General features: G+C 39.4%; 3 protein-coding genes across 11 annotated transcripts; 2 read left to right on the top strand and 1 right to left on the bottom strand.

Moving 5' to 3' along the window:
- The first annotated feature begins 963 nt into the window (after nucleotides 1-963).
- seta (SET nuclear proto-oncogene a) lies at nucleotides 964-5970 on the top strand. 2 transcript variants are annotated; one of them, XM_053624846.1, is made up of 8 exons: nucleotides 964-1233; nucleotides 2240-2297; nucleotides 2390-2532; nucleotides 2670-2773; nucleotides 2870-2983; nucleotides 3092-3262; nucleotides 3353-3460; nucleotides 3884-5970. In XM_053624846.1, exons 1-8 carry the CDS (start codon nucleotides 1161-1163, stop codon nucleotides 3905-3907), a joined length of 795 nt encoding a protein of 264 aa, XP_053480821.1. In that variant the 5' UTR covers nucleotides 964-1160; the 3' UTR covers nucleotides 3908-5970. The 2 variants fall into 2 exon arrangements, with proteins under 2 accessions (XP_053480821.1, XP_053480820.1); XM_053624845.1 differs by lacking the exon at nucleotides 964-1233 and adding an exon at nucleotides 1463-1643.
- Nucleotides 4858-43438, bottom strand: gle1 (GLE1 RNA export mediator). Of its 8 annotated transcripts, none has more exons than XM_053624838.1 (17): nucleotides 39141-39285; nucleotides 38572-38811; nucleotides 38297-38443; nucleotides 35126-35274; nucleotides 34899-34953; nucleotides 32168-32422; nucleotides 29649-29874; nucleotides 11532-11644; nucleotides 11373-11442; nucleotides 11108-11250; nucleotides 10807-10997; nucleotides 10563-10692; nucleotides 10364-10468; nucleotides 10189-10271; nucleotides 9789-9852; nucleotides 6881-6951; nucleotides 4858-4993 (listed from the first exon to the last, which is right to left on the bottom strand). In XM_053624838.1, exons 1-16 carry the CDS (start codon nucleotides 39246-39248, stop codon nucleotides 6883-6885), a joined length of 2148 nt encoding a protein of 715 aa, XP_053480813.1. In that variant the 5' UTR covers nucleotides 39249-39285; the 3' UTR covers nucleotides 4858-4993; nucleotides 6881-6882. The 8 variants fall into 8 exon arrangements, with proteins under 8 accessions (XP_053480813.1, XP_053480812.1, XP_053480817.1 ...); XM_053624837.1 differs by lacking the exon at nucleotides 4858-4993 and adding an exon at nucleotides 5529-5646; XM_053624842.1 differs by lacking the exons at nucleotides 4858-4993; nucleotides 39141-39285 and adding exons at nucleotides 40924-41098; nucleotides 43274-43438 and having other exon boundaries at nucleotides 6146-6951.
- A 35127-nt stretch (nucleotides 43439-78565) lies between these two features.
- Nucleotides 78566-138747, top strand: crb2b (crumbs cell polarity complex component 2b). The gene is made up of 13 exons (XM_053624850.1): nucleotides 78566-78710; nucleotides 95960-96652; nucleotides 98611-98806; nucleotides 100028-100167; nucleotides 103147-103329; nucleotides 103437-103550; nucleotides 128390-129313; nucleotides 129501-130060; nucleotides 130335-130500; nucleotides 134176-135046; nucleotides 135637-135753; nucleotides 135853-135979; nucleotides 136239-138747. Exons 1-13 carry the CDS (start codon nucleotides 78641-78643, stop codon nucleotides 136458-136460), a joined length of 4383 nt encoding a protein of 1460 aa, XP_053480825.1. The 5' UTR covers nucleotides 78566-78640; the 3' UTR covers nucleotides 136461-138747.
- Nucleotides 138748-144179: the final 5432 nt, after the last annotated feature.

Here is a 144179-nt window from a genome sequence, read left to right as displayed (position 1 = left end):
GCTTGCTTACTAGCAAATGTGGCTAATTTTTTTTTTATTTTGTACACAGCGGTTAGCAAACATTAACTCGCTTACTAGCAAATACAGCTAATTTAATTTACAAAACTCTCATTTTTTATTGTTTTTTTTTAGGTGTGAATTACACTCTGGCTTGGAAACTTTACAGATTGCATTGGCCATTATGCAACATAATTTCATTAAATAAAATAATTCATTTGTGAAAATACTTTGCTTTTGTTGTTATTTCCCCAGTATGTATCCTGCAGGACACAAACACTTGCCATGTCCTGCAGAATTTCAGATCTATCCTGCACAATAGTCCTGCAAGAAGTGTGTGTTTTAAGTAAACCTGCAGGACATAATTCTTGGAGAATATAATTATTGCATGTAATTTTTCCTTCACAGAATTCCTGAAGGTATTTCTACAGGAAAATGAGCTGAGAATCCTGTAGGATATCTGCATATTAGTCCTGCAGGATGCCTGAAGGGTTTTTTTAAAGGGAAGGATTATGCACATTTATCAATTAGTTAAATTACATCCGGGTTACGTAAACATGCCACAAAACGAAATAATAACTAAAATAAAATAAAAAATAAGACGGCAAGAAAATATAAAGGCATATTTTGATCGATAATAGATTTTAAACATAGTTAATTAGTAACTTAACTTTCAATATTAAAACAAAAAAATTAATGAACGCGTTGTAATTTGTATTTTGTTTTTCAATTTTGAAACCAAAAGCGAATGAACCCTACGTACCTGGACCACCACGGAACCACGAAATTCAGTTTCAGAGAGGATGATTAAAATGCGTTCAAATTCTGATTTTTGCATTTAAATTGGCAATACACTTCACGACGCAGCCAATAAGACCGCAGTAAGAAAAGCGCAAGGGCTGACTTCTCAATGGGGCGGATTTGTCTGTTTTTCAGCGTATGCGCGCGAGGGCGCGTTCTCTCCGAAAGAGAAACGCGTGAGTGTAGTCGATGTGCTAGTAGTACAACTGGGAGCGCGCGTGCGCGTATATTTGCGTTTCCTCGCAGCAAGTTGAGGAGCGCGACACATTTCAGTGCAAAGGAACGTTGCTTACCTTTACGAAGTTTATAAAAATACTAGGTAATTTTCCGTGAAAGTATTTTTTTTGCTAAGCGGTGAAAACATGTCAGCCCCAGCAGCTAAAGTGAGTAAAAAGGAGCAGAACTCGAACCACGACGGAGCGGACGAGACCTCTGGTAAGAAGTGAGGGCCTCCTGAGCATCGCCATTTTCACTTTCTCTTTTCACGGTTTTGAGGCTCTTTGACCAGCTGTTTACCAAAAGGGCGGCAGCAAAGTATATCTAATTTTACGTGTCTTGCTGCGAGTTTCATGAGGTTATGATTGGCTGTGGTCGCCGCCGGGGTTGGATGTTTTGAGCGCTCAGAAGCAATGGAAAGCGCCGGCAGTGGAGGCCATGTTAGATAGCCGCTAAAGGCTAACGCCATTGCTACGACGACGAAATGTCATATGTTCAGATAAAAAAAAACAAAACAACAACTTTATTTATTTGTGTATGCGCTCTGTATTCTTTAAAGGAACATGTGTTGCCTTCACGGAACAGTTTTTTTCATAATTATGAATCTCTGTTGGATATATATCGTCGAGGTATATACGCTACTTTATTGTTGTAGGGTAGCGACCTCCGCCATGATGTACATACCATTTAGCTAGCCTGGCATGTTGGTTGTACGCTTCGGGTAATTGTACTAAATAATTACACCTCCCAAATTTTTCCAGTTCTGAAACTTACGACTCCGAGGTTTATGGAAATTGTGTGAAGAAGCTAGTTTTGTGTGTTTGTTAACCACCCGATGTTGCACGAGAGGGGAAGCTGGCAGGTATTTCTGTTTAAGCGAATTTAAACCACGCGGCCCGAGCAGCAGGAAGCGGCGTCTGTTCTCTCATAGACGAGAAAACTAGCTGCTACAATCTACTTTTAACTGAGGAGCTGCATAGTGAATCACGGCCATCAGATGCAACGCTACCTCGCATTTCTCACAGCAATAAAAAGTACATTTTCTGCGTGAATTTCAAGACAGCTCAACTTATTTTGCCATTTGACTGTTTCTTTTAGCCGTGTTGATATCGTGAAACTCATTATTCCCCCATAAACTTTAAACTGTATTTGCTTAGAGGTATTTCTCTGATTCCAGAAAAATGTTATACTTTTGTCCTGATCATTGCCCTTTTTGTATCTTCAGAAAAAGAGCAACAGGAAGCTATTGAGCATATTGATGAAGTACAGAATGAAATTGACAGGTCAGTTCATTTGTGTCCAATCACAATAACAAAATGCTTATTCATGTGGAAGCCCTGGACAGAAATAAACTGCTTGTATTTGTCCACCACAGACTGAATGAACAGGCCAGTGAGGAAATCCTCAAAGTCGAGCAAAAATACAACAAGCTTCGTCAGCCATATTTTCAGAAGAGGTCAGAACTCATTGCCAAAATTCCCAACTTTTGGGTCACTACATTCGTGAATCATCCACAAGGTAAGCAAGGTGAAAACACCATCAACCTGAGTTATACAAGTATAATGTGTCCTTAAATAGCTAGATCATTTGTTTGTGCGAATGGAACAAAAAAAAGAAGGATTCTTCAATATTATGCCCTCTCTGTATCCACCTAGTCTCTGCTCTCCTTGGTGAGGAGGATGAAGAAGCACTTCACTATCTGACAAGGGTGGAAGTAACAGAATTTGAAGACATCAAATCAGGCTACAGAATAGATTTTGTTAGTTTTGAGAACATGTGAATATTTTTGGAAATAGATTAATCTTTCTGTTGTTTCATTATTCTCATGTTTAAGATTTTTGCCTGTGTTTTGTAGTACTTTGATGAAAACATGTATTTTGAAAACAAAGTACTATCCAAGGAAATTCACCTGAATGAAAGTGGAGACCCAACACCAAAGTCAACAGAGATCAAATGGAAACCAGGAAAGGTGTGAATGGTGTTTGATTGTAATACTCATTAAAACTCTTTGCCGTGACCTTTTCTTCAAATGCTGTATATGGGTTATTGAAGAAACATAATCTGTGACCCTTTCAAGGACCTCACAAATCGTTCCAGTCAACCTCAAAGTAAAGCGGGCAAGAAGAGGCAACATGAAGAGCCTGAGAGCTTTTTCACCTGGTTCACTGATCACTCTGATTCAGGAGCAGATGAGTTGGGGGAGGTCATAAAGGATGACATCTGGCCCAATCCTCTGCAGTATTACTTGGTGAGTCTCAATTAGTTTCCACCTTCAGAATGAGTAGAAATATTCTCATCACTGGCTAGCTGAACAAAAGTTGTTCTCATCTGCCTGTAGGTCCCAGATATGGAAGATGAGGAAGGAGAGGGTGAGGATGAAGATGAGGAAGGTCTAGAAGACATAGATGAAGAGGGAGAAGAAGATGGAGAAGAGGATGATGGGGAGGTAATTTACATCTAAATTGGTTTCCTTTATTCATCTGAAATAATTGATGGATAAATAATATAATTAGAAATGATTTTTATGGTGGTGGTAATCGTTGTGTGCTGGTGCTTGTACAAATGAACATGTGCCTTCTGACAGAATCCATTATCCTTGAAACATGTTTTATTGGACTGTACCGGTCTTAAACCAGTGAGAAACCTTTTTTTTTTTTTTTCCCAGTTAACACTCTGGAAGAAATTTTTAACAAAGTCAGACTGAATGCAATTTTAGAGTGTCTAGGAAAAATAGATTTTTAAAAACCTTTATATAAAATTCTTTACATTTCTTGTCATGGAAATGGCCATAGAAGCTGGCATGGTGTTAAAAAAGCAAAAAAAAAAAAACCCAAAAAGCTTGTCAAAATAATCCTTCCTCCTATTTCAGGATGATGATGGTGAGGATGACTGAAGAGGAATAAAGTTGAGCATAATTCATCACTTTAGTCCTGTCTGCCACAACCCATCTGCTACTTTGGTGATTCTTGGGAGCAAAAATGCATCCTTTTTGCCCCCTTTCCTTCTTGTCTTGGTTTTTTTTTGTGCTCCCTCTCCTGTCCTGACAGTGCCATGTTGAAATCCACCCAGGAAGAGACTGCCACTATGGCAATTAATCTCAATTCCCAAGTACATTTTGAGGAATAAAACAAAAGGCAAAACACACTGTAATATAAGCAGCACACTGTCTGGAGTAGACTTGCAAATAGGTAAACTTTTTATATAAATGTGTATATGCATATTTCATCCTGTTAGTGTGGTTAAATGAACAAAGGCCATGGTGTGTGATCTGTATTTCCAGCATCCTTCTTAATGGCTTTGTTGCTCATGGCATTACAACTGATTAGTGATTGAGTCTTCCCCTCTAGCTTGTGGTTTCAAGAACATAAATCACAACCATACTTCTCTCCCCTCTGTGAGTTTGTAATTTTATGAGGGCTGACCCTCAGCAAGGGAGGAAACAAGGGTATTTGGAAACAATTTCCTTTTTATTTTTTTTTTATTTTTTATTTTTATTTAAATCTTGTTTCACAGACATTCATTGGATATGAAATGACATTTTGATAAAATAAAATCCTTAAAAATAAATAGTCTGCCTGCAAGTTTTGGCTCTGCTGCATAGGTTGTGTACATTTTACTTATCTTGTACACAAACGTAACTTTAGTTCAGTTTGCTTTGTTTAAAATAAAACACAATGTGAACATGAGACTTCTCAAAAACTAAGATTTGTATGCAAAGAACAAAGTGTAGGAAAATATTTATTTCCATCTTTTTTTTTTCAACTAAACTTTTCTAGTGATAAGCCCTTTAGATGAAGAAAAGGTGCGCTGCTTTTTTTTTCCCCACGGGTCCGCTTTTGAAAGATTTTGGTATCGAATGTTGAGGCAAAATGTTCCTGTAGCTGTCTGTCTATAGGCAAGGCCACCAAAGACTGATCCAAGGCCTCAAATTCTTCTCTCGTCATTATCTTCGGCTGTGCACTTGGTTGGAATGCCAAGCCTAGAATGAAAACAGCTCAAATGATACTGTAACAAATAGGAGCATGACTGTACAATGAGAACAGAAGTAATAGTTACTATGTCAGGGCCAGGCTATGTTCACATACATGGGTGGTTCTCAAAGTTGGGTAGGGGGCTGGCTAGGGGGCTATGATTTTCTGTGGCAGCAGTGGAAATAACACACCATTATCAAAGATATAATAGTTATTACTGAATTCTTATTGTTTTAGCCCATTTAACCAGTCAACTCCCGTGAATGGGTTTAGTCCAACTATCCAAAACAAGTTAACCAACAAATGGTCACCTTGATCTAATGTGTACTGGAGGTGGACGTTCCAGGAAAAAATATCTGGTTCCAATAAATATAGACAAAATGTGTGTTTTACACCTTGGGCATGTAGCTACAGTCCCCAAGAAACGTGGAAAGCAAGTGAAATTCTCTTCAGCGCATTAGCTTTCTTTAATACAGTCACTTCAAACTGAATTCACTGCTGGTTCTCAAAAAGTTGAACAGCAATCCTCCAATCATTGTTATACCTGATGGTTAGTTGATTTGGGATGATGAACATCTTTTCCCCAAAGTCTCTTTGTACCCACAGAATCTGCACAGAAGGTCTAACCAACTGGAGCGAGGGAATGCTCCCTGCCATAAAACTGCAAACACGGGGATGATCTGAATGTATACATTTATTAACCTTGGTGGTTGCAACTGACTCCTGACTAAAACCCAGTCTTAAAGTTTTATTGCCATGCTTCCCAAACGTTAGTTTTTTTTAAATGTGTTTTATCAGAAAGGAATGAAATATTGTTTAGATGTGGGAAGACAGTCACTGTCATTTCATGTTTGTTTAAAAGATTAATCGTCATTAATAGCCCAGCATGTCTACACAATTCAGCAATGACACAGTAATATGTTTTCTACTGTCTGTAGTCTGTAGATTTGTAGTCATTATAAAATTATAAACATGATGTATTCTTCATTAGTGACATGTGCCAGTCAATTTACATCATTAATAAACATCTACATTTTTGTCCAAGAACTAAACCTGGGAACATACACCGCAGGCTATATAAAATACATCATGAAACACACACTGGGCACTTTAATAGAAACACCTGTAACGCTGCACATGAAACCATCTAATCAGCCACTCATGTTACAAGTCAAGGGTTTCAATGAATGTTCACAAAAACATCAAAATGGGGAAAAATGTGGTTGCTGGTGTCATATGTTCTGGTTTGCATATTTTGGAAATTGCTGATCCCCTGGTATTTTCATGCATAAGACAGTAGAGTTCACACAATTATGAGGGGGAAAAAAAAACATCCAGTGAGCAGCAGGTCTGCCAGGAGGTGACAAGAGGTCTATGAGAACTGCTCTTCACAACCATGGTGAACAGAAAAACTGGAACGCTAAAGACAAGAGAAACTGGACAGCTAAAGACTGGAAAAAGACCAGATTTTTTTCCCCCTCCACGATTTTTAAATGGTCCAGTTTCAGTGAACCTGTGTTGTAGTCATAACCATGCCAAAGTCACCAAGATCACATTCCTATGTTTGATGTGAATGTTAAGTGAGGTTCTTGACCTCTATATGCATGATTTTATGCATTGCTCTGTTCTGCTGCCACGTGATAATTGCATCAATGAGCAGGGGTACAGGTGTTCCTATTAAAGTGACCACAGAGTGTATATTTATCATATGTATACCAGAATAATTTGATTCTGTAACATGCATGAAAAGAAACTGCAACAGCCATGGATTTGTGGGATTGTAATACAATCCCACAATAACAGTAACTATTTTCTTTTTAGTTTAAATTGGATGTCAGGATTCATGATGTGTTCTCTATAAGCATTGAGGTAGTTGACAGATGAACAATCAAAACCTTCAGGCTCTCCAGAAGGCTGAGTTTAGTTGTCCTTTGGGTGGCTCAATCTGCTGGTTTCTTAATGAGTTCTAGATAAGAACAAAGGCAAAGCATTAGCAGTGTACATAATGTTTAATAAAACAGTACAGACATAGTCTTAGAACAACAGTAAGATAACTGTTATAGTAATATAATTCACATGTCAGTAGTAAATAAATACACAGAAATAAGTAGTGTTACACTGCACAAAATTTACTTAGTTAAAAATATAATAGGGAGGGATTGGATTTTCAAATAACATCATTACAAGAGAATGATATTTGAATATAAGAGCCAGCAAACCAAACTTTTATACAAAACAATTATAACAGGAGAACGGGGAATGTAGGAGAAAGGGATGCAACAGTGATGGAGTTTTAGCTGAACAGATAGAACTCTCTTTTCCAATTTGCTAGCTATTGAAATGGCCCCAAATCCCAAACTGTTGTGAAGTCTGTTTGTATTTTGACCCTTTAAGCTCAGTTAATGGTATAGTTTTGGGTTTCTACCATGCTTCATGCAGCTCTGCATTGAGCACACCTAACTAACTGTAGCAGTAGCAACCATCAGGATTCAAAGTCATGATCTCCCAATGATAGCGTGAATGCTTTTCTGTTGTGCCACTCTAGAATACAGCATATACATGTACCTTTGATTTGTTAATAAGTATTAAAGTGCACCTATTATGCTTTTTCAGATATCACCTTTCATGTAGTGTTATATAGCTGTTTGTGAATGTAAAAAGTCTGCAAAGTTGCAAAAATCAACATGGATGACAAATGGAGTTATTGACTCCAAAAAGAAAGAACCGATTCTGAACACCTGAAATGAGTTGTCAGTAATTCCAGACTTACTTCCTGTACAAACCTACATAGGTTTGTAGCAAAAACCCCCACCTCTGGTCTTCACTGGCTGCTCACGAACATGTACTTTGACCCCCCTCAAACACCACACAGGGTAGCTGCAGGTATTATCACTTCAAATTTAATACTTTTCAAATTTAAGACATTTCCAAAAAAACTTGAGACCTGCACGTCACTTCAATCATGCTACATGATACATCAGCTATAATGGATTGTGTTCATTGATGTACATCCATTTCTGGGTTTAAGTAAACTATAACAGGTTAAACCTCTATAGAAGTATATGGGAGACCAGAGCAAATATCCATCTGCATTACCATTTGCTAAAACATTGAAAGAAACAAAAATCCAGTATTTCCTTCCTATGACTTTCCAAGAGAGGAAAAAAATATAGAGCAATGCATTACAGCAGTCAGCAAAGAAATATATCACATTTACCATCACTCCCTCAGCAGCCTTATTAGAAATCCCCTCGCAGAAGTGTTTACGATTTTTTTTGTAATTTACTGCCAGGGTAATGTAACTATTGTTATAAATTTACAGAAATGTTTGTAAAGAAGAAAGTATATATTAAAAAACCTTTGCTATTTTGTAATATTACTATTGCACTGAATGATAATAATAATACATTTTTATTTGGGGTACAAATAGTAATAACAATAGCAATATATTTCTGACTTAATTCACTTTTTATGTGTTAGACCGTGTGGCTTTTATTTCGGCGGAAAACCGCAGTAAGACCTCCTTTTAGTTTTTTTTATTCACTTCTCATTACCGATCAGGTGAAACGCTGTAAACCTCTGCCCACAAAAATGTTTGAGATTATGCTAACGTAAAACCAAAGTGACTCTGGCACATGTGTCTAAATGCAGGCTATAAGTGACTCAAACTCACAGCGCAGAGATGACGTTGGTGTGGAGCGGCAGTTACAGTGAACCGAGCCGCTCTAAAACACGGATGAGCCGCACACACACTGAGTGCAACACAGTCATACAGGTTTACCATTTCAAACAGCAACGAGCCAAAACAAAATTTAAATCTGCGTTATGGCGTCAGTTCAGTTGCATTTTTAAGACCTTTGAAACGTGAATTTAAGACATTTTAATGCTAATTAAGGCCTTATTTTTACATTAAGAAAGTTAAGACATTTTAAGACTTTAAGGAGCCACTCTCTGCTTGAGGTTGCGTCCTGAAAGAGTTAGGTTCATGTCTAGAAGACACTTTCTGCACTGCAAAAGCAAAACCACTTTGCATGGACTCCCAAAGGATGAGGATGTAAAGTGTCAGTGGTTAAAATTCATTTTAAAACAATACAACCGTTCAACTCCGACCTTCGTGTGTGTTGAAGTAATTTCACTGATGACTGAATCTAGCTGAAATCAAGATTTGCAAAACGATTATTCAATAAAGATGGGGCCATACCCACTTTATTTGGACTTTCTTGTGCCTCTGGATCACAACCTGTAAGTATGATGAATTATTTATGTATATATTTTCTACCGAGTGTTCCAAATGCGTAGTTTTGTGTTGTACATGTGTACAGCCAGTGCACCGCTGTTAGCCTCTGCTAACCGGCTAACGTTATTGCCAAACTACATATAAACTTACCACTGAGAAATGTCCCGTTCTCGGGGTTGGGTTGATATTCCCATGCATCACTATCAGACTCGGGCTCAAATTGATAAGGTTAAACTGACATTACGGAGCCGAAATTCAGATATGGTAGTGGGCGTTTCTTTCCAACACACGCTGTAAGCGGTAGACCAATCACAACAGACTACACAACATTTGACCAATCGGGTTTAGAGTGAACGGATCCCTGAACGAGTCGTTTGTGACCCTGAGAAAAAGAGGTGATGCTGCAATTTAAATTATGAAAAAATTAAAGTGTTTTTTGACCTTGGATGCATGTAAACCTATTGTATGAGACTTCTAAAACAAAATTATGCACGTTTAAAAAGCATAATAGGTGCAATTTAATATTTGAATATTGTAACGGTTTGTGGCAGGGTCTTTCACCTCACCTCCAGAAACTGCTTAAGTCTTGTTACAGAGCCCATCTGTCCACTGCTGGTGACTGCTTCAATCCTGAAACCAAAACACACTGATGTTATCTGATGAGGCGGTCATTAAATACAAGATGGTCAATGATGAGAGGAAAAGGCTAATATTATAGGTCTAAGCAACTCTTAAATAACTCAAATAATTGAAAAACAATATTTTTGCAATACTGATACACCTTCAGAATCACTTAAATGAGTTGGAGTTCTGAGCATAAAGAACAGATTTATTTAGCTGTAATGTGCTATCTAACTGTTCCACAATATTGCCCAATAACCACCAGAAGATACTTTATTCTCAACATTTCTGTTTATATCACAAGTTAATACTGCACTCACTAAACACGCATGGCTATAAATGTACCTGGGAAAGTATTCCTCTTTGATGAGGACTAGAAGTTTCCAAAACTGCCCTTGGTATTGTTTCATAAGTGCATTTCCACAAACCTGTACATGTTAAGAGAAGGATATGTGGGGTTTATTTATAAATGCCAGTAATTTTGCTTAGGTTTGTAAACAGAATGGTGATAATTTTTTACCTCTAGAAAGTCAAACAGAAGAGTTGCTGTAACATCAGCAAGAGGTTCCATGTTCAGCATTTGGGCCAACCAACGCCAGCCATGATTCAGTCCATGAGGACCAGCCTGCAGCGAGAAACATGACAAATGCCTCTGATTATATAAAAAGAAAATCAATTTACAACATAGCATAATACACATATGCTAAGGTACAGTATACCCCTTGTTTGTTAGTGTAAGGCCATCGTAGGTGTATTATGGCTGCATATAATCGGATCATTCCAGACATCCTTTTTAAGAAACTGTCCTGACCTTCCACCCCTGACTCATCCACACGATATCCCAGAATCCTACAGTGCAAGAAAAAGTTCAGCTGAGTACCATTTGTTTTGTTATGAGAGACAAAGATGAAAAAATAAACTTTGATTTATTCGAGTTAACACTGATTTGCGATAGATCTTTACTGCTGATATTCTTCAATGGAGGTGCCATCCTTCATTGGAGGGTAGTGAGGAACAGCATATGGACACTTCTTGTGGAGATGGGCTAAGACGAGGTCTCCTACTTTAGGATGCAACTCCCACACACCTGAGGCCACAACTGCAATGGGTAATGCAGCTTCATGGTGAGATGCCACCTCCTCTTCTCCTTGTTTCTATGAGTAAGGATTTAAAAATGTATGTACAGTAAGATTTATTTCCTTAAAGCTAGATAAATAATCCTAGTAATTAACTACAGCACTATTTGCAAATACTTTTAACTTACCACAAACTTTTCTGCCAATTTATAGCTCACAAATTCTAGTCCATGAGGATGTTGGGATGTGGAAACTGACTTTCCACCAGACACAACTGGTTGTCCTAATAACAGTTTGTCAATCTTGTCAAAAATCTCCTTCAGCTGGGAACCTAGAGGTAAAAAAGTAAACCACAAATCAATTCAAGATAGATGCTTTAAAGGGTTACACAGAGCAATTTTCACAAACCTATGCAACAAGGCTGATATCAGCAGAAAATGATAATAAACTGACCTGAAATACTGGAGATCTGGCTCACAGGAATTGTTGCAGCCTTCTGGAGCTCCATCCTCATCTTTTTTGTCTTCAAAGTCACATTAAACATACATATTTACATACATACAAATACGTGAAGTGCTTTTCATCATTTATTATTCCAGTAGACTTTTTGACCTGCATATCCTTTGTGTTGTTCAAATCTTCAAAGGACTGGGCGCAGTGGCTGGCCAGACTTTGCAGTTCTTTGTACCATTTCAAGGTGCTGTCATCAGCTGTAGTCTGCAGGCCTGGAGCAATTGCAAGCATTACATTTCTCCATCCAACAATGAAATCAAGTTCATGCATTTGATGTATTTAATGACCATGGGATTTAAAAGGATCTTGTATTTGATGCATTTAAAGACAATAAGCTTTAAAGGTATCTTGTCAATTATTTTCTGTGAGGAGCTTATTTGGATTTACACTTGAGATATCAGAAATTGATTCAATGACTTTTAGAAGCTTCTGATTGGCCAACTGTCGTTATTGATACTTAATTGGAAATGAAACCATAGCTATTGCCTTTTGCCTTTGATAATCCAGGCAACTTTCGTTAGACTGCTGAAAACCAGTAGAACTCAATGCAAACGGTGCTGACAGGGATACTTCCACCCCCAACAAGTCTAGTAATTCTTGTTACTAATTTGTATGCCTAAAATACACTTAAAATATACTTCAAACAGCAAAGTAGCTATTAAAGAAAAACTATTTCAGATATTTGACATTGTTGTGACCGTAACCCTTTTCAGATCAATTCCAAAATTTAATCAGACGCATGAATGGACAGACAACCTGAAAAATTGTGGACCCCATAACATTTGTGGCCCTCCAAAACTCCTTAGGAGCAATTTCCAAACAACAGAAGGTACCAGTAACACCTGTACAAAAATTGTATGAAAATATTAAAAACCTTGGGACCACACAGGCAAATTAACTCCCAGGAATGAACAAACTTTGGTCCAAAAGGTTCAATTGAACCCCAAAGACAACAACAAAAGAACTGGTCAAGAAGTTGGAGAAGTCAGCTGCTATTAAGATGGTTCTATATCACAATGGTCTGAAAGGCTGTTGTGCAAGGAAGAAGTCCCTACTCCAAGACTGGCATAAGAAAGCCAAACTGACTTTGCAGTTGAACACCAGGATGAAGACCTAGCATATTGGAAGAGCATTATCTGGTCAGTAGGGATGGGCGATATCTTATCGTTTGCGATATACCGGTAGAAATTCTCCCCACAATAAGAATTAATCTTCCTGCGATAATAATGATAGTCTTTTTGTGTGTGATGACGTACACCACAGGTATGCGGCCAGTGCCCAGCAGTAGTAGGCTAAGCTCCAACAAGGCAAGTTTTAGCTACAAAATGAGTACACCGAACCGCAATACAAATGCGACTGAACGAGCTTACACAAGTGAGGAGAAAGCAGATGAAATAGTTGATAAGAGAGGAAAGACTAATTCAGTGGTATGGAATTGGTTTGGCTATCTAAGCTCTGATAAACTTCAGGTTTCAGTGTGCTGCAAAATGTGCCTGAGAGTGGTGCAGACTAGCAACGGTAACACATCAAATCTGTTCCATCATCTGAAGCAGTTCCACCCGATAGAATATTCTGAGAATCAGAAGATGAGGCATCATAAAAGTTTAAGCTAACCTGTCCCTGAAATATCACCGCCACCCCCATCCCCAGCTGTGTTAAAAGCGAAACCAACGCAGCAAACACAGATGGCTGCATTCATGCCTTATGACAAACAGTCTAAATGTTATAAAGACATTACTAAGGCTGTCACAAACGTTTTGGCTAAGGACATGATGCTGTTTAGTACGGTAGAACACATGGGCTTCAGGAAAATGATGTCAGTCATCTACCCCAGATACGAGTTCCCTGGCCGGAAATATTTTTCATGCACAGCTATACCTACACTTTACGGTGAAGTTAGGGAGCAACTGTAGTCAGTATCATATTTTGTGACCACAGCTAACCTGTGGTCAAGCCGAACCTCAGAACCATACTTGAGCCTGACAGTACACTTTATTGACCAAGACTGGAAGCTTGTCAGCTTATGCCTCCAAACGGTTTACTTCCCTGAGGATCACACGGGCGAAGCACTTGCAGCCGGACTTACGGATGCGCTCGCCTCTTGGGGACTCAGCAAGGGCCGCCAGGTCTGCATCACCACAGATAGCGGGACCAATATCATCAAAGCCACTGAGTTGAACAGATGGACAAGGCTACACTGCTTCGGCCACCGATTGAACTCTGCTATTGGTAAGTTATACACAGTTAATATACATTTGAGTATTATGTTATGTTGCTTAGGGTATGATGATACATTACTAAAATCACTATAAACGATGGTACTAAAAGTTTGCCCCCCCAATCCGATTAAGCAAAAAAATAATTGGCCAACTAATCGATTATGAAAATAATCGTTAGTTGCAGCCCTAGATATTTCCAAAAGCTGTATAACCACACCATTCCCAATCACCCTGACCAATTTGGAACTGGGTGTGTGTTGATATCTCAAAAACTGCAAGACAATCAATAGGCAATAATTAGGCAGAGATATAATAATTAAAATTGCCATTTTCTGAAGCAAAATTTGACACTGACATGCAGCTGCACATGCCAATCAGTAAAGGGAACTACATGTGACTGTATTTTCTCGAGTTTTTAATATAGTAGGCTTTAAGGCAGTCCATTCACATTCACATGATGTCACTAGAATACCCATAATGCAATTCTTCTCAGTCAGTCCAGCGTTTTGATATGTCACATGTCTATTTTGTGATTCCACTTATTTTGGGGGTTAACATGCACATAACGTGCAAGTGATGCATATGTGACGTCACTTAAATACCCATAACGCAAATATCCTCAGTCAGCCAAGTGTTTTGATATGTCTCTGGTGTGGTAGTTTGGTGATTCCCCATATTTGGAGGGGGTTAAAATGGATGTGACATCACTAGAATACCCATAATGCAGTTCTCCTCATTGAGCTGAGCATTTTAATGTGTCACATATGTATGTGGTGGTAGCTTTATGATTTACCTATTTTGGGAGTTAACGTGCAAGTGATGTGCACAATGCATTTTTGGCCACATGCGTGAAAATTGCAGGTGGGAACACTGAAAAAAAGTAACAGCACACGTGTCTCAGTGGCTCCACACGTTTTGAGGTATGTTTTGCCAAGGAATCAGAGTAGGGCTACAACAAACAATTATTTTCATATTCGACTAGTTGGCCGGTTATTTTTTCGATTAACCAGAATTCAGTGCCTTTTTTTTATTATTTAAAATAATATCCACAAACTGAGTGTTACAAATAAAATCTTCAGAATAAAACTTTGGTTTGTCCAAAACTACCCAATACACACCCACACCAGAATATATTATTAATGTAGGCCTGTAGTTTAATTCGGTGCTTCTTGTGCATCCATAAAAAATAATGCATAAATACTTATATATAATTTTTTATTTTGATATATATACACACACACACACACACACACACACACAGTATCTCACAAAAGTGAGTACACCCTCATATTTTTTGTAAATATTTGATTATATCTTTTCATGTGACAACACTGAAGAAATGACACTTTGCTACAATGTAAAATAGTGAGTGTACAGCTTGTATAACAGTGTAAATTTGCTGTCCCCTCAAAATAACTCAACACACAGCCATTAATGTCTAAACCGCTGGCAACAAATGTGTGTACACCCCTAAGTGAAAATGTCCAAATTGGGGCCAATTAGCCATTTTCCTTCCCCGGTGTCATGTGACTTGTTGGTATTACAAGGTCTCAGGTGTGAATGAGGAGCAGGTGTGTTAAATTTGGTGTCATCGCTCTCACACTCCCTCATACTGGTCACTGGAAGTTCAACATGGCACCTCATGGCAAAGAACTCTCTGAGGATCTGAAAAAAGAATTGATGCTCTACATAAAGATGGCCTAGGCTAAAAGAAGATTGCCAAGACCCTGACACTGAGCTGCAGCACGGTGACCAAGACCATACAGCGGTTTAACAGGACAGGTTCCACTCAGAACAGGCCTCACCCTGGTCGACCAAAGAAGTTGAGTGCACATGCTCAGCGTCATATCCAGAGGTTGTCTTGGGGAAATAGATGTATGAGTGCTGCCAGCATTGCTTCAGAGGTTGAAGGGGGGGGGGGGGAGGGGGGTCAGCCTGTCAGTGCTCAGACCATATGCCACACACTGCATCAAATTGGTCTGTATGGCTGTCATCCCAGAAGGAAGCCTCTTCTAAAGATGATGCGCAAGAAAGCCTGTAAACAGTTTGCTGAAGATAAGCAGACTAAGGACATGGATTACTGGAACCATGTCCTGTGGTCTGATGAGACCAAGATAAACTTATTTGGTTCAGATGGTGTCAAGCGTGTGTGGCGGCAACCAGGTGAGGAGTACAAAGACAAGTGTGTCTTGCCTACAGTCAAGTATGGTGGTGGGAGTGTCATGGTCTGGGGCTGCATGAGTGCTGCCGGCACTGGGGAGCTACAGTTCATTGAGGGAACCATGAATGCCAACATGTACTGTGACATACTGAAGCAGACCATGTCCCCCTCCCTTCGGAGACTGGGCCGCAGGGCAGTATTTCAGCATGATAACGACCCCAAAGAAGCTGAGGGTGAAGGTGATGGACTGGCCAAGCATGTCTCCAGACCTAAACCCTATTGAGCATCTGTGGGGCATCCTCAAACGGAAAGTAGAGGAGCACAAGGTCTCTAACATCCACCAGCTCCGTGATGTCATCATGGAGGAGTAGAAGAGGACTCCAGTGGAAACCGGTGAAGCTTTGGTTAACTCTATGCCCAAGAGGGTTAAGGCAGGGCTGGAAAATAATGGTGGCCACACAAAATATTGACACTTTGGGCCCAATTTGGACATTTTCACTTAGGGGTGTACTCACTTTCGTTGCCAGCGGTTGAGACATTAATGGCTGTGTGTTGAGTTGTTCTGAGGGGAGAGCAAATTTACACTGTGATACAAGCTGTACACTTACTACTTTACATTGTAGCAAAGTGTCTTTTCTTCAGTGTTGTCACATGAAAAGATATAATCAAATATTTACAAAAATGAGGGGTGTACTCACTTTTGTGAGATTTTATATATATATATATATATATATATATATATATATATATATATATATATATATATATATAGAGAGAGAGAGAGAGAGAGAGAGAGAGAGAGAGAGAGTATTTATGCATTATTTTTTATGGATGCACAAAAAGCACTGAACTACAGTCCTAAATTAATAATAGAAACATCACTTTCACTGCATCTTGTGGTTTCTGTTACTCGCCACCTTTAGGAATATTGTTTTACTTCTGTTTACTTTTGATCAAAATGTTTTAATTAGACATTACAGATCTTTCTCGCGCTCCCACTCTATCACCACGTCTACACCGCGCGTAAGGAGCAACGCGACCTCGTGACTAACACATCACTTTCGTTATAATAAACTACAGAATTTACACTGCAATCGCGCAAATACAAACTATAATGACAAACTTAAATTAAATTAAACCTTTTAAGCAATTTGCACCAGTTTCCCCTGCCCCTTGCACACAGTGGAGCATTTTGGATATAAACATAAGTTTGTGCTCGTGCCTCACTGACTACGTTTACATGGACAGCAGTAATCTTACTCTGAATAAGACAATATTGTGATTAACGTATTTACATGAGTTGCTTTTAGAATACTCCTTTCATGTTCCCGTTTTACGTTATAGAACATAGTTCGATTAACAGCACACGTCATTACTTCACCGCGCCACGTCGTCCGACGTTCCCTCCAGAATTTCACGCATCAACATACAGTTGGTCTTCGTTATGGTACCGTGTACAGTTTTGGGTGTTTTTATTTAAAAATTTTACGAAGGTTTCAAGTGCGGTTAATTATTTATTTGTCATGCTATACGTGCTAATAGACGACTGCTTGAAACCATGGGCTGCTTCCCAAATCGCGTACTTACCTTCTATATATTAGCCGAGATACATGTATTTCGCCTACTATAGGCCTATAGCAGGTAAATACGCGGTTTGGCATGCAGCCGTGCTCTATTGTTTTACCGTAAAACGGTTGAGCACTGCCGTGTGAGTTGCAAAATGTGGTGAAAACTCACACGACGTTAATAATGTGATTAAGGTGTGTACATATCTGTAATACACATCGATAATGCGACTAAAACAGGAGTACTCCACATGTCTTAATTCGATTTGTGTTTACTTCGAGTATGACCTTAATCGGATTAAGGTAATTAAAAAATGCTGTTTACATGGTAGATTCTTAATCAGAGTATTGTCTTAATCGGGTTAATATTGGATTATTGTTGTCCATGTAAACGCACTGACTGTTTGATCTCTGCGGTGTTTAATATAAAACGTTCCCCTGCCTTAGAGGACTTGGAGGTTGCACACTTTCTTCCTCGGTCACTTGACAATTTCGCCTCCATCTGATGGTGACTGAGGTCATGTTCAGAATAAAAGATATCGTTGACAAACAGTAAACTGAAGAAAGTCATTGTCGGTGACTCTGGGTATTAGGCTAAAGCTAGCAGCGTCACATTACGTGCGTATGACGTCATGTGCCGTTGGCTAGGAAGCGGCTTATACTTCCAGTTAGTAAAAAAAACGCTAGTGATATATTTGAGATGATATTACCTTTCTAAAATTCACACACTAGACGGTAGAGTACCTGCAATGTGCACTGTGTAAGTGTATAATACATCATTTGGGACGCAACTTTAGTATTTACTCTCCGAAGCGTATTTTCAGAACAGGAGTAACGTAGTGAGTAAATGCACCCCATGCCGCACGCAGACCAACTAATCGATAACGAGATTCGTTGACAACGATTTTCATAATCGATTAGTTGTTGCAGCTCAAAATCAGAGGAAAAAATTTAGTTTCTAGCACTTATGGTTCAAAAGTTATTAGCATAAACATGAGTGCAACTTTGAGCTGTTGCTCGCACTAGTGGGTTTGAGACTGCGACTCCAAATTTGGTCTTGTAACATTTCAGACTGTCCCATATCTGTGTGCAAAACTTCATAACTATCCTATGTACGGTTCAAAAGACCTGCCATAGACATTTACATTTATTCATTTAGCAGACACTTTTATCCAAAGCGACTTACAAATGATAAAATGCAAGCAAAGCGATACATCAAGCAGAGAACAATACAAGTAGTGCTACCATACAAGATCTGTTAATTGAGTTCCAGAGGAAGCAAAGTGTGCAGAGTAGAGGTGTAAGTGCCAGAGTAATTTTATTTATTTATTTATTTATTTTTATGGGTTGGTTAGGTGTTCACGGAAGAGGTGGGTCTTTAGCTGTTTTTTTGAAGATGGTGAGAGATTCTGCGGTCCGGATTGAGGTTGGAAGTTCATTCCCAGAAGAAGACAGAAGAAGAAGAACGCTAATGATTACAATAGGTGCCGATGCACCTTCTGTGCTTGGCCCCTAAATATAGCTGCAAGTAGCAATTATGGAGCCAAGCACAACAGAGCCTAAGTAAGGAGATAAGCAAGCATCAGAGCATGGTCAAGTTTCAGTGCAATATGAAGTGGTGTTGCAAAGATATTGCATTAAACACAATTATGTCAATGCGTTATATGGAAATGGTTTGTGATTTTAAAAAGTATTTTTTTCACCAGCATGCTCTGATAATCTATATGAAATTTGGTGGAGATTGGATTTTTTGGTCTAGGCTGACTCCAAAAAAGTAGGTTTTTGATATGACTCAAAATGCTGGACAGACAAAATAGCATACTGTGGAAAAATGTATATCACTGACGTTGGCCCACTCAGGATACAACTCGCTGTATAGTCGTGGATTAAAGGCCCTTTCACACTGAACACGAAACGATTGAATGCCTTCGGCTAATTCACGCTTGCACGATAGATGGCGCTGAGCAAGAAGGCATTCTATGCCTGCACACTAGGTGGCGCAACCCACTTTTCAGCTTATCAGCCTATCTTCTTCTCAGTGGTCATAGACAAATCCCTTAAATGTTGGCACAAGGCACACAAACTTAAGCACAGAAATATAAAGAAAATGGATTTCGTTGTGATTTTCATCACAAAGTTCTCTGTTCTCAGACACAAATTAATAAGAACTCAACATCCATTCTCTTCTCTCTCGCCACCAATCTCGCCGTTTTGTGCAACAGCAGCAGCTGTGGGCATGTGATTTAAAGCTCAAATCTAATTAGATGGCCCATTTCATCGCAGATCGATGGGGAAAGAAATCGACACACTGGTCGGGGAAAAAAATCTTGCTTTGTCGCGCTGTAATTGATCACGACTGGATCTATTGTTTCGATTCAAGAGCATCACCATGTCGTACATTCGCGTCGCTTCATGGCGCTCAGCGTGAAAGGCCTTAAGACGTCGCAAGCTGTCAGAAAAGTTAAACCTCTGTGGAAAGGAAGTTTATCTAACGCACGTCTGCTTTGTGTTAATATTTAGGGATATCAGGGATAAACTTACAACCCCACCTCTGAAAGAATTGGGACAGTATGGAAATGCTAATAAAAACAAAAGAGGAGTGATTTGTAAAATGCACTTTGACTTGTATTTAAACAAAAAATTCATAAAAGACAAGGTATTTGAGGTTTTACCTAAATCAACTGCATAGTTTTTTGAAGATAAACATTTACTTTGAAATTAATGCATGCAACACGTTCCGAAAGAGTTGGGACAGGGGCAATTTAGAACTAATAGATATATGAAACTTTGAAATAAGACGGTGATGTTGGTGAGGCAATCGTCTAAGGCAATCGTCTACTCATAGTACAGGTGCATCTAAAAAATAAAAATAAATATTGTGGGAAAAAAAATTTTCTCGTAATTTAATTAAAAAAGTGGAACTTTCATATATTCCAGATTCATTACACATGGAGTGAAATATTTCAAGCCTTTTTTGTTTTAATCTTGATTATGGCATACAACTCACGGAAATCAAAAATTCAGTATCTCCAAATATTACAATAAAGAATTTATAATACAGAAATGTCGACTTTCTGAAAAGCATGTTAATTTATGCAATTAATATTTGGTCAGGGCTCCTTTAGCACGATTAACTGCATCAATGCGGCGTGGCATGGAAGGAATCAGCCAGTGGCACTGCTGAGGTGTTATGGAAGCCCAGTTTGCATTGATAGCGGCCTTTAGCTCATCTGTATTGTTGGGTCTGGTGTCCCTCATAGATTCTCTATGGGGTTCAGGTCAGGCGAGTTGGCTGGCCAATCAAGCACAGTAATACCATGGTCAGCAAACCAGTTACTAGTAGTTTTGGCACTGTGGGCAGGTGCCAAGTCCTGCTGGAAAAGGAAATCAGCATTTCCATAAAGCTTGTCAGCAGATGGAAGCAGGAAGTGCTCTAAAATCTCCTGGCAGACGCTGCATTGACTCTTGACTTGAGAAAACAGTGGACAAACACTAGCAGATGACATGGCATCCCAAATTATCACTGACTGTGGAAACTTCCTACTGGACTTCAAGCAACTTGGATTCTGTGCCTCTCCACTCTTCCTCCAGAAGCTCTGGGACCTTGATTTCCAAATTAAATGCAAAATTTACTTTCTTTTTACTTTTTATCTTCCCCATGCGTGTGGTTGAGTGTACTGAATTAACTTGAGTTAATTGGCAGATTAGAGCTCTTCTCAGGTTGACATTTCTGTATTATAAATTCTTTATTCTAATAATATTTTGATATACAGGATTTTTGATTTCCATGAACTGTAAGTGTAATCAAGAGTAAAACAAAAAATGGCTTTAAATATTTCACTTTATGTGTAATGAATCTAGTATATAAGAAAGTTCTACTTTTTAAACTAAATTACGGAAAAAAATGGACTTTTCCATGATATTTAAATTTTTTGAGATGCACCTGTATATCAGGAGCCTCCAAAAAAGGCCTAGTCCATCAAGAGCAAGGATGGGTCGAGGCTTGCCAATCTACCAACAGAAGCGTCATCGAATAATCCAACACTTTGAGAACAACATTCCCCAAAGACAAATTGTTAGGATTTTTGGCATTTCACCTTTTACAGTGCACAATATAATTAAAAGATTCAGGGAATCCGTTCAAATCTTTGTGCGTAAAGGGCAAGGAAGAAAACCACTTCTGAATGCGTGTGATCTCCGAGCCCTCAGATGTCACTGTCTTAAAAACCTTTAATGAGTCTTTAATGGATATACCGACATGGGCTCGGGTATACTTTTGTAAACCTTCGCCAATCAACACCATTTGCCGCTGCATCCACAGATGCAAGTTAAAGTTTTACTATGCAAAGCAGAAGCCATATATCAACACTGTCCAGAAGCACTACAGACTTCTCTGGACTTGGACTTATCTGAGATGGACAGTAGCACAGTGGAATCATGTTTTCTGGTCAGACGAGTCAACATTTCAAATAGTTTTTAGACAAAACAGCCGTTCTGTTCTCCAGGCCAAAGAGGAAAAGGACAATCCAAGCTTTTATCAGCGTCAGGTCCAAAAGCCAGCATCTGTCATGGTATGGGGGTGTGTCAGTGCCCATGGCATGGGTAACTTGCACATCTGTGATGGCACCATTAATGCAGAAAGATATGTACACATTTTGGAGCAATATATGCTGCCATCCAGAAGTTGTCTTTACCAGGGACAATGCCAAACCACATTCTGCCCGGATTACAACTGCATGGTTGCGTAAGCAGAGTGCGCAGGTGCTGTCATGTCTCCGATTGAGAATGTGTGGCGCATTAAGAAGCGCAAAATAAGGCAACAAAGGCCCTGTACAGTTCCGCAGCTTAATAAATGCATAATGGATGAATGGGGGGGAAATTCCCTTGCTAAACTTAACCAACTAGTGTCTTCTGTACCCAAACACTTAAGTGTTATTAAAAGAAAAGGTGATGTTACACAGTGGTAAACAGTCGACTGTCCCAACTTTTTTGGAGTGTGTTGCAGTCATCAGATTTGAAATGAGTGTATATTTTAAAAAATAATTTAAATTCTCAAAGCAACAAATAATGAGTTAATAATGTGTTTTCAATATATTATAGGATGAACTGAATTTTCAAATGATTTCCTTTTTTTTTTTTTTTTTGCATTTTCAGGAACTTTTTCGGAATTGGGGTTGTATAAATTTCAAATTGATGTACTGAATTTATACATTTCTGTAAAGTTGCTATGTGACTATCCACTGTTAAAAGTGCTATACTAATAAAATATAATTGAATGTAATAGTTTTATCATTGTGTCCGACAACTTTTTATTTTATCTTAGGTTTTTATATATGGCTTTTGGGGAATTTAACAGTGAATGTTATTTATTTTTGGGCATTGGAGTAATTAGAAGCAATCAGGGTGGTATTTATATTTACATGTGGGAAATTAGAGGTCATGGGGTATTTATTTTTTGGGTTTGGGGAATCATGCATTAATGGGTATATTTATTTTGGTATTTGGGGAATGGGAGGATTTATTTCTGGTCTTTTGAGCAATTAGCAGGCATAGTGGTATTTATGCATGTAAGTGAATAGACAGAGAATTAACTTGGATACAAAATGCCTGTCTGTGTCAAAGTGCTGCGTGCATGCGAGTGTGAGAGAGAGACTGGCAGTCTTAAGCAGAGAGTATTAGGGATGCACCGAAATGAAAATTCTTGGCCGAAGCCGAATATAATGAAAAACTTGGCCGAAGGCAGAATACCGAACATGTTTTTTGCGTTTTTTCCATTTATTTTGCCATTTTTTAACCATTGCATAAATTAAATAGTCAAAATGTGCTTTTTACTATTTTGTCTTGCTTGTCAAAGGAAAAAAAAAAAATCAACAACAAAAACTACAATTTCAAAATATTTAACACTGAACATTTTTTTTCATTCCAGCAGGCATAGTCTACCAACAAGGAACAATATAACTTTAAATAAATAAATTAGTAAAATAAAAATATTTTTGTGGTCATCTTCGAGCCCCCTTGAATAGCCTATGTTAGGCCTATAACTGACTGCTGAAAGAATGTAACACTCTGTAGCCTACAACAAAAAAGTGCATTAAAAAGTGCATTAACAAGAGTGCAAAAAATGGTTATATTCGGTTATATACGGCTGATTATATTGGGGATATATACCGCTCGCGTCCCTGTACACCTCGCGGAGTATTATAGTAGATATAGTATAGTTAGATGTGTTGTTAATGTTATGTTCCTTGATAGATTTAGTTAGTTTAAACTATAGATTAGTTCATTTAGTCCCCACTGGTTTTTCCACTCCCAGTCCATAGTACTAAGTTCATGTTTCTTGTATTGTGTTTTGACCCTGTTTTCTGTGACCGTGACTTTGATTCCTGCTTTGCCCCGTTTATGCCTGTTTGCCGATCACCCTTTGCCTGTCTTGACTACGTTTTTTGGATTACGATTTGGATTTGTCTGCCTGCCCTTAAATAAATACGTCTTTACCTGCACCTGCATCTGTACTCTACTCCCTTACGTCTCGCGACGTGACCGAATACTCTGGAACAGAAACAAAACAAACGCACGTGTCCACAGTAAACAATGTCACAGTTGTCAACATCCGAAGAGCATGCACTCGCTGAGCACTCGTGCACGTAGATCACGCATGCGCACGCCCCCTCATCTCTCCGAGCGCACTGCCGGAAGTGGAGGTCGTGACATTTGCACGTCTCACTCTGGTTGCTAGGCGATTTGGTCGTGTCATTAAACACGTCATTGTTCGGTCAAATTTATTCGGCCTTTTCACGTATTTTCGGCCGAACATTTGGTGCATCCTTAGAGAGTATACTTAATTTTTTACACATATGCTAGGAACATGATACAGTACGAGAGATGCAAATTTCGTCATCAGCAGAGTACAGCATACAGTATGTGCACCGCCCGATTTTTCTAACCACGTGTACTTTGTATGAGCAGGTTGCACATGCACATTTAATTCTTTTGCACTTTAATTTAATTGTTCCACAAGGTTGTTGATTCTCAGGGTAGTTTAAGAAAATACAGAATAGACGGAAACGAGTGCAAATTAGAAAGTACCCGCATTTGTATAATTCTAGCCTTAAAGAGAATAATGATTTATATATGAGTGCTAATCATTGCAAGAGATTGCCCAAGCATTGTTCTTCGTGGTGTTGTGATTATTTTTCGTTGTCATCCTTCACACCAAAAGACCTGCTTTACTGCTCCGTACTGACTCTTGTAGACCAGCAGCAGTAGTACAAGTTGTCGTAATGCACATGCGTCGACTGTCTGCGTAGGCATACATGTCAAATAGAGAATACTTTGAAAGGCTATGCGTAGAACTGTGCGCATATGCTAGCGTACACATAAAAAAGGAAGTATACCAGAGGCTTTAACTGACAGCCAGATTGTCCCCTGAAACAAATGCTGAAGACTCCAAATCACTTTGGAGTCTTGAGCACTAATGGCATGTTTCATATAAAGAGACTTTGCTTGTAGGGTTGCACGGTATACCAGTACTGCGGTAGTATCGCAATACCGGTGCCACTGTACTTTTTGTAAACAGTATCATCAACAATATGGTACTGATACGGTACAGTTGTAACGTAAGTAATGTTATATGTGCAGCAGTTAATACCATTTTCATAAAATGACATCTCACTGGTTTGCAGAATACACAGTGGTTAGTGACAATTTAACCTAAATTTTAACCTTAGTAATAATAATAATAATAATAGAAATCTAATAGCTGTAGGACCTCAGCACACAAGATTATAAGCACAACATAAGCATAAGATCACCCCTTATCATGAGCCACTGTGTGCAGACTTTGGGGCACCAAGCCAATTACAGCTCATGGCTGATCTCACAGTCCTGTGAACAATGGATGATGCCTGACAGATTAGCAAACCTCTTGTAAAACTCATTAATCTAGGCCACTGGCCAAGATGTGGTGGCTGGCCTACAAGATGAAAGTTCTGTCCCCCATCTGATAACTTTGGGAAAAGGGGGGTGACTCACCCAAATAGGCCCCAAGGACAATCAACACAGGCAAAGCCCTTCGCTCTCTTACTCAGTTGACTTTCTTTAATCATGGTCCTTATCACACCTTTGTCACACCAACTGAATCAGAATACCTCCCATATTTTAAAAGATCAAGGACTGCAAGGATAATAAAATAACTGAAATAGCCTATTTTCTTCCATGTGTTACCCTGTAATTATCATGCTTGTAATCACAAAGTTGCAATTAGACATTTGATTGTTTAACATGCATGAGTATGCTTTATTATGGATATAGGTGTGTGATTAATTATTAGCAATGTGTTAACAGCAGCCAACATGTGTCTTATTTCATGTGTGTGTTCCTTGTGGGATTTCCTGAAAGATGAGAGTAAAGAAAATCAGGTAGATCATTGTTCGGTATAGGTACCAACAGTTGGGACTAAGAGTTTGATCCACACTCTAAAAAGAAGAGAAGGCATCTAATTATGTGACCACTAAGACCATGGACTGAGTAAAATCATGGGCGGAGAAGGCAGTTACACCCCGCCCTAACTTCACGCTCACTGGACTAAAACCTTTAAGGTTCTGCCCAGCAAGGAAGAGTTAAAACCCTTGGACACCATGGAACCAATGAATTCTCTTCTACCAACACTTTTCAAAAGATACTCCCCAATCAACATCTTCCGGGAGTCCTCATCAACTAACAACAGCTGCAAGAGTCTTCTTCAAACCCACATCTTAAGGAGTTCTCTTCAACCAGCATCTTCCAGGAGTTCTCCACTCAAATCTCCTGAGGAGTTCTCTCTCTCTGACTAACATCTGCAAGAGGGCTCTGCAATCAACGTCTGCGTGAACTGGTTCCGGCAAAGCTTCCTAACTCCAGTTGTGAAAGAACCAGAACGCCGTTCAAAAGCAACCGGACCTTTGACAAATCCCCACAAACTGGAATCCCTTCTACACAACGACGTACCGAGGGAATTCCCCATCTAGAGCAACTTCAACGCAAGTAAGCACCTCTAGGTCTCAGTCGAAGCTGGTGTATTTAATAGAGCCCTTCTAAAATGGAGCAAAAATTAAATTACTTATTGATGGTTCGTACAGGTCGAGGTCTAAGAACAGCATGCAGTGTAGTCATTCATTCTCTGTCAAAACTACTTTCACCACCTTTGTTTTCATATTATACATACATACATACATACATACATACACACACACACACACACACACACATATATATATATACACACACATATATATATATATATATATATATATATATATATATATATATATATATATACACACACACACACACACATATATACATATATATATATATATACACATATACATACATACATATACATATATACACATATATACATACATACATATACATATATATGTGTGTGTGTATTAGAATAGATTAATAAAGTCTCGTCTGATTTTAATAGCAAGTATCTCGTCTATATTTATGATTTATTGTCTTAAGTTTTGTTACTGTAATTCGTGTTTAACATCAGGATATTATTACCAGTAGCCATGGGATTAATACCCTAGCCAGACTTAATAAGATACATTAAGTTCAACTCATCGGTGGACGAATAGTTGATCAGCTGTTGAAATAGTAAGTTGGCACATTTCCCTGTTTTGAGCTCAATCTAACAAAAGAAAAAGCAAATTTTCCCTACATAGCAATAGTTATGTGCACTGCTCATGCAATGCACAATCACTAGTAATAAGAAAACATACAAACATTTAAGAAGAATCATCTCCTGAATATTGATAGTGATTCGTTTCCTTGTTAAACTAAAAAACCCATTGCACAATGTCATATTACTATTAAAACCAAGAAGAATTCGACACCAATGGTGATGCCTCCACCCTCAACATGTCTAGCCCTTCTTGTTACTAATTTATATGGCTGAAATAAATACTTCAAACAGAAAAGGAGCTATCTGAAACATTTGACCTTGATGCAACCTTGACCCTGTTTGGATCAATTCCATAATCTCATAAATCCATCTACTGGTTTCAATGATAATTCCATGTAATTATCCTGGGTTGGGAATATCTGCTGAAAAAAATTTATTCCAAAATAAAATACTAACCCTATAATTAACATCCATGTTTAGGCTTACATTTTGCCGATCATATACAGTGCATCCGGAAAGTATTCACAGCGCTTCACTTTTTCCACATTTTGTTGTGTCATAGCCTTATTCCAAAATGAATTAAATTCATTATTTTCCTCAAAATTCCACAAACAATACCCAATAATGACAACGTGAAAGAAGTTTGTTTGAAATCTTTGCAAATTTATTACAAATAAAAAACAAAAAAAGCACATGTACATAAGTATTCACAGCCTTTGCCATGGCACTTAAAACTGAGCTCAGGTGCATCCTGTTTCCACTGATCATCCTTGAGATGTTTCTACAACTTGAATGGAGTCCACCTGTGGTAAATTCAGTTGATTGGACATAATTTGGAAAAGCACACACCTGTCTATATAAGGTCCCACAGTTAACAATGCATGTCAGAGCACAAACCAAGCCATTAAGTCCAAGGAATTGTCTGTAGACCTCCGAGACAGGATTGGGGAAGGGTACAGAAACATTTCTGCAGCACTGAAGGTCCCAATGAGCACAGTGGCCTCCATCATCCGTAAATGGAAGAAGTTTGGAACCACCAGGACTCTTCCTAGAGCTGGCCGTCCGGCCAAACTGAGTGATCGGGGGAAAAGGGCCTTAATCAGGGAGGTGACCAAAAACCCGATGGTCACTCTGACAGAGCTCCAGCGTGTCTCTGTGGAGAGAGAAGAACCTTCCAGAAGAACATCCATCTATGCAGCACTCCACTCCTGCAGCAATGTACAGAGACATCATTGATGAAAACCTGCTCCAGAGCGCTCTGGACCTCAGACTGGGGCGAAGGTTCATCTTCCAACAGGACAACGACCCTAAGCACACAGTCAAGATAACAAAGGAGTGGCTACAGGACAACTCTGAATGTTCTTGAGTGGCCCAGCCAGAGCCCAGACTTGAACCTGATTGAACATCTCTGGAGAGATCTGAAAATGGCTGTGCATCGACGCTCCCCATCCAACCTGATAGAGCTTGAGAGGTCCAGTAAAGAAGAATGGGAGAAACTGCCCAAAAATAGGTGTGCCAAGCTTGTAGCATCATACTCAAAAAGACTTGAGGCTATAATTGGTGCCAAAGGTGCTTCAACAAAGTATTGAGCAAAGGCTGTGAATACTTATGTACATGTGCTTTTTTTGTTTTTTATTTTTAATAAATTTGCAAAGATTTCAAACAAACTTCTTTCAAGTTGTCATTATGGGGTATTGTTTGTAAAATTGAGGAAAATAATGAATTTAATCCATTTTGGAATAAGGCTGTAACATAACAAAATGTGGAAAAAGTGAAGAGCTGTGAATACTTTCCAGATGCACTGTATAGTCCCATACAAAAGTATTGGAGGCGCAAAGCCAATTCTTTTGTTTTTATATACTGAGGACATTTAGGTTTGAGATCAGAGATGGTAGATCAGAATTTCAGCTTTCATTTCCTCATATTTACATCTAGATATGTTAAACAACTCAGAATATGAGTTCTCAACTCAGAATATGGCACCTTGGGTGGCAGAACACCAAAACTGTAAGTGAACAAAAGTATTGGAACAGATATTTGGTTGCATTTCCCTTGCTTGCAATAACTACATCAAGCCAGCAACAAACTGACATCACCAAACTGTTTCATTCTTCTTTTGTGATGTTTTTCCAGGCTTGTACCATAGCTTATTAGTAGGTGAAATGCATTTTCAAATGGGTTAAGGTCTGGTGACTTGGCAGGTGTAAAGCCTTCTACTTTTTCCCACTCATGAAGTCCTTTGTTGTGTTGGCAGTGTGTTCAGTGTGGTCATTGTCCAAGATACTTTCAGATATACTAAGGGGACTGTACTGTATGTGACATGAGCGCTTAGATTTTTGGTTTAATTTTTTAAATCAGCAAAACTTCATGCACTAGACTTCCATTAGTTCCATCCGCCAATCATTGCTGATATTCATTCATGAAACATTGTCATCCTTAGCAATGGGGTTGACCCTGGCATTCATATTAGTTTAGGAATCCCCCAGTAATAGTTCAGTAGGTTCAAGAATAGACTTTAATGCCTCAAGACCCTCTCTATGTTTTAAGGAGGAACACTTAATTAGGAATTTAGACAAGATGCAGTGAGAGTCCTGATTTTACCTTGTTTTTTGACTCTCTCTTTAACAGGTAATGCTGCACTTTTCTTCTTTTCTTCTTGCTGGGGTTTCATCCCTGCCTGTTTCTTCCTGCACTCTTCTTCCTCCTGCTCTATCTTCTTTTGCTCTTGTGCCTGAGCAAACTCCTCCTGGATGGCTCTAACCAGTGTTCTCATTTCCTGTAGTGCCCGTTCTGCCACAGTCATGTCCTCAACAGTCGGAAATTGTCCCTGCACAGCACACAGAGGTAAAGTCATGCATATTCTACAGATACACAGATTCTTACATTCATATTTACAATTTCATTGCTCTTTCAAGCAGCTAATTTTGAACTAAGCTTTTTCCCCATCTGTGATGCATGTAATTTAACAGAAATACCTCTTCCTTAAAGCTCTGTAATTTTACCCAACTGCAAGTTTTCTGGCTGGAAATTTTTGGTCTCTCAACCTTACTGAATATGAGTTTAAAACCAGAGCCCCTCTTAATTATTTACAGAATGTCAGAGCAATATTTGTATTTAAGCTATACCTGGCAACTGCAGTTATTCCTTCCTCAAAGCTAAGAACATTTACTTTCCTTATGTAAAAAGAAAGAGTTTCTCTCAGTTAAACTATGGTTTGGTGAGCTAGTACATTGAATATTCAATCCCCTCTGAAATTATTGGAATGGGAAGGCCAATTCATTTGTTTGTGCTATACACCAAAGACATTTGGGTTTGAGTTCAAAAGATGGATATGAGAGCAGAGTTTAGGATTTCAGCTTCCTGGTATTTATATCCAGATGTGTTAAACAAGATAAAACACAGAACCTTTTGTATCAGACCACCCAATTTTTAGGTGAGAAAAAGTATAGGACCACATAGGTCTTGATGTAAAGTAAATATCACTTGATATTTGGTTGCATATCCCTTGCTTGCAATAACTGCATCAAGCCTGCAACTCACTGACATCACAAAATTGTTGGTTTCTTCTTTTGTGATCCTTTTCCAGGCTTTTACTGCAGCCTCTTTCAGTTGTTTGTTTCATGGGGTTTCTCCTTTTAGTCTCCTCTTCAGGAGGTGAAATGCATGCTCAATTGGGTTAAAGTCTGTTGTTTCCTTGGCTGACCCATTTGGTGTTTGTTGTTCAGTACACCTTTGGTTCCAAATTGTTGTATTGGTCAATGTGTGTGCAATGCCTCTGAAAGTGGCTTACTTATCTCCCATAGACAGCTCTCTGATCTTCATGTTGGCTTATCCTTTTAAACCACAAATGCAGTCTTCACACATGAAACTAAAGGCTAAAACTAATAATAGATGTTTAAAGCTACTGTTCACAATCAATCTAACAGGACACCCCTGGGTAACAAGAAACACTTGTCAGTCACATGTTCCAATCATTTTGCTCACCTACAAATTGGGTGGTCTGATACAATATGTACTATGTTCTACGTCGTTTAACACATTTACATATAAATACAAGAAAATAAAAGCTGAAACTCTAAACTATCTTCTCATATTCATATTTTGATCTCAAACCCAAATGTCTTCAGTATACAGCAAATAAATCAGAGGGGACAGTAGTTAGAAACCTGGGAGATTCTGGCAGCCTCCAGTTGATTATTTGGTTGCATCTTAATACCACCAACAGCAGTAGTGGAAAGTTGGGTTGGTGGGGTGTGTATTCTGTTTTGGCTTTTTCACATATTTTGGCATATGTGAAACTCTTTTGTAAATTCTGACAATAAAACATACTTTAAAAAGATGGGGAATATTTTAAAACTACAATGTCTTGATATGGAATGTGACAATATACAAACAAGAAATCTCACATTCTAAAAATACCTTACAGACTAATTTGAAAACACTGTTAAGTAACATTTTTCTAAAGAGCCTTTACACATTTATAGACTCTGCATATACTGGTCATAATGCAATGCTAGATAATTTATAAAAGGTTTAGATTGGAACTCTACAGTGACATTACGATTTCATGTAACTTTGTCTGTACATCAGTGGATTCATAACAGTGCTATTAATGCAAATCTGACTGCCACTTTAGTTTAAGGCATTGATATTCATTAGGTTGGGATATAAACTTTATAAAAAAGTAACTATATCCTAAGTAACTAATCCTTCAAATGGACCACCACCATTACAGTTTAAGGGCATTTAAGTTCCATACTTCTACAAGGAGATACACACAAAGTGAACAGTTTATACAAGATTGCTCAATACTTCATGAATATGCATTTAGTAGAGACAAAATAACAACTTCCAAGATAAGGTTAAAGAAATTACAAATAGAGCAAGCTCAAGTCTTAAGCAGAGTCATAATAATTAAAGAGAAACCCTCAATTTTCTTTCAAGCATAGACAAAGCAACATACATCATAAAAACTTTAACACAAGCCTTGCATGCATCCTCCAATATGCCTTATCAAAGATTTATGGAACGCTTATGAACGTGTCATGAAGGCCCAATGTTCAAATCATTCTCCATAAACAACCACTAAAGACTAAAACTCCTGAAAAATAACAACTCACTTCAGTCATAGTGCGTACCACCTCTGAAACCTGTGAACAAAGCTGGTTGCCACGGGTGACGTAAGAAGTATAGTCCAAGGTGGGGCTTGTTTGTGTGTAAGGTGCAGGTTCCAGGAGCTGATTGAGCCCAAGCACCTCCTCTTGAATGGCATTGAGTGCTCTCAGCCTGTCCCTGCCATCCAGCTGCCTCTGCCGCTCAAGCTCTGCCTCCCTCAGCCTCTGCTGTTCTGCCTCCCGCAGCCGCAAGTTTAGGATCTGACAAAGAAAAGCTTTTCATATTAATGATTAAAGGAGATTCCAAATGTTCCAACTAGTATTATTACTTAAACAGAAAAGTGTTTTATCCTACTTCTAACTGCATTATACTATTCAACACCTTGTTACTTTTGGGAACTTCAAAAAAGTTTAAAATACACTTATGAACACACACACCATCTCATTCATGCAGTTATTCAATCAGCCAAGCACATGGCAATAGATAAAACAAATAAAACCATGCAGATACAGATCAAGAGCTTCTGTTCTATTCCCATTAAACATCAGAATGGGGGAAAAAATGCGATCTCAATTACCCTAATCCCCTAAGAACTCTCATCTAGGGATGTCACGAGAACTGCAACTTCGGTACCAAGTCGGTACCAACATTCTTAAAACGTGACGGTACTTGTTTTTCGGCAGTAGCGTAGGTTGCAACCGAGGTTGCAATTCTTCCTGACCTCATGGGGCAGCAAAGACGTGCAAGTGTTTTAGTCGGTCCACAAATGGTAAAGAAGAACGGTTACAAGCACACAGGAAAAACTACAGAAATGGTGACAAGTTTAGCTCCGACCCAACTCGATAGGAAAGGTGGTCAAATATGGAAATACTTCGCTTTTGAGGCAGATGACGACAAACATAATTGATGCTCTGAAGCCGGTGTGCAACCGATGCCATCATTCATTTCAAACAAAGCGAGGAAACACCTCGAATTTGGCGAAGCACCTGAAAGACGGGCCCTCTATTATGTTTGTTTGAGGCAGCTGGCATTGTGGCCGTAAAACCAGATAATGTTATGCTCCATGTAATGTTTGCGATAGCCAGTTATTTGTTAACAATGCTAATGCATTGCAGTGTTACAGACTACCTCCTAATGGGCCACCACGCATCGCCATTCAGCCCGTGTCCTGTCAGCAAAATGTAGCCTAATGTCACAAAAAAATTTTCAAATGTTAATGGGTTTAATAAATCTTTTTGGCCTGCCACCATATCAGTGAATTTAAAGTGAATTATTGCATTCAGAGTATAAAGTGTGCGTGTGTGCACCTTAGCACTTCTAGCCTCCACTGTTTTATTAGTCATTGTCAGACAGTGTTAGATAACTAAAATATCTCTCTCTCTTTTTACCAGTATCAGCCAGAGGAGGATGTCCTCCAGGAGAGTTTTAAATTGAATTTTTTAAATTTTATTTTTATACCACACCATGGTATCGACCTTGGTATTGAGTATCATTTACTTTTGGTGGTATCGGTACTGACTACTAGATTTCTGGTATCGTGACAGCCCTACTCTCATCAACCAAGTGTTGCTGTCGGCAGTATCCTATACACTTTCTATAGCACAGCATGCAGATACCAGGAGATCAGCAGTTTATGAAATACTCAAACGGTCAGACTGGTTTGAACTGACAGGAAGGCTATGGTAAATTAAACAATCACTCTTTACAACCAGGGAGAGCAGAAAAGCATCTGAGCATGCACAGCAGGCCAAACCTTGAAGTAGATTGGCTCTGAGAAACATCTACCATATACACACCTTCAGGCACATCCATCCATAACATTAAATTCATTGACTGGTGAAGTGAATAACATTGATTATCTCATTGCAATGGCACCTGTCACGGGATGGGATAAATTATGCAGCAAGTGAACAGTTAGTTCTCAAAGTTGATGTGTTGGAAGCACAAAAAATGAGCAAGCGTAAGGATCTGAGCAACTTTGACAAGGGCCAAATTGTGATGGCTAGAGAATTTCCCAAATGGCAGGTCTTGTGGGGTTTTCCTGGTATACAGTGGTTAGTACGTGCTAAAAGTGGTCCAAGGACAGGGTCATGGGCACCCAAGGCTCACTGATGCCGGTGGAGAGCGAAGGCTAGCCCATCTGGTTTGATCTCACAGAAGAGCTACTGTAGCAAAAATTGTTGAAATAGTTAATGCTGGCTATGATAGAACGGTGTCAGAACACACAGTTCATGGCAGTTTGCTGCACAACTGAAGACCGGGTCAGAGTGCCCATGCTGTCCACCACCGAAAGCACCTACACAATGAGCCATGTGAGCATCAGAACTAAACCATCGAGCAATGGAAGAATGTTGCCTGGTCTGATGAATCACATTTTCTTTCAGATCATGTGGACGGCAGAGTGTGTGTGAGCGTCAATTCCCTGGGAAACAGATGGCAACAGGATGCACTTTGGGAAGAAGTCAAGCTAGTGGAGGAAGTGTGATTCTCTGGCTTAGTCTGAATGACTGGGTGGAGGGTCTGACTTGCCTGTAGTGAGAGATGCTTTGCCGAAGCAACGGTGCAAAACAGAGATCCTTTATGTTATTATGAGAAGTGTAAAACTATTTTCGGTTCACAATGAAACTGTGGCGGGACAAATTAGACTGTGGTAGGTCGCCACACTCTAGATAATTAATGGGAAACAATGCATGCATGCGCACACTGAGTGGTGAAAGGTATATTTTTCACACTTGCCTTCATTCTGTGTTCTTCCTTTAACTTCTCCTGGCGTCCAAGGCTTTCCTGTGTTCTTTCAGAAGTTGGAAAACAATGACCAACAAAGCTTATTAGCATTATCTTAGTGTTGCCATTTGTATACAAATAGTAACTGGCATATCCACTAATATATCCTAAGAAGTACCATAGGTTATTACGTTATATTATTCCCATTTTAAATGGCAGATTATCTAAAAGGTACATACTCCTTTTCCATCATGTCCCTCATGCTCTGGTACTCCTGTCTCTGCTTAAGCTCCATGAACTCCTCAAAGCGTTTAAGCTGCTCTGACTCCCGACTGGCAACACCAGCCACCAGACACTTTTGCAGCTCCTGCCTCAGGTTCAGCTCTGCCTGTAAATGGAGAAAGAGGCAACATTATTTAATAATGATGTGTCATTTTTAGTACAATATCTCAGCAGCAGTTGCTGAATATGAATAAATAGATAAAGTCTATTAATCAGTTATTATTAAACCTTCATAACTTTATACCTTTTATAAATCATTTCTTCATCAGCGTTGTAAGTGTGCACTACATTGGAACATCATAATATCCAAGAGTTTACATACACCAATTCATGTGTGAAACCTTTATTTACAATGCCAATTTCAAAAAAGTTTGGACGCTGTGTAAAATGTAAATAAATGTAAATAAAAACAGAATGCAATGATTTGCAAATCTCATAAACACAGGTGTTGTTCACAATAGAACATAGAAAACATATCAAATGTTTAAACTGAGTAAATGTACCATTTAAAAAAAAAACAAAAAAAACAAGGAAATATTTAATTTGATGGCCACAACACATCTCAAAAAAGTTGGGACAGGGCAACAAAAGGCTGGAAAAGTAAGTGTTACTAGAAAGAAACAGCTGGAGGTTAATTGGCAACAGGTCAGTAATATTATTGGGTATAAAAAGAGTCTCTTAGAGAGGCAGTCTTTCAGAAGTAAAGATGGGCAGAGGTTCACCAATCTGCAAAATTGCATCTACAATTTGTGGAACAATTTCAGAATAATATCACTCAATGTAAAATTGCGTAGACTATGAATATCTCCTCATCATCTACAGTAATATCATCAAAAAATTCAGAGAATCTGGAGAAATCTCTGTGTGCAAGGGACAAGGGTGAAAATCAATATTGCCTGTGATCGTTGGTCCCTCAGGGGGCACTGCATTAAAAACAGGCACAATTCTGTAATGGAAATCACTGCATGGGCTCAGAAACACCTCCAGAACTCACTGTCTGTGAACACAGCTTGCCATGCCATCCTCAAATACTGGTTAAAGCTCTATCATGCAAAGAAGAAGCCATATGTGAACATGATCCAGAAACGCTACAGTCTTCCCTGGGCCACAGCTCATTTAAAATGGACTGAGACAAACTGTTCTGTGGTCAGACGAATCGAAATTTAAAATTCTTTTTGGAAACCATGGACGCTGCATCCTCTAAACTAAAGAATAGGGATGCACCGAAATGAAAATTCTTGGCCGAAGCCGAATATAATGATATATAAATATATTCTTGGCCGAAGGCCGGACACAGTTTTTTTGGAACTGAAACAAAACAAACGCATGTGTCCGCAGTAAACAACGTCACGGTTGTCAACATCTGAAGAGCATGCGCTCGCTGAGCACTCGTGCACGTAGATCACGCATGCGCGCGCCCCCTCATCTCTCCGAGCGCGCTGCCGGAAGTGGAGGTCATGACATTCGCGCGTCTCACTCTGGTTGCTAGGCTATTTGGTCGCGTCATCAAACACATCATTGATCGGTCAAATTTATTCGGCCTTTTCACTTATTCGGCCGAACACCGAAAGTGTTTTTTTTTTGTGCTATTTTTGGCCGAATAATTTCGGTTGCCGAACATTCGGTGCATCCCTACTAAAGAGGACTAAATTGGAGAGGGACCAACTGGCTTTTTATCAGTGCTCAATTCAAAAGCCTGCATCTCTAGGGGTATGGGGGTGCATTAGTGCCTATGGAATGGGCATTTTGCACATCTGGAAAGGCACCATCAATGCTGAAAGGTATATACAGGTTTTAGAGCAACATTTGCTTCCATCCAGATTCCATCCCATCTTTACTTCTGAGAGACTCTGCCTCTCTCAGATACTCTTTTTATACCCAATCATGTTACTGACCTGTTGCCAATTAACCTAATTAATTGCAAAATGTTCCTCCAGCTGTTTCTTTTTAGTAACACTTACTTTTTCAGCCTTTTGTTGTCCCCATCCCAACTTTTACCTTTTTTTCCTTAAAATGGTTCAATTACTCAGTTTAACCATTTCATATGATTTCTATGTTCTATTGTGAATAACATATGGGTTTATGATATTTGCAAATCATTGCATTCTGTTTTTATTTACATTTTACACAGCACCCAACTTTTTTGGAATTGGGGTTGTAGTTCAGAGCAGTGTATTCATTTTGCTTGAATGGTCTGGAAGAATCTGAGTTACCATCACTACTTTCTAGTAGGGATGTCACGAGAACTGATACTTCGGTACCAACATTCTTAAAACGTGACGGTACTTGTTTTTCAGCAGTAGCGTAGTACTGTTGGTAATGAAGGTTCCGAGGTTGCAATTCTTCCTGACCTGATGGGGGAAGCAAACACGCTCAAGTGTTTTAGTCGGTCCACAAGTGGTGAAGAAGAACAACAACAAACTACAAGCACACGGGGAAAAACTAAAGAAGTTCAGCTCCACCCCGACTCGTTGAGAGGAAATGTGGTATGGAATATGGAAATACTTCGCATTCGAGGCAAATGACAACAAACAAATCCTGCCATCATATCAGTGAATTTAAACTAATGCTTGCATTCAGAGTATAAGGGGTGTGTGTGCGCGCACACATTTAGGACCGCACCTCCACTGTAGCCTCCACTCATTGTCAGACAATGTTTGATAACTAAAATACCCCCCCTCCCCCCTTTTAGCCAGCCAGCCAGCCAGCCAGAGGAGGATGTCCTCCAGGAGAGTTTTTAATTTAAATTTTTTTATACCACACTGTGGTATCAAGTATCATGTACTTTTGGTGGTATCGGTACCGACTACTAGATTTTTGGTATCGTGACATCCCTACTTTCTAGTAATGTTCAGCCTCTAATGCAGCAGAGACTTAGTTTCTATGTGTTTTTAAAATTATGATTAGGTGTCTTAGGCAAAGTTAGGCAAGTACATGCCTCATAGTTGCTTGCTATATTGCATAGCAGAATGTTAGGCATTGTTGTAAATCTCTGTTATAAATCTCCATCCTGCAAGTCTGTAAGCACTTTGTTAACTACTCTGGAATAAACTGTCTTCTACACACTTCTATCATACCACTGTAACTTCATAGTAACAATTTACTGCACTCATTTGATCACATAGCACCTTGGCTTTAGCCCAATGTTTCTTCTCACAGATGCGGATGCATCCTGCCATCTGAGTGGCCTTGGGTGAGAGGAGGGAGATGGGTGGTGGTAAACTGCTGCACATGTCCACAGTGGAGCTCAAACTCTCCGAATTATCATCTGTCACCTTGCATATAATAGCAGAAAAAAGAACACATGAAACAGATCCATATTCATCACTGATTGGACTTGACTTCCATGATAATATTAACACCTTGCTCTAAAATGGGACCAGAATAAAACGTTAGCGCTTACCTTCACCTCATTTTCGACAGTGAGCAGCAGTGGTGAGGTGGATGATGTAGTAGTGAAAGTATGAAACATTTTAACAGCTGCTGAACCAGAGTTAAGGCCATCTTCAGATGTACTTGCATCAGGGATCATGGACCCCAAGCAGGAACCACTTTTCAGAACAGTCTGAGGGCTCAGTCTCTTTAGAACTTGTTCAGAGAGAGGGGACAGGCTCGTTACCTCTTTACAGCCTGCTAAAATGTCCTGTAGATAAAATAATTTTTTTTAAAATAAAATTTAAGCAATCTACAAAAACACATTAAGGCAGTGGGGAATAGTAATAGCCTGTTAATGTAGAACCAAAGACGAAATCATGTTCAGAAAACAGTGAAGCTTTCATTGCGGAGTTCATCTACACAAGTACTATAAGTTACAGTCGTCCTTAACCAGGTACATAAAATATATCGTCATAGCTGAAAGGCCTTTAAAGAGTTTCCATTTCAGTTAACCAACATTAATTAAATAAATAAGCGGCATAACCGTCTAGCAACCAAGCACATTTAAAAAAGGCTTTGAAGCAAGTTTTCGTTTACCTCCCCCTTTTCCAGCCAATCTGGACTATATTTGACTTTTGCTTTCGCTGAGTTTTTCAAAGCTTCCAGCGTCTCCCATCTAATACTTTCAGACTTTAAGACTGGCATTTTGATGTAAACCTCTCTCTCACACACATATATACATATATATATATATATACATACATATATATATATATATATATATATATATATATATATAAATAATAGTGGTAACACACCGACGAGCTATAAAATAGAAAGTAGACTATCCAGTGTGCACGTCAGAAGCGCGCTGCTGCTGCCGCTTCTTCTTCTTCTGCTTCTTCCGCGTCTTCTTTGTCTTCATCGACGTTTTCGGCTGGTGGCAACCGGCTTAAACCGCATTACCGCCACCTACAGAACTGGAGTGTGACGTGAAGACTTCAGGGATTCAAAAGTTCTTTAAACAGTTCTTTGAACTCCCTCCCAGATAGCAGGGAATGTTTTCATAACGTTGGCTAACATTACCTACAAGTTCTATTAATGTTTTAAACAAAACGTTTTAATATAATGTTCAAATAATGTTTTAAGGATGTTTTCTCATTTCCAGTAATGTTCCTATAAAGATGTTAACTATAACATTTTAACTGCATCATTGTTTTGAGGATATTGTCAAGGCCACAGATTATGTTACATGACAACAAAGGAATAGCATTATCAAAGCAACATTCGTAAAAAGTTTTGAGGATATCATTGAGGCCTGAGAAGACGGAATGTATTTTATAAAATGTTCTCTTAATTTGATGAGTTAGCAAAGGTAGAACAAATTTGCCCACCACATTTTTATCATATTTTGGGGACGTTGTTTAGGTAACAGATTGTACAATGTTTAGTTTTTTTAAACAATGGTACAATGTTTCATAAAAACCAAGGAAGAGCATTTCTCACTGCAACATTCGGAAGATGTTTTAAGGATGTTATTTATGCCTAAGATACAGATCCTGTAATGTGATGTGTTAACAAAGGTATAACATTTTGCCTACAACATTCTGAAGATATTTTGGGTTGATGTTGTTTAGGCAACAGACGGTAGAAGGTTCTTTTATAAAACATTGGCACAATGTTTCATAATAACAAAGGAGGAACATTATCAAAGCAACATTTTTTTAAATGTTTTGAGGATATTATTGGGGCCTGACATGACGGGATGATTTTTATAAAACGTTCCTCTAATATGATGTTTGGAACATTTTGCCCTCAACATTCTGAGGATGTTTAGGGACATTGTTTTGGTAACACATAATACAATGTTCTTTTATAAACCATTGGCACAATGTTTCATAATAACAAAGGAAGAGCATTCTCACAGCAACATTCTGAAAATATTTTAAGGATGTTATTCATGCCTGAGATCACAGAACATTTTTTAAATGTTCCTATAATATGATGTTTAGAACATTTTGCCTGCAACATTCTGAGGACATTATTGAGGTAACAGAATGTTCTTTTATAAAACACTGGCACAATGTTTCATAATAACAAAAGAAGAACATTATTAAAGCAAGATTCATAAAATGTTTTTAGGATTTCATTGATGTTATGAATGTTAATTTTATAATGGTGGCACACTCTGGCCTACACTATCTGTTGCAAATTAGCTGTTTCAAGAGACAGTTTACAAAATAACCTACTGGTCCATAGACTTGCAAGGTGAGAGAATAGTTGTCCAAGTTTCATGTGTGAATGAGCAGAACCACCACCTTAAGAAACGACATTACAGATCACAGCCTCCCCATGGGCGTCACTCTGTCTCCCTACTTACCTTGGTCTACATCACTATTGCTCCATATTGGACGTTGCTCCTCCTTCCTACTCCACTGAGGATGTTACTCTGCCTCCCTACTCCGCTGAGGACGTCGCTCTGCCTTCCTGCTCAACTGAGGACATCGCTTCACCTTCCTACTCCTCTGAGGACGTCGCTCTGCCTCCCTGCTCGGCTTAAGACAAATAGCATAATCTTACACGTCTGTGTTTATAACTCGGGTAGTTATCCTTTGCTGGATGGGCCGCTTTAAAAAAAAAAAACATTTGGGGCATAAATTAAGAGTATACCCACTTCTCCATGCACTACATACTGAGTACATGTAGGTTCGATTGGAGGCGAGGAGCGGAGGGGCACAAATAATGTGTCTGTGACAAATTATTACAAATAATGCCCTTTATTCAATATTAATTAATCAATATTATTATTACTGCTCCATAAAATGAGAGTTGTGTGTGTATGCTTGTGTATGTGTATGCTTTTTCAGGTATGTGTCCTTTACAAATTCACCATACATACTGCGTGGAGATCTGCCCTTTGCACAGAATATTTTTGAGGAGTGGGGCCACAGAGTCAAGGGGGAGCAAGGGAGGCTAGGGGTGAAAGCAATGGAGAGAACAGGAATACAGGGGCAAATATCTCAAGGGTCCAACTGCATTGTTACTACGTAGGTGCTATGCAGAGCTCCACATACTCATGTGTTGTAGCTGTCCGCTGCCAGTGTCAAAAATATGTGAAGCAACCAGAAATGTTGGCTACTCTTGTTCTTGTTTGTGCTATTATTAGTCCTTCTGCTTTGCCCCTGCTGCGGGAAATCTATGTAGTGGAGTGAAAATGAGTGTAAAAATAATGTCGGAGGAGCGCATTACTAGCAGTCATGTTGCATTAGCAGTCACAAGCACTGCTTATAAACCATAGACTGTATGTTATAAACGAATGCATCTTCGTGGTTAACTCTGCTGTGGTCATTCCATTTCTGGTCCAAGCCAACCTTTCAATCAATCAGCATTCGACCTATGGATAGTGTCACTGCCAAGGAACTATGTGCTGTTGGATTGTTGAAGGACTGCATGCAAGTGCGTCTCAGTAGTATCTGCATTGGCTGAATTCCCATAATCCTTCAATCTGCGTTGGCAAAGAGCTATGCAAACGGACATCAACATGGAACCATAAATCGGCCTTCAGGGGTCAGGATCAAGGAAAAAGGTTGCTACACCCAAAGAGCGCTTTGTTCTAGTGTGTGTAAGTGAGTTTACAGCTGAAATAAAGCTCTGTTCTGTGAATCACATACATGCCAAATTTTCTAAAGGATGTTTGGAAGAGCTGTTAGAAGAATCAGAACCAGAATGAGCTGGTTCCCTATTATGGGGGCCCAAAAGGGCAAAACTGCAGTTGGCCCCGAGTGGGATTACCTATATGGGCCCCCTGTGGGTTAGCCCACTCAGGGCAGACTGCAGTTTTGCCCTTTTGGGCCCCCATGAGGGTTTTCTGTGAGCAACCCACTGTGGTCTTGCCCACAGAAAGCCCACATGGACCACCTTGTGGGTTAGCCCGTGTCGGGCCTGCTGCAGTTTTGCCCCTTGGGGTCCCAGTGAGTGTTTTCTGTGAGCAACCTACAGTAAATTGCTCATAGATAACCCACACAGGTCCCCCTGTGGGTTAGCCCATGTGGGGCCCACAGCAGTTTTGCCCTTTGGGGCCACCATGGGGGTTTTCTGTGGGCAACCCCCTATGTTAACATGACAGTTAAAACATTGTTTTAAGATTAGAGTATCTAGCACCAGAGGTACTCTATACTTTTTTATTTTATATATGCCAATGTTGCATAGTCAGAGGTCTGCAACAATGTAAACAATAAGTTGCCGATGGCATAACAAAAATGTCATACATTCAACAGCCCATCACACTTTAATTCACATAGCAACCATAAAGCAAAGAGGGCAGGAGAGCCATTTATTAATTGTTCAGTCAGTAAGGCTATCAATAAGTCACACACATACACACACACACACACACACACACACACACACACACACACACACACACACAAGTTATTGATGTAATAAACGACCAGTTCATACTGCAGTTTTATGTAGGCTAATATATTTAAATGATTATTGATAGTAGAAGTATATTGTAATTAGACAGAATTTATATGTTGTATGGGTAAATGATTATACCATGAGCTGTATGGAGTCAAGTTTATTTATAAGGCACATTTAAAGACAACAGCAGTTGATCCCAATAGCTGTACAAAACATCAAAATTCATCACATTAAAAAACATTAAACACATAGAATAAAAATAAGTTTTAAGAGAGGATTTAAAAATAGCTAAAGATGGAGCAGACCTCACGTGAAAATGGAGACCAAAGGTTCCAAAAACGTTCCAAAGTTTTGGACCAACCAGAGGAAAGGCTCGATCACCCAACGGGGGACAAATAAAATAAGTTGATTACATGATCTCAATGCTCTAGAAGGAGAATAAAGGTGAAGAAGGTCAATGATGTACTGTGTAGCAGAACCACAAAGAGCTTTGTATACATAAATTAGAAGTTTAAAATTCTAAATTCTAAACTTGACAGGAAGCCAGTGAAGAGATGCCAGAATAGGGTTAATATGATCCCTGTTAAAAATCTATCTGCTGCATTTTGCACAAGCTGCAGACAGGATAAGGCAGACTGAGTGAAAAGTAGATGATTTATGTTTGTGATAATAAAAAGATACACTGTATATTGTTCCAACAGTATTTCTGATGTACATTGTATGTACAATTCTTAAGAATCTGCTTTGGGCAGACCTTAAGATATCTTCAAATTATACCTGATTAAGCTGTCATTTATCTCTGGCTCAGAAATAATTAATTACTTTTATTAATTCCAAAGTTACAGACTGTTTAGTATGAAATTCCCTCTTTTTGTTTCACTGGTGGATCCAGAGGTAGGGCCAGAGGGGCACTGGTAACAGCTGAAATCTGATTGGCCCCTGAAGTGCCCCTGGAGTGTCAATCATTGTTGATCTGCATCAGAGCACTCCATCAGCTGAGTTGTTTTATTTGAAATTCAACCGGCATAACCGTTTTTTCTACCATATCGAACAGTGTGTTTTCATCATCCTCATCCACTTAAGCTTCAATGGTAAGTACCTATTCAGCACTTTAAACGATGTCTCAAAGGACATTAGTGTAGCTGTCACTTCTCTTTGTCTAATGTTAGGAAGCTAATTAGCTACAACACCACACTAGCTACTTTATTATCTACTTACCTAGGCTAGGCACTGTTGGATGGTAGTTAGGCCTATGTTGTAAATAAATCTAAACCTACGTAAACCTAATGTTGCATCCCAGGATTTATATATATATATATATATATATATATATATATATATATATATATATATATATATATATATGTGTGTGTGTGTATATATATATATATATATATATATATATATATATATATATATATATTATATTATATTATATTATATTTATCACAGGTGCACCGTAGTATTGGCCTATAATATAATTATTGGCTGATGAAGGCCATTTTTCATGCTATCTGTTATGGAATGAGACTATAAGCAGAAGCAATCGAAGATCAAAGTCTTAATTTGCAAACTGAAGTCAATAAACCGGAAGCACGATCTAGACTGGAATAGATAATCGAGGTTTAAACATGAAACTGGATGCGAGGCATGGAACAGAAACAGGACACGAAACCACGACCGCTTAGCGTACTTAAACGTCTTCACCTTCACATTTACTTATTCAGTTAATACTGCACAAAGTGCACAGCAACATGAGGGCTTTAAATAACAAACATAATTACGCTTGAACATAGACAGCTGGGACTAATAATGACACACCCTCGAACATCAACCAATGCCTGAACAGGAAGAGAACAGAACCAGAAAGGCATGTGTCCATAGCAAATAGTTCTCATTCCGTGATCTCGCACGCGCGCACTCTGCAGCCGTCCGTGCATGTCGACGCCGCAGCGCCATCTGCTGATGGCGAGATTGTGACACTATCGGCCATTAGTTTATAGTAGTTTAAAAACATCCGATGATCAGGGCCGATTATATCCTGCCAGTCAAAAGAGAGTGTGTAAATATGATGTCTCTGTGTGTAAAGATGATGTCTCATGTGGAATGACAACAAAACTGCAGTTTGTAAGCTGTGCACTAAAATTTTATACTGGACAGCTTGCTGCTCGAGCTGAATTAAAGCGCCAGTACACTGTTTAACGATTTAAATGAAGATGAGTTGACAAAAAAGTATATATTGCACAGAAAAATATATTTGTAGAGTAGTATATTTCATATCCAGTTAATGTTAATATATAAAAAAGTTTATATTATATATTACCAGTTTGATGTTCAATGATGAAGTAAAAATGCTTTTGTTTGTGGTGAGTGAATGTGAGCCTAACAGGAGGTTGTTTTTTTTTTTTTTTTTTTAGAATTCAGTCAATTAATTCTGTTAATATGAATTAATAACATTCGATAAGTTAAGAAATCTTACTTTAATCTTCCAAATTTAGTTAATGTGTTAATGTTAATTTGAGTAATGTGTTTTCTGTTTATGAGACCAATTACTGTGAAACAACATGTTTTTACAACTACACTACTGTTTTTAAAACTCTAAAACATTGTTACACTACTGTTTTTGATTCACTAAGAGATTTTATTTTTTTTTACATTACTTTCCAGAGATTGACATCGCATTTGAATTTGTCTCAAGTTTCAGACAATTTTACATGAGTTCCAAAACAAATATAGTAGCATAAGATGAATTGGAACGTGAATAAAGTTTTTAAAATGTTTCTTAAACACCAAGACACCGGTTAACTTCTTTCTAGACAGTGAAAATGCATTTGACTGTGTGTAACATTTCAGACAATTTATCAAAAATCATTTACCCTAATGGGACAAAGTCAGTTATAAATTACAGCACCCTAAAAAAAGGTCAAAGGTAAAATGTAGGAAACAAGTTTTGGAAAATGATTTTAGCCTTAAATACACAAAAATAATAAGTTAATAAAATTTTTTTTAGCTGTGATTTCATTATTAGTTCCATAGAGGGTTAAGAAAGCCAACATACTGTCCTGCTTTATAAGCTTCTTCTTCTTCATCATCATCGTCTTCTTCTTCGTCATCTTCTTCTTTTTCTTCTGCTTCTTATTATTACATTAGCTTGACAAAGCCAATGTAAGGTTAGTGACAAGATGTCTGAACCTAGAGAGAACTACTCTCTGTGAACAAAGAACTGCTACGAGAACAAACGCTCAACCTCTCTCTCACAGAATTAGCATCTCCATCAAAATTAGCACATGTGATGTGATGTCTTTAGAAGCGCCACATACACGGGATATGAGGTTCAAACTCCTTCTCTGTCTACAATTGCTGTGATAAGTCCAATCTTTTTGCCTTTTAGAAGTGTTGAGGGAAAGTTGTTCACACCTCTCATCTAGACACATTTTGTAGAATGGGTCGACATACCCATTGCTAGACCGGAGACCGTAGAAATCCCGTGGGGCTGAAGAATTAGCTGGGAAAGCATGGCTTTCCAGAGAAATTGTAGCAGCAGAGTAGATGAGGAGATAATGGCGACCGTGGCTATACAACTAAAAGACCTACTTGTTTGGTTGTGCGACAAGGGGCTAAATTTTAATTGAAACAATAATGAAATCATATCCTGGTATTCTGCTGAGGGCTGAAAGCTGCGATCCAAGTTAAAATATGAATGCTAATTGTAACTGCTGTGATTGTGATTCAGGCTACTCCCATCGACATAAAACAGTATCTCTGATGGAGAGCTTGCACTGCAATTAAAGCAGGAAAAATTAGTCAGTGTCACAGAGGGCATGATTTTAAGGGATGGAAAATACGTTGTTCCAGAGGCCCTCCAGAAACCAGTGATAAAATTATACAATGATTATGCACACATATCAGCTCCCAACACAATAGCTGATACAACAGAATGTCTGGTGGTCTGGTTGAACAAAACTCTGCAGACCAGATCCACAAAAAGCACCTTGAGAATTATTACAACTAGATTTTCTTGGTCCACTACCCAGTGCCAAGGGGGGATAATCGCTATTGCCTAGTGATAATTGATAAATTCTCTAAATGGGTTGAAGCAATTCCCACTTGCAATAACAGCGAAAACACAGTGGCACGAGTGGTAGCGAACCAAACCCTCCCATTCTGCGGAGCGTCAACCCAGATTGAATCCAATCAATGACCTTCCATGCTTTATGCATTTCTGTCCTGACAAAGATTTCTGAGATGTCCAAATAGCAATCTATCACAACTGTATCTGTTCAGGCATCAAAGGTAGCGGCTCTGGAACAGCGTGAAGGCAAATATGAGGTCACTGCCAATTGCACATCCCCGAAATATCCAGTCCCACCATGTATAGACATACAGTATCTCACAAAAGTGAGTACACCCCTCACATTTTTGTAAATATTTGATTATATCTTTTCATGTGACAACACTGAAAAAATGACACTTTGCTACAATGTAAAGTAGTGAGTATACAGCTTGTGTAACAGTGTAAATTTGCTGTCCCCTCAAAATAACTCAACACACAGCCATTAATGTCTAAACCGAACCGCTGGCAACAAAAGTGAGTACACCCTAAGTGAAAATGTCCAAATTGGGCCCAAAGTGTCAATATTTTGTGTGGCCACAATTATTTTCCAGCACTGCCTTAACCCTCTTGGACATGGAGTTCACCAGAGCTTCACAGGTTGCCACTGGAGTCCTCTTCCACTCCTCCATGACGACATCACGGAGCTGGTGAATGTTAGAGACCTTGTGCCAAGCTCAGGATCAAAACAGGGTTAAAACACAAAACAGGAAACATAAAGCTATGACAGGGAACTGGGAGCACAAATAAAAGCGTGGTCTAAATTAACTAATCTATTGTGGTAAACTAACTAAATCTAACAAGGTACGTAACATGAACTATCTACTATTATACTATACTAAATCTAATACTCCATGAGGTGTAATGGGAACGAGCGGTATATATCCCAACCATAATCAACGTAAAGTGCTGGCAGCTGAAAACAATGAAGTCACACTATCGAACCAATGACAAAACAGGGAGGAGACAGAACAGAAACAAAACAAACAACAAAACAAAGAGGCTAAGGCTAAACGATGAAACAAAACATAGTACAGGGACAAAGGTCAAGATAGACAATACGTAAGACAAGGAAGCAGTACAAACAGTGGCTATATATAGGAGTGCTTGTTAAACAGAAACAGGATACAGGTGCAGGCTGTCATGTGACAACGATGTAGTATGGTGCAGTGGCTGCTGGGAAATTAAGTCCAGAGTTCCCTCCTTGATACATGACAGAACTGTGGGGAGAAGCATTATAAGTTAAAATTAAACAGTCAGCTCTACTCCTTTGTAGGGCATTTTTGGTGTTATTTATGGTAAAAAAATAACCACACAATGTCATTAGAGGAGATCAGGAACAAAGTTCAACATAGCTAACATATGAGTCTTGAGTATTCTAATGACTATTTCAAGACCAGATTGTAGTTTTAACGTCAAACATAAGATCACTGGCTGTGGTTAACATTTACAACCTTAATCGACCGCTACAGCACTGGCTCTCAGCCCACTACAACTACCCACCTTGCAAAGACTGAAATGATGATCATCAACAGGTATTAAACTCCACGTACACCGAATATAACGCAAGGTCTCTTGTGAATAGCCCACAGGGCCAAGGGGGGGAAACTGTAAGTCTGGTGACAAGATGTCTGAACCTAGAGAGAACTACTCTCTGAGAACAAAGAACTGCCACGAGAACAAACGCTCAACCTCTCTCTCGCAGAATTAGCATCTCCATCTGAATTAGCACATCAGGCTCAGCGGTGACTAGGAAATGTCTGAACCGGGAGAGAACCACTCTCTGAGGACAAAGAGCTACTACGGGAAAGAACACTCAATCTCTCTCTCACAGATTTAGCATCTCTATTTGAATTAACACATCATGCTGAGTAGAGACTAGGAAATTGTCACTACACTGTTTCCTCCTTCCTCTCTCTCCACACCCTTCTCTCTCCCTGTGTCAAGATCACCCTAAACACAGCCAAAGTCTATATACATTACATAACGTTTTAATGTGAATAAGATGTCAACTATACATGTTTATTATACAAAAGGTCTCAGTGCGACTGGAAAATATGGTCTCATTAACTCAACAGCAGTTTAAATAAAATATTACATGCCGTTAAAGGCATACCCTCCCAAGGTCCCTCACTCAAATTACCTCCTGTATGTAAATAAGGTACATCCTTCCACAAACATAAAATTATAATCACAAACAACACCATTTGGTGGACCACAGAGCATCTGGGTATTTAGGGGAGAGCTGGCCAAAGATTCAGGGAATCTGTAGAAAGATCTCATGATCACTGTGTGTAGTTTTTCTCTACCAGGTATGTAAGTGTTTTCTTTCGTATGTTGTAATATTATGTTTTGAATTAGATTGTAATGTAATGTTGAATGTAATTCTTTCTTATTATTATCAATAGTAGTATTGGATTTGGATGTTTTCATACCTGGTTAAATAAATTATTAGGCTTGATTATATTCTGACTTATTCTGAAATTACTGTCTCTAGTAGATTACGTTAAGTCCTTGTTAGAGCAAATCTGCGACCAGGTTAGTACAGGCTAACAATTTGGCATTAAGTTAAGTGTACTTAGAGTGTACAGACTCGATAGGAAATTTCAGTTTAGGACAACATAAAGTTAATCGACCAAGTCTAAATAGGATGAAGTCTAAACCTCTGATTACTGTAATATTCTTCTAGCTAATGTGTACATAGGAAACTATGGCATGATTATATAAAGCTAATTTTACTCAGATATTATTGGTCAATATTTGTAGGTTTTAGTGGTCAGGACCTCTGGCTAGAAATAACGTTACTGTAATTAAGTGTTACTAACTAAGGGAACTAAGAGACCAGGCTAATGACTTGGCTCTAGTTAAGTGTACTTAGTGTGTACAGGCTCGATATGAAATACCTGTTTAGGACAACATAAAGTTGATAGACCAAGTCTAAATAGGGGGAAGTCTAAACCTCTGGTTATTGTAATCTTTCTCTAGTTAATGTGTACATAGGAAACTATGGCATGATTATATAAAGCTAATTTTACTTAGATATTATTGGTCTATCTCTGTAGATTTTAGTCATGACCTCTGACTAGAGATAACGTTACTATAACTAAGTGTTACTATCTAAGGGGACTAAATAAAGTATTATTTAGGAAAGGGTACACATGGGGCGGTCGTCTAAATGGTATTAGTTAATTACCTCTGGCTAATGACCAAGACTGGTGAGTTTGTGACTGTGAGATCCACATACACGACCGGCGCAAGGCTCGAGATGGAATCCAAATGAACGAGCACAATTTAAAGTATAGAATAAATTAGAATTAATCAAGTATAGAAGATCAAAAGTATCAAAATACAAATACCTAAGAATTGGAGTCACATTTAATTTAAGAGTCAAGCAGAATTGGAATGACAAATTTAATAATCTAAATGTATTCACATCACTTCAAAAAGACAGAAGCACGTGGGAATCCTTCTACCATGTCACTGGATACCGTCGTTGGACCAGTGAGTGAACCCCTACACCAATATGCTGTTCTGCTTTATTATTATTATTATTATTATTATTATTATTATAGACCCAAAAAAGACCTTTTTTAAGACCTTCAGCCTGTTCTGACTTGAGTAGCTATGACTAAGTGATTGGAATTCCGGAATTCCAATTACGGAAGCTCAAAATGGGCAAAATTTCTATTGACTTGCATAAAAAATTTCGGACTGTTATAACTTCTTGAGCTTTCAAGCTACTTCCACCAAACTCAGCACAATCTGATCTGATCAGACTCCCAGTATTCCGGTAGTAGAAGATGAAATATCCCCAATACTTTTCCTGGCTCCAACTGTCAAAACTCACACCTATCTATCTATCTATCTATCTATCTACCCAACTCCACAATTATTGGCTCTCTGTCTGTCTGTCTGTCTATCCATCTATCTATTTATCTATCTATCCAGGTTCACTAGTAAGTGAGCTAGCATACAGTGGTGCAGGGATGATGTCATTTTGTATGCCAAAACCTGGAAACGAGTTAGCATTTTAGCCCATGGGTTTTTTAAATTGGATTTTGGTTAAAAGCCTGAAATAAGGTCTGTGGTTATCACAAGCTCAAAATATTTGCAGGTTTTATTCTATGACATAAAATACACCAGTAATAACCCACTCATGATTATTTAAAGTTTTTACAAGTATTGAAAAAGGTGTTTGCTAACAAGTTGCTAAATGGGACTACATTTGTCAGGTACATTAAGCGTCATCACGCCAAACAGGAAAAAACTGCAGATAAACTGGTTCTGGTATACTGTGCGCAATTCCCAAAAAATGTGGATGAAGATTCATATACAGAGTAAATCCGTATTATGGAAAATGTTTTTAAATCAGGTTTGGAAAAGTTGTCGGAACCTTGGTGATGGTGACACTGAAGTCGAGCAATCATAGTGTAGTTCGTTATAGCATATGGTTGGCTTTTTATTTCTGGCGATTGTATTTAGGCTTCAAACTTCATAAATGTTGTGCTCATTTGTGAAAATTATCTTGATGGACAAAACGTGTTAATATTGTAAATTTTTGTTGATCACAGAGCTTATTTTTTGCGATAATCCAAAAGCCTATGGGAAAATCCTATTGGGGTTTTGTCGAAGGACCCAGTGCTATGCTAACGTCTGGGTTCCGGTACAAAAAGACGTCATCCCTGCACCACTCTATTACACTAACAGCTGCGTGTAAAAAATGTAATTAGCCGCATTCACTAGTAAGCGAGCTAATGCTACGCTAACAGCTGCGTGTAAAGAAGGAAATTAACCATGTTTGCTTGGAAGCAAGCTAACGTTAAGCTAACCACTGTGTGTAAAGAGTAAAATTAGCTGTGTAGACTAGTAGGTCAGCTAACACTATGCTAACTGCTGTGTGTAAAGACTAAAATTAGCCATGTTTTCTAGTAGGTCAGCTAACATTACGCCAACCACTTTGAGTAAAGAATAAAATTAGCCATGTTTGCTAGTAAGCAAGCTAATGCTATGCTAACTCCTGCGTGTAAATAATAAAATTAACCGTGTTTGCTAGTTAGTGAGCAAACATTAAGCTAACCACTGTGTGTAAAGACTTAAAATTAGCTGTGTTTGTATGTATGGCTCGCTGAGCATTTTTATATGACCTTTCTAAGTGATTGGAATTACGGAATTCCTGTTACGGAAGCTCAAAGTGGCCAAAATTCCCATTGACTTGCATTAAAAATTTCTGACTGTTATAACTCCTTGAGCTTTCAAGCTACTTTTAGGTAAACTCAGGTCAGACATTCAGACTGTTCTGACTTGTGTCTTTTCCAACTGATCAGACTTACAGTTTCGTAAAAATGACAATGAAAAATCCCAAAAACTCCCATTCACTTACATTGACGGAATGATCAGAGCCTGGCTCGGAATGTTCAAGATTTCAAACTGTCAACACTCACACAAATCTGCATGCTGCAAGCTGTCTGTCAGGCTCATCAAAGGTGTTTTTACCATCAGAAAACTGCACTAGAAATGCCAGACTTAAAAATGCTTTCAGGCTTATTTCTCTCTCCTATTTGGGAATATATTTTGGGAATATATTCCCAAAATATTCCATCATCATAAGACAACAACTGCTGACCAAGACATGTATCCAAGGCAAAACCCGAGTGCTGTTGTGCAGTAGTTTCAGTCTCATCGCTTGAATCATTATGCTCAGTGTTCTCACTTTGACTGCTGCTGTCAGCGTCTGTTGGCTTATCAGGTGCACCGCTGTCATTTGTAGATGTGCATGCTCATTAAACATTTCATCTGCTGGAGAGTGCAGCATTAATTACAATATTTTCATATTCTGAATAGATTTTGTGTAGTTTTCTTAAAGCAGACAAGACCTTGCACATATTTACAGCTTGCAATTGGTAATGACTTTCATAACACAGACGTCTTTTCAATTTCACCGTAAGCAGTGATTCACTTCGTGGTCTGGGTAAAGAATTTACTGCTGTTTCTACTTCAGATGCAACAGAAATTACAGCTCCTTTTGTAGCTCTCCGCTGACCTTTAATTTTTAATTTATTTATTCATTTTCATATGATACATTTACATGTGATTCATTTACATGTGATTCATTTTCATGTGATTCATATTCATGTGATTCATTTACATGTGATTCATTTTCATGTGATTCATATTTGTGTGATTCATATTCATGTGATTCATATTCATGTGATTCATTTACATGTGATTCATTTACATGTGATTCATTTTCATGTGATTCATTTACTGATTTGCTTCTCTTTAAATCCAGTTTTAGACTGTGATATTACAAAGGTCTTTCCAGATTATTACTTGCCACACTGTATGAGATAACCCCAGTAAAATTGCCTGAATTCTATAATATAATTTGTTCACCATGTTAGGTTTAAATCCTCTAAAAACAGATTCGCAATTGACTAACATTACTCCGTTCCAGTTCACATCCTTCAAAGCATTGGCATGTTTTGTTTACTCTCACAATCCCCCAAACACACACACACCCAAAGTCTCCATAAAAAATATGAGAGAGCAGTGTTTCCCACAATAACCAAAAGTTGTCCACAATGTGAAAACAACTCGGAGAGTAAGCTGAACTAACCAAAAAAATTACCATGACAAAAAGTTCCAGTAAGAGAAAAAGCCCCCACTGACTTCAAGTCTGATAAACAGTCTGTGCACAATAACAAATATAATGTCCTTAACTTTTAAAGACTTGTAACAAATAATATAACAGTGTAGCACGTAAAGCCGAGGAAAAAACACTAATACAATTAAATAAACAGAAACTCTAACCCAGTCAGAGCCTCAAAACAGAGAACCACATTAATACACAAGTAGATTTAAGAGGAGTGAGTCCACAAAATCTAGGCGAAGTAATGCAATGATGATATCTTCAATAAAAATCCAAATACTGTAGAGCTGGAAGGCCGAGTGCAAAAAATAAAAATAAAAGAAGAGCGAAAAAGATGCCGCTGTGTAGGTGATGCAGTTCACCCCGATATCAAGAGTTTAACATACTCTGCTGACCTTTAAAACACCTTTTAAACATAACTCTGCTGACCTTTAAGAAGTGTTAAAATTTTAGCAAATGGAATGTACTTCAAATGTATGTAGTGATGATGTGTACGGATAAGTATAGTATACGGATTAAGTATAGAAAATATTATAATTTTTCCGCAGTCTGAAGTTGTCTCAGACCATTATCTTATCTCGTTCATAATACATATTGATCATAATATTTCCACCTCGCCTCGCTACTGCGTAAAACGTACTTTCATATCAGCTACTGCACCGAGCTTCATAAATGACCTCTCAGAAACATCAATTAGATTTGGATCACCGTCGGATCCGACCGAACTCAATCATACGACTGAAAGCTTAGAGTCAACACTCCGCTACACGCTAGATAGAGTGGCTCCACTCAAAAGAAAAATAATTAGAGAGAAAAAGTTAGCACCCTGGTATAACAATCAAACGCGTACCTTAAAACAAACAACTCGTCAATTAGAACGTAAATGGCATCAAACCAAACTGGTGATATTCCAAACAGCGTGGAAGGAGAGCCTCCTGAAATATAGAAACTCTCTTAGCGATGCTAGAAAAATCTATCTCTCCACCTTAATAGGACATAACAAAAACAATTCTAGATTTCTATTCAACACAGTAGCAAAATTAACTAGGAATAAAACAATTACAGAGAGGAACACTCAATCATTACATAGCAGTGAAGATTTCATGAAATTTTTCATTGGTAAGGTTGAAAATATTAGATGTGAAATTCAGGCTATTAAATTAAAACCAGACAGTATTGTATCAAACCCATTAGATGATAATGTAGCAATATCAGATCAATGTTTAGAGTGTTTTGCTCCGTTTAGAGAGACTGAACTAGCATCATTGATCTCTACAGCTAATTCGTCAACTTGCTTACTAGATCCTGTGCCTACATGTTTCTTTAAACAGATTTGTCCAAGAGTAATTGAACCACTTTTAAATATAATCAATTCTTCCCTTAGCACTGGCTATGTACCCAAATCGCTTAAATTAGCAGTTATTAAACCCCTGATAAAAAAACCTGACCTTGACCCCTCTCAACTGTCCAGCTATAGACCTATATCAAATCCCCCCTTCATCTCCAAGATCTTAGAAAAGGTTGTAGCAAAGCAGTTATGCTCGTACTTACATAGCAATAACATTTATAAAAAGTATCAGTCAGGATTTAGACCTCATCATAGCACAGAGACAGCGTTAGTTAAAGTAGTAAATGACCTACTACTGGCCTCTGATCAGGGTTGTGTCTCACTGCTTGTGTTACTCGACCTTAGTGCAGCTTTTGATACTATAGATCATACTATTCTCCTTGATAGATTAGAAAATGTTGTTGGCATTAAGGGAATAGTCCTCTCTTGGCTCAGGTCTTATCTGACCGATCGTTATCAGTTCGTAGATGTAAATGGAGGCTTCTCCGCGCATACTGAGGTTACCTTTGGAGTTCCGCAGGGTTCTGTTTTAGGCCCACTGCTTTTTACTTTGTATATGCTACCTCTGGGTCAAATTATTCGTAAACATGGAATTAGCTTCCACTGTTATGCTGATGATACACAGTTGTATGTTTCAGCGAAGCCAGAGGACAGACAGCAGCTTAGTAAAGTTGAGGATTGTGTAAAGGACATTAGACGTTGGATGTTAACTAACTACCTTTTACTTAATTCTGATAAAACAGAAATACTTGTATTAGGACCACGTGTAGCTAGAAATAAGCTTTCTGATCACATGGTTACTCTGGATGAACTTTCTGTTTCACCATGTACAGTAGTAAAAGACCTTGGAGTGATTATTGACTCCAGCCTATCATTTGATGCTCATGTAGATAATATTACGAGAATAGCCTTCTTTCATCTCAGAAATATTTCTAAGATAAGAAATATATTGTCACTACATGATGCAGAGATACTAGTTCATGCATTCGTCACCTCTAGATTGGATTACTGAAATGCCTTACTGTCTGGATGTTCCAGTGGGAACATAAACAAACTCCAGTTAGTCCAAAATGCAGCTGCTAGAGTCCTAACTAGAACCAGAAGATACGACCACATCACCCCAATCTTATCCACACTGCATTGGCTCCCAGTTAAATCTCGCATTGATTATAAAATACTTTTATTAACTTATAAAGCACTAAACGGTCTCACACCACAGTATATAATCGAGCTTTTGGTTTCTATGATCCGCCACGCCTACTTACATCAAAAGATGCAGGCTATTTGACGGTACCTAGAATAGTGAAGGCTACAGCAGGGGGAAGAGCTTTCGCTTATAGAGCCCCACTGTTATGGAACAGTCTTCCAATTAGTGTTCGGGACTCAGACACAGTCTCAGTGTTTAAGTCTAGGCTCAAAACGTATTTGTTTACTCACGCCTACCCTGACTAGTCTCTCTATTATGCTAATTCCCAGTCCTAATAATCTTTTCTCTCCTCTCTCCTTCTGCCGAGCCACACTTGATTTTATGGAGATACTAGAGATCCTGATCCTTTCTGATCTCCGGACCTGCCTGATCCATTTCAGATGTCCTGCCTCTAGATGGAGCTCTAATCTACTCCAATTCCAGACTGCTGGGACTACGGCTGCTTCTATGGCCATACAGAATTCATATAAGTCAATAATGAACTTTTTCACATTATCTGTTGTTACCCAGATGAGGATGGATTCCCTTCTGAGTCTGGTTCCTCTCAAGGTTTCTTCCTCTTAAAACATCTTAGGGAGTTTTCCTTGCCACCATCGCCACTCAGTGGCTTGCTCAGTTGGGATAAATTTGCACCTTTAATATCTGTATACCGTGTTGATATTTCTGTAAAGCTGCTTTGAGACAATGTCAATTGTAAAAAGCGCTATACAAATAAAATTGAATTGAATTGAATTGAATGTGTGTTTCTAGAATAATAATAAATAGATCAGAGTAATAATAAATAATAAATAATAATAATAAGTAATAATAAATAATAATAATAATAAATCAGAGTTCTGAAAGAATGGAAGTAAATTGAAGCTTATTGACAACAGCAATGCTGGGTAATTGACCATTCAAAAGCATTGTGTGGCAGCTGTGACAGATCCACTCTATTTCCTGTTCTCAAAGACACACTGATCAGGACAATCAGAACAGATGTGAACAAAGTACCCGTCAATCAAAGTGAAACAACTGTTGTTTTCTTTTTATAGTTTTCACGATCACAACTATGTACTTGATGTGAGAAAAGCACTCTTGCACAACATGTGCAGACATAAGCTGGCCCCTGTTTTATCACATCTCTAAAAATATTCAGTGCCTTTAATGCCTCTGGACTCTGTATTTCAACACACAGACCATTTCGATGCATTTCTCTCTGTTTCCGCATATCATCTTTTTTTTTGCATTTCTGTTGTATATGTTGTGCAATCTGTATCTTATGAAGTAACTTGAGTGCAGTTATTCTGTTTTGAGATTTGAATAAATAGTATTCCTTATGATAGGCACTGAAATGTGGATCACAGTGATAAAGTTGTTTAAACATTTCCTTTCTTTGTTCATAGAAGTTCAAATAATTTTTGTACATACTTGTAAAACTGTCCTTTTGCTTTTGCTTGAAAACTGGATCTCGCACATATCTATCAATGATATACTGCATATGCTTGTCACGTATCGTGACGGAGCGGAGATAGGACGGATGCAAGTGCAGTATGAACAGTGTTTATTTTCAAAGAGAGACAGGCAGACAAATCCAAAACATGATCCAAAAACGTAATCCAAAACAGGCGAAGGTCAGGCGATCGGCAAACAGGCACATGGAACGTGACTATGACTACTAAACGAACTAATCTAACTCTACGATAATCTTCCGCGTTGTGTGCTGGGAGGCGCGCGGTATATATGTGGACATGATCAGCGTCTAAACTGCTAGCAGCTGAGGGCAATACAGACACACGTGAAATCCCAGCCAATGACAGAACAGGGAGGAGACACGACAGAAACACAAACAAAACACGTGTCCAGATATCACTACTGTCAACAATGGAAAAGCAGGTGCTCGCGCATTCGCGCTTAGAGCACGCTGCTTCAAGGGGAAATCATGACAGAACCCCCCCCCAAAGGCACCTCTCCCGGAGTGCCATGAGTCCTCCCATTTCATTGGCGGCCCCGGCCCCCTGGGCTGAATGTCCCAAGCAGAGCCAGGAAACCGCACGGTGTTCTTGGCGGCGCACGGAAGTGGAGCGACGTCCCTGGCTGAACAGGGAGGCAGAGTAACGACCACAGCCGGGCAGACAGGCTGAGTGACGTCCTCGGCGGAGCATGAAAGCAGAGCGACGTCCTCAGCGGAGCAGGACGGCGGAGCGATGTCCTCGGCGGAGCAGGGAAGCAGGGCGACGTCCTCGTCGGAGCATGAAAGCGGAGCGACGTCCCCGGCTGAACAGGTAGGCAGAGCGATGACCACAGCCAAGCAGGCAGGCTGAGTGAAATCCTCGGCGGAGCATGAAGGCAGAGCGACGACCACAGCCAGGCAGGCAGGCTGAGTGAAGTCCTCGGCGGAGCATGAAAGCGGACCGATGACCACAGCCGGGCAGGCAGGCTGGGCGAAGTTCTCGGCGGAGCATGAAGGCAGAGCGACAACCACAGCAGGGCAGGTAGGCTGAGCGAAGTCCTCAGCGGAGCATGAAAGTGGAGCGACATTCACAGCAGGGCAGGCAGGCTGAGCGAAGTCCTCGGCGGAGCATGAAGGCAAAGCGACGTCCTCGGATGAGCAGGAAAGCAGTGCGACGTCCTCGGCTGAACAGGGAAACAGAGCGCTGTACTCAGCACAGCAGGGAAGCAGGGCGACGTCCTCGTCGGAGCATGAAAGCGGAGCGACGTCCCCGGCTGAACTGGAAGGCAGAGCGACGTCCTCGGCTGAATAGGAAGGCAGAGCGACGTCCTCGGCTGAGCAGGAAGGCAGAGCGACGTACTCAGCGGAGCCTGCAAGCTGAACTTGGCTGGTCATGTCAGCTGACCGGGATGTGAGCAGAGCTTGGTTGTCCGTGTCAACAGACACTTGGTTGTGCATGTCAGCAGACGTGGACGTGAGCAGAGCTTGGTTGTCCCCGTCAGCTGACTTGGGCGTGAACATAACTTGGTTGGTTGGGTCATCAGACGGGAACATGAGCAGAGCTTGGTTGTTTGTTTCAACAGACACTTGGTTGTGCATGTCAGCAGACATGGACGTGAGCAGAGCTTGGTTGTCCGTGTCAGCAGACTCGGGCGTGAGCAGAACTTGACTGTGCGTGTCAGCAGACTCGGGCGTGAGCAGAACTTGGCTGTGCATGTCAGCAGATTCGGGCGTGAGCAGAACTTGGCTGTGCGTGTCAGCAGACTCGGGCATGAACATAACTTGGTTGGTTGGGTCATCAGACGGGAACATGAGCAGAGCTTGGTTGTTTGTTTCAACAGACACTTGGTTGTGCATGTCAGCAGACATGGACGTGAGCAGAGATTGGTTGTCCGTGTCAGCAGACTCGGGCGTGAGCAGAACTTGGCTGTGCGTGTCAGCAGACTCGGGCTTTGGCAGAACTTGGGTGGTCGTGTCGGTAGTCTTGGGCGTGGGCTGAACTTGGGCAACCGGGTCAGTAGACTTGGGCGTGGACTGAACCTGGGCGACCGGGTCGGTAGACTTGGGTGTGGGCTGAACTTGGGCGACCGGGTCGGTAGACTTGGGTGTGGGCTGAACTTGGGCGACCGGGTCGGTAGACTTGGGCGTGGACTGAACCTGGGCGACCGGGTTGGTAGACTTGGGTGTGGGCTGAACTTGGGCGACCGGGTCGGTAGACTTGGGTGTGGGCTGAACTTGGGCAACCGGGTCGGTAGACTTGGGCGTGGGCTGAACTTGGGCGACTGGGTCGGTAGACTCGGGCTTGAGCAGAACGTGGTCGGCCGTGTCGTTAGACTTGGGCGTGAGCAGAACTTGGTCGGCCATATCAGTAGACTCAGGCGTGAGCAGAACTTGGTCGGCCATATCAGTAGACTCAGGCATGAGCAGAACTTGGTCGGCCATATCAGTAGACTTGGGCTTGAACAGAACTTGGTTGGCCGTATCAGTAAACTTGGGTGTGAGCAGAACGTGGTCGGCCATGTCAGTAGACTTGGGCGTGAGCAGAACTTGGTTGTTAGGCTTAGATATTAGCGGAACTTGGTCAACTGGATCAGCAGGCTTGGACGTGACATCAGGAACTTGAGACTTGACTTGGACTTCAGAGACTGGAGACTTGACTTGGACCTCAGCGACTTGAGACTTGACTTGGATTTCAGAGACTTGAGACTTGACTTGGACTTCAGAGACTGGAGACTTGACTTGGACTTGGACCTCAGGGACTTGAGACTTGACTTGGATTTCAGAGACTTGAGACTTGACTTGGACTTCAGTGACTGGAGACTTGACTTGGACTTGGACCTCAGGGACTTGAGACTTGACTTGGATTTCAGAGACTTGAGACTTGACTTGGACTTGGACCTCAGGGTTGAGCTCTGGTGCTGGGGCCTCCCTGTTGACCTCTAGCTGGAGCTCAGCAGGTGAGCCCACCTCGTGGGTCTCAGGTTCGAGCTCTGAGGTCGCCAGGTTAACCTCCGGCTGGGGCTCTGATGCTGGGGCCGCCCTGTTGACCTCTAGCTGGAGCTCGACAGGTGAGCCCACCTCGTGGGTCTCAGGTTCGAGCTCTGAGGTTGCCAGGTTCACCTCCGGCTGGGGCTCAGGTGCTGAGACCTCCGACGGGTGCTCCGAGGTCACCCTGTTGACCCCGGGCTGGATCTCTGCACGGGCTCTCCGGTGGAGTTTCTTATGCTCCCGCCAGCTGCTCTTGAAGCATTCATGAGAGCAGTAGAATGCTTCCTGGAGACCCAGTTTTTTGTAGGTAGGGCATTGTAGCTTGGTCTCCCTCCTGCAGCCCTCAGACATGCATGTCGGTGCCAACTCCTTCGCGTTGGCTGGAAACTGAAGTGGATCGGAGGAGGCTGACCTGTCAATCCCCTCATAACAGAGGTTAAAGGGCAGGTCAGGCTGGGGCTGTCCATTGACTCTCCACCCCAGTAAATCCAGACCATGAAGCTGCCCTGGTTGCGTGAACTCCTCCATAAAAAGTTCTGCAAATTGAGTGACATCCTGGAGGGCAGAGGACCCAGTGCTCGCCGGACCGCAAAACCTGGACACAAGAACCCGATCCACTGTCTCTTAGTAGGCTTGGGATACGCCAGGCTGCAGAAATATTCCTGGCAGCTGAAGAGGAACTCCAGTGGGTAGCTCCCCAATCCCGCTGTCTCTGGCGGCAGTTCAACGGCGTACCGCTGCGGGAACTGCACGGACAAGAAATGCGGGCAGTAATCGGAATGTTTCCCGATAAGGTATTGTCCTGCTACTCCCATTGTAGCCTGATGTCTCCCCTGTCCTCCTGCTGCATCCATGTTAAGGCGGAAGATTCTGTCATGTATCGTGACGGAGCGGAGATAGGACGGATGCAAGTGCAGTATGAACAGTGTTTATTTTCAAAGAGAGACAGGGAGACAAATCCAAAACGTGATCCAAAAACGTAATCCAAAACAGGTGAAGGTCAGGCGATCGGCAAACAGGCACACACAGGGCCAAACACGAACCAAGGTTGTGGTCACGGAAAACAGGGTCGACAAACAAAACGAGAAACATGAACTATGATGAGGAACTGGGAGCGGATAATCCAGCGTGAACTAACTCTAAACATCGGCGATCGGCAAACAGGCACATGGAACGTGACTATGACTACTAAACAAACTAATCTAACTCTACGATAATCTTCCGCGTTGTGTGCTGGGAGGCGCGCGGTATATATGTGGACATGATCAGCGTCTAAACTGCTAGCAGCTGAGGGCAATACAGACACACGTGAAATCCCAGCCAATGACAGAACAGGGAGGAGACACGACAGAAACACAAACAAAACACAAGTGTCCAGATGTCACTACTGTCAACAATGGAAAAGCAGGTGCTTGCGCACTCGCGCTTAGAGCACGCTGCTTCAAGGGGAAATCATGACAATGCTGCTCCTTATATTTAGCATTATTCCTGTAATTTCTAATAATATAGTTACTTTGCCTCTCCTTGAATTGTGCATCATTCCTGTAATTGCTGAGTACATGACTATTTTTTTCCTCCCTGTATTCTTCAATATTTTTTTACAGCTGTCTTTCATGGCTTGTTTGTGTTTTTCTCTGTAATCCACATTAAACCAATAGTTTTTCTTCATGGCTTTCTTATGTCTTTCCCTGTTTTCAATACTTTTTTTTGTAATCATAGTTTTTCATTTGTTGTACATTATTTGCATGTACAGTACTGTGCAATAGTCTTATGCACATTCAAAGAAATGCTGTTGTCATCTATATCCCGGAGACTACTCTGAACTTCAGCTCCCAGCAGCCACTGCACTACATCACGCTCACATGACCACACGCACCTGAATCGCATTCTAGTTAACGAGCACTATGTACACATATATAGCCACAGTTTGCACCGCATTTTTGTCTTGCTTTAATTGTCTCGCTTTAATTGTCTCACTTTTGCGTTGTTTCTGTTCTGGTCCTTGTGTTATGTTTCTGTCATGTGTTTGTTTTCATTGTTGTTAAACTCTTTATCTGCACTTGCATCCATCTGCACCACCTGACATGACAGAAAGCAAGACCCTAACATGGATACAGCAGATTTTTTTTTTTAGCGTTCAAGCGGCCCTGTATGAGAGGGAAAAGCCGAGGTGGGAGAAGGAGGGAAAATTCTCCCTCATTCAAGCCAACCGGGAGTGGCTCGACATGATGTGGTCCGTCATAGCGTATGTCAAGGAGAAGCCTTCCGACCAGGCTGGAACCATCTGGAAACCCTCCCTCCCTCACTGTGGATCTCGTCCAGCCTGCTGTGTCAACGGAGGACGCCGCTCAGCATCCCTGCTCATCTGAGGACACGGCCGAGGCTCCCTGCTCGCCTGAGGACGCAGCTCAGCCTCCCAGTGCGGCCAAGAGCTCTTCTCGCTTTTCTTCCCCGCTTCCCTTCCCTGCTCTACAGTGCGACTATTTCACTCGCATTTGCGACTGAAAAGTACTTTGTGCGACTGTGAAAAAATATTTAGTCGCATGGGTGCGAGTGACCTGTTCGGAGTTGTATAATACAATTGGAATAAAAACTACAACTCCAAAATGCAGCTACACTGTGCAACAGTTACTTTCACATTGCTCAGTAAACCGAACGAGTGTAAGAGTAACTCTGTATATCATCTGCTTCTCTCAACTTCCCGATGTCACAACCGCCATCTTTTATTGATCACGCAAAATAACCTGAAACTGTGACTGTGACCTGCTCGTGTAGACACAGCGGCGTCGGACGGCGCCAGTAAATCAATACTAATGCAAACGCTACAAGATTGGGTGTAATTCAAACTTCTTTATTAAATAATTCCTCACCAATCATAATCAAGAGCAGCAACTGTTCAGTCTGTAAACATACAGTATGCTGCAGCTCTCCTTCAGTCTCTTCACCAACTCTAATAGACAGCGCATTCACTACATTTAAACTCAGGGTTGCCAGATATCACTAGACAAGGCTTCTCCAGTTTTCATGTTTTGATTTAATCTTACAAAAAAACACAATATTATCAGCAGACATGGCAACACTGTACTCGAGGAACCGATCTAAAACTGATAAACAAACAAACAAAAAACTAATAAAATGTAAAGACAGAAAATATGCTTAGTTATGAATAAATCAATTAATATAAAAAAATAGATATTATAATAAATGTATAAAATATAAATGAAATGAGAAATGAAGTAATGTTTAATTACTATGGGTTGCATTTAATATCATTTTGACATTAAGCTTAATAGGCTATTTCCTTAGAAGGCTATTAGCTTTCTTTTTCCTAAAGTATAGATCATTTTTGTGTTCGTCTACTTTTAATTGAGACTCTTTATTGTTTAAGATATATAAAAATAAATATTTTATGCTTGTTTATTCAACAATTAACCAACAGTATGACAGTGGAAAATGTCATATATCCTAAAGTATAGATCATTTTTGTGTTCGTCTACTTTTAATTGAGACTCTTTATTGTTTAAGATATATAAAAATAAATATTTTATGCTTGTTTATTCAACAATTAACCAACAGTATGACAGTGGAAAATGTCATAATAAATAAATAGCTTTAAATATATTTAAGAGGAGAAGACTTCAAAGACTGAACATTGAGGTTTATTGTATTTGTTTTCAAGGTGGAACAGGTTAATGGGTGTTGTTTTTTTGCAAACAGCCTGTACAAGTAACTGAAAATATTCAATTTACTTTATCAGACTTTTACCCTTTTTTTTAAATTAAATTTTCTCATGCGTACTTGTGCGTTATATTGTGGCACATTAACGTTACCATTTATAAAAAAACAAACAAAAAAACTTCAACCGTACTCCTAAATTTTTGACCGTGCTCTTATATTTTTGTAATTAGGAGCACAAGTGCTCCTTAAAGAAATTGTTACTGTAGAGCCCTGAATCGTTGACTGACAAAGTACAAGGAGGAACAATCTCCCCCATATTCTTCAAATGCATGCATACTCACAACACAAGCCTTATTTTTTCAGTAACATGCAAACCATAACATTTGTCTTAATGTGCTAGCATACGAGCATCTTCACATGCAATGTTGACCTACACTACAAAAACTCTGTAACCTACCGTGTGAATGCTTTAATGTTTAGCATATTATATTATGCATCAGCACCACTATTTTCTTAAATCAATAAACAGACTGTTTACTGTAATGAATGGTATTGCATAATATGAAATACATCTTACTTATTGTGCAAATCATTATGAAATTATGATTATGAAACTCCAGGACCGGAATGAAAATGTCTTCAATTCACACCGCGCGGTACCAGAAATTCCCTCTGGCAACAAGGAATAATAATACTAATATTAATGTTATAATAATACGCATGTGCAGAGAGGACCTCAAATAGAACCTTTTTTTTTTTTCGAACATAGCCTACTTTAATTAATTCACATAGCATCAGAACATCACCAAAAGAACTTCATCCCCACAGAGAAGTATAGAGGGAGCAGCATCATGCCTTGTGGCTGTTTTTCTTCAGCTGGAACTGGGGCTTTAATCAGGGTGGAGGGAATAATGAATAGCACCAAATACCAGTAAAGTTTGGCACAAAACCAGTCTTCTGCTAAAACACTTAAGAAAAAGAGGAATGTCAGTATGACAATGACCTGAAGCAAACCTCCAAATCAACAAAGGAATGGCTTCACCCAAACACGTTCAAGGTTTTGGAATGGCCCAGCCAGAGTCCAGACCTAAATCCAATCAAAAATCTGTGTGGTGACCTGAAGAGGGCTGTGCACAGGAGATGCCCTACCAATTTGACAGAGTTAGAATGCTTTTGCAAGGAAGACTGGCAAAGTATTGCTACAGTAAGTCAAGATGTGCCAAGATGATTCACTCTTACCCCAAAAGATTGAATGCTGTGATAAAATCTAAAGGTACTTCAACTAAGTATTAGTGTAGGGGTATGCACACTTATGCAACCAGGTTATTGTACATTTTTTATCTTTCATTTTCCCCAAAAACGATTCTTATTGTTTCTCACAATAAAGGTAGAAAATGTTTTGACATGATGTATCTTGTTTAATTTTTCTTACATCACAAAAACATGCCATTTTAACAGGGGTGTCTAGACTTTTTATATCCACTGTACTTACACAAAAAAGAGGAAATATTATTTTAAAGATTTTTAAAGATGTTTCAAACTTTTCTGGAATGGCTGATATCATCATGCATTTGAAGAATGCACATAAAAATAAAATAAAAATGAGCATTCTGCTCAACACGTCATATTTTTAGGGTGATTAAAATGCATGTATATTGGAAAGCAACAGTGTATCAACAGTGTATTTTTTGTTGTTTATAAACATGCAGCAATATACTGACATAGTACGTGATGTATGTCATCACAAAACCAGAGACTCTCCTCCCAAAATCTGACCACAAATGATCACATTAGATGTATTTGAGACATCTGTCAACACCAGGCATCCACTTGTGATCAGATCACCTCTGAGATGGATGTAGGTGTAAAACTGGGTCTCAGTCAAATAGAATACTTACACAACAGAAAGCAGCAATGACCTGTGTACAGTCATTAAATCAATAAAGAGAAAAAGAGTCAAATATTAGGCCTAGGTCTTTGCGAAGGAACTTAATGTATTCAGTTTAATCATTTTTCATAAAGTGAAATAATTGACTAATCAATACATTATGAACATAAATCTGAGACTGAAATGCAGGATAATAGCTAGACTGGTGGACACTTACCACAGAAGAAACTAGATGGCAATTGAAAAGACAGAGGAGGAAAAGTGGCACATTTTTTCATTTTACGGTAAATCATTCTAATTTAACACAATTTAGGATTGGGTTTGTGTCAAGTGCATAAATGCTGAGCATTTTCTGTATATGGCTGTTATCTGTATTCCTATGTAGCATTTATAGCTATACAAGGGGCACCAGCATAGACTATAAATAGTAAAAGACACAGGTATGTTGTGGTTATAATTGTAGTAAGCGCTAGGCCAAATATTCAATGCCAGTATTTTACCATTTGATCAGGGAAGCCATTTGGTGTACAAAAGTGCTACTAATTGAATCATGTTTTTTTGGTACACAGATCTAAATGTTTACTTGTATACTGGTGCTTTTATTTCTATAGACAAGGGTATAAATGGGTGGATAATATTTATTTAGATATATGCATCTATTATGTTTAGATTTACTTTTTTAAAATTATTTACTCATCATTGTTTGTCCTAAATGACAGGTGACTAAGAGCCCTCATTACATAAATCATAGTGCAAGCGACCAGCGTGACGCGACCAACCTCACACGATAGTCAAGAAACTGGCCACACTGCCAGCACGACTACTAGTCTATCATTATTAGGAGCCACCGTGTGTCACCATAAGTACAAAAGTCTTATGTACAGTTTGTACTTGGGCTGGATAAAGCTCATTTTAAAGCCTCATTTATATGATATTTATTGAAAAGAACTGGATCAAAAGAATCGGTTCGTTCATGAAGCAAACTCAAGCTTTTAATCTGTCTGCTAGCCCGAGAGCCGTCGACCTGCCTTTGTGTTTATGTAGCTATAGTTTAAATTGCAACACTTATATTCAGGCACCTTTTTTACTAAAAACATCACTGCTCAGTGGTTCAAAGTCCTCTTTTCAGATGAATTTTGCATTTCATTTGGAAATCAAGATCCTACAGTCTGGAGGAAGAGTGGAGAGGCACAGAATCCAAGTTGCTTGAAGTCCAGTGTGAAGTTTCCACAGTCAGTGATGATATGGGGTACGATGCCAGCTGCTGGTCTTGGTCCACTGTGTTTTCTCAAGTTGAGAGTCAATGCAGCCGTCTACCAGGAGATTTTAGAGTACTTCATGCTTCCATCTGCTGACAAGCTTTTTGGAGGTGCTGATTTCCTTTCCAGCAGAACTTGGCACCTGCCCACAGTGCGAAAACTACTGGAAATTAGTTTACTGACCATGGTATTACTGTGCTTGATTGGCCAGCCAACTCGCCTGACCTAAGCCCCATAGAGAATTTACTGAGGGACACCAGACCCAAAAATACAGATGAGCTGAAGGCCCCTACCAAAGCACCCTGGGCTTCCATAACACCTCAGCAGTGCCACAGGCTGATCCCCTCCATGCCACGCCGCATTGATGAAGTAATTCATGCAAAAGGAACTCTGACCAAGTATTGAGTGCATAAATTAACATAACATCTGTATTATAAATTCTTTATTCTATTATTTTGAGATACTGGATTTTTGATTTCCATGAGCTGTAAGCCGTAATCATAAAGGTTAAAACAAAAAAGGCTTGAAATATTGTACTTTATGTACTGTTATTTACTTTGTGTAATGAATCTAGAATATATGAAAGTTTTTTAATTAAATTATGAAAAAAATGAACTTTTCCACGATGTTCAATTTTTTTGAGATGCACGTGTATAGAGTTGTTCTTAAGGAGTTTACAGACGTGGAATGGAAACAGAATTTTTGAATGACGCGACGTTCTGTTTTTTTCTGCTTTATGTAATGTTATGAAAAAACACATGAGCCCTGCATAATGTACAGTGCGTGCCCCCATTCCCTTAATGCGTGTTGCCATTGCTTTATATAAATTAGGTTCTTGCGCCTAGTATTGGGTGATTGCCACCATTACACTGCGCATGTGCCCAAGGTATTTTTGAATCTGACTGAGAAAATAATAGGATTCAGTGGTTTAAATGGTCATGTTTTTCCTCTCAATCGGATTAGAAAAGGAATAAACCACCCCTTCCAACCTGATCAAAATTTCATTCGGATCGAGCTCAATTGGATAGATAAAGGTGTTTACATGAAGGCTTTTCAGTCTGATTGAGAAGTCAATCATATTACTATCGGATTATTTGGTTGCATTTAAACGTAGCCATTTTCTTTGCTTTCCCACTGTCTACTTTACGTATAGAAATTACAAGATACGTAAGATGTGTATGTGAGTGTTGTAGCTATTAGAAAGTGAAATCTAAAAATAACATTAATACACACAAATTATGGCTAGGTACAAAATGTTGATTTTGACAACATTAACAATTTGTGAAGCAAAGTTTAGTACTAATAATTTGCAGTGTGTGACTTGATCTGATCTGACTGAGCAATTGTTAAACGTCAGTAATGTTATTTATTTTAAAACATTTAAGTTTTTATTTGGTCAGAACAAGAGCGTTACTTATTCAGCTGACATATTTTCGGATATATGCCTTGTACGACATACTTCTTAGTGTCATGTCGATGTACAATGACAGATCCGCTCTGATGTGGTGATCACAGACAACCCATATGTATACCTAAAACCATCAGATTTATCTGCATAGAGGAGTAGTGCCAAAGCACAATCCACTTAAAAAAAACCCTCCACAAGTAACTTGCAAATTTATGTTTCAAACAGAGATGGAGACAAAGAGACAAAACGTCCGTACTGCAGCTTTAGAGAGACACTGGAAAACTGCTAGTGCTGAAGATAGCCCATATGGCATGATGCAATATTCAAAGTGACCAGAGGTCATTTTCCACTCGTCCCCTTTGCAGATCAAGCATCAAGTTGTTTGCACTGAACAACTCCTGCAGTTGATCTAAGGCCAAAGAGACCAGTGGTAGAGAATAAAAATACTTGACTGTGACTTAGTTTAGACTTAAATCTATCTAGATATTAAAATCTATCTAGACTGTAATCTTTACAAGGCCATAAGCTGTCCTTTTTTTCTCCACAAAAAGAAGCCTATGGATGCTGGTGATGTCAGTGGTTAAATGTAGCCCTGTTTCAGCCCTAGTCTGTGTGTGTTGGGTATTGTACTTGGTGGCAGCCATTTTTATAGGACGCGTAGCATTCTGGGAGTTCTAGTTAGATGCAGATTTTAGCATTGACACGACATAACTACTCAGTTATGTCATGTCAATGCCAATAATTCTCAAAAACATGTTGACATTTGTAAACAATATGGCCACCATACATCAATTAATTCTAAGGAGGTGGAGCTGGATTACTGAAATAGCTGTAATTCATGATTCGTGACATGGAATTAAACCAAACTTGAAAGGGATCTTCAGTACAAGGATATGAGGATGTCTGCGGAGGTTGAGGCATGGTCATTGAAAGGGGGTGAAGTTAGATTCATTTAGCTATTTCTCAGGAATCAAAAATCCTTTTGAGCTGAAATTTAGTGTGCTGTATCATTCTGCATATCTGTAGCAGAATTTTTATTACTTCTTAATTACTTCAAAAACATGGCTGCCTTCAACTGATCAGCAGACATTTCACGCAGCATTGAGCTATCATCACAAAATTTGATAAGTATGTTTATCTTTGGTTTGTTTATTGTTCTATGTGTCTTGGCAAGAATTTGCCACTGGAGGTGCTATTTGTGAGAAGTGATTGGACCCTACAGATTGCTGCTTGTTACCCTGTTGGAATTGTTAGGATTTTTCTTCTTAATATTGTTCTGGTTCTTTGCTAAAATGCAATGGGCAGCCCAAAACACAAGTCATAAGGTCATTGAGCAGTTTTATAAGGAAATTAGCTGGTAAGTTTTATTGAGCATCTTGCAGAACCAGCCACAGTTCTTCTGGAAACTTTGACTGTCACACTTGCTTCTAATTTTTGCAACAAAACCCAACAACCTTCATTGTGTTTTTTGTTTTTTTTTTTTGTCTGAAAAGTGGTCTCTTACATAATATGCTGCTTTCTTAAATGACATACAAAATTTTTGTGTAACATTTAATTTTGTGCTAGAAAACTAATGTTTTCTGCTAGAAAATCTAAAATGTTTTTTTGCACTGACTTGATAATGCAGAAGTCATAAAATAAAAAATCTATAACAAAGTTTGTACTAAAAATATAGGGTACTGCGAGACGTAAGGGAGAATAGGACGGATGCAAGTGCAGTTAACAGTTTTATTAAAGGAGACAAAGGCAGATAAATCCAAATTGTAATCCAAAACGTAGTCAAGACAGGCAAAGGGTCAGGCGATCGGCAAACAGGCATAAACAGGGCAAAGCAGGAATCAAGGTCGCGGTCACAGAAAACAGAAAACATGAACTATGACTGTGAACTGGGAGTGAAAAACCAGCGTGGACTAAATGAACTAATCTAACGTGAAACTAACTATATAACTATATCTAACAAGGAACATAACTTAACTAATCTAATGTATCTATGTCTATCTATATCTATAATCTAATGTATGTATCTAATACTCCACGCCGTGTACTGGGAGGCACGCTGTATATAAGCAAACATAATCAACGTTAAGTGCTGAAGGCTGACACCAATCTAGTCACACGCTCGAACAACAGCCAATGACAGAACAGGGAGGAGACAGAACAGAAACATAACAAATGCATGTGTCCACAGTAAACAATGTCATGGCTGTCAAAATCCGAAGAGCATGCGCTTGCTGAGCACTCGTGCACGTAGCTCATGCATGCGTGCGCCCTCTCATCTCTCCGAACGCGCTGCCAGACGGGGAGATCATGACATAACTCTCCCCAAGGGCTCTCCTCCCGAAGTGCCACAAAACACTCCTCTCCACTGGCGGTTCTGGCCCCCTGGGCAAAATGTCCCCAGCTGAACCAGGAGACTGTGCAGCGTCCTCAGTGGAACAGAAAAGCAAAGCGGCGTCCTCAGCGGAACAGAAAAGCAGAGTGACGTCCTCAGCAGAACAGAAAAGCAGAGTGACATCCTCAGCAGAACAGAAAATCAGAGCGACGTTCTCAGTGGACTCTGCAGGCTGAACTTGGTTGGCTGTGTCAGCGGATTCAGGCGTGAGCATAACTTGGTTGATCATGTCAGCTGACTTGGACGTGAGCAGAGCTTGGTTGTCCGTGTCAGCAAACTCGGGCATGAGCAGAACTTGGTTGGTCGGATCTACAGACTCTGGCGTGAGCATAACTTGGATGGTTATGTCAGCAGACTTGTACGTGAGCAGAGCTTGGTTGTCCGTGTCAACAGACTCAGTTGTGAGCAGAACTTGGTTACCCGTGTCATCTAACTCGGGCGTGAGGGGAACTGGGTCGTCCATGTCGTCGGTGTCAAGCATGAGCAGAACCTGGTTCTCTGTATTAGCAGACTCCGGTGTGAGACACCCACCGAGCTTCAGCCAGAGGCCAACGTGGCGACTTCAGAGCTCGAACCTGAGACCCATGAGGTGGTCGCACCCACCGAGCTCCAGCCAGAGGTCAACGTGGCGACCTCAGAGCTCCAGTTTGAGACCCATGAGGAGGTCTCAGCACCTGAGCTCCTGCTAGAGGTCAAGGTGGCAACCTCAGAGCTCCAGCTTGAGACCTACGAGGAGTTCTCAGCACCTGAGCTCCAGCCAGAGGTCAACATGGTGACCTCAGAACCTGAGCTCCAGCCTGAGACCCATGAGGGGGTCTCAGCTCCAGAGGTCCACTGTAATGCCAAGTTATTGTCCCAGGTCGAAGAGACAACCAACCCAAGTGCTCCCCTTTGTTCACCAACGCCGCACACAACACCGCTGTGCTTGCCTGCTCCGCTGAGGAACTCGCCCTGCTTTTCTGCACCGCTGAGGGCATCGCTTGGCTTTACCGCTCCGCTGAGGAAGGCACTCCGCTTTTCTGCCTGGCGGAGGACGTCGCTCTCCCTTCCTGCTAGGCTGAGGACGCCACTCAGTCTTCCTGCTTGGCTGAGGACGTCACTCTGCCTTCCTGCTCGGCTGAGGACGTCACTCTGCCTTCCTGCTCGGCTGAGGACGTCGCTCTGCCTTCCTGCTCGGTTGAGGACGTCGCTCTGCCTTCCTGCTCGGTTGAAGACGTCGCTCTGCCTACCTGCTCGGTTGAAGACGTCGCTCTGCCTACCTGCTCGGCTGAGGACGTCGCTGTGCCTTCCTGCTCGGCTGAGGATGTCGCGCTGCCTTCCTGCTCGGCTGAGGTCGTCGCTCTGCCATCCTGCTTCGCTGAGGACATCACTCTGCCTCCATGTTCTGCTGAAGACGTCGTTCCTCTTCTTTGCTGCGCACTGTATGTCACTCCCCTTTCCTGTTCCACGGCGGGCATCGTTTCCCCCTTGTGCTCTGCGGAGAACATTGTTCCTCCCTTTGGCCTCGCGGAGAACCTTGCTCCACTCCCTGGCCTCGCGGAGAACCTCGCTCCCCTCTATGGCCTTGCGGAAATCTTGGACTTTCCCTCGGGCCTAGCGGAGAACATTGCTCCCCTCTCCTGTCCTGCAGAGGAAATTGTCCCGCTGTCCTGCCCCGCAGACGTCGCTCTGAGCTCCAGCCCCGTGGAGGACTTCGCTCTGAGCTCCAGCCCCGCTGAGGATGTCGCTCTGCTTACCTGTTCTGCTGAGGACGTCGCTCTGCTTACCTGTGACACTGAGGAAGGTGTGTTGCTTTCTTGCTCCACTGAGGATGCTGCTCAGTCTCCTAGTTTTGCTGGGGACATTTTGCCCAGGGGGCCAGGACCACCAGATGGAGGGAGTGCATTTTTGGGTGCTCCAGGAGAAGAGCCCATGGTGGGGGGTTCTGTCCTATATCAAGGAGGTAACTCTGGACTTAATTTCCCAGCAGCCACTGCACCATATTACTGTCACATGACCACCTGCACCTGTATCAAGTTTTTGTTTAACGAGCACTCGTATATATAGCCACTGTTTGCACTGATTCTTTGTCTCATGTAATTGTCTTCTTGACCTGTGTCTTGTACCATGTTTTGTTTGATAGTTTATGTTTAGCCTTAGCCACAGTATTTTGCCGAGTTGTCTTTGTGTCTTTGTTTTGTTGTTGGTTTGTTCATGAAATAATTTGGAAATCTGCGATTGCTTCCATAACCATCTTTGAAACGTGACAGGTACCTAAAACTTTTACACAGTACTGTAGCTCAAAATTCCCTGCTACTCACGGAAGTAAAGGGACCAGCATTAGCCTGATGGTGGTACTTAAGCGCAAACATTTACATTTCTTGAGAACTGTAAACCATACACTCAAAGTTCTTTTTTCCTCTTACTCCTTGGCTTTTGCTTCCCTGTGCACTAATTTCCGCCATGATGAATTTTTGCTCATTTGCATAATATGCTAAATCTACTTTTGCAAATTACTCCTAGGATTTAGACTTATTTTCACAAACCTGGTGTCAAACTATTCAGCAGAGTTTGAAGCTCAATAATGATCAAAAACATGTTGACATTTGTAAACAATTTGGCCACCACATGTTAATCAATTCAAATAAGGTGGAGAATAACTTACTCAAAGAGCTGTAACTCATGAATGCTTGTGTTCATCCATATGAAAATTGAAAGGCCTTTACAGGACAAGATTCTGTGGTCATGTGCCAAGTTTGGGGCATGATCATTCATAGGCACAGAGCTAAGGTCAGATGTCTGTTTTTCAGGAACCATACATCTAATCTAGCTAAAATATTTTGGCCACTGTATGCAATGTTTGCTACGACTGCTTGGACCCCACAGATTGCCAATCAGGTCAATGGTGGTGCTGGAGTGTAAGTGTTTACATTTTGGTCCATATCTCATTTACTACTTACAAACAAAATTCTGTTTTCCTTTTGCTAACTTGTGTTCTCTCCTTAAGACCAATTTAGCTCAGCGCATGTTTTGCTAATTTGCATAATAAGCAAAAAATGTTCAGATAACTGTTTCTTGGGAACTGTAAGTCTGATTGAGCTGAAATTTGGTTAATGTCATCTTTATTATTCCATGTAACTTTGCAACAAATGGCTACTGGGGCGATTTTTGCTGAAGGTGCGAGGACCTCGTTAATCACCGCCTGTGGCTATGTTTAGTAAATTTATTTAAATGTCAAGTTTCATTTCCTGATTCTGCAACACTAATTATGTACTTTGAGGAACATCGAGTGGTGCTCGAAAATTTGTGAACTCTTTAGAAATATCTACATATCTGCATAAATATGACCTAAAACATCATTAGATTTTCACACATGTCCTAAAACATGATAAAGAGAACCCAATTAAACAAATGAGACAAAAATATTATACTTGTTAATTTATTTATTGAGGAAAATAATCCAATTGTACATATCTATGAGTGGCAAAAGTATGTAAATCTCTAAGGTTAGCAGTTTAATTTGAAGGTGAAATTAGTCAGGTGATTTCAATCAATGGGATGACAATCAGGTGTGAATGTGCACCCTGTTTTATTTAAAGAACAGGGATCTATCAAAGTCTGATCTTCACAACGCATGTTTGTGAAAGTGTATCATTGCATGAACAAAGGATATTTCTGAGGACCTCAGAAAAAGAGTTGTTGATGCTCATCAAGTTGGAAAAGGTTACAAAACTATCTGTAAAGAGTTTGGACTACACCAATCCACAGTAAGACAGGATTGTGTACAAATGGAAGAAATTCAAGACCATTGTTACCCTCCCCTGGAGTGATCAACCAACAAAGATCACTCCAAGAGCAAGACAGGTACACGAGGTCCACGAGGTCACAAAGGAGCCAGGGTTACTTCTAAGCAACTAAAGGGCTCTGTCACATTGGCTAATGTTAATGTTCATGAGTCCACCATCAGGAGAACACTGAACAACAATGGTGTGCATGGCAGGGTTGCAAGGAGAAAGCTACTGCTCTCCAAAAAGAACATTGCTGCCCATCTGAAGTTTCCTAAAGATCAAATAGACAAGCCAGAAGGCTAATGGAAAAATATTTTGTGGATAGATGAGACCAAAATAGAATTTTTAGTTTCAATGAGAAGGGTTATGTTTGGAGTAAGGAAAACACTGCATTCCAGCATAAGAACCTTATGCCGTCTGTGAAATGTGGTGGTGGTAGTCTCATGGTTAGGGCCTGTTTTGCTGCATCTGGGCCAGGATGGCTTGCCATCATTGATAGAGCAATGAATTCTGAATTATACTAGCAAATTCTATACGAAAATTTCAGGACATCTATCCATGAACTAAAACTCAAGAGAAAGTGGTTCATGCAGCAAGACAACGACCCTAAGCACACAAGTTGTTCTACCAAAGAATGGTTAAAGAAGACCATAATTCAATATAAATGTTGTGGAAGGACCTGAAGCTAAGCTGTTCTGTACTGAGGAATGGGCTAAAATTCCTCCAAGCCGATGTGCAGGACTGATCACCAGTTACTGAAAACAGTTGCAGTTTTTGCTGCACAAGGAGGTCACACCAGATACTGAAAGCAAAGGTTCACATATGTTTCCCACTCACAGATATGTAATATTAGATCATTTTCCTCAATATATAAATGACCAAGTATAATATCTTTCTCTCATTTGTTTAACTGGGTTCTCTTCATGTTTAGGACTTGTGTAAAAATCTGATGATGGTTTAGGTCATATTTATGCAGATATACAGAAACGTCTAAAGGGTTCACAAATTATTAAGCACCACTGTAGGTCAAAACATTTCTGGGATTTGTAATTATTAGTAATTAATTATTAATTATAACTCATGCTAGCAAGCAAAGAATGCTAGTTAAGCCATAACTAACTATGTCCCACTTCTCAACCTTGAACATGTATTTAACCTCATATGGACTATAAAATTCTCTAGTGAAAATTCTTTGTAATCTAAAGCATCTTTTTCTGGACAATTTGAAGAACTGAACATTTGGCATTTCTGTAAATTGAGAGGTTCATTCAAATGTGTTCTTCTTATTTAAATTCTAAATAGCCATCAGTAACGAAGTCAAATCTTATGCAAAATATTGTCATGCAGGCAGACTTGTAAATAATTGTTTCCTTTCTCTCTGCCATATTCATTGCCTGCTCCCTATGGCTTATGCAAATAATAAAAAAGCTCAATGAAATGTGATGGGGGAAAAAAACTGTTCACTACAGATGATAAATTATATTTGTATAATCATAACAAAAATATAGGTACATTTGCTATTTTTAAAGAAACACATTTTTATTATTGTTATTATTTGAGAGACTTTGAGAAGTCACCATTAACATTTACAAACTGATAATAACCATCAGTCAGCTAAGACCTGAGCCTGGAAAGCACTGTGTATCTAAGAATAGTGTGATCTTTGATAGCAAAGGCTGCATTAAGATTGAGCAACACATGTACAGAGACCCTAATCAGAGGTCAGTAGATAATTTACTACCAGCACTTTCTCAGTGCTGTGACGAAGCCTGAATCTTGATGTATGAGCTTAGCTGCTGAGCTACAACCTTTTTTTAGGCTCTTAGATATAAAGAAGAGGTTTGAGAGCTGACACATACCACTATAATCTCAATTAAAAGTAAAGTACTTTATTTACAATTGAACTCTTGTTGAGACTAAGGATTTTCAAAACTTTTCAAACTTGTCACAGGTTAATTATTTTCTTAATCTTGAATTTTTTTTTTTTTCGTTGCTATAGTTGTGTGTCCCTCCACAACATCATCTATCATCTGCCATCATTACAGATACCCCAGGAGGGCACAGTTGAGAGGGCCAACCGTCAAGATAATCAGATGCTCTGTTGAGTGTTATCCTGCATTTCTGTGTTGGGGTGGTGGGTGGGGCAGTGGGTGTGGGGGGTTACACTTCAAAAAAATTAGTTCTTCACAATGCTCCATGCTGAACACAATGCTCAGTAAAACGGTAGGCCTCAGCCCAGCCCCCAACCCTAAACCCCAAAGAGTTTAAAAGTAGGCTTATCTCCACCTCTACTTTATCACTCATCAGGATAAACTAATAGACTGAAAAGAGCTAAAACTATATCTGTACTATACAGAGCTATCTAAAATATTTGGATTACATATATGAATATATTTGACCTCATGCTCTATTTGTTTGAGTAACATGTCTAGCACACTTAACGTGGATTACAAATCTTCTCAAAAGAATACCACCCCACCAGTGTCGTTAACGCACTGACACTCAGGAATGCAGAGTGCAGCCTGGAATCTTTACACTGCTCGCCTGTTTATAGTAGTTTAATTAAAGCATGGTCACTCCCAACTCAGCATGGTGTGGGTTTGACTCAGCTGGAACCAGGGGAGTTCTAACCACTATGAGAGAGAAGAGCAAAAGGGCATTGGGGCAACAGGGGATAAACCCTAAGTACACTCAGAGAGTCTATCCTGTGAATCAGTGTGCAAATGCCAAATCTGGCCTGGACTGCTCAGATGACTCATGTACTGTGCTATGAAAAAGTATTGCCCCCATCCTGATTTCTTCTGTTTTTGTGTATATCTCATACTAAATTGTTTCAGAAATTAAAACAAAATCTAAGATAAAACAAAGAGCAAATACTTTTTTCACAGCACTGTAATGAAGACAGACATGGCATTCTGTCAAATGTATTTTCTTGTATAAGCCAAAGTTAGTTATGTACTGCCTGAAGTATTCTATGTGCTTTGATTAATTATGTGACAATGACAGCTTTGTTAAAGCAAATCTATCAAAGTGGAAATAATTTGCACTAATTGGAGGGCGAAATTCAAGATTTATTTCCATTTCCATTTAGCTTCACTATTATTTACTTTCAGTCATACCCACTAATTGAATTGACACAGAGCTGCTGAGCTATAGAGGTGACCGTGAAAGTCTCTTAAAAGAAGACAACACAAATAACGGATCTGTAACATGAACGAGAAACTAAAACGCTGTAAATCAGAGAGACAGAATAAAATAAAATTTTAGGAATAGGAGTAAAATTTGAATTTACTGACTGATGAGCTTCGATTAGAGACAGTCACCCTAGTCTACATCAGAGTCAGGTATAACAGATTCCAGTCCGTGTTTTACCTCTGACCCTAACGGTCTAAGGCCCGTCCGAATACACTGCTGCAGCATGGGACACTCACACACCCACAAGTTCTGTTCCCTGTAATGAAAGTCGGAGACACCCAAAGAGATGCTGAGGAAACGTTTTAAGCACTGGAATTATTAGAAGTGCAGCCCAGGAGCCCCAGGAGGCGATGGAGTTGGGCCGATCTTATTTCAGAAGGTCCAGAGCGCTGCTACTCACCATGATGATGTTCAAATGGGGTAATGGCGAATTAAAGCCTGGATTTGCTGCGTAATTAGTTCTAGAAAGTTCGCAACCTGAATAATTATTTATTTGCTGTTAGAATAAGATGGTTTCACGAAGTTTAGAGATGTGAGAAGGATCCATCGAAGCAATGTTGTTTTAAGGTCTGATGTGGTCTGATTTTGTGTAGCAAAAGGAATTTGTCTGAGTAGCCTACATAGCCTACATAATCTTACTTTTCATTGTGATAACTGGGAACCAGCTTCTGCTTAAAGTAAGATACATATCTAAAAAAGTCAGTTGCATTTGGCAGGTGTGTGTGAGACGTAAAGCAGAGATGGGGTACGGGCGGAATAATGTTTTGAGCTGAGGACGTTGTTGTGGTTGTGGGTTAATCAGCACTATCTACCTACAGTAGGTAGCTTTTCCATAAAGAATAAAAAAGTTCAGCGCAGTAATTAGGATTTAGCCCATACGTGGATAAAGCAGGCAGTCAGGTTGTTTAGATCCGACGCTAAGTTTCCAGGTAAGAGTAACGCACACAATTATTAGTACTATACTGTTGTTCTATTAATTTATTAAATGTGTTTATTTCTCAACAAATTCTCTAAGTCACGGTCTGCATTGGATCATGGTGCTGTAAAAATTGCGGTGCTGTTTAAACTCGCTTTATCAGCATAAAATTAAAATGCATGGCCTAACAAAGCGGTTTCATAAAATTGCGAAAGATTCGCCCACAGTCCTCAATAAGCTTATTTGTACCTTCTGATGGGCTACTAAAACCTCACAATTGTACAATCATAAAACCTTGCTGGTATAATATTAATGTTACAGTTGTATGCAATGCAGACCACACGCCCGCCTGATATTTTTTTAAGCGAAAAAACTCCAATAAATATGAGGAGGGTAGTTTGGTTAATATTGGCGGTAGGCCTATCTCTGGTCATGAATAAGTGTTTGTTTTGGGAGGAAGGGGTAAATTGTGCTTTCTCCTTAATGGGTCAGTGACCTATTTTCTGTTTTGCCCACGAAGGGTTTTCGGGGATTTTCACGTAGACTGGCAACGCAATAAGTTGCGTGTCGCCATGGTAACCCGCGAGTCTTTGGCGCGCACTATTGTCTTTGGCTGAATGGCGGGTCGGTGGTCTCTGTTTGGAGGGGGTTTCTGAGACGGTTGTGTTGGTGGGCATGTGTGATTTCCTTATCTGAGACTGCAAAGAACAACAGTCACGCTAAACACAGAATTAACAGTAGGCTATAATTTACAGTAACAATTTCACAGCTGAACTGAGTAAGAATGCATTTAAAAAGAATGATTGCTGACAGTAAAATTGTGCAGACTACTGAAACTCTGGACACAATGACCTTGCACTATTTATTGGGCAGCAAAAACACAATTAATGAAACAATGGACAAATAATAAAATGTATAATGCATTTAGTCCATATGTATTTGATCAGCCAAGAGATTCTTGTTATCCAAAGTTTGCTTACTTAGTTTTGTAACGTAGTGGACTGTCTAATGTTGCCAACAAATAAGGGAAGGAGGTTATAGCTACCAGCAAACCAAATGTCTAAATTGTTACTTGCCTTAAAGTACATGGTTTGTATAGTTTGTCTTAGTAATACCTTAACATAATATTAAACACTTAAATAAACTTAAACATAATTGGGACTAGGCTATATATTGTTATGTGGCTCACTTCTAATGTAAATTCCACCTTAAAAACACCTTTGGGAAACTTCAAACTTTGGGATGTAATTCCAGTAATTCCACATTCAAGATGTTACTGTTATAACTGGCATTTAATCCATTTTTATAGATTAATTTTTAGAGACATTTAGATAAACGCACTCTAAGAAGAAAAGGCTAAAATATTAACCTTTTGAGGTTCCTGGAGATTGCAACTGTGGGGGAACTTTAAATGTTCATTTTGAACCTTTTTAAAAAAAGTTCTAATTGGAACCATCTCTTAAAGCTGTATTAACAACCCATCAGAGTTCCTTTTTGAACCTGTTTCTAGACATCCTTACCATATTCTTCTTCTTCTTCCTCTTCATCTTTTTATTATACATTACTTACTTAATCCCATTTCACAACATTGACACAACACCACGATTGTCCATAAAAAGTTTAATACATAAATATAAAATTTGAGCAGAAGACACCACTGAACAAGTAGAGACTTATTTAAAATAAAGGAATATTGTCTTTCATGAAAAAACAATAATCAATTTCATTCAATATTTAAGAAAATGTAATTGAATATTTATAATATTTAGAAAATAAGATAATGTTTAAAACAAGATAACAACCTATTCCAGATCATGTATTTATAGTCCCCTCTGAAAGTATTGGAACAGCAAGGCCAATTCTATTGTTTTCTCTATACATTGAAGACATTTATGTTCAAGACCAAAATATGAATATGAGACGATAGATCAGAATTTCAGCTTTTATTTCCTCATATTTACACGTAGATGTGTTGAACAACTTAGAACATGGCACCATTTGTTTAAACCCACCCATTTTTTTCATGTGATCAAAAATATTGAAATGTGTCTGACAGGTGTTTCTTGCTGAAAGGTGTGTCCTGTTAAATTGATTGTTTAAAGAATTAATAGCTATGAATTACTACTGTTTGGTTTGCACAAGCATTGGGCATAGCCAATACAACAATTTGGAATGTCCTTTATCAGGCAAAAAAATGGAAGGCTTTAGACTGACCAAGTCAATCAGCAGACTTTAACCCAGTTGAGCATGCATTTCACCTTCTGAAGAACAAAAACCCCTGAACCCCCTGAAACAAGCAACAACTGAAAGAATCTGTGGTAAAAGCCTGAAAAAGCAACACAAAAGAAAAATTAAACAGCTTGGTGGTCAGTGGGTCACGGGTTTGATGCAGTTATTAAAAGTAAGGGATATGCCAAATATTAAGTGTTATTTGCTTTAATTAAACTATCTGTTCCTATACTTTTGCTCATCTAAAAATTGGGTGGTGCGCCACCAAAGGTGCCATGTTATAAGTTGTTAAACACATCTAGATGTAAATATGAGCAAATGAAAGCTGAAATTCTGATCTATTGTCTCATCTGTTGATCTCAAACCCAAATGTCTTCAAATGTATAGTGAAAACACTAGAATTGGCCTGCTGTTCCAATAATTTCACAGGGGATTGTATATACATATACTTTCAGTTAGCAAAAAATGTTCAATTTTAATCACTGTGGGTGGCATTTTGTTTTTGGCATTATGGCACATTAAATACTTTCCAATGAATGTCAGGGTGTTTCTCATCTTCGAAGCATATTAATTGTTGAAGTAAATTGGGAGGTCAACCTTGAAATGTAGAGATGAACTCCTGGAAGCTGTGTGCAGTTAACTAATCAGCCATCTTGGATTTTCTTGTTTCAGTCTGTATACAGAGAAGTATTAGAGGGAGAGGGATTAAACATTATATAATCTCAGTCTCTCTCTCTCTCTCTCTCTCTCTCTCTCTCTCTCTCTATCTCTTTCACACACACACACACACACACACACACACACACACACACACACACATAAAACATCTGGAAAAGGTCTTGAAGTGTGGTAATCGTGGTATAACTGGAATAATTGACTCCGGACCCGTCGTCAATTATTCCTTACGTAGCACACAACCTAATGTTATTATGACATTAAGTTCATGTTATTTTCATAGTGTTTCAAAAAGGTCATGGTTATTTTCATAGGTTATGTTTTCTTACCTCAGATATTCGCGCCGCTTCACTCAGTCCCACTGCACGTGCTTCAAAGTTTTTGCGCGAGACAGACATTCAGAGATTCAGTATTTCGCGTTACGTAGCACTTCCACCTGGTTTAAATGTATTTTATTTTAATTCTCAAAATCAAAACAATATGAATAATCACGTTTACTTAAGTGAAAAGAAAGTACTACTGAACTGATATTAGTTATTTGTCCATATTGGCAGAAATTGAATAAGAAAAGGGGTTTCATTTCTGTTCAGATTGAGCACGTAATAAATATTTGTACAAAGCATTTTTTATTGTAAAAACGTTTAGGCTATTACATGGACAAACGACCTCAATATAATAATAATAATAATAATAATAATAATAATAATAATAAACAAACAATATAAAATAAAAGAAACTTTTCCTGATGAAAGCTTACACAACACATACTTAAAAGTATTTCCTTATAAGAAAGGTTGTTTAATAACATTAAAAGCAGAACAGTCCAAATGGATATGTTTCACAGTTAAAGTGTTACAGAGTGTTACAGAATGGTTCCTCACCCTTTAATAAAAACCCATGTTTCACTCTGTGATCTATATGACCTTGTGTGCACCACTTTGATCATGTATAGAAAAAAAAAATTTTAAATTCCTTCTGTATTTGTGAATTTGTGACTGCATTTTTTGACCAGCTTGTATTGTAGTGATACTTTCAGCTGGGGTCAGTTTCTTTGTGGTGTCTGTGTATATGTTACCATGTTCATGTGTTTCCACTGACTTTGCAACTAGAGCTGGAAAAGAAATTATGAATTTACTGAGGGAGTGAGTACTATGAGCAGTGTTGAGGAAGCTAATTTGAAACTGTAGCTTTTCGAGCTACAAGCTACTCATAGTTTGAAGTAGTTAAGCTATAGTCAAGCGATCCTTTAAAAAAGTAGTGAGCTACACTACAAGTTACTAACAAACAGTAGTCTAACTACATTGAAACTACTTAAATGAGCAACATGTTTAGTATGTCATGATTGTGAAGCAGCTTATGAATAACTGTGTATAATTTTGCATTAAGTAATGAAGCACAATAATAATTAAAAATAATTCAGAACAATTATGAATTCATAATGTGCACATTAGGCTACTTATCAATTTAACATGACAATCAAGTTCACCTCTATATGCATCCTTAAATTTGTGCTTGAACTCTTGGATGTCGTATTATAATCGAAGTATTGGAAGAAGTATTTTAATCTTTCTTTTACAAAGATTACATATAAAGGTGTAAGATTTATTATTTGATTCCTTAAGGAACATGAAACTTTATTTGTAAGTAAATGTAAACGTTGTGTTGCCTATTAACAACAAAGTGCCAGTAATATTCTCTGCATCATCATCTGTTTATTTATTATAATTTACCTGTCCCATACATCATGTATCTAACTGTGCTTGGTCGCTTTACATGTCCATCCGACGGTCACTTCCTATACATGTGAGCTACAAAGCTACAATACTTAATTCCTGTGAAGCAAGCGGGCACCGCAGATATGCAATCAAGCGCACCATTATAATTGGACAAAAAAAACGTAACTACTGGTTATGCTGCATCACTATTCGTTTGAAAAAGTAAGTCGTTACTGAAAAAGCTACACTATTTTTAAAGCAGCAGAGCTACAGACATGCTACTGAAAAATGTAGTTAAGTTAGTAGTGTCTCTACTTTTAGTTAGCTACATCCAACACAGATTATGAGGCAAGCTGATGCAAGAACCAACCATAATCAAAACAATTCTGTTAGATTTGGATTTTGTATAAATTCTCAAATAGGCTTTTTATATGCCTGCTGAACACGGATGCCTAGATTTGATCATCATGGTAGTTTTCATTAAAGATGGTACATAGGGGTTTTAAATGTCAAAATATTGCTTCCAGAGTTCACATTTTCATGTTTTATAACCTTCTTAATAACTCAGCACAGTTTAAGGCAAGCATTATTTACACATGATTTAGTTGGCACTTTGCTAAACTGGTAGCTATAAGCTTTACTTTCTCATTAGCCTTGTAGTTTTCATGCAAAAGTAAACTATTAAACTTTAGACACCAAACTTGTCTTGGCTGCGGGACTGCATTTGGGGCAAGAACACAGTTATGCAAATGTCATGGTCAAATATTTACTTTACCTCATGCAGCAAATTTTACAGTGTTAAATTAATGCTTGGAAATTTAATTTGTATCTGGCAGGGCTTCAGTGAATAGTATAGATATTAATTTACCCTGCATACTTTTGCTTTATAGCAACAGCTCTGGGTAGTACAGTGATGCAGGTGGTCCCTAGGTTCAATCCAGCTTGAGTTATTATCTTTGTAGCTTCTGTACATGTTCTCCCCGTGTCCATTTTGATTTCCTCCGGGTTCTCCATTTTATGGAAACACTCCCAACAAACATGTCAGTAGGTGGAATGACTAAGATAAATTGCCCCTACTTGCGAATGAGTGTATGAATGTGTTTGTGCAATTAACTGGTTTGTGCAATGAACTGGTGTCCCATCCAGGGTGTAGCCCTGCCTCACACCCAGTGTTCCTAGGACAGGATCGGGTAAAACCATGACCCTGACCATGATAATTGTTTACTGAAAGTGAATGAGTGAGTGAGAACAACAGCTCTGAACTACAATTAGAATGATACACCCACTTATTTGAAAGCAGTGATTCCGATTGATGGCATTCTGTGTAAATTCAAGATGACGTTTTCAACAGTAAATTGTGCATGTTTTTTATGGCATGTGTGAATAATTCACCAATGACCACTGTCAAAAACAGCAGCAGTAAATAAAGCAGCAATAAAATAATGTAATAACTTTAGTTACATTTTGTATAATCAAATTAATAAAAATATATATCATCTAATTTTCAATATTTAGAGTGGTGATTGAAAGTTTGTGAACCCTTTAGAATTTTCTATATTTCTTGATAAATATGACATAAAACATCAGATTTACACACAAGTCCTAATAGTAGACAAAGAAATCCCAATTAAACAACTGAGACAAAAATATTTTGTTTTGTCATTAAGTAAAATGATCATATATTACATATCTGTGAGGGGCAAAAGTATGTGAACCTCTAGGATTAGCAGTTAATTTGAGTTTGAGTTAATTTTCAAACAATGGGATGACAATCAGGTGTGAGTACACTGTTTTATTTAAAAAACAGGGATCTATCAAAGTCTGATCTTCCCAACATGTTTGTGGAAGTATATCATGGCACGACAAAAGATTTCTGAGGACCTCAGAAAACGAGTTGTTGGTGCTCATCAGGTTGGAAAAGGTTACAAAACTATATCTAAAGCATTTGGACTCTACCAGTCCAGTCAGACAGATTGTGTCCAAATGGAGGAAATTCAAGATCGTTGTTACCCTCTCCAGGAGTGGTAAAGATCATTCCAAGAGCAAGACTTGTAATAGTCTGCAAGGTCACAATGGAACCAAGGGTAACTTCTAAGCAACTAAAGGCCTCTCTCACATTGGCTAATCTTAATGTTCATGAGTCCACCATTAGGAGAAAGCTACTGCCCTCCAAAGAGAACATTGCTGTCCTTCTGTAGTTTGCTAAAGATCACGTGGACAAACCAGAAGGCTATTGGAAAAATGTTTTGTGGACACATGAGAACAAAATAAAATTTTTGTATTAAATGAGATCCATTGTGTCTGGAGAAAGGAAAACACTGCATTCCAGCATAAGAACCTTCTCCCATCTGTGAAACGTGGTGGTGGTAGTATCATGATTAGGGCCTACTTTGCTGCATCTGGGCTGGGATGGCTTGCCATCATTTTTCGAGCAATGAATTCTGAATTATACCATCGACTTCTAAAGGAAAATGTTAGGACATCTGTTTGTGATCTGAATCTCAAGAGAAAGTGGGTCATGCAAGACAACGACCCTAAGCACACAATTTGTTCTACTGAAGAATGGTTAAAGAATAATAAACTTAATGTTTTGGAATGGCCAAATCAAAGAGCTTAATTCAATAGAAATGTTCTGGAAGGACCTGAAGCTGCAGTAGGTTTTCAGAAAATGGCCAGTTTCTCGATTGGCTATCTCTACTTGCCTCTTGGCTTGGGGGTGATACCCAAATGTCAGGCTGACAGATACCCCAGATTCTCCAGAAAGCTCCCCATACCCGTTATGTGATCTGGACTTCCCTGTAATTATGTCTTTATGGAATTCAAAGTGTCTGACCAGGTAGAGGGATCAGGTGGAAGGACTTTATATAGGATTATATGAAAATCATGATGTCCATGTTTCCTTGTGACAAAGAGAGGTCTGTGATGAAATCAATGTCTATGTGGGACCATGGTTGTTCTGGCATGGACAGCAGGAGAAGTTTGCCAGCTGACAGAGTTCGAGATACCTTGGTTTGAGCACATGATGTACAAGAGGAGATGAATGTATGAATGTCAGAGAGCATACATGGCCACCAGTATTTAGATTGATGCAGCTGGTGGGTTTTATGGGTGCTCAGGTGCCCTATTGCAGGGGAGGTATGTGCCCACATGATAACATGACATGTTTGTCTCTTAACTGGATGGGGACATATTTCTACCACTGGTCACTGAGTTGGGACTCTCTTCTTTATCAATCTCCTGATCAATCTCCCAGGTTATAGCTGCTACAAAACAAGATTGTGATTGGATGTTGTCCCATGAGTTCTCCTTAGGATGAGCAGGATCTAGGCATGAAAGGGGGTCTGCTTTGGTGTTCTTTGATCCTGGCCAACAGGAGAGGGTGAATTGAAATCTGGCAAAAAATAAGGCCCACCATGCAGTCTTGATATATTCCAGTTTCTTATGGCTCGTGTATATCACAAAAGGCCCCCTCCAGTCAGAGATGACACTCCTCTAGGGCTATCTTTACAGCAAGGAGCTCCCTGGTGCCTATGTTGTAGTTGTGCCGAGCAGAGGACAATTTCTTCAAAAATAATACCACTGCATGAAGCTTAGGTCTCTCACCAAACCTTTGTGACCACACGCCCCTACACCTGTTTCTTATGCATCCACTTGAACAACAAAGGGTGTAGATTGGTAAGGGTGCCTCAAGATGATAGCTGACTCGAATGCTTGTGTTCAAAGGTTTGGGCAGTAGATGGGTTCCATCGGAGTTTCTTGGAACCCTGTTTGAGCAAGGCAGTGAGGGGCACAGTGACAGAGCTGAAGACCCAGATGAACCTCCAGCAAAACTTGGCAAACCCTATGAACCTCTGTATTTCCTTGAGTGTGGAGGGAATGGTCCAGTTAATTATGGAAGTGACCTTGTCCTAGTCTGTGAGAACTCCTTCTAGCGTGGCTTTATCATCACGCCATGCCAGTTTTGTGAAGATATATTGGTTAAGAACCTGCTTTGAGTGCAGGTTTGTACTAGTGGCTAGGGTGTGGAATGCTAGCATGAACTCTGCAACAGTGTAGTTGCCTTGTTTTAGTGATAGAAGTTGCTCGCAATGGGCAAACACTTGCTGAAAAGGCCCAAGGAAGTGCTCATAGGAATTTGCGCCCCTCTTTAGGACCAGATAGTGGTATCCCAGGTTAGTGCTTTATTGGTCAACAAGTTTATGAACTGTGCAATCTTGGTCCATTTGGCTACTCCTTCTTATTGAGAAATACAATTAGCATTAAAGCATGTAACCCTTGCACAAAGCAGGATCACCTGAACACTTGTCCAATTTGTGCAATGAGCGAAGAAGCAGACTGAGAGGGTGCTGCCAATGTAGCCAGCATGGGCATCAGCATGATGGTTGTCTGCGCTAGCTGGGTATTGATCATGGCAATCTGCTACTGTTGCTCATCAATGAGATATCCTTACGAGGCCAAAGCCTGTCGCCAATTGTGAAAACCTGCTACCTCCATGTGACTGAAGTATTCTGTCAGGTGGCCAAGATGGCAGCAGTTGCAAGTTTCTTTATTTTTACACAGGCAGACAAATTCAAAATGTCAAACAGGCAGGAGTCATGCAGTGTTCAAACAGAGCAATGTGTGTGAAATGCAAATACATAAACCAGGAACCATAAAACATTATCTTAACCATGAAGCAATCACACTGAAGTAATGCTTGGTATCGACAGGTATGAGAACATTGAGTGTATAAGTTGCAATGGGTAAGTGTACTGAAGGTCCTTAAATGCTGTGACTAGTGCTACATCATTGTGTTCAGGTGTGTGCAATTAGAAGAATAGTAAAATCGATCAAGTGAGTTTATGCTGAGTGTTGTAGTCCATGGAGCCATGTCTGTAGGCAGCAATCAGTCTGAGGGTATGTCTCAACCAGCTCCCTAGCTTAGTAGTCAGGGCTCTGATCAGGGAGTCAGCCATTTTAAGGGCTGTCTCAATTGCAAAATACTCCAGTGCACTGGAACATTCGCTCCCCCAAAAAAATCCCACAATGCCCCGCAAAAACAGAGGAGCATCGATGCTCACTATGTTCCCTTACTGGAAATGATGTCATGTTTTATGAAGCCTCTCAGCTCGAAAAACATGGGGGTCGAACTCTCAGTCAACTTCCGTCTACAAAAGTAAGCAGCTTGTTATCGTTGCTGTAGCTCTCAAATGATTACTTATGTTTTTTTACTTTATTTGGCGTTCTATATATATGGTTTGTTTGAGTCTTGTTTGAGACTTTTAAGTGTTTAATGATTTTTAAAGAATAACTCACTAGGTAGTCTACGATCCTGCTTGAAGTACCAAGACAGAAATGAGTGTGATCAAGCTAACAAATTTGTATGACATATAAAACTGTAATATGTTTATGTTTTTAACTTTTTGTGACATTTTACAACATGAGTACTTAGTCATGTCGCTGGAAATTGAGTTATCAGTGTCCCAATGTGTAGTGAACCATGGTCCTTACCAGAGCACGAACTTGTGTACAAGATATTCTCATTCACGACCTAGGAGCAAGGGCGCTAACAGAGACATACCTTAAGAGTTGTGGTTGATAGTGGCCAAGTTTATAGGCCGCTCTGTGTTTCAGGAATCAAAGAGCAATGCCAATTCTGGCATTGACATGACAATAGTCTCTTTGCTTCATTGCAAAGCTAAAGAAGCAACCTTCAGACATTTAGGTTAAAGAGAAAATAACGTGAGTTAAATTTTTGGCAGAACTATTACATTTAGTTGCCTGAAAGTTAAAGATTCATGCTGTGATCTTTGACTTCCAACTATAAGAAGCTAAAGAAAATGCTTCCTCAACTGGGAGAATTGGAAAAACAATGAAACTCAGGAACGTGTCTTCAGCCCCAGCATATGACATCAAATTAGCATGACCTCTCACACCATCAACAGTAAATAAAATATCACTTCACTACATTAAATGAGTTTATAATAATATTTACATTATATCAACCAACATAGACTCATTAGTCTATTAAATCTACAACACTTACCATACAGTTCACTCTTCTGAGAAAGTGAATACATCATAAACTCATGATCACTAATGTTAGCTGGCATTCATGGATATGTCCATGTTTTTTCCACTTTGTAGCTTGAACCTGCCAAGCTCGAAAATTGCATAATTCTCAGACTTCCTACATCTGAGTTAAGTCCCATGCAGCACAATACCTAGCATCCTAGCTAGAGAAGATCCCTGCTTACCCTCAGCCAGGTTTGAACCACTGAATACAAGGGCAGGGTGAGAATAGTGTTAAACAAAACCACTGGCTAGACTGTGGTCTAATATTTGTTTACTGTGGCCCTTATTGTATTAAATATAATATATTAATGTCCTGCAGGACTTTGGGAAAAATGGGTAGTGGATATTAAATACCTTTCTGATTAATATGGAAAGCTTTGGACTTTTTAAAAATCAAACAGGATTTGGGGTAGCCTACTTTAAGTGGTTTTCATTGATTTCATTATATGGAGTTAATTCACACATTAGATCGAGTGGTCGACCGATATGGGTTTTTTAATGGTCGATGCCGATATCTAGAAAGCAGTGTGGCCGATTGACCGATATGAGGCCGATATAACACAAATTTAATGAAACATACAGAAAATCGGTGCATAATATTTATGTAAAACTCTCTGAAGAACTTCAAAAATATTCACTTAAGAAATTTGTACAAATAAAAATAAATAAGTTTTAGTGCAGTTTCTCCTTGTGTCTTGCTGTCTGTGCCAGCCATCTAGCAGGAAAAAAGAAAATACATTTTAGTTACAACTTATATATAATTTGATTTCCAGTCACATAAATAATGTGTGCCGCTTTAATCAAGTAACAGGTAATAGATAACATTTATGCATTATTTAATGAGCAAATCTGACCAATAGTCATTAACTAAATAAAAAAATAGTATGTGTAATCCCATGTATTTTATCTACAATACATAGTTACTCATTAAACTCATATAGTTACTTTAGCCAGTAACAGGTTGTTTTACTTTCTTAACTTAAGTCAAAGTATAGGATATTATTTGAATAATTCAATAATAAGATTTATTTCTGTTATGTTTTGCTTGTCTGTCTCTTTGTAAAAAATAAAACAGGCACGCATGACAAAAGGAATATATTTTTTACCATTACATTCTTAGTTAGCAGCTTGTAGCTTAGCATATAAAAAGACTGGAACACATGAAAAGGTACACTGCACATGATATAAATTAATCATGGACAATTAAATATGATGCATATGGACTTAAAATCTAGGAATTCAAACTTACCATCTCGCATACAGTGTTCTGGTTTCATCCTGCTCACCTGACCTAGCTTTCATTCGGGGGTACACAGGCTTTTGAGCTGCAGGAAAACAGCTTCTTATTTAAAAGTTACCAAAGATGATGTACAAGTCTGAGGAAGAACCAGTCGCGGGATTTGTGATTGATTGTGAGGTAAAATGTTTTCAGTTTTGTTTGAATTTGTTTATTGCACATCTGTGTCTGTGGGTCTGACATCTCATGGTACTGTTTGAATAAGACTTTGTTGCACACCTAAGCGTTGTTGGGCGTAACATTAAATAATGTCACGTTAAAAAGTGAGCGATGACTGGTCATTTTGCGGTCTGTCAGATGCTCGCTTAACGTATCAGTGAGTGTTTTTTCTTAGCAGGAATAAGGAAGAATGCACTTGGGAAGAAGGTTTGAATTGTCACATATTGGCCATATATACAGTATCTCACAAAAGTGAGTACACCCCTCACATTTTTGTAAATATTTGATTATATCTTTTCATGTGACAACACTGAAGAAATGACACTTTGCTACAATGTAAAGTAGTGAGTGTACAGCTCGTGTAACAGTGTAAATTTGCTGTCCCCTCAAAACACCTCAACACACAGCCATTAATGTCTAAACCGCTGGCAACAAAAGTGAGTACACCCCTAAGTGAAATGTCCAAATTGGGCCCAATTAGCCATTTTCCCTCCCTGGTGTCATGTGACTTGTTAGTGTTACAAGGTCTCAGGTATGAATGGGGAGCAGGTGTGTTAAATTTGGTGTCATCGCTCTCACACTCCCTCATACTGGTCACTGGAAGTTCAACATGGCACCCCATGGCAAAGAACTCTGAGGATCTGAAAAAAAGAATTGTTGCTCTACATAAAGATGGCCTAGGCTATAAGAAGATTGCCAAGACCCTGACACTGAGCTGCAGCACGGTGGCCAAGACCATACAGCGGTTTAACAGGACAGGTTCCACTCAGAACAGGCCTCACCCTGGTCAACCAAAGAAGTTGAGTGGTCACGTGCTCAGCGTCATATCCAGAGGTTGTCTTTCGGAAATAGATGTATGAGTGCTGCCAGCATTGCTTCAGAGGTTGAAGGGGTGGGGGGTCAGCCTGTCAGTGCTCAGACCATACGCCGCACACTGCATCAAATTGGTCTGCATGGCTTTCGTCCCAGAAGGAAGCCTCTTCTAAAGATGATGCACAAGAAAGCGCGCAAACAGTTTGCTGAAGACAAGCAAACTAAGGACATGGATTACTGGAACCATGTCCTGTGGTCTGATGAGACCAAGAAAACTTATTTGGTTCAGATGGTGTCAAGCGTGTGTGGCGGCAACCAGGTGAGGAGTACAAAGACAAGTGTGTCTTGCCTACAGTAAAGCATGGTGGTGGGAGTGTCATGGTCTGGGGCTGCATGAGTGCTGCCGGCACTGGGGAGCTACAGTTCATTGAGGGAACCATGAATGCCAACATGTACTGTGACATACTGAAGCAGAGACTGGACCGCAGGGCAGTATTCCAGCATGATAACGACCCCAAACACACCTCCAAGACGACCACTGCCTTGCTAAAGAAGCTGAGGGTGAAGGTGATGGACTGGCCAAGCATGTCTCCAGACCTAAACCCTATTGAGCATCTGTGGGGCATCCTCAAACTGAAGGTGGAGGAGCACAAGGTTTCTAACATCCACCAGCTCCATGATGTGATCATGGAGGAGTGGAAGAGGACTCCAGTGGCAACCTGTGAAGCTCCGGTGAGCTACATGCCCACGAGGGTTAAGGTAGTGCTGGAAAATAATGGTGGCCACACAAAATATTGACACTTTGGGCCCAATTTGGACATTTTCACTTAGGGTGTACTCACTTTTGTTGCCAGCGGTTTAGACATTAATGGCTGTGTGTTGAGTTATTTTGAGGGGACAGCAAATTTACACTGTTACACAAGCTGTACACTCACTACTTTACATTGTAGCAAAGTGTCATTTCTTCAGTGTTGTCACATGAAAAGATATAATCAAATATTTACAAAAATGTGAGGGGTGTACTCACTTTTGTGAGATACTGTGTGTGTATATATTTTATATTATATATATATATATATATATATATATATATATATATATATATATATATATATATATATATATAAAAAATCACATATGTATGTTACTTTATATAAATCCCAGTATTCAGTTTATCTAATTAACATATTACAATACAGAATATTTGTAATATGAGTACATAAAGTCAAGTTTGAAAGGTCTCATTACACTGCAGTGTACGTGTTTGCTCTCTACTCCATGTAATAGGTATATGGGGGATTTCTTAGAAGTGGAAGCCATCTCTTTCATGATTTTGTACAGGTTCTGGAGTCTTCAGCATACTACTCTTTATGGGTTTGCAATCAGAGCATTATGATGTTGGGCACTAAAGTTTTGCAGTCTTACTTCATTTTAAGAGAAAATTGATTTAATGAAAAATGCTGAGTATTAAATATACTATAAGGAGAGTTCTTGTTATAGAAGTGTATAGCAGACAATTTCCCTGGATTTGCCCTGAATAGTGTGACTGCCTGTCTGTATGGCATTCCCTATGACTCAGATACAGGCAAGTGGACACACATACAGTACATGCCTGTCTCTGAGTCAGAAAGAATGCCAACAGGCAGGCAGTAAAGCTTCCATTTACCCCAATCAGCCATAACATTAAAACTACCTGCCAAATATTGTGCAGGTCCCCCTTGTGGCACCAAAACAGCTCTGACCCATCAAGGCATGGACTCCATAAGACCTCTAAAGGTGTGCTGTGGTATCTGGCACAAAGACATTAGCAGCAGTCCTGCAAGCTGCAAGATGGGGCCTTCATGGATCGCACATGTTTGTCCAGCACATCCCACAATTGCGCAATCAGATTGAGATCTGGGGACTTTAGAGGCCAAGTCAACACTGTCATATTCCTCAAACCATTCCTGAACAATTTTTGCAGTGTAGCAGGGCGCATTATCCTGCTGAAAAATGCAACAATGTTTAGGTAAGTGGTACATGTCAAAGTTACATCCACATAAATGCCAGGATGCCAAGTTTTCCCAGCAGAATGTTGCCCAGCGCATTACACTGCCTCCAACAGCTTGCCTTCCTCTCTAGGTAAGTGAAACACATGAACCCAGCTGTCCACTTGATGTAAAATGAAACATGATTCATCAGACCAGGCCACCTTATTCCATTGCTCCATGGTCCAGTTCTGATGCTCACGTGCCCATTGTAGGCACTTTCGGTGGTGGAGCACAAATTGCTGAAAAAGTTAATGCTGGCTGTGTCAGAACACAGTGCATCGCAGGTTGCTGTGTATGGGGCTGCATAGCCACAGACCGGTCAGAGTGCCCACGGCAATTTCTATAGCCAGCATTAACATTTTCAGCAATTTGTGCTACAGTAGCTCTTCTGTGGGATTGGACCAGACAGGCTAGACTTTGCTCCCCACATGCATTAATTTGCCTTGGACACCCATGGCCCTGTTGCTGGTTCACCGGTTATCCTTCCTTGTACCACGTTTGGCAGGTACTAACCACTGCATACTGGGAACACCCCACAAGAACTGCCGTTTTGGAAATGCCATCACAATTTGGCCCTTGTCAAAGTCACTCAGATCCTTATGCTTGCCCATTTTTCTGGCTTTCAACAAATCAACTTGAGAGCCGACTCACTTGCTGCCTAATATATCCCACATTGTAATGATATAATCAATGTTATTCGCTTCACCTGTCAGTGGTTTTAATGTAATGGCTGATCGTGTATACACCCACCTACATCCTTACACACATATTTATAACCAGCAAAGTAGATAAATCTGGAACTAATGGCTTTGTCATCAGTTACTATGTAGCTAGTTATGTTTGCTATGACTTTATGTTGGTGAATTTAAGTTAGATTTTGAGTATGATTCTGTTAAGGTGATCTTTTGTTGTTATGTAGGATATGGTTAACACATACAGCAGCTTCTTGTTTAAAACAGTGGGACAAAGCCCCTTAACCCATTGAAATATGTGTGTGTAATAATTCGTGAATGAGCAGGTTGAATTTCTAAATTGTAGTGGGAGTAGTTAGAGAATACCATGTGTTTCACAGGTCTGAAAGTGTAGTACTATGCAAAAGGCACATGTACAAGTAAAGATGCATTAAAAATACTGCAACCTTAAAAATGTACTAAAAAGAAAAATTTTTAGTAAACAACAACAAAAAAAATCCCTTGCATTATATAAAATACTTTGCCTTCCTGCTACATACACTGCAGTTTTTATAAGGAAAAGGGCTTGTAGACTGTTCTAAGCATCTCATAAAATGTGTTTCCCTTAATCCTTTGTAGGGCCAAGAAAGTATCCCTAATGTATAGCTCGGTTAGTGCTCTATTACTTCTTTGTTACTTCCTTTAATGGCATACAAATAAAACAAAATTATGTATAATAATCTAAAACAAAACAAAACAACAAATCAAAACAAAACGAAAACAAATGGAAAATCCCTAGTGTCTCTATAGCATTGTCACACTGCTCTACATTAGACGCTTAAATGCGCGGTTTATTATTCAGTTATATCTGAATGTATGTTTATCAGTAAATACTATATATTTTTCAGCAACTGCAATAAAGCTAAATACAAAGGAAAAGGTGTCATTATGAGCATGGAATGTGTGAGGAGTGTCTGAGCATTTAAGGGGTTAAGGTTGAATTAAAGTATTATTAAAGTATAATCAAACTATGTTGTAAAGTATTATCAAACTGTGTCAATATATTTTCATTATGATAAGGTAAATAACAACAACAATATTTTTCCATAGGACTATTCAGCACAGCGAAAGCAGACATATGTTTGTCTTCCCCATGTCAGAATGGTGGCACATGCATAGAAGCAATGGCTGACTATACATGTTTATGCCCAAAAGAACCACTCATCTATGTAGGTAAAGACTGTGAACTACTGTATGATGCTTGTGCGCATGTCAACTGTCATAACTGCATCAGCACCCTAGGAATAGATAACTACTTCTGTCCATGTCAAGAGGACTTTGGAGGCCCTGATTGTACTCATAACTTGGACAAGTGTAAGAGCAACCCATGCACTGGAATAAAGAATCGCTGTGTAGATGCACTTAATGGATATTCTTGTCACTGCCCTAGCGGCTACAGTGGCGAGGACTGCCAGACTCATGTGATGGACTGCTTGGATAATCCTTGCTTTAACAATGCAACCTGCATACAGACATCACACGGATATAAGTGTAAGTGTGGTCGTGGCTTCCAGGGGAACTACTGCGAACATGACACTGATGAATGCCTGTCCCAGCCTTGTCAGAATGGTGCCATATGCCTCGATGGTATAGATGTGTACCACTGCTTCTGTGTGCCTGGATTTCAAGGTTACAACTGTGAGATAGACATTAATGAGTGTGCATCCCAGCCCTGTAAAAACAATGGAAAGTGTACTAATGGGAAGGACCGTTACATCTGTGAGTGTCTGATAGGGTTCACAGGTAAGGGTGCTGCTTGATTTGTAGTTTAAGTAATCAACTTGTCAAATACACCACTTAAACATCTGTATTATGGTAAAATTTATGGTATTAAGTAGAGATGCACCGATACTAAATTTCTCAGCCGATACCGATAACCGATTATTCAGAGTGATATCGGCTGATATCGATACCGATAATTCTGCCTTTTATGCCTTCTTTTAAATGAATAATAATTAATTACACAATTCGGAAGGAAATGCAAATAAAAACTTTATTCTCTCCATTTCAACAAGTTGTTTCACAGTAACTGGTCTCATAAACAGAAAGCACATTACTCAAATTAACATCAACACATTAACTAAATCCTGAAGATTAAAGTAAGATTTCTTAACTTATTGAATGTTAAGATTATTAATTAATTTATTCATATTAACCGAATTAATTGACTGAATTCTAAAAAACCTCCTGTTAGGCTCATACTCACTCACCACAAACAAAAGCATTTCTACTTCATCCTTGAACATCAAACTGGTAATATATAATATCAACTTTTTTATATATTAACATTAACTGGATATCAAATAATTTTTTTCTGTGCAATATATACTTTTTTGTCAACTCATCTTCATTGAAATCTTTCAACAGTGTACTGGTGCTTTAATTCAGCACATGCAGTGCAAATAGCGCGGGAAAAAAAAAATGGGCTCAACGGCAAAACTTCCGCTTCACTTCCGGTGTAAAATTTTAGCATTTCAGAGATCACAAACTGCAGTTTTGTCGTCATTCCACACAAGAGACACCTTCTTTACACACAGCATGAAATTGATGTTTTCCCGCTCTCTTTTGATTGACAAGATATAATCGACCTTGATCATCGGATGTTTCTAAACAAAAAATAGTCTTTATACATCGGTGAATCTCTAGTATTAAGTGTTATTTCATGTCAACTAAAAATATTTTTCAACATTATGTGGTTGGCTCATGAATATACTGCATTTGTACATACCCAACATTACACAATTTATGTTTAGGCTATTTTGACCTGGGAGTATCAAGATAAATTTACTAATCTTTAAAAACAAAGTGAAAGATGATTTTAATCTCTGTCACACTGCCTCCATCTCTAATTTAGAGACATGCACACTCCATCATGAAGAACTCTTAAGTTTGTGAAGAGGCTTTTTTATTTTTCTCTCCATGGATATTATTTATATTGTTATTTATAAAGATGAAGATATAATTAGCCAATTTGTGGACACCTGACCACCATGCCTATATGTGGGCCTTCCCCAAACTGTTTCCACAAAGTTGGAAGCATGCAATTGTATAGGATATCTTTGTATGCTATCACATTACAGTTTCTCAATAATGCAGTCAAACATCTACAGTACTGTGCAAAAGTTTTAGGGACATGCAAAGAAATGCTGTAGAGCAAAGATGCCTTCAGAATAATGAAATTAAATGTCTCTACGTTAATAAAATAAAATAAAATACCGTAAAGTGCAGTAAACAGTAGTAAATGAAAAAAGTCAATATTTGGTATGACACAAAAATAAAAATAAAAATAGTAGTCTCCGGTACAATTTGTGCAGTTTCATAAGGAAATTAGCTGCTACGTTTTGTTGAGCATCTTTCAGAACCAGCCACAGTTCTTCTGGACAACTTTTGACTGGTGCACTTGCTTATAATTTGTGCAGCAAAACCTAGCAGCCTTCATTGTGTTTTTTGTCTGAAAAGTGGTCTCTTATGTAATATGCTGCTTTCTTTAATGACATACAAACATTTTTTTTTGTAACATTTAATTTTGTGCTAGAAAACTAATGTTTGGGAATCTAAAATTCCCATCATAAAATAAAAAATCTATAACAAAGTTTGTACTAAAAATATAGGGTGCCTAAAACTTTTGCACAGTACTGTATATATTTATTATTTGGCTTAAAATTTGGCTTGATGTATGATATGATTTTCTTTAATTACAGGAATGAACTGTGAGGTCGAGATCAATGAGTGTGAGGAGACTCCATGTCAGAATGATGCTACATGCCATGACTATGTGGGGCTGTACACATGTGAGTGTGTGCCTGGGTTTGAAGGCATCAGCTGTGAGGTGGATATCAATGAGTGTATCAGTGTGCCATGCCTCAACAATGGCTCATGTATTGATTTGGTGAACAGGTAAGAATTATTGGGCCACCATGAAAAACTGGTGGGCTTTATTCGAAAAGCTTTAAAGGGCCTTTTGGATTATTGCAGTCAGAAATAATATTGTAAAATAAATTCTATATACCACACTATGAGCTGTGCCAGTAGCCTGCACAGTAAAATCCCTAGTGTTGAATTGATACCCAGAGTGTTCATTTGTGTCCAGTTGGACTATATAAACATTGTAGGGTGTAAATTCAACACTCTGGGTGTCAAATCAATACTTGGAATTTTGCTGTGTTGTGAAGTGCCATCATGAATAATTTTTTTTAATCATCATACAATCATTTTAATCACAATGATTAAAATTCCTTCCTAGTGCACAAATGATATCAGATTAAGTGTAATCTCCTGGCATGTGAGGTATGTGTCTTGGTATATGATGATAACATACAGTTTAAAGTCTACTTTTGGAGGGGACTGTATATATATATAGTCTTTCTCTGGCAGTTATGAAGTCACAGACAGTTAACTATTCTTAAATTAGGTGTGAGCTGGAAAATACTAAACACTGCTGTTTCACTGAGAACTATTAGTGAAAAACATTTTACATAATCCTTTAGTGTCATGTAGAACAATGCAGACTTATTGATACCTCACACCACTTCTGTAAATAAAGATGATACAGTCCCCCGTAACGGCTTTAGATGATGGTTTAGTCACCCAGAGCTCACTAATTGTAAACATGACTCAAATCTATTTTGCACTAATCTGTCTGGAATAAGATCAACTTTGTTCATTAGTAAGCTTCTAAAAGGATAAACCCTCCATCTGTTCAATCTTAATCTTTAAGGGCACATTCTACAATCACTTAGTGTGTGTATATGCCAACAATTCCTGATAAAAATAATTACATATGAATTACCAAATAGACTGCAGTTATGCAAAAGGGATTTGTTGCAGTGTAATTTCTGTATGAAACAATTTAAACAGATTTGGATATAATGTTGAGCACAGAACATAATTATATTCTAATACATTTATAACTGATGTGCCCATTTGTAAATATGACCAATTTTATAGTTGCTTTTCCTGATGTATTTCAATCCTGTTTCTTGCAGATATACAATATTTATGTATTATATTACTAAAAAAATATATAAAAAGATATGGAAAGTTAGTTAGATATATAGAGATGACACCACAGAATGCCTCTGAAGTGATAATAGTTTGGCTTTTGTGTGTGAATTTCAGGTTTGAGTGTGATTGCAGTGGGACAGGGTTTGCTGGGCTAATTTGTGAGGAAGAGATTCTTGAGTGTGTGTCTGAGCCCTGTCAGCATGGAGCCACATGTCATGAGGGAATTAATCAATACGCCTGTCAGTGCTGGCCAGGTAACCTACTGTTTTACATTTTATTAGTAATCATAGTAGCTTAATTTGCTATAGCATTTGGTAAAGTTTAAATATTTTTTCCTCAGGTAGTCATTTTATATACAGTAATGGGAAAAAGAAAGTACACCCTCCTCAGGGCTACCAACTTTTCCTTCCTGGCTGGAGTGAGATTTATGAATCAAATTACTTTTTTCTGCGTGGAAATGAGACTGGTGGGGTAAAATGTGTGTAACGTCATACACCACTTTTTTCCATTTGACTGTTTCCATTTCTTCCTCACCATGCCCTTGTCTTTGCTCTCCATTGTCGTCACTAATTTTCATGAAAGTCCCCATGAAATCAAAATTGGAGTTTTGTGGCTTTTAGTATGATATTTGTTAGCCTTAAGGTTATCTATAAGCTAGTGTACACCAAAACAATGACAATTCACATTTAGAAGATATATACACATTCAGAATTTACAGTCTCTTTCTACCACCAATATGGATCAACAATTTTGATGATATCATTCTGCACTTCAGCGTCTCATCAGATTTTGTGTCGAATCAAATACTCTCTAGAATCTGAAGTGTCCTGTCAAGTATGGCTTAGCCCAGCTAGTTATCACAAACAAGCATTAACGTAGTGGCCACTTTTGTATAAGCACAATTTCTCTCCCTGGAACAATGGAAATATCAATTATAAAAAGATGTCCTTGTACATGGAGAATTGGTTCCAGCGTAACATTAATTGTAAACTAGTTTATTGACAAGAATGGGCAATTATACAAATGTAAATGAATATTAAAAGAATATTAAAATAATAATAATAATAATAAAAAAGGCTATCCCCAGTGGCATACTAAATTTAATAAAATCTTTAAATATTAATGATTCAACCTTACAACGTTCCCAAACTTTAGTAAATGGTCTTTCCATTTATGATAAACATTTTAATAATAATTTTATAAGAAACTCCATTATTGTCAGATCCAATCCTCCATGTAAATCAAGATAGCTTAAACCTCCCCATTTCTCACCTTGAAATTACCTTATAAATGTAAATCTGTTATATCAACCTCATTTAGGTTTGACCATAAAATGGATATGACAAAAAAAAAAAAATAATAATAATGAAACCTTAAATTTAAAACCACATGATATTTTACTTTGTTTACATAACCCAAATTTTTCTGAAACAAAATTACATCATTAGTCATTTTAGCAAAGTTTTACATTCACAAGAAAAGAAAGTGATCTCTGATCATGAAACAGTGTGACCTTGGACTGAATTCGCTGGAACACCCACTCCTGGGAAGATTGGCAATTGTCTTGAAGGCTCTCTATTTTTAAACAATCCTTTTCACTGTAGACTGGTGAATTTCAAATTGTTTGAGGGGCCCCTCCCCAAATTGATTAGCAGCAACAATTGCTTCTCTGAAGTCATGGCTGATGTCCTTTCTTCTTGGCATGATGTCGACATATACCCGAGTGCTTTGGTGCCTGAGTGCACCAAACTGCCAAAAGTTATGCTTTTATAGAGTTAGTCACACTTCTTGATGTTTAATTAATCTTGTGCATTTCATTAGTAACACCTGGCTACTAATTACTCTCTTAATGATAATGGCAGTAGGAAAGGTGTACTTATTTTTTGTCCCACCTGGTTTCTGAATGTTCATTTACTTTTTGGGGAAAAAAAACAGTCACTTGAGGTTATTTGTTTGTTTATAGAAGTTGGTGAGAAGCACACACTTGTTATTTAGGTGCTCATAAATAAAACATAGAATTGAAGGGGGTGCACTTTTTTCCCCATGACTGTAATTGTGAAAAATGTGAGGATTTTGACATGGACTCAGCAGACTCATCTTGACATCACTCATGGCTTCAAAGTGTTGGCAACAAATTTCACAGTGCATATTGTTGTCAAAGTGGATGACTTTGTATTAGTATTGTTTGAAGACCAGTGGGAAAGCATCTCTTGCTGTGTTTCTACACTGGGTCGAGTTTCCCAAAAGCATTGCAGCACAAAGATCATTACGCAAAGTTAAGATGGTAAATGGTAAAAGAAAGTTATTACAATCTTTACTTTGCAGTGCTTTTGGGAAACTCATTCCTGTCCCGTCAGATTCAGTCACACTTTACTGAGGTGTTTAAGCATTTGATACCAAACACTGCCCTCTAGAGGAGAAAAGTAAATAGGTATTCAACTTAATTGTTTAAGTAAAAAAAAAAAAAAAACTGGTGCATCATTACAATTGCATAGTCAACCATAATTTTAAAGAAAGAAAAAGAAGATAAAATCAGAAAGTGTTCAAGAATAGTGGATTGGAATGAATGATATTTGTGCATAGTTTATATTTATAATCACAATTTATACAAAGTAGATGTTACTTTATAATTCAAAGACCAACCAAAAACAAAACTTAAGAGAAAATACAGAAGCAAGGGTCGGTGATCAAATAACTTAGACACAGCAGAACTGATAAAAAATAACCTATAGCAAACTAACCAGCTATTATTATATAGCTATCTAAAAAATACAGAGTAAAGAATATAACACAATCCAGAGAACAAAATTTACACACTGAAAGTTGATTATTTGAACTCGTATTAGTCTGGGATAATGCTACAATTCTGCACAATACAGTATTTGCTCAAAGTGCTATTACATCAACCCAGTTATCTCATTTAATTTACTAATGAATAAAGTAGATTAGAATATGTGTTCTATTAACTATTTTTGTTCAGTTAGATATAATTAATTATAGTTCTTATTGCTATTTAGTGGGAGATGAAAATGTCTTTGAGACAAGATACAATAAACTTTGTTGGATCTTTTAAAAGTATTTTTTATTTAAAAGTCAAATTCATATGAGAACATTATAGAGATCAGAGTATTGAAATAGTTTAGAAATTGTATCAGGTACACAACGTAGTTTATTTGGCACTGGATTTACAGTACATTACAAAAGTTGTATGACTTATGACTCTCATGCCACAGGTTATGAAGGGAAGAACTGTGAGAAGGATGTGGATGAATGTGAGGCTCAGCCTTGCGAGAATGGTGGCAAGTGTTTCCAGCGATCTGACCAGAGACATTATGGTGTCTTAGACCAGCTGAGCACATCTTTCAGCTATGAGTTTGCTGCTGGCTTTCTGTGCAAATGCTTGTCTGGCTTTACAGGTGAATTTTACTATAGCTAGAAGAAGATCTTATTTGCTTAACAAAATGTTTTCTGCTGTTTTGAACAATTCCATGAAGATAATTATGTGCTGTGTGGTGATTTGCAGGTGAAAACTGTTCAATTAACATAGATGAATGTGAACTTGCACCATGCCTAAATGGGGGAAGCTGTGAGGATCTAATTAATGCGTATCAATGTTTTTGCTCTCCGGGATTCACAGGTGAGTCTCTCAGTCTGATAACAGTCAGACTGTTATTTTACAGTGACCAGCTTTGCAGAAGTTGACATACCTTTTTTTAGAAGACACATTACCATGGACCAGGCATCTCAGACTTGTGTCCTTTAGAGCAACAACTGCTGAATTCAGCATTAGGTGTTATTTAACACATCTGATTAAACTCATCAGCTAATTAAAAAAGGCCTTGCTAGGCTGGATTCAGTGTGTTTGAAGAGGGAAAACACAGACACTGGCACTATACCTCCCAGGACATGAGTTTGATGCTGTTGTCATGTGACTCAGGACAGATGTATTCATTATCACAGTGAGTCTGTACGTCTGCCTTCTAAACCGAACCTTACCATTAATTCTTCCTTGTCATGGGGCTGGGGGAGCAGAATTAGACATGATGATTTTGCAACCAATAGCTAGACTGGCAAGTAGTTCCCCCCCCTCACAATGAAAAACTGGAGAAGTTATTAGCTACACTTATAATTTAAAGCTACACTGTAAACCTATATGTGGCATTCCCAAGTGGAGGGAAACATTTATCCCAAATTTAGTAAATCCAACTACACCACCCTGGGGGAGAACCAGGGAAATACTCCCAAATATAGGCACACAAGTTTTACCAATCGGGGCAAGGAACATGAGATTGAGACGTGAATACAAATATATATTCAAAAAAAAAAAAAAAAAAAAATTTATTATGACACTTTAGCATCATTAAATCTTATACAAATATAAAATCGCTCTCCCATTAAGCGCAATAAGGATTTTTAAACTAACCACTTCTCCAGACCCAGGCTTGGCAGGGACAAGGCAGGCCAGCTACAGCTCGGGAGGTCATCCAAACCCACTGCAAGTCACACCAAAATCAAAGACTACCTACACCATAAGGAAGTTGTGTTGGCACACTGAGCACACACCACAGAATAAATGCAGCTAGCCTCCCCTGTCCCACCAAGACTCACTGGCTCCTGGAGAGAAAGACACTGGTTAACCCAAAATTACACAAACACTAAACAAACAAAGAAAGACAAATATTACAGACACCGTGGTGTGGTGGCTATAACACCCAGGCCCACTGACACCACCACACGAAATAGAGGCAGTTGACAGCACCTAAGCAGAACCAGAATTATGGTAAACAATACAAATGAAAATCATAACCACTATAGCATGGAGACAATAAGGCATAGCATACACCCCATCAATAGTAAGGTGGTTGTGTGGAACAAACCTGAAACAGGTTTGAGGCTGGAAAACTAATTTACCACTTAGCCTCTCAGACTAAGTGTGGTTGCAAAACATAAGCCAAACATACATCCAAAACTAAAGCAAAACAAATCAGATGACACAAAATAGATCAAGAAAATGACCGTAAAACAAAGTCAGGTAAAGCAAAACAGATCAGGTGAAACAGAACAGTAAGTAAAGCAAAACAGCAGCGGCATCACATGTAGCATCTTTGGCTAGGGATTTGTCTTAGAGAAGACTTGGATGCTCAACTCCCCACTCTCACCTTAACACAAAGATCAGAATGTCAACCTAAATCTACCAAGTCCCAGTGTGAAAAAGGGAGAGGTGCACTTACCATTGGGTTGAACAAACACCAGACGCGAAGTTGTATGATTACTCACAGGTACCGCGGCTTGATATACATATCATTCAGCCACCGGCTAAATGTTGCGATCACTGAACGCAATCTCCGGCACCAGCTTGCCACAATGCACGCGACACCAGCACCGCTCTAAGACTGACCGGAAATGCCAGGGGCGCGAGGAACTCGGAATCACCAAGACACCAATGCACCTACCAAAATAAGGGTCCTTAAATAGTCGGGTAGCTCTCACCCTATTGGTCTGCCGAAGCCATACCCCGAGCAGAGCCAATAGGATAGTTAAATCGCTTACCCTGCCACATATAGAATCTACTTAATAAAAGTGAGGCATCAATTTGCACTCAATTTGTATGGGTAGATTTCATCCCATGTTCTGAGTAAAGAATACCTAAATTTAACAGCTGTTATAATCACTGCCCTGTAAAGGCCTGAGTTATATATCTGAATTTTGTGAGGGAACTGCCAAGCTTTCTACAACCCCTGGAAAAAGTATGGAATCACCACACTTAGAGGATGTTCACTCTGCTTTTTTACTTCGTAGCAAATAAACAAATCACAGATATGACAGAAAACAATTTTTGTTTAATAACTGAACATTCTGGCTTTGTCTACCTCAAACAATGAAATTATTTTAATTAATGGCATATTTGTTTCCAGATCAAATTATGGAATCACCTTGTAATTTGCATTTATAAAACAAATACCAGCAGAAGTAAAATAATAATAAAAAAAAGGCAAATTAGTCTGCAGTTAAAATAGAGTGCTTACAGACCTTAAAAGAGTTCTTGCAGACCTTATCTTTGGACTTTTTGAAAGGAAACATGGTCCCAACAAGAGAGTTGTGAATTGAAACAATGGAAAGGATTATAAAACTCCTTCAAGAAGGAAATCCAACACAAAGTGTGGCAAAAGATGTTGGTTGTTCCCAGTCAGCTGTGTCTAAAATTTGTGCAAACAAATTGGGAAGTTTATAAAAGGAAAACATTTACATATAGAAAAGACAAACGAAAACCAGCACTAACACCTAAACAGAAGAAAACATCTGGGTTACGCATGTAACCCTGTTCATTGAGTAGGGAACGAGACGTTGCGTTTAGCATAACACTATGGGAGCACCGGCATCTGAAGCTTGTGTAAAATTATGCCTATTTATAGGCCTGCCGTGATCAGGTGACTTGGCAATTAAGCGCGTCGCGTGATATATATATGGCACCTGTGAACCGAGCTGTCAGCCTCTATTATCTGAAGCGAAGACGCAATTCACAGCCCTGCCCTGGTATGACAAAGCTGCGCAACGTCTCGTTCCCTTCTCAGGGAACAGGGTTACATGCATAACCCAGCCATTCCCTTTCAAGAGACATTCCCTTGTAAGAACTCCAGGACTGTAGCTATTGCGCAGTTCACTGGGTCTAGCTGGCGTTCCTCACACCACAAGACAAAAAGCCGCCAAAAAGCCGCACACATTACAATTTCCTCGTGGATGGTGCTCTAGCGTTCGACATGGTTTCTACAAGCCTCAGGGGCCAGACTCACAGTTTCCACAGTTCCGGCTGAGGGTGATAAATCAGCCCTCCGGCTTGAGACAGTAGATCCCTGCGGATGGGAATCTCCCAAGGAGTGCCATCTAGCAGGGATATTATCTCTGAGAACCATATTCGGGCTGGCCAATAAGGTGCTACTAGACGTAGAATGTCTTGGCGAACTCTCGCCAGAGGCGAACTTGGAGGCGAACACATCCACTCCCGCTTGGCCAAACCTCCACCATATGGACTCCACCACATGTGGATGGAGCCACCAATCCCAGGGCCTCAGCCCCTGCCTCAACAGGATGTCTGCTCCCACATTCCAGTTGCCCAGACTGTATATTGCACTCACTACCAAAACTTTCCTTCTGCCCAGAGAAGAATTAGTTTCGCCTGCCTGAACAGGGGGCGCAGACATAATCCTCCCTGGGGGTCAATATATGAGACCACCGCTGTGTTGTCTGTAAACACATGGTGTCCTCTCATTTGAGGAAGAAGGAATTTCAGTGCTAGAAATATGACCCACATTTCTAGGCAATTTATATGCCACTCCAGATGAGGGCTGCCCCAGACACCGTGAGCTGGACAGCTGTCTAAGACCGCGCTCCAGCCCGTGAGGGAGGTGTCTGTCATTACCTTCTTGCGCTAAGGAGACACCCCTAGAGTGTGACCCAAGGTTAGAAACCGGGGACACTCAAATTCTCAGAGCATGTAGGCATCGCCGTGTGACACTGATTACTCTCAGAGGATTCATCCTTGGACAAAACCCCCAACTTTTCAGCCACCACTGAAATGGTATCCTGTGCAATAGGCCCAATGGTATGATGTTGGCTGCTGCTGCCAAAAGCTCCAATAGTCTCCCATAGAGACTGGAGGGGATGCCAAGATCCAGCTTTATCTTGCTCAATGTTGATAGGATTGACCCTATGCATGTTGGGGATAGAAATACCCTCATTATAGTAGAATCCTAATAACCCCTAAAAAAGTTGTCCTCTGCACTGGAGTAAGCATACTTTTCTAAGGTTCAACCTGAGCCCCAAGCTCTTCATGTGGGCGAGAACAAAATCTCGATGTTGAACCGCCAGTTCCCTGGATCATGCTAGAATTAACCAGTCGTCCAGGTAGTTTAGTACACAGATGCCCTGGAGTCACAATGGAGCCAGAATGACATCCATGCACTTTGTGAAGGTGCGAGGGGATAAAGCTAGCCCGAAGGGAAGAACCTGATCTTGATATGCGTCACCTCCAACGCAAAACCCAGGAACTTCCTGTGACTGGGCGATATTTCTATGTGGAAACATGCACCTTTCAGATCTATCGTCACAAACCAGTCCTCAAACTGAATCTGTGGAATGATAAGTTTGCATGTCAGCATCTTGAACCTGTATGTCCAAAGTGTACAGTTCAGATGACGCAGATCTAAAATTGGCCTCATACGCCTCTATTTTTTGTGGACCAGAAAATAATGGCTGTAAAAACCTCCCTCCCTCAGGGAACGGGGTACATGTTCTATGGCCCCTTTGTCCAAGAGGGATCTTACTTCCTGCGCTAACGTCAGACTCTGGTCTGTGCTGACTACTGTGGTGAGCACACCTCTGAACCGAGGGGGTCAATCTCTGAACTGGACCCAGTAACCCTTTTCTATGGTAAACAGAACTCATGGAGACACATTTGGCAGTAGTTTCCACGCTGCCAGACGGTCATTTAGTGACGTTAACTATTCCACATCCTATAGGAGGGAAAGCATCAGATTTTGATTGCCCTGGGACAGCCCCCTGACCAGAGAACACTGAAACCTTGGGACAGCCTTGGCTAGGGGAGGCCCTAGAGAACACTGGGGGCTATCTGCCCTAACAAACTCATGTCCCCTGATACGTCCCTCCACAGCTCCTCAGGACTCCTCCTCTTTGTCTGCTTGGCCTTTATGACCATTCTCAGACCAGGCCTAGTAGCAGGCCGTGACTGTGGCCACCCGGTTCCCCTGGCTGTCTGCAGGGGTTGGCGGGCTGCCATACTCGCCTTCAGTGTCTCCCTCGCACTAGCGCTGGCACGGGCTCCACTCGTGGATGCCCGGGTGAACTCGATACAACAGGGAAGGAACTGGCTGAATGCCACCGCATGTCGAGCTCACTCAGCAGGTCTGCTTGGTAGGCCTGCAACACTGTCATTGTCTGCAGTGACCCACAAGCAAGACCCACTACTGCATAGGCCTTGCCCACCAATGCTACGGTGGCCTTACATGGCTTGGATGGCAAAGCCGGCCCCCCTAAATTACCTGCCGTCGATGGAGAGAGGTAGCTCGCAAGCGCCTCCTCCACCTTCAGCATAGCTAAATAGCCATGCCGTTCATTCTCCATAATGGCCAAATAATCTGACATTGTGGGGTTTTAAATATGGCTTATGCATGGTTTTCCCCCAGAAGCCTGATATTTTGTCATGCACTTCTGGAAAAATGGGAATTTTCTGCAGTGTGAGGGATTTACTTTCACTGGGGAGAAAAAAGCTCATCCAGCCTTAGCAATCACTTCAAGCAGCTCTTTATATGCTGCTCTCAGTTTTTAGCACACCCTTCTGGCTCCTCAGAGCCAGAGAGGAATCATTATTTTTTTATTATTATTATTATTTTTTGGCTTTCCATAGCGGAAGGAGGAGTCGCGACGCAAGCTCGAAAATCCAGCGGAGAGCCGGACCTGGAAGACAGAGCAAGACAGCCCTTGTCTCCGGCTCCTCTTCCAGATCCATATGAGTTCCCCTGGACCAGATCCCCCGGCCCAGATCTGCGAGGCTCTGAAACCCAACTCGCTTCGGCTTCCGAGAAGAGAGCGAGTCGCGAGCGGAGCTGCCTAATGTAAGGCTTTACAATGTGCACAGTCAGACCTCTCGAGGGCGGCTCCATCCCTAGACACTTCACACAGAAAGTGTGCACTCCTCCCTGTGATGAAATGGGAGCAAGATGTAACACACTTCCTGAATTCTCTCACTCATACTTTTCTCTCTCGCTTATTCTTTTTTCTTCTCTTTTTTTAAAGGAATATAAAAGTCCAGATTTTGAGAAAATATAGAGAGGAAATGTTGTTTCTTTACACAAACAACTGATATGCAGTCTCGCTGAAGATAATAAGGCTAACGGTGCGGTTCACAGGTGCTCATATATATATATATATATATATATATATATATATATCATCATGCGACGCGCTTAATTGCCACCTGATCACGGCAGGCCTATAAATAGGCATGATTTTACACAAGCTTCAGAGTGCAAGGGCAGTCCCATAGTGTTATGCTAAACACAACGTGGAGTTCCCTTTGAAAGGGAACAAGGTTACAGTGGGCTAAAGAGAAGCAATCATGGAGTTTGGAGGATTAGATGACAGTGATATCCAGTGATGAATCATGAATCACGAAAAGGAGATGATACTGGAACCTTTGTCTGGTGCAGTTCTAATGAAACATATAAAGATGGCTGCCTGAAGAAAGCAATCAAATTTTCCCACTCATTTGTGATATGAGGTTGCATATCAGGTAAAGGACCAGGCGAGACCTCAACAGTCAATGCACAGACGTACATTGAAATTTTGATCACTTTTCTCATTCCACGGTTAGAAAATAAGTTTGGTGATGATGAAGTAATTTTTCAGGATGATAATGCATCTTGTCACAGAGCAATGCTTTGGATCATTGTCTTGCTGCATAATCCAGTTGCGCTCGAGGTTCAACTTACGGACTCAAGCCTGGACATTCTCCTTTAGGATTTTCTGGTAAATGATGGAATTCTTTGTTTGGTTTTCACCTGATGTAACGGGAACCCTGTTATTCAAACAGTTTCACTTTCAACTCCTTAGTCTACAGAACATTCTCCCAAACAAATCATGGAGTTCTTCACTTTTCTCATTCCACGGTTAGAAAATAAGTTTGGTGATGATGAAGTAATTTTTCAGGATGATAATGCATCTTGTCACAGAGCAATGCTTTGGATCATTGTCTTGCTGCATAATCCAGTTGCGCTCGAGTTTCAACTTACGGACTCAAGCCCGGACATTCTCCTTTAGGATTTTCTGGTAAATGATGGAATTCTTTGTTTGGTTTTCACCTGATGTAACGGGAACCCTGTTATTCAAACAGTTTCACTTTCAACTCCTTAGTCTACAGAACATTCTCCCAAACAAATCATGGAGTTCAGTGGATATATATATATATATATATAATATATGAGCCAGTGGGGGGAGCCATTGAGAAGGATAGCACTCCCTCACACCACAGAAAACTCCCCCTTTTTTCTGGAAGTGCACCATGAAGCGTCACGCTTCTGGGGAAAGCTGTGTTTATAACCCCCACAACATGGGATTATTCGCCCATTGTGGGGATAAACAGTGCAGATATTTTGCTCTGCTGAAGGTGGAGGAGGCGCTTGCGAGCCACCTCTCTCCAGGGAAGGCAGCAAAATCAGGGGGGCTGGCTTTGCCATCCAAGCAGTGTAAGACCACCTCGGTGTTGGTCGTTGAAGCCTATGTGGCAATGGATCTTGCTTGTGGGTCTCAGCATACAATGGCAGTGTGGCAGGCCTACCAGGCAGACCTGCTGAACTATGAGGGAGGCACAGAAGGTGAGTGTGGCAGCCCGCCTACCCCCACAGAAAGCCAGGGGGCCACAGTCGCAGCTTGCTAGTAGGCCTGATTTAAAATGATACTCAGTGCCGAAAAGGCAAAAAGATGCAGTCTTGAGGGGCCGCGGAGGGAGGTATCAGGGGACGAGAGGTTGTTAGGGCAGTTATTACTGTAGGGCTCCCCTAGCCAATGTTGTCAATTTCTCTGGTCAGCGAGCAGTCACAGGGCAACAAAAATCTGATGTTTTCCATCCAACAAAATGTGGAAACTTAACGTCACTAAAGACCATCTGGCAGCATTGAAACTACCGCCAAATGTGTCTCCATGGGTTCTGTCCTCCATAGAAAAGGGTACCAGGTCCAGTTTATAGCTCGATCCCCTAAATCAAATCAAATATGATGAGGGCGTGTCCATCCCCAACATGCGTAGGGCAATCCTATCAACATTGAGCAAGATAAAGTTGGGTCTGTGCATCCCCTCCAGTCTCTATGGAGACTGTTGGGGCTTATGGCAGCAGTAGCCAATGTCATACCATTGGGTCCATTGCACATGAGACTGTTCAGTGGTGGCTGAAAGTCAGGAGTTTCATCCGAGGACGAAACCTCTGAGAGTAATCACTGCCACATGGTGATGCCTACATGCTCTGAGAACTCTGGTGTCCGAGTTTCTAGCCTCAGGTAACACTCTAGGGCAGGGGTCACCATCCTTTTTGAAACTGAGAGCTGCTTCATGGGTACTGAGTCATACAAAGGGCTACCAGTTTGATACACTCTTCTGAAATAACAAATTTGCTCAGTTTGCCTTTAGTTATATATTATTATTGTTATTAATGATAAATGATACTCATCTGTGTGAAGACACTGTTCATGTTAATGATTTCTCACAATAATTATCAGCAATGAATTAACAAGGTGGGAAACAGATAATATCAATATTCAACACTTTATTTCTATTAATCTCAGCAATTGTTTAAATTTTGAGATGATCACTTCTACAACATTTCATAGGAAAAATATCCCATTGTCACTAGCCACTAACAAACCATTTTAACAAATCATGAACTATGTTGCACCATGTTTGAAAAAGTTATCAATTATGTAATGTTTAAGAAAAATCAACTTTCATATTTTTAAATAAATCTTATCACATTTTGAACTAATGCTGTTGGGCATTAGTTGGGCATCTGCGGCATTTTTAACAAAATTATATCTGTTACATTTCATGAACACACTTTTGCACATAACGCCTGCTGGTGAATGATGCAGTGGTAATGCAGAAATTTTGGGAAGTCTGGGTCACCTTTACAGTGAGCGATGAAACCTGTATGTCGGCCGATCATAGCAGGAGCCCCGTCTGTAGTCACCGCTACCAGCTTTTCCAATGCTACCTTTTTCTGCACGAAAAACTCCTTCACCGCGTTATAAATGTCAACTCCCCTCGTAGTTGTCTTTAGGGGCAGTAGTGTCAGGAGATCTTCTTTTGTGGAGAAATCATCAAACACCATCCGGATAAAGACCAACAGCTGCGCTGTACTGCTGCTGTCCACGGACTGATCGCACTGGATGCTAAACCACCTGCACTTCACCAGATCCCGGTCCAGCTGATCGGCCGGAAGTTACCGGAAGTTACCGGACATAGCCGACACTCGTCTAGCCATCATACATGCCCCTAGTTAGACATCGGAGAGAGTGGAGATTAGATCGGTTCCATTTTTCTCGTCTTTAAGTACAGTGTTCCAATTATCATCATTGCTTCTTTGAAAACTTCTCCATCTGAAAATGCCTTCTTCTTCTTTATCAGAAAATGTGTAGCTCTAAATGAGGCTTCGGTTGCTTTTTGGGTGTTTTTCGCCGGCCTCGTGAAAAAAGACTGCTGCTTACCCAGAGCTGCCTTTAGCTCATGGGCTTTTTCTGCCCGTAGCGCGCTGCCCAGTGGGTAGTTAGCATGGTAGCTTTTGTGACACATAGTGAAGTGTCTCTACACATTGTGCTGCTTTGCCGTTGCCACAGTCGCCCTGCAAATTAAACACACGCAGGTTTCTTTCACAGTAGTGATAAAAGAACTCTTCCTCCCATTCACTGTGAAAATGATAAGTTTTCTTTCTTTTTTCGGCCATGTTTTTGGGGCAAGGAACCGCATTCAGCCTACCCGTCTTTGCTGCACCCGCTAGCTTATGCTCCACAAACTGACCTTTGAACTATACCTTTTCAACTTCAACATGGGAATAAAAATTTGACAGTATAAAAAATAAATAATTAAATTTAATTAGAAACACATATCAAATTTTAGACGCAGCTCACTGGTGAGTTGTGTTATTTTTAGAACAGGCCTGCGGGTGACTCATGTGGTCCTTGGGGGCGACCTAGTGCGCGCGGGCACCGTGTTGGTGGCCCCTGCTCTAGGGGCTTCTCTTATTGCAAGATGGTAATGTCAGATGCCTCCTTCACGGTCTCTGGAGTGGCCCTCATCTAGTGTGGCATATAAATCTCCTAGAAGTGTGGGCCGTACTCCTTGCACTGAATTCCTTCTCCTCAGTTGAGAGGCCAACATGTGTTAGACAATACAGCGGTGGTCTCATATATCAAGCATGAGGGAGGATTACATTCACACCCCCTGTTCAGGCATTAAAACTAATTCTTCTCTGGCAGAGGGGAAGTTTTGTCAGTGAGTGTACATTCCAGGCAACCATCCTGTCCTGACAGGGGCTGAGACCCGGGGATTGGAGGCTCCATCTACAATTAGGTGAGTCCATATGGCGGAGGTTCGGCCGAGCGGAAGTGGATGTGTTCGCCTCCGAGGAGACAACACGCTGCCTGCTGTGGCTCGCCCTCACTCCTCCTGCACCAAAAAAACAAACAAAAACAAAGGTCAGGGCTGGACGCCATGGTACACATGTGGCCAAGGTCACATCTGTATGCCTTTCCCCCAATTGCTCTGCTCCCACAGGCTCTAGCAAGAGTTTGCCAAGATTGTGCTATGTCTGCTGCTAGTAGCACCAGATTGAATTTGGCTCTCAGACATAATATCTCTGCTGGACTGCACTCCATGGGAGATTCCTGTTCACATGGATCTATTGTCTCAAGCCAGTGGGTTGATTTATCATCCTCGGCTGGAACCATGGAAACTGTGAGTCTGGCCCCTGAGGGGCACCAGCTTATACATTCCAGTTTCTCAAGTGAGATTGTAGAGACCATGTTAAATGCTAGGAACCTCAGTGAAACCCAGTAAACTGCACAATGGCTACGGTCTTGGAGTTCTTACAGGAACGTTTCTCTAGAAGGTTGGCTCCTTCTGCAATTAGGGTCTACGTGGTTGCCATTTTGGCCAGCCACGCCACTATTGATGGAGTCTCTGTGACAGGCCGTACCCTCAGTATGACAGAGTGGGTATACTCGTTCCCACAGTGTGAAGCTCACACAAAGTTGAGTTCCCTTTGAAAGGATCTGGGTTACACATGTAACCCTGTTCTCTGAGAAGGGAACGAGACATTGCATAGCTTTGTCATACTGGTGCATGCCTGTGAATCGCGTCTTCGCTTCAGATAATAGAGGCTGATGACGTGGTTTACAGGCACTGTTTTATAATCACGCAACGCACAAAATGCCACATCACCTAACCGTGGCAGACTGATAAATAGGCGTGATTTTACACAGGTTTCAGATACCGGTCATGAGCGAGGGTACTTCCCACAGCATGGGGAGTGGTGATTTGATTGAACAGGGTTTGCAGTAATCAGGCCTGGTTGTGTCTAGTTCAGCTGAACCCCATCATGAATGCAGTTTAGATTTGGGGAATTAGTAACTACAGGGCCAAATACATTTTCACAAAGGCCCAGTTGGTATTGGATACTTTTTTTGCTTCAGTAAATAACACTATCATTTGCAAGCTGTATTTTGTGTTTACACAGGTTGCCTTTGCTTTATCTTAGATTTTGTATTAATTTCTGAAACAATTTAGTATGAGATATACACAAAAACAGAAGAAATCAGGAATACTTTTTCACAGCACTGCAAGTGTGGTGATTCCATAATTTTTGCCAGGGGTTGTAACTTCTGTTGTTGCTGCAAGTGATTTAGGATTTCCAAGTGAGTGATCACAGAACCACATACACAAAATAAATTGAGTTTAAACTCTTTTATATAAAGTTTTTGGTGTGAAAATGAAATGAAATAAAATAATGGTAAAAAAATGTAACCATGAAGCAATTAAATAGAAGGGCGGGTGAATGCTGGTTTGAGCAATGGGTGAAATGAGCAAATGCAATGTCCAGTAAGTAAAAATATACTTAGCTGTATAGTCAATGTACAGTCATGGGATCCACAAGGCCAAAAAAAAAAAAAAAATGGTAAAAAATCCAACATATAATGATTATTCCACTTGTGAAAATAGCACTTTTTTTTTTTTAGCTACATCCACACCATAAAGTAAAGCATAAATAAAGAGTCCATTGGACTAGGAAATCAAGTTTCTCAATCATGGGACACTAACTCACTTCTTCTTCTTGCAGTTTTTAAGTGATAATTTTCCTATTCCTATTTCCCTTAGTTCTTCTAGCAAATGTGTCATTTCTCCTTTAAAAGCATTATAACAAAATAGAATATGCTAAATAGTTTCTGCTAATCCACATTTACTGTTATTTCATGTTTCCTGATTTTGTATAGGGAGTAATTTAAAGCTGTATGTAATTTAAAGCTTCACCAAGGTGAAGTCTAGTTATTATTGTGTCTTCTCTTCTCTTACCAAAATGCCTTCTTTCACTACCAACCTGGTATTGAATATGATACATATGTCTTCCCTGTTCTTCTTTATCTCTAACTTCTTGCTACTTTCTTTTTATAATCATTTGGATTATTGTATTAACTTCTGTTTTACTTTAAGGGACCTTAATCTCTATATTAGACCATTTCAAAGCTTGCTTTGCCAGGTGATCTACCTCCTCATTTCCTTCCACCCCCACATGTGCTGGAACCCAAAGAAAGCATAACTTAACACCCAAGTTTTTAAACTCTAAATAAACTCAGAAGAATTTCATACAACATATCTTGTCTGGAAGATATTCCAGGTAATATGCATGATAGTGCAGAAAATGAGTCTGAGCAGATCACCACGTTCAAAGGTCGAGGGTCCTCCACCCATTGCATAGCTAATAAGATTGCATCCATCTCTGTTGAGAATATTCCTACTTGATCAGAAGTCCTTTTTGCAGTTTTTATTTGAAAATGTGGAATAAATACAGCTGCTGCAGCTTGAACATTTTCAGTTTAAACAGTCTTTAGAGCCATCATTAAATATTGTAAGCATTGAGCAGTATTTCTGCTCTAGGTACTGATTGACCACTTCTACCTTTGATATTACTCTATTATTACCATTAATTACTAGGGCTGGGCGATAAAAAGTTATCGGTATTTATCGATGGTACAGCTTTATTGGTAATGATAGAAAAAATGTTTGATAAAATGTAAACAGACATGAAGTTTGGTTGCATGAACAACCCTCAAGCCTGTGCTGTCCTTGGATCATAAACAGCCTATCATATGCCTTGATAAAGGATCATGCTACGAGTGACAAGCAAACAGCCAACCTCAAGCTGCGTATCTGTGGGGTTTGGTTGCGTCTTCGCCATGTGACATCAGAACACACGAACACTTGCGAAAATGAGTTCGGTGCCTGCCGAGGAGATTGTGGAAAAAGGACGTCAGCCCGCCAATGTGGCAGTTTTTTTTGGTTTCTTTTCATCTGACCAACATCAGTTGTTAAAGTCTAACCTTTTTTCTTCTGATCTTTGTTTTAAAAAAGATAAAAATTTATCAATAATTATTGATACTGAATTATATGAAACATTATATCATGATAAATTTTTAGCTGTACCACCCAGCCCTATTAATTACTTCTAGTAAATGAAGGTCCACTAAAGGCATGGGGAATAACCAAGGGAGTACAGTGGGGGAAATAAGTATTAGATGCGTCAACATTTTTTTGAGTAAACATATTTCCAATGAGGCTATTCACATGAAATTTTCACCAGACATCAGTATTTACTCAAGAAATCCGAAAGATTATATATATATATATATATATATATATATATATATATATATATATATATATATATATAAAGAAATATATATGTATATATGTGTGTGTGTGTATATATATATATATATATATATATATATATATATATATATATATATATAGATATATATGTGTGTGTGTGTGTGTGTGTGTATTGTTAAAACAATGCTTGCTTATCTCTTCTAATTTGGCATTCTGCCACAAATGATGTGATTTAGTTATCATCAGTGAAAGCTTTTTGAAGTGATTTGTTCATTCATTCATATGCTAATCGCTTCTTGTTTTAATTTTTTAAGTAATCCTGAAATCTTTAGTAAGATTTTTCAGGTGTGTTTGATTAAGTATGGAGCTAAACCCTGTAGGATAGTGGCTTTCTAGGACCGGTGGCCTAACATTTCATCCTGCCCGTAAGATTGTCCTGCCAGGGCTTACTGCGCATGCGCACATCAATATTGCCCCATTTTTGTCATGCTGAACAACACGCCCATAATTTTTTACTACTTGCGCATGGACTTGGAATCTGATAGGGTATTTTGCAATGTAAAATCATCCTACCTGTTTATTTTATATTGGTAGGACAATCTGATAGGGTATTTTGCACTGTAAAATCATCCTACCTGTTTATTTTATAATGGTAGGACAATCTGATAAGGCATTTTGCACTGTAAAATCATCCTACCTATTTATTTTATAATCTGATAGGGTATTTTGCACTATAAAATCATCCTACCATTGCCTAATAAGAATCAGTTACACTGAATTATTTTATGTAGTCACAGATGTGAAGCAGAAACCTGCAAGTAGGATTTTTCGATGTGGTACGATGGATCAATAGATATAGCTATAATTATGTGTTATGGTAGGAAAATCTGACAAGGTAGGACAAATCAACAGAACACTGGAATTGTCCATCTCTGGTTTAGAAGCTAATTTCTCAGTTTCAATGGTCTCTTTCAGTATATTGTCTGGTACTTATGAAAAACAAAATGCAATGAATTTATTTTGGGGGCTCTGATAGACTAGGATTGGAGAGAATGAATTGTAAATGTAATGAAAATGTATATATATATTTGTTGTTTTATATACAGGTTCTTTCAAAAGTCACTTCTGTATTATTGTGATGGGATTTCAGGTGCCAGCTTTGTATGTCAAAAAGCCATTTATTCTCTTGTCTTTTTGAACGGCGTGTATACCTATGTGTATTTATTTCAAGAATTGTAATAGAAATTAGGCATGGTCAAGTATCAAATAAAATGTAAACTTACATTGATAAACAATTACTAAAAACATTAACAATTACCATGGTAAAACAGAGTTCCAAGGTATAAAAATATGGAGTTTGCCATTGTCACCAAACAAACAGTAACCGGTTTTGATACCTAAAAAAATGTTTACAAAGGTAATTTTAGCACCGCCCTTCACAGTAAATTAAAATGTAAAATTGAACTAATGAAATAATCTGCAGCACATGCTTACACAAATGTTTGTTATACATTTGTTATACATAATATGAATAAAATAAATAAATAAATACACTCAAAGTCACCAAAATCTAATGCTTTGGTGCTGTTTTTGCAAAAAAAAAAATTCCTGCGGGGTCAATCCCCTGAACCCCCTTAGAAATTTTTAAGTACTTTTATAAAATTCTTGGGAGCAACACCCCTGCAGCAAAAGATAGCTAGCTTAAATTAGGAGCCTCTGAAACTAGGTTCAGCCAAGAATGCAATACTGTACAATGAAACCATACCCATGTAAAAACATTCTTACCATGAACCTGCACATTGCTTCAGGCTTTTTTTTTCACTGCTAAATTTTAGAATTAATGTTAAGTAGCTCACCTTGCTTGCACGTTCAATTCTGGCATTAACACTGCTCCTGTTAATTAGCTTGCTAGTTATCAATGACACACTGCCAGTGCTTAGAGAAGACTACAAACTTATATTCCTGGTCTAACACAGAAGCACGATGACTGCAAATCTTGTGATGGATCCATCCATCCATTCATTTTCTATACCACTTATCCTACAGGGTCACAGGGAACCTGGAGACTATCCTATGGAGCATCAGGCACAAGGCGGGGTACACCCTGGACAGGGTGCCAATCCGTCGCAGGGCACAATCACATACACATTCACACGCTACAGGCACTTTGGACATGCCAATCAGCCTACCATGCATGTCTTTCGAAAGGGGGAGGAATCCGATGTACCAGGGGAAACCCCCACAGCACGGAAAAAACATGCAAACTCTGCATGCGGCAGGAATTCGAACCCCCAACCCTGGCGGTGTGTGTTGACCGTGCTAACCACTAAGCCACCGTGCGCCTGCTTGTGATAGATCCTGCAATTAAATAAGTTAACATTTGCATTCATGATATGATACACAGCAATATGTTAAACTGAAACCTTACCAGCAGCTCAACACTCCCTGGTCCCGCCATTTAAAATGATTGACCCATGAGCACGTTGCAGTGCAGGGCTAATCTAACTTTTTCCTGGGGGCGCTGCTATCGAAATGATTATGGATAGAACTTCCGGTGGAAGTAGTAGCGCAGAGTTGACTAGCTTACTCTGACGGCAGTAGGTGTTGTTTATGTTGTGATTTGTGTGTGTTAAAAAATAATACTGTTTATTGCTTTACTTGGTAATAGGTTGAAATGTGTTTATGAAGCTCAGGAATAACATGTGCTGTTTGTGGCTGCATTTACAAGCAGCGGAAATTAATTTGTCGATTAAAGAAGAGTGCTACATACACAGTCCTAAAGTTAAGGTGGTGAGCTTTGGCTTCCTCAGCCCTACATTCTTCCTCACACTTGCATTCCACTTCTTTTGCACATCAGTGCATGACATGCCTTTCTTGCCTTGCCTGACTGCATTCTCTAACTTTATAGAAGAAACAACAGCCTTTCTTACTCTTTATAAATTTACTGTCATGTCGGTCCACAGAAGGTGTCCAACTACAATCCCCAACACACAGCGCAGCCTACAGAAATGGCCACTGAGTACTACAACCCCCATACACTTTCACGTTCACACTCACCTGATTACTGATTACACACACCTAGACTCAATCAGATCCCAGCACACTCACAGTATATAAGGACATTCATTTCACTCACTCATTGCAAAATACACGCTCTGCTTGCTTTACTTTACTGGTCAAGAGTAGATTCCTGATAACACCAGGGTCATTCAGTTCATCAACCTGCTGACAGATAAAGCGCTAGATTGTGCAACTGCCATCTGGAACCAAGAAAACCTGCTAGAAAACCCGCTCATAGGAAGCGTTGGGAGGGTGCAAATTAGGGCTGCAACTAACGATTATTTTCATAACCGATTAGTTGGCCGATTATTTTTTCGATTAATCGATTGATCGGATGGGGGAGGGCTTTCAGGTTAGTAAAAAACTAATGTGTTCCATTTGAGACGATATTACTTTTCTAAAATTCATACACTAGACCAGTGGTTCACGACCTTTTGTGAGCTTTGGACCCCTAGAATATTTCAAACAATCCACAAGGACCCCCTCACTCCACAACAATTATAGGCTATATATTAAACAGTTATTTCTATATATGTTACTTTATTTTATTAATATTTAACATTAATAATATTAACATTAAAATTTTATGAAAACATTTTATTTTTTACATTTTATTGTTGGTGTGACATTTAATTTGACTCTCTGAATTATCCTTTGTTTATTTTATCCATCAATGCAAAACTTGAACTTGTCTACCACGCCTAGGTTTTTGAAAATTATCATTTCATTTGTAAATAAATTTTAAATAAATCCATCAATGAACGAACGTCAGCTCAGCTAATGTGATATTTGCTAATAACCAAATTGATTAATTTTAAAACATCTCATTTTAATATGTTTTGATACATTTAACAAAAAATATATACAATATTATTTTAAACATTTTAAAAACTTTCCTACGGACCCCTTGCAATTACACCACTGACCACTAGGGGTCCGCGGACCCCCGTATGAGAAACACTGCACTAGACGGTAGTGCATAGTGCATAGTGAAAGTGTATAGTATGTCATTTGGGACACAACTTTAGTATTTACTCTCTGAAGCGTGTTTTCGGAATAGAAGTAATGTAATGAGTAAATGTATTGCGCACAGACCAACTAATCGATAATGAGATTCATTGACAACAATTTTCATAATCGATTATTATCGATTTTATTGATTAGTTGTTGAAGCTCTAGTGCAAATATGCTCTCTGCTTTTGCACGATAGCAGCAGGCAGTGGCTGGAATGAGACCGCTCTCAAAGTTGTTTACCACCAAGGGTTAAATGAGGATTTGCTCACAGAACTAGCTTGTCATGCTGATCAGTTAACCTTTGACTCCTTGATGGACATGTCAATCCTGTGTGACGTCCTGATAAATAAATAACGAGCTATTGTCAGTCAGGGGTTAGCACTCCTGTTCTGGAAATCCAGACCACAGAGCCCATGCAACTAGGACAGGTAAAGCTCAAGGCTGTGGAACACCAAAGGCATCAAAAGGAGATTGTGGCAATCCTCAGCACCAGAGGGGGTGCTCATGGACCAGGACAAAGTCTCTGCAGTAACCAAGTGGCCTGTGCCAACCAGTTTCAAGGAACTACAGCGATTCCTGGGGTTTGCCAGTTTCTACCCGTGGTTCATATGAGGCTTCAGCAGCACTGCCACCCCACTGACTACCCAGTTGAATAGAGGTACTAATAAGCTGCAATGGAACCCCATGGCCAACCAAACCTTTGAACAACTAAAGAATGCCTTTACCACAGCACCCCTGAGCCCACGAAACGTTTCAAAACAGAGGTTAACACATCTGAAACATGGGTTGGGGTCATACTCTAATAAAGGACAGAAGAGAAATGGCCTCCACCCATTCACCATAGATACTGACCACGAAAACCTGGAGGACATCAAATCTGCCAAACGACTCAACTCACATCAGGCACGCAGGGCACTGCTGTTCTCAAGGTTCAGCTTTCCTACCACCATATACCCAGCACACCTATGCGAGATGACAGAAGAATACATTCTGCCCAAATCATGCTTTGTTTGGACACTCACCTGGGACATAGACCATGAAATCTGAGAGTTCCAGAGAGTGCGGGTCCCCATCCAGTGCCCAGCGGGGAGGACATTTGTGCCTGTATCACTGCGGCTTCTTGTTAAAAAACAAGCCACGTGACTTATCACGTGGCTTCTGTCATATCGGTGCCAGAGAAGGCATCCAACTACAATGCCCAGTACACAGCGTGGCCTACAGAAATGACCACTGAGTACTACAACCCCCAAATACTTTCACATTCACACTTACCTGATTACTGATTACACACACCTAGACTCATTCACATCCCAGCACACTCACAGTATATAAGGACATTCAGTTCACGCTCTGTGTCTTTCTGTACCAGTCATTACCAATCCATTGTTTATTTACTATTCTGGTTTTGACCTTAGTCTGTTTATAGTCCTTTATCTTGCTTGACCTTGTTGACTCTGTTTGTACATCGCCTGACCTGTGCCTGTTTATTTACCATGTTTTTGGATCACATCTTGGTTTTGTTTGCCATGGTTAATAGAAGGATTAAGTACCTGGATTAAGTACCACTTGCATCCAAGCCCGTTTCCTGACTCTTTTGGCTTTAGGTACAAACCCAATTCCAAAAAAGCTGGGACACTGTATAAAATGTAAATAAAAACAGAATGAAATTATTTGCAAATCTCATAAACCCATATGTAATTCACAATAGAACCTGGAAATTATATAAAAACTGAGCAATTGTACCATTTTAAGAAAAAATAAGGTAATTTTGAATTTGATGGCTGTAAAATGTCTTACAAAAGTTGGGATGGGGGCACCAAAAGGCTGGAAAAGTAAATGTCATGAAAAAGAAGCAGCTGGAGGAACATTTTGCAACTAATTAGGTTAATTGGCAACAGATCATTAACATGTTTGGGTATTAAAAGAGTATCTTAGAGTGGCAGAGTCTCTCAGAAGTAAAGATGGGATGGAATCTGGATGGAAGCATATGTTTCTCTAAAATCTGCATATACCTTTCAGCACTGATGGTGCCTTTCCAGATGTGCAAACTACCCATTCCATAAGCTTTTGAACTGAGTGTTGATTAAAAGCCGGATGGTCTCTCTCCTCTTTAGTCCTCTTTAGTTTAGTGGACACGGCGTCCATGGTTTCGAAAGGAATTTCAAATTTCGATTTGTCTGTCCACAATTTGTAGACGCAGTTTTTCACAGATTGGTGATCCTCTGCTCATATTTACTTCTGAGAGACTCTGCATCTCTAAGATACTATTTTTTCTTTTTTAATAACACTTACTTTTCCAGCCTTTTGTTATCCCCGTCCCAACTTTTTTGAGATGTATTGCTGCCATCAAATTCAAAATTGCCTTATTTTTTTCTTTTGATGGTACATTTACTCAGTTTAAACATTTGATATGTTTTCTATGTTCTATTGTGAATAATATTTGGGTTTATGAGATTTGCAAATCATTGCATTCTGTTTTTATTTACATTTTACACAACGTCTTTTTTGGAATTGGGGTGGTACACAAAATTATTTTGATATCACTTTATTACTGTACAGGTAGTGGTAAGCCACCAAGCTCTTCAAATTGTTCATTGCCTTATCGTCACAAACAACTGAATCAACAAAATGGCTAAATATGCTACTGTAAGTTATCCGTGGCCACTTTTTCTAAGTTGTCCTTCCATTCCTGTATTAAGGAAGGCACGGGTATGCTGATTTTGTCCTTTATAAGCTCTGTCAGAGTGTGATTCCAAAAATTTGCTATGAATGAATGACTAGCAACACCACAGTGAAAGGTTTGTTTACGTCTTAATGGAAGTTACTCCCATAATTTGCGCAAAACGTCATGGGTGTAGGGAAAAGGTGGATATCTTGGGGTATATTTTATGTTGCAGTTATTACTGTTAACTAGTAGGTAGTGTAGGTAGAATTTACCCATTATTATATATTTCACTTTCTGACTATTATACTTAAGTAAAATGTAAATGATTTGCATGGTTGTATTTACCATCCTCCAAAATCCTTTTTTTACAGTGTACATAGACAATGAAACGTAATGAATGTAATGGCAGGAAGCAGAAAGGCAAATGAAGGAAGAACAAAGCTGCTGCAGGTGCCATATATCAGCTTTGTCCAGGGTTTGCTTTCACTGAATGTGTGTATGTATTTGTTGGAAATGTAGCAGTATGGAAGGAGAAAAAGCTCCTTAGCCCTGATCATCCCTAAATCAACACAAATGTGTATGTAAGCTAAAAGGTAAACTATTAGTTAAATAGTTCTGTTCGTACAAATACTTTTTTCAGTTACATTTAATACAAATATAGTGTGTGCTATGCACGGAATTTCAGGTCTTTTAACTTGATATAACACTGTTGCACCACTAATTTGAGCAAAATCAGTTCTCTTCACTCACTGCTTATGGCATTCTTGCTGGAGCTCTTTTTCCTTTAAAATCACGTACTCTGTAATGAGTGTGTCATAGGCTGGTGTTGCTGGCTAACACCCTGAGTGGACAGGCATTCCTGTTGTCAGCACTGACAAAGGCCAGCTGGGACAAGAAAAAGAGGGAGTTGGATGGAGGGAGAGCAAGGGAGGGAAGCATGGTGGATTATTATCCCAAGCAGCTTGGCTGTGGGGGAGTGGTAATGGACTCATCCTGTAATCACCACTGGCTGCCTGGTACTGAGTGGAGGGGTGTGTGTGTGTGTGTGTGTGTGATACCGTGATACCTTTGTGCTTATGAGACACAATCAGGAGAGAGCATGAGAGAGATATGCTGTGACAAAGAAGAGAGATAGTTGTTGAATGGCTGCCTTGGGACCTGTCAATTTTCTGTTATTGTCTGTCGCAGCATGTTGAGGAATGTCACTGTTGCTTGGATGTTTTAGCAGGATGAGACGATTGCAAGTGTCAGTGATTTGGTGTGGGCTGCTCCCCCTGACAGGTAAAGTGTGGGTGTATTTGCTTTCCATGGCACTCTTCCATGGCCATTTACATTAGCATAGGGTGGAGTATTTGGCATTCTTGAAACAGCAGATGTTTAGCCCTTAAATAATCTACCATATGTATTATGTTTGATAATGTAGTGTACTTTACATAGTTATTGAGAAAAGTTAAATAGTTTTCCTTCCCTCTTCTTTGTATTGTTCACTGTTCATATTTTCTAGCCTATCCTGTAAGATATCATGTTCAGTAGTGTCAAATGCTGCAATTAACAACCATTGTATTGACACCACTGTATGACTAAATGATTATTCCAAACAGTGTAAATTTTGATAATAGCAATATTCAACAGATAAATTACCACTCTAGTTTGTTCTTTTAGAATTAGACAGTGAAAACCAAATAAATCTATAAGTTGAAATGGCTAAAAACTAAAATCTCAAGCAACATCCAACCAACCTGAAGGACCTGGAGTAAATCTGCCTGGAAGGATGGGTGAAAATGGGTGAAATCAGTGTGCAATGCTGGTGGGAACTTACATTTACATTTATTCATTTAGCAGGTGCTTTTATCCAAAGCGACTTACAAATGAGAAAATACAAGAAAAGCGATATATCAAGCAGAGAACAATACAAGTAGTACTACCATACAAGATCCGTTAATTGAGTTCCAGAAGAAGCAAAGTGCGCAGAGTAGAGATGTAAGTGCCAGATAATTTTATTTATTTATTTATTTATTTATTTTTTATGGGTTGGTTAGGTGTTCACGGAAGAGGTAGGTCTTTAGCTGTTTTTTGAAGATGGTGAGAGATTCTGCGGTCCGGATTGAGGTTGGAAGTTCATTCCACCACTGAGGAACAGTTAGTTTGAATGTTCTTGAAAAGGACCTTGAGCCACGCTGAGTAGGTATTACTAAGCGTCGTTCGTTGATTGATCGCAGATTGTGTGAGGGAATGTAAGCCTTCAGGAGAGAGTTGAGGTAGGAGGGTGCTGTTCCAGACAAGGTCTTGTAGGTGAGCATCAAGGCCTTGAATTTGATGCGGGCGACTACAGGAAACCAGTGGAGGGAGATGAAGAGGGGTGTGACATGGGTTCTCTTGGCCCCAACAGAATTTAAGCTGCTATTGTAGAAAAGGTGGTTCTACCAAGTATTAGTCTGAAGGGGTTGAATACTTATGCAAGCAGCATTTTTCATTTTTTTTAAAGGTCTGTTGACAAATACTGAATTGTGTCTTTTTGATTATGGTAATTATGGAGCATGACATGTGCTTGAACTGAAATACTGGTGGTCCACTTGCATTCAAAACTATTATGAAGTACCAGAATTATATACTCAGCAATAAAAGAAATGTCCCTTTTTCAGGAGACTGTATTTTAAAGATAATTTTGTAAAATCGAAATAAGCTTTACAAATCTTTATTGGAAAGGGTTTAAACAATGTTTTTTATGCTTGTTCAATGAACCATAAACAATTATTGCACAGGCACCTGTGCAACAGTCCTTAAGACACTCACACTTTACAGGCGGTAGGCAATTAAGGTCACAGTTACAATAACCTAGGGCACTAAAGAGACCTTTCTACTGACTCTGAAAAACACCAGAAGAAAGATGCCTAGGGTGCCTGCTCACCTGCGTGAACATGCCATAGGCCTGCTGCAGGGAGGCATGAGGACTTCAGATGTGGCCAGAGTAATAAACTGCAATGTCTGTAATGTAAGACGCCCAAGACAGTGCTACAGGGAGACAGGAAGGCCAGCTGGCAAACCTGGTGCAGTCCATGAGGATGAGATGCACTGTAGTACTTACAGCAGCTGTTGTCAACACAAGATACTGACTGTTACTTTTGATATTGAACCCCCCCCCCCCCTTTATTCAGGGACTCATTATTCCATTTCTGTCATTTCAAATGTCTATGAAACTTGTTCAGTGTATGTCTCACTTGTTGAATATTTTTATGTTAATACAAATATTTACACATGTTAAGAAATTTGCTTTAAATAGAAGCAATTGAATGTGAGAGGACGTTGCTTTTTTGCTGAGTATATTTATGACATGAATATAAATGGCAATCAAATTTGCATTAATTGCACTGTTATGAAACACTGTTTTCCAGTTTAGAACGTCACATAAAACCTCTGTCCCCTCAAAAGATTTGCCATAAGCTGAAAATTTCCATCAATTCTTTGTAAAATATTTGTGCAGTGCTTATAAATGTTTTATAAAGGTCCTATGTCAGTCCGCTACAAATAAAGTCTTATTGAAGAAATATCTTGCTGAAGAAATGTAAAGTTGTATAAATGTTATTTATACTAAGATCTGAACAATTTTGAGAATCATAAATGGTCCAGTCATTTGTTAATGTAAATACTGTTAAATATGAACCCAATATTGTTGTTGTTATTAGAAAAATAAGTTACTCTGAATAAAAGAAGTGCCCTATGGCATTTAGTGACATGTTCTCATATTATCTCTATGCTAGTTGGAAGCTATATGCTATTTTTTCAACATCTTTACTCCCATTATTGCAAAAGTTGTTTGTTGGCATGCAAGTTAACTGTGGGAGTTTTTCTCATATGTGATGATGCTACACTGTCCAGTGCAGACCTTAGAGATGTTACAGCTAATATTTTTCACAGAGAGGTCAGTTTGTAAGTTAATTGCAGTATATCTTGAAGAAAAGGCCTTGCTGAATGTGTCAGTGTAAGAAAGGCATTGCAGATGTTTCTTATGCCATCTTGTTTCTTATGCTAGCTTGTCTCTTTGTTCTATCAAAACTGATTCATCAGCTGACAAAATAACTGGCTCTGCCCAAACATATGAAAGAGAACATATAAAATATTTGTGTATATTGCATTAAATCTACAACTTTAAAAAAGTAATACATAATAGTTTAAATATTTTTGGAAATATATTAATGACTGTGAAGTAAAAACAATGGTCAAATGAAACTGGACTAGCTTATTGTTTATTATTGCTTTAAATTATGACTCTTGTCGTCGTCTTCTTTTTCTAGGTTTCATATGTGAAGTGAACATTGATGAGTGTGAAAGTGCACCTTGTCAGAATGGTGCCTTGTGCGAGGATGTCATTAATGACTATGCCTGTCACTGCCATATATCTGTACCTGATCAGCTGCCTTGGGGTGGCCGTAACTGTGACATTGCTTTAACTGGCTGTGTGGATGAGCCCTGCAACAATGGAGGCATGTGTGAACCTTTCCTACATGGAGACAAACACCTTTTTAGGTGCAGGTGTCCTTCTGGCTTCTCCGGTGACAATTGTAGCATTCCCACCACTTTCTCATTCTCTAAAGCAGCCTATGTGGTGGTGGAGATTCCTTATAACAAGACTTATAACAATGAGGCAACCAGTGTTTTGCTGCGGTTCAGGACAACTTTACCAGATGCAGTGCTGTTCTTCAGGGGAAATGCACAGCATTTCTTCACACTGGAGATGAATGGTGGAAATCTCCTTGCTACAGCAGAATCAGGGGACTTAAAGCTGGTGGTGGAACTTCATGGGACTTTTCACAATGGGTTGTGGCATGCAGTGTCTGTTTCTGTAGATGACATGCTGGTTGTGAGTTTATTAGATAAGAATTACACATATATTCAGCAGACAGATCAGGGTCAACATCTTTTTTTCCCTCCACATTGTCTGGAAAAAGTCTACATTGGTGGGGTCCCGCAAGATTATCTGAAGAAAACAAAGACGTGGACAGGATTTGTTGGTTGCATGGAGGACTTTGTCATCAGTTCTCAGCTTATTCTGCCCCATAACTTCTCCCAAGAGAATGTCACTTACATCCAACTGGGCTGTGAAAAGCCTGAATGGTGCCATCTAGATTCTTGCTCTCATCAAGGAAAGTGTGTAGATCTTTGGACTGAATACAAGTGTGACTGCCACAGGCCATTTTATGGAAACATCTGTTCCTATGGTAAGATCTTGTCTGAGGTAAATGCCATGCTGTCCAAAATAATGAATTGCATAATATTGAAAATATATAACCATTAAACATTTTATAATGCATGCTCATTATATATACTTTTCCAATATATATATAAATTTTTATATATAAATATATATATATATACATATAAAATATATAATGCCTTCCTCTTCAGAGTACCCTTCATGGACATTCAACCATGAGCATAATAGAAGCTTTGCTGCATTTCCCATAACTCAGAGCCATTCTGGTAACATTAGTGTATCATTTTTATTGCGAACATTGAAAACCAGTGGCCTTATTCTCCAATTGAAACGGGGGAATCAGGCATATCTCTCAGTGTTCCTGAGGAGAGGCACAATAAATGTTGCTGTGTACTCTTCTATAAGAGAGAGTTCCACATTCATCACAGATGGGGAGAAGATGCTGATTACCATCAATGTCGATGGAGGATTTTTATACTTCAATCATACAGAAATACTTTTTAGACCTGGGACGTTTCCTGAGCTTGAAGTGCAGGCAGGAGATGTGGTATATCTTGGTGGACTTCCTGAAGAAGGTGATGCTACACCTTGGGGTGGTCATTTCAAAGGTTGCCTACAAGATGTACGTCTGGATGACACTCAGCTCTACATGAGCTTAAACAAAATAATCAAATTACATGAACAACCAAGCTACTTAGCAGATATTTCACATAACTTGCTGGAGCACTGTGTCAGTGATGAAGCATGTAAGGTAAGATATTATCTTTTGTTGAGGACAGGTCTAAAAATAAGTATCACTTAAAGGAACTGGATAAAATATGATCCTACAGTATGTTAAGATTGTCAGATCTCAGAAGAATGAAACCTTTCTCAGATTAGTATATATTAGTAATCTGAATCAACACAAATAATTGTCAGGTTGAATTAGGTGTGTTGAATCAGAGCTGGAAAAACCCTTTTGTCTTTAATACTTACTTTATAGATTATCTCAGTCTTTCTGAAAGTATATTGTTTACTTTCTGTAGGGGAAACCATGCTTGAATGGAGGAGAATGCATGATCAAGTGGAATGACTTCATCTGTTCCTGTCCACTAAACTACACTGGAAAGACCTGTGACATCCGAGTGTGGTGTGCTAGCAATCCATGTGTCATGGGTAGCCAGTGTGTGGACCTGCCTGATGGATATGAGTGTGAGTACTTGACCTGATGAGCTTCTATAATGGGCTTGATAAAATTTTTTGAGACATTGGACTCTCTCATTGTTTATTTGGCAAGTCTTAAGTGTGAGTACAATGCTTAGATATGTTTTTAAGGTTCAAAATAGTTATTTTTTAATAAGAAGTTATATAAAAAGAAATGGATATTTAAAGTACAGACTTATTATGGAATCAAGCCTGTACAAATTTTCACAGACAAAAATTGTACTATACAGTGCTGTGCATAAGTATATTTCTTCTGTTTTTGTGAAATCTCATATAAATAGTTTTAGATCTTCAAATGAAATACAACATAAAACAAAGACAACCTGAGTAAACACACAATACAGTTTTTATTATTATTATTTTTATTGAAGCAAAAAAAGTTTATGCAACACCTATCACCCATGTGAAAAACTAAATTAAAGTTAAAATCTGGTTGTGCTACCTTTAGCAGCATTAACTGCAACTGACAGCTTCAGATAACTGGAGATCAGTCTTTCTATGCACTGTGGTTTAATTGTGACCCACACTTCTTTGCAGAAATGCTTTAGTTCAGCCACATTGGTGGGTTTTTGAGCATAAACTGTCTGTTTAAGGTCTTGCAGAGCATCTCAAGTCAGGACTTGAGTTTCAACTTATGGACTGAAGACCGGACATTCTCCTTTACGATTTTATGGTAGAGATCAGATTTCATATTTCCCACAATTATTGCAAGTTGCCCAAGCCCTGAAGCAGCAAAGCATCCCCACACCATCAAACTTCCACCACCATGCTTGACCGTAGGTATGATGTTCTTTTGTTGAATTTGGTTTATGCCAGATGTAGCATAAACCAAACACCAAACTGTCTGTTTTCCAAACAGTTCCACTTTCGACTCATCAATCCACAGAATATTTTCCAAAAAGGTTTGAGGATCATCAATGTGTGTGTTTTTTTTGTGTGGCAAAATTCAGATAAGCCTCAATGTTCTTCTCAATTACCAGTGGTTTTCGCCTCATCACTCTTCCATGGATGGCATTTTCCCCAGGGTCTTTCTAATAGTGGAGTCATGAACAGTGACCTTTATTGATGCAAGAGAGTTCCTTTGATGTTGTCCTTGGCTCTTTTGTTACGTCCGGGATGATTCATTGCTGTGCTTTTGGAGGAATTTTGGAAGGTTGGCCACTTTTGGGAAAGTTCACTACTGTACCAAGTTTGTTCCATTTGGAGATAATGGCTCCCACTGTGGTTCATTTGAGTCCCAGAGCCTTTGAAATAGCTTTGTAACCCTTCTCAGAATTATATATTTCAATCACCTTCTTCCTCATAATTATTGGAATTTCTTTCAATTTTGGCATAGTGTGTTACTGGGTTAGCAACTTCATGCTGTTCAAAAAGTTGTATTTAAGTGTTGATTTGATTGAACAGGGCTGGCAGTAATGAGACCTGGTTGTGTCTAGTCCAGCTGAACCCCATTATGAATGCAGTTTCGTAGATTTTGGGAATTAGTAACTATGGGGGCAAATACATTTTCACACAGGCCCAGTTGGTATTGGATAACTTTGTTGCTTCAATAAATAACATTATCATTTAAAAACTGTATTTTTTTACTCAGGTTTAATTTGTTTTATGTTTTAATGTCTGAAACAATTTAGTATGACACATACACAAAAACAGAAGAAATTACAAATACTTTTTTACAGCACTGTACATTGAGGTACGTATTTACAGTGAGGGAAAGAAATATTTGATCCCCTGCTGATTTTGTACTTTTGCCCACTGACAAAGAAATGATCAGTCTATAATTTTAATGGTAGATTTATTTGAACAGTGAGAGACAGAATAACAACAAGAAAATCCAGAAAAACGCATGTCAAAAATGTTATAAATTGATTTGCATTTTAATGAGGGAAATAAGTATTTGACCCCCTCTCAATCAGAAAGATTTCTGGCTCCCAGGTGTCTTTTATACAGGTAACGAGCTGAGATTAGGAGCACACTCTTAAAGGGAGTGCTCCTAATCTCAGCTTGTTACCTGTATAAAAGACACCTGTCCACAGAAGCAATCAATCAATCAGATTCCAAACTCTCCACCATGGCCAAGACCAAAGAGCTCTCCAAGGATGTCAGGGACAAGATTGTAGACCTACACAAGTCTGGAATGGGCTGCAAGACCATTGCCAAGCAGCTTGGTGAGAAGGTGACAACAGTTGGTGCGATTATTCGCAAATGGAAGAAACACAAAAGAACTGTCAATCTCCCTTGGCCTGGGGCTCCATGCAAGATCTCACCTCGTGGAGTTGCAATGATCATGAGAACAGTGAGGAATCAGCCCAGAACTACACTGGAGGATCTTGTCAATGATCTCAAGGCAGCTGGGACCATAGTCACCAAGAAAACAATTGGTAACACACTACGCCGTGAAGGACTGAAATCCTGCAGCGCCCGCAAGGTCCCCCTGCTCAAGAAAGCACATATATATGCCCGTCTGAAGTTTGCCAATGAACATCTGAATGATTCAGAGGACAACTGGGTGAAAGTGTTGTGGTCAGATGAGACCAAAATGGAGCTCTTTGGCATCAACTCAACTCGCCGTGTTTGGAGGAGGAGGAATGCTGCCCATGACCCCAAGAACACCAATCCCACCGTCAAACATGGAGGTGGAAACATTATGCTTTTGGGGTGTTTTTCTGCTAAGGGGACAGGACAACTTCACCGCATCAAAGGGACGATGGACGGGGCCATGTAGTGTCAAATCTTGGGTGAGAACCTCCTTCCCTCAGCCAGGGCATTGAAAATGCGTCGTGGATGGGTATTCCAGCATGACAATGACCCAAAACACACGGCCAAGGCAACAAAGGAGTGGCTCAAGAAGAAGCACATTAAGGTCCTGGAGTGGCCTAGCCAGTCTCCAGACCTTAATCCCATAGAAAATCTGTGGAGGGAGCTGAAGGTTTGAGTTGCCAAACGTCAGCCTCGAAACCTTAATGACTTGGAGAAGATCTGCAAAGAGGAGTGGGACAAAATCCCTCCTGAGATGTGTGCAAACCTGGTGACCAACTACAAGAAACGTCTGACCTCTGTGATTGCCAACAAGGGTTTTGCCACCAAGTACTAAGTCATGTTTTGCAGAGGGGTCAAATACTTTTTTCCCTCATTAAAATGCAAATCAATTTATAACATTTTTGACATGCGTTTTTCTGGATTTTTTGTTGTTAATCTGTCTCTCACTGTTCAAATAAATCTACCATTAAAATTATAGACTGATCATTTCTTTGTCAGTGGGCAAACGTACAAAATCAGCAGGGGATCAAATACTTTTTTCCCTCACTGTACCACCCCACCAATAGTATAATTGTCTCTATTTGATTAATCAAACCACATATACACTCAGATGGCATAGTGGTACAGCCTGTAGTATTGCCTCTCACAGCCCCAGTATCCCTGGTTTAATCCTGAGCTCAAATTACTGTCTGTGTGGAGTATCCTTAGTATCCTTGTGTATTCTCCCAGCAATTACTGAGGATGAACGAAAGAATGAGTATACACATGCACAAGATGATATTTTGAAAAAACAGGCATAGAAATGTAATGTCTACTAGTGTTTTGTTTCAACCATGCTGGAATGTCATTTTTTTTTTTCTTCAGATTTTATAAATTCTTTCCAATTTTGTATTCCATCCCTAGGCTTGGCCAATGCCACATTTGAAAACAATGCTTTGAAGTACAGTGCCAGTGGCTCTTTATCTGCTCCTGTGAAATTGGTTTCTGTGAAATTTCGGACTCGTACAGAGAATGGCACACTCCTTCGTACCTCCAATGGCCTCGAGTTTTTCTACATGGGCCTTCTGAATTCCTTCATATTGGTCAAGATCCGTAATAACAAAAGCCAGGAGGTGCTGGCTTTCAACAGTGAGGTGGAGGTTTCAGATGGAGAATGGCACCATGTGGAGCTCAGGAAGACATGTTCACTCTATGCTTTTTCTCACTGGAACCTCACTGTGGATGGGCAAGTGGCTGGTTCAAACCAAACATTTGCTGCCAACTTGGATTTCTTTAACCATTCTACTGTGCGGTTGGCAGAGAATTTCACTGGCTGTCTTGGTGAAGTCAGGATAGGGGGAGTGTATCTGCCACTGGTGGGGGGCATTCATGAAGAAGCACCTCAGTTTTCACAATTTTTCCATTATGGCAGCAGAAAGAAGCCACAAATTGGGTGCAGTGGTGCACCCTTGTGTCTCCTGCATCCTTGTTTGAATAATGGCTCATGCCAAGACCTCTTTAATCACTATAGATGTGACTGTGCCCCAGGCTGGCAGGCTGAAAACTGCCAGGACGATGTCAATGAGTGCATCTCTGGGCCTTGCATCCATGGGACCTGCAGGAATCTTCCTGGGGAATACCTGTGCCAGTGTGCCCAGGGCTACAGGGGGAGGCACTGTGATGAGGATGTGGATGAGTGCCAAGAGCTGCGTTGTGAGAATGCAGGGTCTTGTGTGAACACTGTGGGGGGATACACTTGCATCTGTCCACCAGCATACAGTGGTCCACTCTGCCAGTGAGTAAGAGATATCTCACAGCTGATTTCATGCTCATTGTTCAGTGGACTTGGATAAGACCTGTTGACTAATTTAGGAATAAGCATCTATGTAATCCATAGAATGTAGAATGTGTAAACCATATTAATATTTTAATTGAACCTTGCATCATATGACTGACATGACCATGTCATAAATTAGTATGGCAAATGCCTTACAAACTGCTACTAAATATGAATGTATTTATCTTGATAGTTGACATGTTTGTTGCCATAACAACTCACATGCTAATTTTATTTTTGCTACGTTTACTGTAGTTAGCATGTTTTATGACCAATTTTATGACACATAATTTATGGAAATTTGTCATAGCAAAGTTTTATTAACCACTGTATAAGGTTATGTAATATTACATTAAATTAAACATATGCTAACTAGAGCACACATCAAATTAACTTGTGATGTAAAAAAAAATCATGATGTCAAACATTATAGTAGCTATCGAAACTATTACCAGTAATGGTAGCATGACACAGTTATATCTTATGACACAGTAAAGTGTAACATAATCTAAAAATGTACTCTTCTTCCCTTTTTTTGTGTCCAATAGGTGGAGCTTCCCTCCACTGCAGTGTGGAGTAGATGTGCAGTGTACTAATGGAGGAGTCTGTATGGATGGACCCTGGGGGTTTAACTGTACCTGCAGACTTGGATACACCGGGGAGAGGTGAGAGTTTAACTTTGTTAACATAAATCATGGCATCTGTCACCTCAGTCCAACTATTTATCCCAAACCAGTCTTAGTGAGATCTATCTCTCTTCCTAGATGTGAGATAGACATAGATGAGTGTGAGTCCAACCCCTGTCTCAATGGGGCCACCTGCATGGATAAGCAGAATCATTACCTTTGTGAGTGCTTGCCAGGTTTCAGTGGAGATAACTGCGAGGCTCCTGTGAGTTTACTTATTATCAATCTATAACATACTCTAGTCTATACTATATGTAACATAATGCTTCAGGTTCATTGTAACTGTAGTCATTTTAGTCTTCTTTATACATGAGATAGAAAAGAATAAAATTTTCTTGTACAGTTAAAAAAAAATGCACTGCATGTACAAAAAAAAAAACAACAACATTCGATGAGTCACTTTACCCTGCCTCACACTATCCACACATCTTTCTACATTTCCTGTACTCTTCTCTATCCTGAAGAGGCTGCAGCAGACGGAGAGTATCCCCTGGCTTATAGTGGCAATCCCACTGATGTGTTTTGCTGCTTTGCTGGCCATGGTAGGTTTGGGTTGCATGATGCTCACTGCACGAAGGAAACGGCAGTCTGAAGGCACCTATAGCCCCAGCCAACAAGAGGTGGCAGGAGCTCGTCTCGAGATGAGCAGCGTGCTTAAAGTGCCTCCTGAGGAAAGGCTGATTTAACCTTTAGCCTAAACATTATGACCTAAGTCAAAAAAGTACTGAAAGGATTAACCCAATATGTGGCTCCCTTGATGCCAAGCAGTATTTGGAATCACTGTGATCACCACTAGGACTTGTGAAAAAAACCACCTTGTGGGGTGGTATATACCTACCTCAATATACAGTGCTGTGAAAAAGTATTTGATTTCTCCTGTTTTTGTGTATATCTCATACTAAATTCTTTCAGAAATTAAAACAAAATATAAAGTAAAACAAAGGCAACCCAAGTAAACACAAAATACAGTTTTTAAATGATAATGTTATTTATTGAAGCAAGAAAGTTATTCAAAAATCTGTGCCTGTGTGAAAATGTATTTGCCCCCAGTTACTAATTCCCCAATTCTATGAAACGGCATTCATAATGGGGTTCAGCTGGACTAGATGCAACCAGAGCTGATTACTGCCAGCCCTGTTCAATCAAATCAACACTTAAATAGAACCTTTTCAACAGCATGAAGTTGGTTAAAAGGTCTTACCCAGTAACACACCATGCCAAAGTTGAAAGTAATTCCAGAAATTGTGAGAAAGAAGGTGATTGGAATACATCAGTCTAGGAAGGGTTACAAAGCTATTTTAAAGGCTCTGGGACTTAAAAGAATCACAGTGAGAGCCATTATCTCCAAATTGAACAAACTCGGCACAGTAGTGAACCTTCCCAGAAGTGGCTAACCTTCCAAAATTCCTCCAAGAGCACAGCACCGACTCATCCAGGAAGTCACAAAAGAGCCAAGGACAACATCAAAGGAACTACAGACCTTTCTTGCATCAGTAAAGGTCATTGTTCATGACTCCACTTTCAGAAAGACACTGGGAAAAAATTCCATCCGTGGAATAGTGGCAAGGTGAAAACCATTGCTAACCGAGAAGAACATTAGGGCTTGTCTGAATTTTGCCAAAACACACCTTGATGATCCTCCTTTGGGAGAATGTTCTGTGGATTAAGGAGTCAAAAGTGGAACTGCTTGGAAGACGGGGGTCCTGTTACATCTAGTGTAAACCAAACACCGAATTCCACAAAAAGAACATCATACCTACGCAAGCATTGTAGTGACAGTGTGATGGTGTGGGTATGCTTGCTGCTTCACGGCCTGGGCAATTTGCAATAATTGAGGAAAATATGAATTCTGCTCTCTACCAGAAAATCCTAAAGGAGAATGTTCGGTCTTCAGTCCGTGAGTTGAAACTCAAACACAACAGGCTTATGCATCAAGACAATGATCCAAAGCATCCTGATCATCCATCAAATCCTGACTTGAACCAATTGAGATGCTGTGGCAGAATCTTAAATGGGCAGTTTCTGCTCACAAACCCTCCAATATGGCTGAACTAAAGCAGTTCTGTAAAGAAGAGTAGGCCAGAATTCCACCACAGTGCTGTGAAAGACCAGTTATCGGAAGTGTTTGTTTGCAGTTAATGCTGGTAAAGGTGGCACAACCAGATTTTAAGTTTAAGGGGGCAATTAGTTTTTCACATGGGTGATAAGTATTTGATAACTTTTTTTGCTTCAATAAAAAAAAACCTGTATTGTCTGTTTAATCAAGTTGTCTTTGTTTTATGTTGTATTTTGTTTGAAGATCTAAAACTATTTAGAATGAGATATACACAAAAACAGAAGAAATCAGGATGGGGCAAATACTTTTTCACAGCACTCTATGAGGTAAAGTAGCACAATATACATTATGTGTTTACATTTTTTTTGTGTTTTTTCATTTAACTCAAAATCTCAATGCAGAATGTATTTTTGTATTATTCATTTGGTGAAAACCAGCCACAGTATTCTACTGCCCCACTATTTCTTTGTTTTAATCCACTCTGTAATATCTGTGCATAGTGGTTTATGCTGTACTCATATCCTACCTGCCTGAACAGCACATACTAGCTAACTTTACACTACAAAATTATTTTTTATTATTTCATTTTTTAAAATTTATTATTTAGTAGTATAGTTTCTTTTCTTTTCTCACCACCTTAGACACTGTAAATATTAAGGTTTTTTTTTCAACACTGGACTTTTTTCAGTTTATAATGTCACATTCACTGGAAATGATTATTGTACCTGTATATGTTTAATGTTTTATTATCTTTCTTGTTTAGTATATATTGGACATGACAATGAATATGTAGAATATATCCATTAATCTATTATTGTTGCAGATTTTTTAATATGTATGAATTATTGGATAATCGGCAAGTTCATTTTCCTGTGAATTTACAAACTGAAATTATTTAATAAAATTGTTCATAGGAGTAACCAAATTCAGAAAGATCTATTATTTCATGTCTCTGAATAATCCTATAATCAACATTCTTTGGTTTCAGCTTAAACAATGTTTAAATTGAAGCTCTTACTGTAATTTATACGTTAATATCTTTTCCTCTGCACACTAATCATTTAGGTAAGAATGTAAATTTTCAGCCACCAGAGCAAGCATACTCTCCAGACAACTAGCTGCAGGAACATTCTTTTAACCTTGACATGACAAAAGGAACATCAGAAAAAGTGTCTTACACACTATACAGTACATTCCTAAACAACAGATGACAATGATATAATTTCTGATGCAGGATGGAGGATCAGATAATAAATACCACAGGGCATATATTGGGGACAACAAGGCACAAGATTAACAAGATTACTCTATTGGTTTACAAAAGCAGGTAATATCACCTTGGACAGAAAACCTAGCCATATGTCACAACATTGTCTAAGGAGATCAGCATGTGGTGACAGTCAGGTCTGGTAAGAAGAACTGGTCCCACTTTATATTAGGTGTCTTTAACAACTATGTACTTACATAATAAATGATGCACTTGATACAATGTACTTACTCTGTACCAAAATGTTCTTACGTTGTACTTACTTTTAAAGTACCTGCACGATCAATCTCTAGTTATGGTATTGTACTTCGGAAGTGCGCTCTTTAGTACACACCATAATTGCAATTTTGTAACTACTCTGCAGTTTATGTAAAATATTTTTTCATAATTTTATATTTTTACATGTGTAACAACACATAACACATTACAGCACATGTGTTCCACAATGTGTTTAAATATGAGTATGAGGGTTCTTATTATTCAAACCATTTAAGAGTCGAGCTGCAGATGCATCATCTGTTAAACAAATGGTTGGAGATTGGACGAATAACACATTTTGATAGCTTAATTTCTTATTAACACTGCTTACCTTGCAAAACGTTAGTAACGGAATGGTCCAATATACATATTCAATCATCTCATTTAGCATATTAAGGCTACTCTGGATTCACTAAGTTTGATATTTTGTTGTGCACCTCATATGCTGTAACAGACGATATGTAAAAAATTGTCTACTTGAAAAAGTGTGGAGCCTGTGTTAGTATCAAGGAAGTCCCATTTACTTACATTGAAAATACACAAAAACTGTCCACCTAAAATAAAGTATGGAGCCTGGGTTAGTACCAAGGAAGGTAACGTACTTAAATTGAAAATTCACAAAAACAGAGATTTTATTACCTAAGTTACATGTGAAATTCACAAAGCATGTAAATTTGTAATATAGTCTAACATCTTATTGCATTTAATCATCCACAAAATCATGTTTGCATGAATATATTCTTCTCCTGCAGATCTATGAAATTAAACTACACTGTCAGTTAAAAAAAAAAAATGTAAACAGTAATTTTCTTGAAATTATCAAATTAATGGACATATGGATCTACATATATACACATTAGTGAATATTAGAACAACTACATTTCTAAATTCTGTTTTACATGACATACAGATGTGGCCATTGAAAATGCGCATCAAAGGAAAGAGGATCCTGCGATTTCATGTGGTATCACGTGTCATCACATGCATATACTGCGGGCGCAGGAAAGACAAAACCAGTAAGGGGCAGTCATGTTTTATTTGAACAAACATGGCTTGCTAGATACAGTAGACAGCATATATTCTTTTACCAACCAAATGGTGCTGTTTCTTGTACTGAAGCCCGTGATCTGCTTGTGCTTCGCCCGCAGATCTGTGAACCTCTCTTGTTTTGCTACAAGCAGCAGAGCAATTTTAACCTTGCCGAGCCTGTAAAAAATGGAATGTGTGGTCTGTTAGATTTAAGAAAAACTATTACGTATGGTTTACATAAAAATATTATGTTTCTCATCAAAACTTATGCTAAACCCAATTTATTGGTTTTACTGATTATAGTCTATGGATTCCTAGGTACTGCTCCAGCTTATTAAACGTGGGAAAGATGTGTACTTGCTTGCTGTAGTTAGTGAGAGATGAGGCGTGCAATGTTGGCAGAGGTCAGGAGGCCTAGTCGAGTTGATCAGCGATTGGAAGGAGTCGATTACGGTCACAGGTGGTTTCGGCTTAAGAGTTTCTTAGATTAAAGTTACCAGTAATACTTAAGAAAAGGAAAAAGCAGAGGTCTGGAAAACAAATGATGAAGCGGACGAGACTAACAAAATGAATCTTCCTCACTGCCAGCCTGTGGGTTCACTGTGACATGGCTTTTTAACCCTTGCTAACTATCCCAGCCCTAACCAATTAGAAGTGGTCTTTTCAGGTGACTGGTAGAGAGGTTGGTCTTCCCCTCCAATTAATCTGCATAATATCCTTAGGGTCCATGCTCATTCTTACTTTGGGTTAATGTTGTCTTTTACCAATAAAAGGGGATTTCTTGATGAGTTATTAAAATTTGCCATTCACTAGCATTCTGGAAATGTTATAAGTGACATACAGAAATAAACATGATGAATTTCGATATAAGGAATACTTTGCCAGATATATATTGGCCTAATACCAGATAATAAAAGCCTAATAGCTACATTTACATACAGGGTTAATATATTTCACAGTGCTCAACAGTTCGCTAGGGATACTAGTAAATGTATATGTTAACAAACATAAGGATAACATTTTTGGATTCTGGACATAGATATGTGAGTGTACAGGGAAGGATAATAATCATTTGCGAGATGGGTGGGGTAAGTATAGGCATAACAGTATAATGATTACAAAGTTTATGTTATAAACCTTGTATGAAAGCATGATACATTAACGTGAATTCCATGAGGAAAGTTTATCTGTCTCTGTTCTTTTGTGCTGGTCATGGTGTGAAAGCTGTTTTGGACAAAAGAAGGTCAGTTAGATTTCACAGTCTACGTTTTACGACTTGAGGATTAATTCAGGTCAGGTGAACAGACCTCTCTTTTGTCCTTGCTTATTTGAATGGAGCCAGCATTAAGAAGGCCGGGTGGTTGAACTGAAGAAATGACAGCACATATTCCAGTAGATGATCAGAGAAATTAAGTCCGGAAAGGCGTTCGCAAAGGGTGTGTGCCTTTAGAAGATGGTATGAATTTTCACCTTGCTCTAAAATAGAGCTCTACTTCCTTGACTTCTTATGGCTTTCCAGGGGGGTGGGAGATTACCACGTGGCAACATCCTGCCAGATGGCCTCCTTACGATGACCGTTAGTATTACTTCGAGATGGTACCTATATGTAAACACATTAGCTGGGCCCCATCCTGTGAGTGAATCTGTGACTTATTGTTTGAAGGTCTAAAGGGATCTATTTGGATTGTCCTCTGTGGAATGCGGCCTGGTTGTCCTTAAGGTCCTACATAAACAAGTTTCTAATGACAAGATTCAATTATACAAAGTAAGTGTGATCGAGTCACGTAGTATAGGTACAATAACTATAGTAACTATAGTACAAGAACTCCTTCCTGCAGTTCAAAGTCAGCCTGTCTCCACAAGGATTGTGAGGAGGTGGACTCAGGAGGGTTAAGGTTAGGCAATACATGGACATTCAGACCACTGCAGTGTATTGCTAGGCTCGTGACCTCATTATACATGATTTAAACTAATTATTAAAACTACATATATTTATTAACATTAAACAGTAACAAAGGAATGGCAGTGAGTGTAGCGAAGTAAAAGTACATTTCTGTGATTAAAAATTAACTTGAGTAACAGTATAAGTATGGCCAGTTAAAACCTACTCGTAAAAGTAATTTTAAAAAATTACTCAAGTAAATGTAACAAAGTAAATGTAGCATGTTACTACCCACCTCTGACTATCTGTGATAGTCAGGACATGTAAATCATGTTGTGAATATGCTCTTTCTGTAACAACACATTTTGCCACATGTTTAAATTAATACTTACATTGTGTGAATATATATATATATATATATATATATATATATATATATATATATATATATATATATATATATATATAATTTTAATCGATTCACACAGTACAGATACTATAACTATAGTATTTAAATTAACACATCTACAATGTGTGTGGTAGAATAACGCAGTAATGTGGCTATTACAGAATGCCAGCAACTGGGGTTCAATCCTCAGCTCAGGTGGAGTTTATTTTTATTCAGGGCATTGAAAATATATCATCAAATCATGTTTGATGTACAAAAACAAATTGTGTTAATGTAACTCAATTCAATCACATGGAACTGATGTACAGTGCATCCGGAAAGTATTCACAACGCTTCACTTTTTCCACATTTTGTTATGTTACAGCCTTATTCCAAAATGGATTAAATTCATTATTTTCCTCAAAAGTCTACAAACAATACCCCATAATGACAACGTGAAAGAAGTTTGTTTGAAATCTTTGCAAATTTATTGAAAATAAAAAACAACAACAAAAAAAGCACATTTACATAAGTATTCACATCTTTTGCTCAGTTCTTTGTTGAAGCACCTTTGGCACCAATTACAGCCTCAAGTCTTTTTGAGTATGATGCTACAAGCTTGGCACACCGATTTTTGGGCAGTTTCTCCCATTCTTCTTTGCAGGACCTCTCAAGCTCCATCAGGTTGGATGGGGAGCGTCGGTGCACAGCCATTTTCAGATCTCTCCAGAGATGTTCAATCAGGTTCAAGTCTGGGCTCTGGCTGGGCCACTCAAGGACATTCACAGAGTTGTCCTGTAGCCACTCCTTTGTTATCTTGGCTGTCTGCTTAGGGTCGTTCTCCTGTTGGAAGATGAACCTTCGCCCCAGTGTGAGGTCCAGAGCGCTCTGGAGCATGTTTTCATCAAGGATGTCTCTGTACATTGCTGCATTCATCTTTCCCTCGATCCTGACTAGTCTCCCAGTTCCTGCTGCTGAAAAACATCCCCACAGCATGATGCTGCCACCACCAAGCTTCACTGTAGAGATGGTATTGGCCAGGTGATGAGTGGTGCCTGGTTTCCTCCAGACATGACGCTTGCCATTCAGGCCAAAGAGTTCAATCTTTGTTCAATCTTTGGTCTGAGAGTCCTTCAGGTGCCTTTTGGCAAACTCCAGGTGGGATGTCATGTGCCTTTTACTGAGGCGTGGCTTCCATCTGGCCACTCTACCATACAGGCCTGATTGGTGGAGTGCTGCAGAGATGGTTGTTCTTCCGGAAGGTTCTCCTCTCTCCACAGAGACACGCTGGAGCTCTGTCAGAGTGACCATCGGGTTTTTGGTCACCTCCCTGACTAAGGCCCCTCTCCCCTGATCGCTCAGTTTGGCCGGGCAGCCAGCTCTAGAAGAGTCCTGCTGGTTCCAAACTTATTCCATATATGGATTATAGAGGCCACTGTGCTCATTGGGACCTTCAATGCTGCAGAAATGTTTCTGTACCCTTCCCCAGATCTGTGCCTAGATACAATCCTGTCTCAGAGGTCTA

The sequence above is a fragment of the Ictalurus furcatus genome, chromosome 5 (genome assembly GCF_023375685.1).
Source record: "Ictalurus furcatus strain D&B chromosome 5, Billie_1.0, whole genome shotgun sequence".
Lineage (NCBI taxonomy): Eukaryota > Metazoa > Chordata > Actinopteri > Siluriformes > Ictaluridae > Ictalurus > Ictalurus furcatus.
Note: the sequence above shows the minus strand (reverse complement) of the source record. Positions and strands in the feature narration are given on the sequence as shown.

Excerpts from the sequence above, each read along its gene's own strand:
- crb2b (XM_053624850.1), top strand. The coding sequence starts at position 78,641 with ATGGAGTTGGGCCGATCTTATTTCAGAAGGTCCAGAGCGCTGCTACTC. Across the intron at positions 103,551-128,389 it reads TTGCTCTCCGGGATTCACAG|GTTTCATATGTGAAGTGAAC; the intron begins GTGAGTCTCTCA and ends TTCTTTTTCTAG. Across the intron at positions 135,980-136,238 it reads GAGATAACTGCGAGGCTCCT|AGGCTGCAGCAGACGGAGAG; the intron begins GTGAGTTTACTT and ends TCTATCCTGAAG.
- gle1 (XM_053624838.1), bottom strand. The coding sequence starts at position 39,248 with ATGCCAGTCTTAAAGTCTGAAAGTATTAGATGGGAGACGCTGGAAGCT. Across the intron at positions 10,272-10,363 it reads TTCTGTTTGACTTTCTAGAG|GTTTGTGGAAATGCACTTAT; the intron begins GTAAAAAATTAT and ends TAACATGTACAG. Across the intron at positions 6,952-9,788 it reads GACTTAAGCAGTTTCTGGAG|AACTCATTAAGAAACCAGCA; the intron begins GTGAGGTGAAAG and ends GTTCTTATCTAG.
- seta (XM_053624845.1), top strand. The coding sequence starts at position 1,499 with ATGTCATATGTTCAGATAAAAAAAAACAAAACAACAACTTTATTTATT. Across the intron at positions 2,533-2,669 it reads ATTCGTGAATCATCCACAAG|TCTCTGCTCTCCTTGGTGAG; the intron begins GTAAGCAAGGTG and ends GTATCCACCTAG. Across the intron at positions 2,774-2,869 it reads CAGGCTACAGAATAGATTTT|TACTTTGATGAAAACATGTA; the intron begins GTTAGTTTTGAG and ends TGTGTTTTGTAG.